The 144,179-nt window shown below is 36.0% G+C and overlaps 1 protein-coding gene across 1 annotated transcript; it reads left to right on the top strand.

The window, feature by feature from the left end:
• The first annotated feature begins 89,044 nt into the window (after nucleotides 1–89,044).
• Nucleotides 89,045–90,632, top strand: LOC132520628 (calcium-binding mitochondrial carrier protein SCaMC-2-like). Its single transcript, XM_060149367.1, is given in 2 exon segments — nucleotides 89,045–89,935; nucleotides 89,937–90,632. Coding segments are annotated over 2 exon segments (1,506 nt in total). The 3' UTR covers nucleotides 90,552–90,632.
• Nucleotides 90,633–144,179: the final 53,547 nt, after the last annotated feature.

Genomic DNA, 144,179 nt, shown 5'->3' with positions numbered 1-144,179 from the left:
TGGCAATAAATGAATAGAGTTCTGTACCAGATAAAGAAATGGAACAAAGGAAGAGTGGTTATTCTGTTTTGGTAAATCCAAGGAATCCTGATATAGGAAAGGATATTTTAGCTGTAACTGCAAAAATTAGTAAAGAGTTCATGAGTTAGAAAAAGAAAGTGACAAGAGTAATACAGGCAACTATATATAATATCATGTACAAAGGCACAGAGACAGCCAGGAGGACATTCTGTTTGAAGAAATTCAAGTAATTTAAGATGGTTGGCGTGGAAGGAAAAAGTGGCAAGACAGAGAATGGAGGTAGGCTGGACTAGAAAGATTCTCTGCCAAACTGAGAAATTCACATACTGTCTGTAATAATATGAGAATATCTGTGTTTTACAAAGAGCATTCTGGAAATTGCAGAGAGGCTGTATGGAAGGGAGGAAAGACAAGGAACAGGATAACAAGGTAAGATACTCAAGTAATAATACAAATGTGAGATCATGAGTGTAGTGACAGTTGTGATAGAAAAGCATATCCAGAAATAAAAGGAAATACAAATACCAGGAAGCGGTGACCAAATTCCCCTTGATGCAAGCCTCCTCTTTGTTGATATGTATACCCTTTGGCTCCTAGTGGTCTGTAGCTGAGTCCTGCCTCCAGATATATCCCCCAAAACCATGCCGTACTAAAATCTAGGTATTCCACAGTCACGTCTTTGGAACCTGCTTGTTACTCTAGTAAATTAATTTATTATAGACTTTAATCATTCCATGTTCAATATCTCCCATAGGTATCTATAGTTTAACTGGAGTCTTAATGGATATGTAACATCTTAATACTGGGGAATGAACCACTAATGATAAAATTGCAGGCTGTCCTTAAATCTCCCTATGCTTAAGGCCAGTCCCATTTCCTACATATATAATTCTTTTCCATTTAAAAAAAATTGGAGTATAATGGTGCATGAAATATCTAACTATAAGAAAACTAAAATTTCCCATATGGCAAGTTAAAAAAACTCATTTATTGGTTGACATAATTATGCATATTTTACCAGCGCCACACTTAGAAGTATTGAAAAAAAAGTCAACCATCACTATGTTACAAACTGTGGATAAAAGGAGACAGCTTAAAATTGGAAGAAAAGAAAGAATTCCAGAACATCCAAATTCATGCTTTGAAATTTTTAAAGAATATTAGGGTGCTTACCTTCCAACTTTTGAAATTTATGGATAAATCAACTCATGCCATAAAAAATGAAGTAACATGCCCCATGATTAAGTAACTTGCTCACATTAATTCAGGTCACATGTATTCCATATTTCAATTTAGTGTTTTTTTCCCCAATAGTTAATGCATAAAAATCCACCACAAAAAAAAAAAAAAATCCACCACAATTCTACTACATTCCAGAGGAATGTCAACATATAATGGTGACTTGATTGGGATTACAGTAGCTAGTTTTAGTCATTTTATTCATTCAACTTTAATAGGGTTTTAAAAAAATTCTCCATTAACCCCTTCAGCCCTACTTTTATGAAACCAGAATATGTATTTCATCTTTAATAGATTTCTCCCTAAATTGTGTTTCCTGTCAAAGTTGTTCCCTCTGAGTAGCCTGAGCAGATCTCTCCATCACTGATCTCTTACCACAGAGATGTTTGTTCCTCCAGTTCTGGGAATTAGCTCTTCAGAGAGAAGTTACTTTGAGGGCTTGGGCTTCAAATCCTTCTTGGTAGAAGTGGAGTATAAATGGATTTGATTCAATAATACTGAGTTTTTTAGACTCAAAAAATATTCCCAACAATTCTGTTTACTTAGAAGCACTGAGACCAAATTTTCAAAAGTTCTCGAATTGGAGACTCTCAAGAGACAAGTGGAGGAGGCAGATGGAGGCCGGCACACGAAGAGCTCCATCTTCAGACCTCACATGGAAAAGGGTGGCAGTAAATGAGAGGAGGTAAGGGTGTGTGCTCACACCCATTCTTCAGAGTGTGTGTGCGTGTGTGCATAAAAACTTCAGTTTAGTTTGCAGGCTGTCCTTAAATCTTCCTATGCTTAAGGTCAGTCCCATTTCCTACATATATAACTCTTTCCCATTTAAAAAAGACATGGGATATACATATACCAATTTTGTATATGTATATACATATAGTCATGTTAAAAACTAAAGTGCTGGTATCATAAACTAAACAGTAACAAATATATAAACTATCAGAGAGATTTGTGATGAAGATAAGCAGAGGAGAACAGAGAACAATTAGCAAGAAAAAACAATGATGCATTAGCAAGAGATGCCAGGGTCACATCAAATCTTTCTATTTAATGATTTAAGATTAAAAATATTTGCAAGATTTTATTGCAAAACTAAAGTACATTGTACATTCTATCATAGAGTTTACAGTAGTATTATCTGATTGATGAACAAATTTTGAAATTGTTATTCTTGAATTTCATATAAAATGCATCCTTGCTTTTACATGACAAGAGTCAGGTTCAAAACCAGACTCACCAAAGAAGAGTTATATCTTTTTTATGGATATAAGTGATATATCTATGCTAAGTGAATTACCAAATATCTCAGAGCAAGAGGAAAGTCCCAAGGACTCTATTACAAATTAGCAGTTATAATGGGATTAGCATTAGATAGCACCACTGATATTTTCATATATGATATAATAATTTTATGGTACATAAAACTGTTACAATAATTAAGTCAGTGAAAATATTAACAGAAATTACATTTTTAGTATTAGACATTTACTAAAGCATATTTAATTATTTATAACTATAATTAAATATAAATTTTTTTTTTTTACAGAGTGCTAGTGGACATCTATTAACTTAATGAGAGATATTGAGTAAATTTGTAGATAAAAAAGTATGTTGATATTTATGACTTATTTTATCACTACGTCACAAAATCTAATAATGAGGTTTGGGTTTGTTGAAAGAGGAGGGAGGGAGGAAGGCCACAACATAAATTGCAATGGATCTAACATGATACAATGAGTTTTAATCAGAAAAAGAGTTCAGAGTTGATCACCAGTGTTTAGTGTACATCTGTCAATTAGCATTGTCAAGGATATACATGGTTTATTTTGGCCTCAAAATGAGAACATTCTCATGGTCTTCTTAACTCTCTCAGCTGCTTTAATTCTGATTCTAATATGCTGGGTAACTTAATTAACATTATACAGAAGTTTTATTAAATTCTTATGAACAATTTTAGTCAAAACTTTAAAATATGATAAGTATCCAGTTTTAGTTAGACAATAAGTTTAAACAATTTTTCTCTAATGTAATGAAGTTAAAAATGCAATACAAGTAGAGACTATCTGCAATTTTTAAAGAAAAATCTTATTTAAATCTTTTCAGATTATTGGTCATAATGGCTTCAAATTGATCAAATAGCATGATATTGTTATCAACTAGCAAATAACAAAAAGATATGTGTGAAAAATATAGGAAATTTTTAGATGTTAATGATTTTGCCTATATTCTGTCACAAGATGGGAATGCAAAAGGAGGATAAAACATACAAATTTTACCGTTAAACAGTGATTCAGGCAACAGTTATACAAAATAGAATGGTAGAAATATGTTCTTTTAATGTCCTGCTACAAAACCCAATATCACTTTCCTTAAAACTAAACTCATTTATCTCAAGTGTTCTATTTCCCCGCACCACTAAAAAAATTGAATGTTAATGGGGAGATGGGCTGTATGTTCACACCTGTGTGTGTGTGTATGAGAGACAGAGAGACAGAGACAAAGACGGAGACAAAGACAGAAGCATACAAATACACATAGAGAAAGCTAATTATACCTAAGCTGCTTATGCAGTTGTTAAAAAGAATATACACATCAAATAGACACTAGAGAACACTAAGGAACTCATATCAAAAGCTATTCCAAAAAAGACCTAACGGATGTATGCAAATGCCTTCTTTGTAAAGATAGTACATGAGGGAAATGAAAAGGAATCCAAAAGTTCTTTTTAGTTTTACAAAAATTTCTAAACAGGTTTTCAAAAATAAGATAGACTTCATCAACAACAACAACAAAAACAAAGGAAGGGAGAGAAACCCAACTTCGATAAAATGGCAAAGGCTGATAAGCTTTGATGTGACAGAATAGGAAATATTAGGGAACATCTAAAAGAGAGTTAAAGAAAAGGGATCCCATTGCCTCAAACTATTTTAGGTTCTTCCTATTTGGTTCAGAATCTCTGCCTCACAACAATGTTACACATCCAGACATATCTATTAGGAGAAAAGGACATGTGCTCAACTGTGGAACAATTTAAACAATATTTAGAAGCGCTCTTTAAATAGTAAAGCAGACAATTAAGAATCGTATGAAAGGTGTTGCAAATGAAGTTTAAAGAAAGTTTCAAATATCCCAAGAAAACAACTAAAAGCAACTAATGAAGTAAAGGAAGTAGATGAGGAAAATGAAGAGGAGGAAAAAGATAATAATAAAATAAAATTAATAAAATATTTTAATAAAATAAAATCATGTAAAATAATATAAACACCAATCTCTACGTGCATATCTTAGAATAGGAGAAACACCACAAATCAAGCACTTTAGTTTTGAGATTTCTCTATTGGCCTCATTAAATGTACTTTCAAAATTGGATTATGATTGCATTATAGTTGCTAAAGATGCTTTAGATTGTGTGCTTAGCATACATAAAACAGCCATGCTTCATGAATACTGTGCATATCGTTCTAAACATTTAAAAAAATCAAAAGCTGTTCTGTTTTCCTCATTCTGTGCACTATGTTCTTGGTAAACATGGCATTTTAAATGTTTTGCAGTTTTAAAAAAATGTCTTAGATATCCTAGACAGTAAATTCTCTCATGCAATTTTTAAAAGCTACAAAACTGTTGGAAACATATTTAGAAGTTTGATAAATTTAAAAGGGAAAATTACCTTGATGTTTTTAGCTTTCATAGAGTAACGTTGCCCTTTGAACAAATTAGATGTAAGTATGCTGTAGTGTGCATTAATTAATTTTAGAGTCATTATTCTGTACACAATGAATTAGAATATTACTTTCATTCTTAGTTTTGGAAAGGGTTTCATCTGGTATGATAATTTCTTTTATTTAGTTAGTTAAGTGCAGTTTTATAACTAAAATGATAGACTTACTTTAGCAAATGAAGAGCCGATTCAGCTACTTAAATTCCTATTAAAAATCTGTATTTAAAACAAGACGTACAATGCCAATTTTGTATAATGAAGAATGCTGAAGTGTTTTTGAAGTTAAAAAAGTAGAGTTTTATTAAAAATATCAGTGTGGGGTTTTTTGCCAATATAAGAGCCTGAGAAGCAAGGTACAAAGGAAAACAATCAATGGTTTAAGTTTTAAGATATACTGTAAAAGATAAATATCTATGAAGATTGTTCGGTTAGAGTAGTGGAATTATAGGCGATTTGTCTATTTTTTCTTTTCTCTAAGCTTTTCTTTAAAATAATAATAGTGTTTTTGCAAATGTAAAGGAAAAACAAATTTTTTAAAAAAAACAGTATGTTTTAATCCTTTACAAGTAGCTCCAAACTTAAGACATAAATGTTAATTTAGACCGCAGGTGTAATAACAGCTCAGAAGACTAGGAAATTCAAGCAGCTGGTAAGTGGTTGGTTGAGATTACCTTTGTGATTGATTTTACTCAGCAAATATGATTTCTGTTTAGTATTCAAGAAACAGAGTGACTTTCCTTCCTTGTTGTGGCATATGTATGTTCTGCTTGTTTCTCTAAAGTATTATCATAAAACATATGCTTTTTGACACCCAAGCTTAAAACCACTTTCCTTTCTAATTGTGAAAGAAAACTATGAAGGAGGTCACTCCCACCTGCCACCCACATTGGAGTGCTGAAAGTATTTCACTATGTACCAAATAAGCCCAGCAGGAAAGAAACGAGATCCTGTCCTCAGTGTGTATCCTTGGACATTTCTGGCAAGTAAAAAGAAATTCAAATACCAGCAGAGTCTGTTTCTACAAACTTGCTGCATACAAACATTTCTGTTCAGGAACAAAGCTACACCCTCCTGAATCGGTCTACTTGTGCCAGTTACTTTGTTCAAATGCAATTTATTACTGAGAAAATATTATCCCTGTAATTCTACCCAGTCAGTGAATCCTTAAACGCTCAGTCTTATAGGTGCAGGTTGTTAAAGTTAAACCATCTGTTTTTCCAGAATATCTTTTGTGATCAGTTCATGGGTCAGAAAAAATAACTTTTTCTTGTTTGTGCCATTGTTTGTTATTCACTGACTCTCAGAAGTAGACACATTGCTCATTGACCCCTTCAGGCATCAATTTAATCTTTACCCTTAGTTATTGTTTCTTGCTTGTAGAGTGCAAACATCTATTTCATTTGTACTTTCTAAGTAAGTTATAATAATACCCATAGGGGAGCTGCATAGTTTCATATTAATAATAATGTCTTGAGTGAGAAAGAATTTCCTTTATGAAGTTAGATTATTTACGTTCTCAGTTGCTACCCACACATTTTGGGTGTGGGGCATGTTTTATTTATTTATTTATTTCTTGGGGAAAAAAATTATTCATTGAGCTTAAATTGTCCAAAATGTAGAGCTCAGCAGTTTCAGAAGTCATATTTAATACTCATAATTGAAAGATGAGAAACATTTATCTCCCTACGAAACAAAGCAATCTTCTTACTAAAGCATATTTCATCATCTATAAATGTGTTCATAATCCAGTAATCCTTATCAAAACCACATTGGCTTCATTGTCAGTTACTATTCTGTTCACCTCTCTCTTCTATGATTAGCACTTTTTAAAAAAAGTGCACAGCTTATAGCTGCTGTTCACAGTTTGCTATGTACTTTTTAACTAACTAAGCAAACAAGAGTTCCTGGCACAGCTCCTCAGGTCACTATTCACCTCAGGCCAAGCCCAGGGAATGTTTCCTCAGGGAGAGGCAGCCGCTCCTTCCCCTGGGAAACATCAAACTGAGAGTACAAATAAACTAAGGGAACTTCAATCACTTGAGACAACAAATACCAGTGAATCATTTATTTGGTGACTGGGTCTCTTTCACCTTTCACTCTGTGTTCCCTATAAAATAAGAAAGTCACTGTGGTTTCACAGATCCGAATCGATAGCAACAAAGATAGGCATTGTGACCGAGTGTAACTGGTCCAAAAATAACTGAGAAGAGTCCAGTGAGTTGTCAGATACCACAAGAATGTGGTGGTCCTGTGAGTGAGATCCATGGATTAATAGAGCTTTTGGACTCTAGACACAAAGTACTTCCTTCACTAAGATATTGGTACCTGAAAGCATGACACATGTGGTGGCTGTCTAATAAGAAAGACTGATTCAGTATGTGTCGAGTGGTCTTTCCATATAAAAGTTAACTTGGACACAGCTTGAACAGAGACAAAGAGAGATCAGGGATTATGTAAGATGAGAGAAAGTGAGGCAAAGCAAAATAAAACATAACAAAACCATGTATAAACAAAAATATCAAAGAGAATGGCAAATACACGATTTCCAACAAGAATATGATCTAATATGTAAAATGAATTATTTATAGTACATCACAGAATTCAAAATAGTGAAACATTTGGTATTTTTAAAACAAATATCATTTATTTTTTTGCCATAGCTCACCAGATAAAGTCAAAATATATCCCTTGATAAAATTACATAAGTTCTTCATTATCTGCCCTCACTCTATTTTTTCTAATCCCACCGCACTGTTAACATTCATATAAAATGATTAGTCAATCTCCAAATAAATTATTCATTTCAAAATATTGTTCCTTCTGTTTAGAATGCCTTTGCCACTCACCTCCTTGCACATCTCTTTTATTTCCCTGCCCAATATACTTCCACATAATACGAACAGTATTTAAATGTTCCTTCCAGGACAAGTTTCTTCTTATGTACTTCTGCAATATATCCTACATACCTTTATTACAGTCCATGCCACGTTGTTAAGTGACTGTTGACATTTCTGTGACATTGCCTAATCTGTGTAAGGCAGGGATCAGATTTTGTTCATTTAGTTATTTGTAATATTATACACCATACTGAAAAACAAAATTTTTGACATGTTCTAAGTGATAAAAATGATTGAAGGATATATATGTTTGGATACTTTTTTCTCAGAGTTCAAGTTTGTCAGTAAGAACTATTCTAAGTATGTTATTTTATACTGAAAAGTTCATTGGTTAAGGGAACCCATCTTAAAGCTTTCTTCTGATTAAAACTTACAATTATCCTGCCAAGAGTATTTCTTAATATCAACTCATGTTTCTGACACAATCATCAAGTCCCAAATTTTTCAAATATACATACTTTTCTATTGGTGATCAAAGCAAAATATAATTCCTTAGGAAACATTACTGTATATATCACTTAACAGTTTTTAATTAGATACTACGGAGACACTGGAGCACTTTGGAAGGCGTTAATAAACCACTTATGAAATAATCATACTTTAGTAAAATTGATGTTGCAATTAATTCAACAGTGTATATTTATCTCATTTTGTCAGATATAACAAATAGCTATCTTCTTTTTATCAAAAAAAAATAGACAGATTTGAAGATTTACGTCCACACAAAAACCTGCACATATATGTTTATAAGAGCTTTGTTCATAATTTCCCAAAACTGGAAGCAATGAAGATGCCTTTCAATAAGTGAATGGATAATAAAAACTGTGGTAGGTTTATATAATGGCATATAATTCAACAATAAAAGGCAATGAGATATCAAGTCACAGCTTGATGAATAAATTTTAAAAGCATATTTCTAAGATAAAGAAGCCAGTCTAAAAAGGCTACATACCATATGATTGCATTTATATGATATCCTGGAAGCAAAATTATAGAGGCAGTAAACAGAGCAGAGGTTTTCAGGAAACCGGAGGAGGAGCATTGAAGAGACAATTTTTTAGTGACCTGTAACTATTCAGAATGGTACTATAATGGTAGATACACAACACTATGTCTTCTTAAAACCCGTAGAACTTTACAGCAAAACATGCAAATCTTAATGTATGCAAAGTTTTCAAAAATCACTTGAGAGGTTGGGAGACTCTGCAGGATGGCATACAGAATGTGACAGAAGAATCAAACTATACTACATATGTAAGAAACAACCACATGGAAGGGATAGAAAAAAGGTGCTGACCTAGGTATCTATAGAAATGAGTGGAATCTATAAGACTACAGACAAAGGAACTGCATACGAGTACTACACTCTGGTAGAGAAAGTTGTTTCCCATGGAAGTACAGGTTAATTTTTAAACAAGTGTACAAGTGTAGTGTAATTAAACAATTAAGTAGATGAAGAGTCAATGATAGGAACCAGGTTTCTCGCTGTGGAAGTAGGAGGTTGCAAATAAGGAAGAGAAGGCTAGAATGACCCATGTAGCAATGGAAGAGACTCAGAAGCATCCATATGAACATATGTTTACCATTTAATATAGGTACAGGTGGTTACATCCAGAAATATTTATAGATATGTGTATAAACATGTGGTTAGTATACACACATATATGTCATTGCTCTATCAGCCAAGAGGGCCTAGAATTAATGACACCCCAGTGACAATGAGCACATCTTGTGCTCAGATATTGGTTTCTAATACTATTCTCCAATAAAATAAACTAATGCTCCTCAGAGAAATGACTGACTCAAAGATTGGGGCAGGAAATATACAAGATGAGCCCGGACCATCTTATATTGCCAGAAAATAAGAAAATACTTAAAAAAAGAAAGAATAAAGGAAGGAAGAATGAAGGAAAGAAAGAAAGAAAGAAAAGAAAGGAAAAGAAAATTACAATGTATGTCAAAAGAAGCCAACTGAATGAGCTCCCAATGTCCAAAGCTGGAGCAATTTAAGCAAGAAAAATGAGGTAGTATTAGATTATAACTTGAAGTACAAAATAAATTTTCATGAGTCCATGCCAATATAAAAAATGATTATATGGATAAATAAATAAATAAATAGGAGAGAATAAATTTCATAAGCAGAAAAATTCCCCCAAAACTTATATACATATTTCACCTCTAAGGAAGTAGAGGAGAACTCCTCTTACCCTTAATATGGGCTACACATAGTGACTTCATTCTTAAAAGTATGGAAAAACAAGGGAAAATAACTACATCTAGGTGACTAAAGTTAAAATTAATAGAAATAAGTCATATAGATAGTAATATGATGTGATGAGAATGGCTTTTTAATTCTGTGATTTTTCTCCCCAAAACACATAACCCCACTGTAATCATAAGGGAAAAAAAATAAGACAAATCCCAGTTGAGGGACATTTTGCAAAATAATTTATCAATACCCCTCAAACAAGATTATCAAAAACAAGAAAAGTCTGAGAAAATGTCACAGCCAAAAGAAACCTAAGGAAACATGATGATTAAATGTAATATGGTACCCAGGATGTGATCCTGGAACAGAAAAAGGAGAATAGGTTAAAACAAGGGAGTGTGGTATTTAGATTATAATAGTGATCAATATTGAAAAAAAAATTCAGAAGAATCTTGTATTGTTAACCTAGAAATTTCTCATTCTCTTTCTCTGAAGTTCTCTATCTTCTCTCTCTTCCATACTCTTTCTCTCTCTCTCTCTCTCTCTCTCTCTCTCTCTCTCTCTCTCTCTCTCACTCTCACTCTCTCTCACACACACACACACACACACAAAGAGCATACACACACTAGTGACACACATAATACACAGAAACTGACACACTATGCCATCGTAACTGTTTACCTTCAGTAACTCCATACTTACATAACTTCAAAGAAGACACAACCAAGAAGAATAATGTGTTTATCTAACATCTTCCACGATAAATATCACCTCTAAACCACTGCACTTCCAAATGTTTGAATCCTAAATGAAAGACTCAAAATTACCAAAATTTTTTTCACTTTTTCCATATATTTTATTTTTGATGAGTCTTTTTAAGTGATTGAGATTTTATATGATTTTTTAAAATATGTATAGCAATCAGAAATAAATTTCCTAGTAGTCTCATCCTTTATAGAATACATTTGAATATTTATTACACTATTCCTTCTAAATCCGTCCCTTTAGTAAATGACTATTTACACATAACTATATCATCTTAATGCATGGAAGAAAGTTTTCTAGAGAAAACACTAAATTATAATATTATTTTTGGTGTCTTCAACCAAAAAGTTTAGGCCACCAACCCAGCTAGTGGATAATAAGCATAGCCTAAGCCTCCAGTTTTTGCAAAAGCTTAATTCTTTGAGACTTGTCTTTGTTACCTAATGTGTTCATTTCAGAAGAACTCAGTAAAATGGACAGAGTAAGCAGGTAGAGGCCATACATTTGTATTGAAGCTCAGCTAATGTGACAGTTTCAAAGCTATTGAAAGGCTAGTAAAACCAGTCTGTCATCACTAGGGGAGAAACACAATTGAGGTTGTATAAAATTAAGCTTTGGCTCAAGTTTCCTAAAAACTGGGCTAAAATATGGAATTGTAACACCATTTAATTTGGTGCTGAGACCCCATTACAGTAGAAAGAAACTCATGATAGTTTAATGTATTTAAACTCTTTTCGAGTGATGCAGAAAAATTAAATAATTCAATTGATTGCTCAATAGTACATGAGGCATCCTCCACATCTGTAATTAACTAAACATTTTAAAGACCAAATTACTTACACACACATGTGTATGTGTGTGTGTGAGAGAGAGAGAGAGAAAGAGAGAGAGTGCAAGAAAGAGACAGAGACAGACACAGAGACAGACAGAGAGGAAGAGAGAGAGAGAGAGAAACAGAAACAGAGAGCTGGAATATTAACATACTATCTCAAGAGATATTTCTTCTTCTCACATTTAAACTGCAGAATTCAGAAATTTTCAAGTAACATCTCTCATGCATTTATTACCCCATTTATTTTTACTATTAACAGAAGGAACTCAGAAGTCTTTGGTATAATTGGCAAGTGCAAAGATGTTCCAGGGTAATAGATTAATCTTTGCTGTTTGGTGTCTTTTTAAGTGACAAACTCTAATAGTATTTTTGTAATCATATTTTTGCAAGGATAATGTCACTGTCTTAAAAATCATATGAAGAAGTGTTTATTATCACATTTTTCAAACTAAAAACACTCTTGGTCAAATTGGAAGATACTTTAAAAATTTGCTTCTGTTTCTTAATATGTTGAGAGCCAATACAACAGTTCTGGTCTTTGGTAGTTGATTAGAGGATGTGATTATTAGTCATCATTTTTCATCATTTAACCTATCTAAATTTCAAGAGCAAAGTAAAGTTGCTAATTATTTTATATTTGTCTACTAACACAGATAAATAAAACAGAAGACTACATTGAAAAAGCCATAATGCAAATGAAAAAATTAAATGACATCAAATCATTGGCAATGTAATTATAACTGTATATTATTAAAAATGAAATTGAATGATCTATACTACGGTAAAATTGTTACAAATCTCTAAGGATGCCAATTTTTTCTGTTCTTTTTGGGGTTTTATTTTTGCGGTACGCGGGCCTCTCACTGTTGTGGCCTCTCCCGTTGCGGAGCACAGGTTCCAGACGCGCAGGCCCAGCGGCCATGGCTCACGGGCCCAGCCGCTCCGCGGCATGTGGGGTCTTCCCAGACCGGGGCACGAACCCGTGTCCCCTGCATCGGCAGACGGACTCTCAACCACTGCGCCACCAGGGAAGCCCTCTCTGTTCTTTATTGATTTTATTTTGGAAAAGTCCAATCTTGTAAAGATTTTATTAATTAAACATTTATGGAGTAATTCTGATGGGTCAGATATGGCTCCTGTCTCTCAGCATTAATCTCTACTCTGTAAAGTAGAGATTATTAGCCATTTTTTACATTTACATTTAAGCAAACTGGATCTCAGAGATCAGGTAATTCATCCCAATATACTCAGATAGAAGTGATGTATCCAGGATTTACATTCAATTACTCTGGCTCCAGATTCATGTTCTTATCTAAGTTTTTCCAGTTTTTTTTAAATTTGTCAATTATACTTCAATAAGGCATGTTCTTAACTATTATGTCACACTGCTTCAATTCACCTAGGACCTTACTGATGTTGTAAATAAAATACAATCATTTTATCAAAGCAGATTATTTCTTCATGTTAAAATAAATAACAACTATAGGGCAAAATACGAAGAATGTATTACTCAGCATAAATAATTAATTTTGAAAATATAAAACGCAGAAGATATTAAAACCTCAAAACAAGCTCACTCCTATTACACAGAACATGTGAAGTTGTGTTTGAACTGAAAACATATCAAAATGCTTATTATATCATCTTTCTTTCTCTTATAATTTCAAGCTTAAAAAGTGTCATTTAGTAATAACATATTATGGCTAATATAAAGTAATCGTGTGTGGCTAACTGAATCCTTGCTGATGCCTTTGGAATTATGATGTCATCTTAAATTTTGCTTTGGGATATATGGTCAGTAGTTACACCATAGGCTCAGTGGGCAATTGTTATTATAAGGAAACCAGTGACCAACTAATTATGTCTACATATCTAGAATAATTATTTCAACAAATAAATAGATATGTAAAGCAAAAATGACAAAGCCTCACACCTCCATCCTACTTGGTACAGAGAGATGAAGATAATTTTCCTTTTGTAAATTATTTTGATTTTGTCTCAACAGAGATAGTAGAATGGGGGAAATTTTCCAATAGTTTATTTTTCTATTTCCCTTCATTTTGACCTATTCAAAAATTAATTATGATATTAATCAGTACTATTATATAAATATTCAGAATATATGTGCTGCATTTGTAAATACCAAACTGATAAAATCATAATAACATCATTGAAAGGTGATATTAAAAAATATGCATTTCAACTTTTCATAAATTACCATTTCAAAAATGTATTTTTATCATCAAAATTTCTGAAAATGTGACATCTGTTCCCCTGAGTGAAATATCATTATAGAATTCCAAAAATTATTTAATATTGTAGATCATCACTGACTTTTTCTAACAACCTGATAGACTCTTCATAAAATATTCGGTCGTAACACCAGATGAAAAAGTTAACTGACACCTTATTCCTATTTTCTTCGTAGAATGTGGTTGTAGAAGGAGGTTATTTTAAAAGGCTGGGGAAAAAGGAAATAGTTTTGGGCATATTATACTTGATGTTTAGATGAAAAAATCCAGAAAAGATGGGAGAGAGGTAACTGGGAATCACAAGGATAGTAGGGACTGAATAAATAAAATGTCTTTCTACTCCAGAGTCATAGTTGAATTTTATGGGGACCTGCACTGCTGTGCCTGCATCTTATAGAGTCAGTGTCCCAAATGAGATTTTTTTTTAACCTTTTCCAACAGAATCAAAATTAATTCTTAAAAAAAATCCAACTGGGGTTGGAGGTGAGGAAGGATGAATAGGTAGAGCACAGAGGATTTTTAGGGCAGTGAAAATACTCTGAATGATACCATAATAATTGATACAAGTCACTATACATACGTCCAAACTGATTGAATGTACAACACCAAAAGTGAACCCTAAGGTAAACTATGGACTTCGACAGATTATGATGTTGATGTAGGTTTATCAGTTGTAACAAATGTACCACTCTGGTGGGAGGTGGTGATGATGGGAGAGGCTATGCATGTGCATGGCAGGGGCTATATGGGAAATCTCTGTACCTTTCCCTCCATTTTGCTATGAACCTTAAACGCTTTTAAAAAAAATGAAGTCTCAATATTATTAAAGGTAAAAAAAAAAAAAAGAATCAATCTACTCAGAAGTCTTTCAAATGGAAACAAACCAATGTAAGAGTTTTTGTGTCCACTCCAATTTGGACTCCATTGTATAAGATTCAATTAATCTTGGAAAGATCATCAGAGGTAAGTAGGTTCTATTGAAGAGACACCAATAAATTAAGTATTTCTACCCGATTTTCATTTTTTTCCTATATGACAATTTTGAAACTTAACATCATTACTCTTGAGACAACTGAAGGAAAACAACTTCTCACAAATGTTCTTCATACTTCTCCATACTTCACAATATTCCCTTTACCACATATCTAATTTCCTATAACTTTTGAAATTGAAGAATAAATATTTCCTGGTGGCCAGTAGAAATCAAGGAGGTCCATGCTAAATATTTCAGACAAATAGAAAGTGAAAATTTTTACTCTTTGTTTTATTCTTTGTACTATAATACAGTGATGATATTGGAAAGCAAACAATAGGATTTTTCTTTCAAAAATTCCTTTCTTTACTTCAATTTTTCAAACTCCTCCATATATTCTTTATTTCCTCACAATAAATACCAAAAATAGCAGCCAGGTTGTTCTTAAACAAATGTCCAGTTTAAAAACTGCATACAATTATTTTCCTTTAAACTTCTGACATGGTGAAGGAAGTAGGGCCTCTTTCCAACAAGGCAGTTTATTTTTTTGTCATTCTTAGATGGGAGAGCCTTGGGAACAGGAATAAAAGCAGGCTTCATCTCATTTGTCTCTTTCCCTGGGCACAAGGCCAGAAAGCATGCCTCTTAAGTTAAAAAGAGCTGAGAGTGCTATAAAACATGTTTGCACCTTTCTGTCCCTTTGGGTTGAAAACAGGGTGGATTGCCTGACTTTTCAGCTCCCAAAGTTACTCACAAAAAGATACAAGAAGGCTCATAAAATCCTTGCTATCTAAAATGACATTCTTAGGTATGGGATTGAAAGCGACACTATAGAAAAAGGTAAGATTTAATAGCATAAAACTCTAAAAACTTCATGGAAATATTCTTTTTGGAAAGGTAAGGGGATAAAACAGATCTTCACAGATTTTAAGCATACTCCAAAGCAGATGGTAGGAGCTCTGCTATTCTCTTGCACACTGCTGGTTTCAAAATTAACTTGTTCACCAGACCTAATGAGAGATTCAACAGACTCTATCATTCAATTGAACATAATTCCATTTGTTTGGTTTTATTTCACCAAAAGGTAAATTGACCTCTGCACACGTAAACAAACTGCAAGGGCATATAATTCACGGGAATTCATTGATACTTTCAGGAGATACATTTCCTTATATAGCAATTTAATATAAAATAAAACCCATTTTTTTGCTAAATTCTGTGCCTTACCAATTTCATAGTCATTTCTGTCTCTGGGAAATTAATGTCTTTATGCTGTAATACAGTAAAAAAAAAAAGACACACTAAATTATGCCTGTTCAAATTAGAAAAGCAGTAAACTGAGTTAAGATTTCCAAATCAGAATGACTTTCTTAGTGGTCATACTGGTATATGTCAAAAGGTAGAGAGGACATAATATAGAGATATGAGTATGATAAAAATTAATTTTAAAATATTTATAAATAAAGGAGAATGAAATATCTTCACATGAGTCAGTGATTCAAGATCTAATGCATTAACACTAAATTTTCTCATCTCATCTCATATAAAAATGTTATATATTAAAAGTTTTAATGCCACAATCATTAATTCTAGTCCTTATTTTTTGGCCATAAATCACATAATATTCTTCCAACAGCCAATTCTATCATTCTTTCTCAGATGTCTTCTTCTCTCTTATTTTATGGTTATATATCCTTCAAAATTCAGTCATTTCTTAACCTTGCCTCAGGCCTGCCTCTGGCTAAAATTAGCTCAGCCCTGTCTCCTTTCAGATCAGGTAAAGGAAGCCTGGTGGGTAAGGTTTATCATTACCACTGAACATGAGGAGAAACTTCATTTGGGCAAAATAGCAGAAAATATTCATGTTCAATTTATCAAATAACATAATTTAACTGCAAAATATATTTTGCTTTTAATATATTTCTAGATTCTGAACCTTTGTTTTAAAATTGTTAGTGTTCAGTTAGGTGTAAGAAAGAGATTTTAAAACTTTGCTTCTGAAGTGCCTCTAACCAACCTTCCCAGTTTGTCTGGATTGGAGGATTTTTCAGCAGTGACTTTTAGTAGTGAACCCCAGAAAGTTCCATGCAAACCAGGTGTGTGTGTGTGTGTGTGTGTGTGTGTGTGTGTGTGTGTGTGTGTGTGTGTGTGTGTGTAACGTGAGTATGTGTGTTTGTATGCTCAGTGGGGGAAACTTGCTGGGATATTTTGGGTGGGTTTTGGAGGACTATAGCTTGAAGTAGCACAAGGAAAATAAGACATCTCTTAAAAGTGAAAAATATTTGAACCAAAATTAGCTTTCAAAGTCATGCAACCTTGCATTCTATACTATATTTGTGATCATTTTAATATAAAATCATGGTTTATCTTTAGTGATGAAAATTCTCCCTTTCCATTTCCAGACTTCAAGTAAAAGTGGTATCACATATATCACTTGGCTTCAAACACCCTCTTGTCATACCACGACATACCTTGGCAGATTTAAAGAATTACCATTTATTTCCCAACTCTATTAAAATATAGACTTCTGAACTGTTGAAGTTGATGACATACTTGAGATCATTACAAAATCAAAATGGGGTAACCATGGTCCAAAGTGGAGCCAGGTAACCACTGTGGATATGGTTTCAGACACATTCCTGCATCAGTAAGAACTCGAATTTCCTCTGAACTGTATCAAACTCAAGGGTACCACCAGCCATTTTCAAAACAATAACTTCTAACAGCTGCTAGCGGCATCCTTGTAGTTCCTAAGTCCCCCACACCCCCCTTGCAACTGTGCAATCATTCCAGACCACAACCAGTTCTTGCTTAACAAGCACCTTTACTTCTTGCCATCTCAAATCCCAATTCTTGATAAACTATTTAGGTAACCTTGCCATTTTTTTGTCTTTATAAACGTCCCCATTTTGTAGTCTGGCAGAACACAATTCAAGTTCTTCTTGAATTTGTGTCTCCAGGGCTGCAGTCCTAACAAACCCCAAATAAACGCCTCTTTATTTCAATCAGGTCTGTTTCAGAAATTTTAGTTTAACAAAATATATAAAATATAACAGAATATATATTAGTCTATTGTGAAATATAACATATATGAAAAGTGCACAAAATATAGATAAACAGCTCAAAGAATTATCTTAGCTGTGCTACTGTCATCCTGGCCAAGAAATAGAACCTCATCAGTAACTCATAAATCTACCTCATGTCTCCTCCCAAACATTACTCCTTTCCTTACAAAGTAAACCACTATGCTGATTTTAATGATAACCACCTGTGTGTTTTATTCATGTCTTTAACCACCAAGTCTATATCCCTATAAATTTCTAAACGCTATTGGTATGTTTCATGTGTCTTGAGTTTTTACAAACCGTGTCAAACATTATTTGTTTTTTATGTGTCTGTCATCTTTTGCTCAATTTTATGTCTGTGATATTTATCATGATGCTATGCGTAGTTGTTTATTCATTACCACATAGAACAAAAATTTATGTAATCATTTCAATGATAATAAACTTTTAGATCGTTTCCAATTTGTGGTTAACAGAAAAAATTCTGCAGTGAAAATTCTTGCATGTCTCTTGCTGCTCAAGTTTGCATATTATTGTTGCGCTATACTGAATAAGTTGCTAGCTTCTAGGTATGTATAATATTCATTTTTAGTAGATGATACCAACTGTTCCAAAGTGGATACAAACATTTGCACTCCTTACAGGGGTGTATGAGAGTTGGCAGAGTCTTACATTGTTCCCCACTTCTGGTGTTGTCAGTCTTAATATTGGCCCTTATAGAGGGTGCCTAGTAGTACTTTATTGTACCTTTAATTTCCATTTTTTGATTAGTTACTTTGTTGAATACTTTTTCATATATTCCATTTGGAAATAATCTTTTGTGAAGTGCTTGTTCAAGTCTCTGGCACATTTCTTTATTAGGTTGTCTGTTTATTTTTCCTGATAGTTTGTAGGCGGTCTTTATTCTTTATATGAAACTTTTTTTATTTATACATACATGTTTCCAATATCATCTCCCATACTACAGCATTTTACAAAAAGAATTTTGTGGGCTTGCCTGCTGGCGCAGTGGTTGAGAGTCCGCTTGCCAATGCACGGGACACGGGTTCATGCCCCGGTCCGGGAGGATCCCACATGCCACGGGGTGGCTGGGCCCGTGAGCCATGGCCGCTGAGCCTGCGCGTCTGGAGCCTGTGCTCCGCAACGGGAGAGGCCACAGCAGTAAGAGGCCCGCGTACCGCAAGAAAAAAAAAGAATTTTGAATAAATGAACTTTGTCAATCATTTCCTTATGTCACCTGTTGAGGAAATAACCTTATCCTGAAGACATAAAGATGTTCTCTAGTACTATGTTATAGGAGTCATTTTGTCTCCAGTCTACCTGAAATTGATTTTTGTGTATGAAATGATGTAGACTTTCTAAAACATAAATTTTATAATTTTACTACAGATTATTTATTGACGCGACTACCCTTCCCCCTCTTAATAAAGAGGTGTCTAAAATTTATAGGTCTACATCTAAAATCAGTATTGTCTTGTGTTCCACTGTTTGTCTAATCCAGAGCCAGTGCCACACTGGCTATATAATTGTACCTTTAAAACAAGTCTTGAAATCTGGTTCAGCAAGTTCTACCTCCTGTTTATTTTCCTATACGAATATCTTGCTTATTTTTAGAATTTTTGTATAAATTTTAGCATTAGTTTGAACAGTTCTACAGACACGTATACAGACTCACATGCACATTCACATGCACAAAGCAATTAGGATTGATTTGAAACTATAGATCAAGTTCAGAATAACTGACTTCCTTATAGGACTGATGTCTCAAATCTATAAATATTATATATCTCTCCAATTGGTTTTTTATTTCATTATTCTCTATTATGTTATAGAAACATAATAAAATAATTAATTTTTCCATATAAAGACCTTGAATATCTTTGGTTAGGATAGTTTATAGGTGTGTCATATTTTATGCTGTTAGGTGACATATTTATATTTTATTTTCTGTTTACTTCTGCTCATTGAAATATACTAGTTGAGTTTTGTATATTGACTTAGTTTCCAGCAGCCTTGTAAAACTATTATTAATTCTAATAATGTATCCATATATTCTTCTATATTTTCTATACACACAATCATATTGTTTAAGTTTTCTCAAAATTTTTACCTTTCTAATACTTATAACTTTAATCTCACTGATATATCCTGATATATAATTACTGATATATTTGGGTTTAAACCTACTGTATTATAATTTCCTTTCACTTTGTCCTACCTTTATTTATTTCTATTTCTTTCCTTCCTTGTATTCCTGTGTGCTTTCTCTTTCTTGTTAAAGAAATCTTTGCCTAACTCAATATTACAAATATTTTTCTATGTTTTCTACTAGAAGTTTTTTAATTCTTACCTTTAAGATTTCATTTTGAGTTAATATTTATTCTTGAGTCATTCTTAATTTATATCTTTCCAGAAATTTATGTTTAATATGTGTTTTAAAATTTATTAGCATAAAGTTGCTCATAATATTTTCTTATCATTTTAAAGTTTGAAGTGATTATGGTGATATCCCTCTTTCTTCCCTAGTATTAGTAATTTGTGTCTTCTCTCTCTCTCTCTCTCTTTTTAATCAATTTGGCTAGAGGTTTATGAATTATACTGATTTTTTAAAGAAACAGAATTTGATTTCATTAATTTTCCCCTATGGTTTTCTTTTTTCTATTTCATTGATTTCTGCTTTTTTGTTGTTATTTACTTTCATCTGTTCATTTTGGGTTTCACTTACTATTTTGTTTCCAGTTTCTTAAGGCAGAAGATTAAATCATTGATTTGAGATTGTTCCTTCTATCAATGGCATTTAAAAGCAAAAAAAACTACGAACAATAAATTCTGGAGAGAGTGTGGAGAAAAGGGAACCTCCTACACTGTTGGTATGAATGTAAATTGGTGTAGCCACTATGGAAAATGGTATGGAGGTTCCTTAAAAAACTAAAAATAGAGCTATGATGTGATCCAGCAATCCCACTCCTGGACATATATCGAGAGAAAATCAAAATTCGAAAAGATACATGCACCTCAATGTTCATTGCAGCACTATTTACAATAGCCAGGACATGGAAGCAAGCTAAATGTCCATTAACAGATGAATGGATAAAGAAGATGTGGTACCTATGTACAATGGAGTACTACTCAGCTGTAAAAAAGAATGAAATAATGCCATTTGCAGCAACATGGATGGACCTAGAGATTGTCATACCGAGTGAACTAAATCAGACAGAGAAGGACAAATATTGTATGATATCGTTTATATGTGGAATTTTAAAAAATGGTACAAATGAACTTATTTACAAAACAGAATAGAGTGACAGATGTAGAAAACAAACTTATGGTCACCAGGGGGGAAAGCAGGGGAGGGATAAATTGGGAGATTGGGATTTATACATACACACTACTATATATAAAATAGATAACTAATAAGGACCTACTGTATAGCACAGGGAACTCTACTTAATACTCTGTAATGACCTATATATATGGGAAGAGAATCTAAAACAGAGTGGATATATGTATATGTATAAGTGATTCACTTTGCTGTACAGCAGAAACTAACACAGTATTATAAATAAACTATACTCTAATAAAAATTAATTAAAAAAATAAAAGCATTAACTTCTTTCAAAGCACTGCTTTATCTCTATCCCACAAATTTGGACACCACATTTTCATTATTATTCATATCACAGTATTCTAATTTATACTTTCTCCTTCTGATCTTTCTAAATCTAAATTATGATTTCTTTGTTGACTCTATAATTAAAGTATATGGTTAGTTTCCCAATATTTGACATTTTTCTTTTTATCTTCTTATTACTGTTTCAGTTAATTTCCATTGTTGTGGTAAGTAAAAATTTTCTGTATAATTTCAAACTTTAGAAAAGCATTGTGTTACTTCCCTGATGGTGCAGTTGTTAAGAATCCACCTGCCCAGAAGATCTAAATAGACATTTCTCTAAAGAAGACATACAGATTGCCAACAAACACATGAAAGGATGCTCAACATCACTAATCATTAGAGGATGCAAATCAAAACTACAATGAGGTATCACCTCACACCAGTCAGAATGACCATCGTCAAAAAATCTACAAACAATAAATGCTGGAGAGGGTGTGGAGAAAAGAGAACCTTCTTGCACTGTTGGTGGGAATGTAAATCAATACAGTCACTATGGAGAACAGTATGGAGGGTCTTTAAAAAACTAAAAATAGAACTACCGTATGACCCAGCAATCCCACTACCGGGCATATATCCTAAGAAAACCATAATTCAAAAAGAGTCATGTACCACAATGTTCATTGCAGCTCTATTTACAATAACCAAGACATGGAAGCAACCTAAGTGCCCATCGACAGATGAATGGATAAAGATGTGACACATATGTACAATGGAATATTACTCAGCCATAAAAAGAAATGAAACTGAGTTATTTGTAGTGAGGTGAGTGGACCTAGAGACTGTCATACAGAGTGAAGTAAGTCAGAAAGAGGAAAACAAATACTATATGCTAACACATAAAAAAAAATGCTTCTGAAGAGCCTAGGGGCAGGACAGGTATAAAGATGCAGACATAGAGAATGGACTTGAGGACATGGGGAGGGGGAAGGGTAAGCTTGGATGAAGTGAGAGAGTGGCATGGACATATATATACTACCAAATTTAAAATAGATAGCTAGTGGGAAGCAGCCACATAGCACAGGGAGATCAGTTTGGTGCTTTGTGTCCACCTAGAGGGGTGGGATAGGCAGGGTGGGAGGGAGGAGATATAGGGATATAGGGATATATGTTTATGTATAGCTGATTCACTTTGTTATACAGCAGAAACTAACACACCATTGTAAAGCAATTATACTCCAATAAAGATGTTAAAAAAAAAAAGAATCCACCTGCCAATACAGGGGTCACGGGTTTGGTCTCTGGTCAGAGAAGATCCCACCTGCTGTAGAGCAATGAAGCCCATGCACCACAACTACTGAGCCTGCGCTCTAGAGCCCGTGAGCCACAACTACTGAGCCCACATACCACAACTACTGAAGCCCACACGCCTAGAGCCCATGCTCTGCATCAAGAGAAGCCACTGCAATGAGAAGCCCACACACCACAATGAAGAGTAGCCCCCACCCTCCGCAACTAGAGAAAGCCTGCGCATAGCAACAAAGACCCAATGCAGCCATTAATTAATTAATTTTTTTTTTTTAAGCATTGTGATAAGTTGATACGTTTGTATCTTGGGTAACATATAATGTGCACCTAACGAAAATGTGTATTTTCTTGTTATATAGTGCATTTTTTGCATATAAATATCAAGTAAATCACTGGGGTTGATAGTGCTGTTGAGAACTTCTTAGTATTTCCTGATTTTTTGACTAGCTCTTTCAATTACTAAGAGAGCAACTATGATTGTGGAATTGTTTCTTTCTCCTTTTAATTCTGTTAAAACTTGCTCAATGTAGTTTGAAGCTTTGTCATTGAAATTATACACATTTGTTATTGTTATATAGTCTTGTTGTATTGAGCTCTTGTCCTTATAAACTGTTCCTCCAATGTCTGCTAATAAATTATACTTAAAGTCTATTTTTTCTGGTATTAATGTAGTCTATACAGCCTTCACAAGATTACTATTTGCCTGATAAATTTTTCTCATTCATTTATTTCCATCCTGTGTTTTTATATTCAAAATATGTCTCCTGGAGAAAAGATATAGTTACATCTTGTTTTTGATTTTTCCCCATTCAGATAGTCTTTGTCTTTCAACTGGCGTGTTTAGTTCATTAAAATTTTAATATAATAGAGGTCTACCATTTTACTTTTTGTTTTCTACTTATTTTTTTTAACCTGTTTCTCCTTTCCTAACTTTTTACAAGATTACTGAAATATTTTTCAGAATTCTCTTTTACTTTTAATTTTCCTTTTGCTGTTTTGCCTGTTCTCTTGTGAATTATTTTCATAGTGGTTGTCATGTAAATATTATATATAGAAGACTATACATATAGAGGGAAAGCAGGGGGTGTGGTGGGATGAATTGAGAGATTGGGATTGACATATATACACTAATATGTATAAAATGGAAAACTAATAAGAACCTACTGTATAAAAAATAAATTAAATTAAATTAAAAAAAAGTAAAAAGGAAGACTATACATATATATACACATACATATAACATAGCCTAATTACTATATGTAAAATTGTAAAATATAAAAATCTTTAAACTTATATACCTATATCTACTCCCTCATTTATGTTATAGATTTTATGTAATACAATTATATGTTATAAATCCCATAAGGAAATGTTATAATTTTATTTTAAGAATTTATGTTTTATAACAAAGTTAGCATTAAAAAGGAAAAAATGTTCATTTATCATTTCTTCATTCTCTAAAGATGTATATTTTCATCTGCTATCATTTCCCCTCATCTTGAGAGGACTTACTTAGCAGTTCTTACAAGTCTGCTAGTAACAAGATTTTACTTTATTTTATCTGAAAAAAATCATTTAATTTACCTTCATTCTTGAAATAAATTCTAGCCATATATAGAATTCTAGGTTAACAGATCTTTTAAATTCAACACTCTAAAGATAATTTTCCACTCTTGTTTTTTATGGGGGGGGGGGAGTATAGCCACAATTTGAATCATTGTTCCCCTGCACAGAATACATTTTTTGTTTTTTGCTGCTGCTTTCAAGATTTGCTCTTTATCTTTTGGCTTCTTAGAGTTTTACTGTGATGTATCTTAGCATGGATTTTTTGAATTCATTCTGCTTAAAGTTCATTTAGTTTAGAACCTTTTATCTACAAGTATCTGATTTTTACCAAATTTGGCAGATTTCAACCATTATTTATTTAAATATGTTTTCTGTCCCAGTCTCCCTTTACTCTCTAGTATTTTAATTACATATTCATTTAAACATTTGGTATCACCTAACAGGTTCATGAAGCCCTGTTCATTTTCTCAAAATATTTTTTTTCTGTCTGTTCTTCTACTTGAAAAATATGCAGCGATTCTATATTTAAGTTCATGTATTTTTTTTTTCTCTGTCATGCCCATTTATCTAAGTCCATCCACTGAACTTTTATTTTGGATATTGTGTTTTTTTAGTTCTAAAATTTCCATTTGGTTCGTTTTTGTTGTTTCTATTTCTCTACTGATACATTCATGCATTGGAAGCATGTTTTGTTTTACTTCATTGATGATAGTTATAAAAATGTCTTTAAAACTTATGTGTCCTAGTTCAAACGCTTGTTTCATCTCAAGGCCAGAAAAAAATTGATTTCCTTTTCTCTTGAAACTGTGTTTTGTATTCTTGATTATTCCAATGTCAGACAATTTTGAATTTTATCCTGGACATTATCAATGTTAAATTGTGACGATTCAGGATTTGTTATTTTATTCCATTGAGTATCGTTGTTTGTTTTGTTTTAGGAAATAATTTTCTAGGCTGAGCCTGGACTGAAATAATTTGTTTAGTGTGCAACAGCTCTGGCTTTTGTTCTGATAGTTTTTCTTTAATTGGGCTTCTTTGAGTCTGCTCTGCACATGTATGTTTTGGGTGTCAGTCAGATATGTGAAAAGACAGATTTGGGGAATCTTCTCGCTAGCTCTTTCTCCTCTGGAATCCTATATTCGGCATTCATGGTTTCCTGGCTTTACTCTTCTGATTCCCCAGTGGAAATATGGTAAGCTTTTTCAAGAAATTCCCCCTACTCCCACCTCCACCACCACTCTTGTACATGTTGTGATTGTGATTATCCCCAGTCTAAAAGTTATAGGGAAGAGAACTTACTTGATACCCCACGTGTCAATTCCTCCAGGTAAATGTGCACTCCCCATCAGAGTCTGCCTGCATTTGTACATATGCCCATGTACATAGGGCAACAGCTCTGGTCTTATTTCAGATTTCTCTCTTTGTCTTACAGGCTTTGTTTTGCCTGTAATTTTTAATCTAGTATAATTTCCCTTCATCTTGAAGGACTTCCTTTAGAATTTCTTACTGAGCAGGACTGCTGACAGCAGATTTTCTTTCTTACTTGCAAAGTTCCCTGTTTCTATTTTTCCAAGCCAGTGTGAACCCCCAACCAGAGTCCAGCTGCTTCTCTTCACCTCTGGTACTTTCAGGTTGCTTTTGTACTATGTCTAGATTGTTAGTTGTTTCCTCCAGAGGAAGGTCTTCTGGAATGATTCAGTCTGTCATTCCTGAAAGCACGATGATCATTTTTCATTATTTGGTCCAACTCTCTAGGTGACCTCAGCAAGAATAAGTATATAAGTTATATGGTTTTCCATTTCCATTATCTGAAGACTTTAAAAAACAAAAAAAAATTGTAATTATGGCTTTCCTACCACAAAATAATGGTTATTCATTATTTTCTTTTTATTTCTACCATAAAATATTTCTTTGGGTGAACTACTCCATCATATTCTCAGACCCTTTAGGTCAGAGCTGAATTTATTTTCCAGAAACTATAGAAACTATATGTCAAAGACTGGTTAATCAAATTTCTCTAATCACCTGACTATATATATTGATTAAGAGATTGGTAAATAACCCAAACTGAGGTTCATACATATCAACCTATATATATATAGCAGTTTATTTTATTTTATTTTATTTTATTTATTTATTTATTTTTTTTTTTTGCGGTACGTGGGCCTCTCACCGTTGTGGCCTCTCCCGCCGCAGAGCACAGGCTCCGGACGCGCAGGCCCAGCCGCTCCGCGGCATGTGGGATCATCCCAGACCGGGGCACAAACCCGCGTCCCCTGCATCGGCAGGCGGACCCCCAACCACTGCGCCACCAGGGAAGCCCTATAGCAGTTTATTTTAAGCTGATAGTCACTTAAGTCCAAATACACTGTAAAAGCACTACATTTTTACTCCCCCACAAGTTTTATGTTTTTGATGCTATATTTTACATTTAAGAATGTTTTCATATTCCTTAAATACTATATGTAAGTTATATATATATATATATATATATAGTCATAGGTGTCCTCACTACTTTTATCTTTTAACCTTCATACTAGCTTTTTAAGTTGCTGTTTCACTGTCTTTACTATATATTTGCCTTCACCAGTGAAATTTTTTTTATTTCATATATTTTCTTATTTCTGGTTACTGCCTTTTCAGTTTTGCTTAAAGAGGACCCTTTAACATTTCTTGTAAGCTGGTTTAGTGGTGACGAACTGTTTTAGCTTTTGCTTTTCTGGGAAACTCTTTATCTCTCCAATTCCGAATGATAACTTTGCTGGGTATAGTATTCTTGGTTATAAATTTTCCTTTTCAGCAATTTAAATGTACCATGCCACTCCCTACTGAACTACAAAGTTTCTGATGAAAAATCACCTGATAGTATTATGGAGTTTCCTTGTATGTGACTATTCATTTTTCTCTTGCTGCCTTTAAAATTCTCTTTATCTTTAACTTTTACCATTTCAATTTTGATATGTCTTTGTGTGGATTTCTTGGGATCAACTTGCTTGGGATCTCTGTGCTTCCTGGGCTTCAATAGAGTAAGTCCCCTACATACAAACCCTTCAAGTTGTGAACTTTCAAAGATGCAAACGTGGGTTTGCATGTTCAATCACACGTTAGTTCATGTGCCTGGAGTACGCTGTCACTTATGTGAATCCTCTACAAGTGGTTGTGGTTTTTTGTACTTTACTGTACAGTACTGTATAGAGTACAGTAGAAAAGTATCTTTATTTCAAGCCCAGGATATCCAGAAGCAAGCATAAAAGCAGTGGTGATGTAGCTGGTACTACTGTACTTTTCAAGGTACTGTACTGTAAGATTAAAAATGTTTTCTTTATTTTTTGTGCTTCTCTGTTTTTTATGCATCATTTGTGTGAAAAGTATTATAAACCTATTACAGTACAGTACTATACAGCCAATTGTGTTAGTTGGGTACCTAGGCTAACTTTGTTGGACTTACAAACAAATTTGACTTATGAACACACTCTTCAAACAGGACTCGTTCATGTGTAGGGGACTTACTGTATTTGTTTTCTTTCCCAGGTTAAGGAAGTTTTCAGCCATTATTTCTTCAAATAAGTTTTCTTCCCTTTTCTATCTCTTGTCTCCTTCTGGGACCCATATAATACAAATGTTAGTATGCTTGATATTGTCCCAGTTGTGCCTTAGACTATTCTTATTTTTCTTTTTTTTCTCTCTCTCTTCTTCTTTTTTTTTGCTGTTCTGATTGGGTGATTTCCACTATTCTGTCTTTCAGATCGCTGATCTGTTCTTCTATACCATCTAATCTGTTGTTGATTCCTTCTAGTGTGTTTTTCATTTTCTCAGTTATCATATTCTTCAGCTCTGATTGGTCCTTTCTTATATTTTCTAACTCTTTGTTGAAGTTCTAATTGCTTTACTCTATTCTCTTCCTGAGTTTGGCAAGTATTATTATGACTATTACTTTGAACTCTTTATCATCAGGTAAATTAATTATTTCCATTTCATTAGGGTTTTTTTCTGGGGTTTTATTTTTTTCTTTTGTTTAGAATTTATTCCTCTATCTCCTCATTTGGTTTGACACTTTTGTGTTTGTTTCTATTAATTAGGTCAAACAGCTACCTCTCCTGATATTGAAGGCATGGCTTTGTGTAGGAATGTCTCCTGTGTAGAATACATATGCCAGGCAGCTTTGGCTGGCCAGATGGAGCTGGAGTGGGTAGAGGCTGGAGGGCTTGGGGCAGGCTACACCAGGGCCACCTTAGGGAGATGGCTGTTGCTGGTGTGGACCAGGGACCTGGGGTTCACTGGGGCAGGCTTTTCAGGCCAACTAGAGCACCTGGACCATGTTACCACTCTTGCTATCAAGATGGAGAAGGAACTCACACACACAAAAATCCACTCTTCAGCACCTCCCAGCCCAGAGAGAGTACTAGTAGTTCTTTGTCCATTTGGCTAATGCTCTAGGGTTAGTAAATGGATTTCCTTCACATGTAGTCTAGGTGCCCTTTAAACCATTGTTTTTTTGCTGTGTCCCAGGGTAGGCAAATCTGCACAGGGGGCCTCTGTGATATTACTCCCTACTGCACATTACCATGTTGGAGGTAGGGGGATGAGGTGAGTTCAGGGTTTTCATATGCTACCATCTTGAACCCCCTCTCTCTAGTCAATGTTTTTTACATGCCATGTTGAAGTTTCTTAAAAGTGCAGTACTTAGAATGTTGTGACATTGTGAATTAAGCATAAAAGTTGGCAGAGTAGCTGGGAAAGTCAGTGTTGCCATAGGAATGTTAACTCAGCCACACATCAGACAAAGTGCTGTATATTAAAATGCATATTCTTTTAAAAAGTGAACCCCAAGTTTAACTTCCTTTTAGAGCTCATCAAGCTGTGGTTTTCACAGAAATTTTCTTATGTCTCCAATCAAAACAAATAAAACATAAAAACAGAGGAAAAAAACCATCAAACTAGGAATAGAAAGGAATGTCCCCAACCTAATAAATGTCATCTATGGAAAACCAACAGCTAACATATTTAATTATAAATAACTGTACACATTCCCCTAACATTGGTTTAAGACAAGGATGCCTGCTCTCACCATTTCTATTCAACATTTCAATGGTGGTTCCAGCCAAGGAAATTATGCAAGAAAAAGAAATAAAAGGCAGATTGCAATAGTAGAAGTAAAATGATCTCTATTTGCAAATTATACAATCTTGTATATAGAAATCCCAAGGAATACACACACACACACACACACACACACACACACACACACAATTAGAACTAATAATGAGATGAGCAAGGTTGAAGAATACAGAATCAATACACAAATTTCAATTATATTTCTATATTCTAGGAAGAAATGTTCTGAAAATAAAATTTAAAGAAACAATTTCATTTACAATAGCATCAGAAAAATAAAATTCTTAGGAATAAATTTCACAAAAGAAGTACAAAATTATACAAAACTACAACATGGATCAAACTTGAAAACATGCTAAGTGAAAGAATCCTTACACAAAAGGCCACATATAGTATGATTCCATTTATAAGAAACGTTCTGAACAGGAAATTCCATACAGACAAAATGTAAATTAGTGGTTTCTAACAGCCAGGAACAGGGAAGAAGGGGAGAGTGACTGCTAATGGGTACAGGGCTTCTTTTTGAAACTATGAATTTGTTCTGGAATTAGATAGTGGTATTAGATGCACAATATTGTGAATATACTAAAAACCACTGAATTACATAATTGAAGAGGGTGAATTTTATGGTATGTAAATCATACTTCAATAAAGCTATTGTTTTTTAAAAGGACAGAAGGAAAGAAATGACAGGATGAAAAAATCCCATCTTGATCTGGACATTATATAAATATTAGAGTAATTTTTAAATGTGGATTCTTTCTCTAGATATCTAAAAGTAATGTATATCTCCTTTATAGTTGTGACAGAGACTACTGGCTCTTCACCAGATTAATTTCCTTTTACTTTTGGACAAAGAACCAAAATCATCATTATTTGTGATCATATGAGTGAGTCCTGACCAGTTATGGAAAGGAAAGTATTGACATGCACATTTTCTCAGTCTGGCCCAGATAAACCTCTCATGCAAGATGCTCTATAGTCTTTTCGATTCATCATTTTAATACAAACAAGCAAAAAGAAAGCCATGTGTTGAAGATGGCATAGATACAAGCAAAGAGACTGGCTCAATGAAACATTTACTAGAAGAGAGCTTCTCAGAAAATCATTAACATCTATTTTGGTATTTAAATAAGTAAGAAACAAACTTTTATTATCTTCTGCCTCTAAGATATTGGGGTTTATCTGTTACTCTGGAGAGATTTTTTTTTAATTATAAAACTATTCTTGCTAGATAAATTCCAAAATTAGCAAACCAATTATGATAAAACTAAAATAATCAGATGCATCACATGAGGACAATTATTTTGCTTCAGGTAACAGAGTTTGTATTCCAAAAGAATGAAATTGACTCTCTGGATAGTCATAAAAGTATCACTGAGCATTCACTACATGAACACAAACAAATAGTTGAACATTTAGATGTGGAGTTTATAGTTTAAAGTTCTTGGAAAAAACTTTCAAATAAAATTTCTTACCTGCAATAATTGGCAGTAATGTGAACTTTTCTATCACCTTAATTTCCTGAATAGGAGAGATTTTAAAAACTCTAATGTGAAAATTCTTTTTTTTTTTTTTTTTTTTTTTGCAGCACGCGGGCCTCTCACTGTTGTGGCCTCTCCCGTTGCGTAGCACAGGCTCCGGATGCACAGGCTCAATGGCCATGGCTCACAGGCTCAATGGCCATGGCTCACGGGCCCAGCCACTCCGCGGCATGTGGGATTCTCCCAGACCGGGGCACGAACCCGTGTCCCCTGCATCGGCAGGCGGACTCTCAACCACTGTGCCACCAGGGAAGCCCCTAATGTGAAAATTCTTAAAGCCAGTTTTACAATTTGTTTCTTCCTAAATTATTTGTTCCCTCAAATAATTTTGAGGGAAAATTTAAAGATTTCGTGTTTAGTTCCATAAGTTCAAACTATAAAAAGCAAAGATAATTTGTTATTTTTCCTCATACAGACATTTTTCAAAATTACCATTCAATATTTTAATTACTTAAAATTACTCTGAAATTATTCCTCAAAAATATTATAAAATGCCTTATTGTAATAGAAAATCATACTTCAAGTTTGAGAAGGGAAATTTTACTCAATAATCTCTATAGCGTGTATTTGATTTATTTGAGTACTAAGCTGTTAACCCAAATTGCACAACATATATTATAAAAATTGAGGTCTGTTTACCTAATTCTGCTCAGTTCTTTTGGATGGATGTCGTGAAGGAATGGAGTAACAGTTTGTAGTCCCAAGTAAGAATATATTTTAAGAGTGAGAAAAGAAACCTGACATGGCTGTTTCAATGCAGCTTTATTGATACTGATATTGATTCCTCCAGCTCCATTTTTTTTTTCAAGATTGTTATGGCTATTTGTGATCTTTTGTGTTTCTATACAAATTGTAAACATTTTTGTTCTAACTCTGTGAAGAATGACATTGGTAATTTGACAGGGATTGCATTGAATCTATAGATTGCTTTGGGTAGTACAGTCATTTTCACAATATTGATTCTTCCAATCCAAGTTCATGGTATATCTTGCCATCTGCTTGTGTCACCTTTGATTTCTTTCATCAGTGTCTTCCAGTTTTCTGAGCACAGGTCTTTTGACTCCTATGGTACTGGCACAAAAACACAAATATAGACCAATGGTACAGGATAGAAAGCCCAGAGATAAACCCACACATCTATGGTTACCTAATCTATGACAAAGGAGGCAAGGACATACAATAAAGAAAAGTCAGCCTCTTCAATAAGTGGTGCTGGGAAAACTGGATAGCTACATGTAAAAGAATGAAATTAGAACACTCCCTAACACTATACACAAAAATAAACTCAAAATGGATTAAAGACCTGAATGTAAGACCAGACACTCTAAAACTCTTAGAGGAGGAAAAACACTCTTTGACATAAATCACAGCAAGATTTTTTTGATCCACCCCCTAGAGTAATGAAAATAAAAAAACAAATGGGACCTAATGAAACGTCAAAGCTTTTGCACAGCAAAGGAAACCATAAACAAGATAAAAAAACAACCCTCAGAATGGGAGAAAATATTTGCAAATGAAGCAACTAACAAAGGATTAATCTCCAAAATATGCAAACAGCTCATGCAGCTCAATATCAAAAAGACAAACAACCTAATCAAAAAATGGGCAGAAGACCTAAATAGACATTTCTCCAAAGAAGACATACAGGTGGTCAAGAGGCACATGAAAAGATGCTCAACATCACTAATTATTATAGAAATGCAATTCAAAACTACCATGAGGTATCACCTCACACAGGTAAGAATGGGCATCATCAGAAAATCTACAAACAACAAATGCCGGAGAGGGTGAGGAGAAAAGGGAAGCTTCTTGCACTGTTGGTGGGAATGTAAATTGATACAGCCACTATGGAGAACAGTATGGAGATTCCTTAAAAAACTAAAAATAGAACTATCATATGACCCAGCAATCCTACTACTGAGCATATACCCTAAGAAAACCATAATTCAAAAAGACAATGTACCACAATGTTCATTGCAGCACTATTTACAATAGCCAGGACATGGAAGCAACCTAAATGTCCAATGACAGATGAATGGATAAAGAAGATGTGGTACATATATACAACAGACTATTACTCAGCCATAAAAAGGAACAAAATTGGGTCATTTGTAGAGATGTGGATGGATTTAGAGTCTGTCATACAGAGTGAAGTAAGTCAGAAAGAAAAAAACAAATATATATTAACACATATAGTGGAATCTAGAAAAATGTTACAGATGAACCTATTTGCAGGGCAGGAATAGAGATGCAGACATAGAAAATGGTTGTGTGGACACAGGGTGCAGGGGGTGTGGGATGAACTGGGAGATCAGGATTGACATATACACACTACCATGTGTAAAATTGATAGCTAGCGGGAACCTGCTGTATAGCACAGGGAGCTCACCTCAGTGCTCTCTGATGACCTAGATGGGTGGGGATGAGGGAGGGTGGTGGGAGGTCCAAGAGGGAGGGTATATAGGTATACATATAGCTGATTCACTTCGTTGTACAACAGGAACTATCACAACATAGTAAAGCAGCTATACTCTAATTTTAAAAAAGTACATGAAAAACAAAGAAAAATTTTTTCTTTGTTTTTAACAGTTAAAATGTGTGTGCATCAAACTTCTCTGATCTGCATCCTACCAGTGGCTTCTCCCTTTAATCCTAAGTCTTGAGTTTGAAACTTAAGTACTGATTTAGAGTTGCGTTCAGCATTGGACTGAGGTTCAGGAATGGGATAAGGTTGTTATTTACTCATATTACTTGGTAATAAAAATGCCAAAAATCTAAATCTCAAATATATTTATTATCTAGGAAGCTCTACTTTTTAAACATATCCCAAACAGATTACTTTTCACCACCTCCACTGCACCATTCCTGATCTAGTTTTCATACCTTCTTGCCTGAACTACTCTAAAAGTGTCTTGCTTATCTTTCAATCTTACCTCCTATGCTAGGTCAACATACAACATTCTTTTAAAAAGCATATATATTAATTAATAATAAATTAATTCCAGTTTGTCTACTACTCATATTATCCCTTGACTTCCCATAAACTTATAAAGAAGACGGAACTCTAATGCCAAGGACTTCAATGATTATGTGATAAGGTCACTGGCTTACACCTCTGACTGTATCCCCTATGACTCCTTTCCATTTTTACCCCATAAAATCCACACTGGCCACCTCATTGTTTCTTTTTTTTCTTTTTTTTTTTTTGACCCGTTTTATTGAAGCATACATTACACACCACAAACCTGCCCATTTTACGTACACACTTTGACGATTTTAGTAAATTTATATTACTATGTAACTATCAACTCAGCCTAGTCCTAGAACATCTTCTTCATTCCAAAAATGTTATCTTGTGCCCATGTGCAGTCAATTCCTATTCCCACCCACAGTTCCAAGAGACCACTGATTTACTTTTTGTATCTATAGTTTTTCCCTTTCTGGTAACTGAATATAAATACAAACATGCAATATATCACTTTTGCATCTGGCTTCTTTCATTTAGCCTAACGTTTTTGAGGCCTACCTATATCGTAGCATATAACAATTCAGTCATTTTTATTGCTGACTGGTATCCATGTATATTTTACATTTTGCGCTTCCGTTTACCGCTTCATGGACATCTCTAACTTTTGCCTCTTATGGATAATGCTGATATGATTATTAATATCCAAGTCTTTGTATGGACATAGTTTTTTTCATTTTTCTTTGGTAGATAACTAGGAATGAAATGACTGGGTCATAAGACAAGTGTATGTTTAACTTTCTAAGAAACTGCCAAACTCTTTTCCAAAGCAACTGTACCATTTTACATTCCCACCAGCAACATTATAAGGATCTTGCTTCTCCACAGTCTAGCAACACTTGGTATCGCCAGTTGGGTGTTTTATTGTTTTTTTGTTTTTTTAGCCATTCCAGTGTGTATGTGATATCATTATAGTTTAATTTGCATTTCTCTAATGATTAATTATGTTTAAAATATTTTTGTGTGTTCAGTTACCATTGCTACATCTGCTTTGGTGAAGTGTCTCAAATCTTTGCCCATTTTTTAAAAAATTGGGCTGTCTTCTTATTATGTGTTCTTTGTATATTCTGGATGTATGTCCTTTACCAGATATATAATTTCTGATTATTTTTTCTCCATCTGTAGCTTCTCTTTTCATTTTGTATTTTTCATTTTGATGAAGTCTTAACTCCTTTCTGAGCCAATATTCTCTAACTTCCTCACTCTTCTTTTAGCTATGAATGATCTGTCTCTAGCTCTCATTCCCTCATTTCCTTTGGGTCTCAACTCAAATGTCACCTTCTCAAAAAGTTCTTTGTCTGACATCCCTTCTTGGTGATTATTAGTGCTGGTGAAAACATACTTAGGTCTGCCCACTTTCTGGCTACCCTCTGACTGGGTGGGCCACGAGTTAGTTCTGGGCAATGAATTACAAGTGGAAGAGAGATGTGTCACACTGCTTTCTAGATCAAGTCCCTCCAGGACTCTCTTTTCCCTTTAGCACAATGACCAACAACATGCAAGATGGTGCCTGATTCTTTAGTCTGGGTCACTGAATGATTTTAATAATCAGAGTTTGGTGCCAACCTACAATGTACATATAATATGAGAAGGAAACTTGTGTTTTAAAGCCACTACGCTTTGGAGGTTTATTTGTTACTGTAACATATTCCTATTGATATGCCTTCCCAAAGAATTTTCCATGGAAATTATTTATCCCTTTATCCAGCTTTTTCTTTATAGAATTTAGTACTGGACATGTGTCTGCCTTGCCCATGAGTATATGTGGTGGGGATATAATTTGGTTCACTGCTATATCCTTAGCACCTATATGAGAGCCTTTCACATAATAGATACCTATTAAATATATGTTAAATGACTCTACATCAAGAAAGGTGTGCTAAATTGGGCACATCAAAATATAACACATTGTTTAAAACAGCTTCTGAAAATGTTGCCAGGTTTTATTTTGTTCTAGTTATTTACTAAAAGCAGAGAAGTTCGAATATACTTATAATTGGATTTTCATTGCTAAAGGTTCCTGTCTTTGATAAAACTTGTATGTAAAACATTAAACCAATTGAGAATTATTTAACTCTTCTAAACCTGCTACTCCATGCATTGTATACACTGCTTATTAAGCAGAGAACTTGGGCCAATGCTTTCAAGGGTAAATATATGTAGTCCTGCAATATCTTTTAATCTTGCCAGCTATGGCAAGACACCTGAGTTTACCTTGCTGTCTCAGCATCTTTTCTTTATTTTGGTTCTTCACAGTCTGCTGATTACCATATGTCTCATGTTAATTTGCAGTAGATTGATCATGTCAACTATTCTTTTTCCTTTCATTATAAATGGGTATCTTGATTGGGCTGGAGAAGGAACATGAAAGTTGTTGTTCCATGGAATTCAGATCTCAGGTCTATGTCTATTCCTCCCTAGACACCCAGGACACTTCCTCCTGAGGGCCTGTACACTTTTTGCCCTCTCTGCCTGGAATGATCTCCTCCTGGATATCTTGGCCCGCTGCCTCATTCTCTTCACATCTTGGCTCAAATGTGCCCTTCATATGCAGGCTCTCCCTGGTCATTCTGTGGAAAACTTAAAATCATCCAAACTCCTAGCATGATCTGTAGTCCTACTTGTTTTATTTATCTCTTTAGCACTTACTGCCATCTGACATGTTATTTTTTATTTGTTTATCCTATCATCACTGTAGAGAGAAAGCTATATGAGTTAACAAATTTCTCTTTTTATAAATTCTTGTATTCTCTATGCCTACATCATTGCGAGGCACATAGTGAACAATGAATAAATATGTTGAGTGGATGAATTGACTTAATCAAATAAGATCTGAGCTGCTTTCTGAAGGGGTAGGCAGAGGAGATGGGGCCTGAAGGCTTTCCACAATGATGTCCAGACATATATACATATGTTTACTAGACTGGAATACCGTGACAGAGGAAAAATTTCAGAGTGTACTGAGAGAAAACTCATTCTCAGGAGGGATACATTGACAAATCCTGAGAACAAGGCCAAAGACTGAGATTAACCATGAATGGTAGTCCTCCTCCAGAATAAAATCCACCTACCTTTGGACCAAGTGGCAGCACTATTTTGTTATAAAAGATGTTGAAAAGAATTGTCAAAACAGCCCCATCATACTTATATCTGTAACACTTGGAGTGCTTGTGAAACTTTGCTTTGAGACTTGAAGACTTCCCCTCACTTCATTAGAGCAATTATGAACGAGTCAGGCCTTCATGTCCATGGATGCTAGCTGACAGTGATAGGTGAGTGAATTTACGCTCTGCCAGAACCAGCCCTCAAAAGATGTAGCAGATTTATACTCCACTACCACCCGGGTTTGGACTCATAAAGACAGCAGTGTTATGGCAAAGAGCTCCATCTCTGTGGAACTGAGATTGCAGAACACACACCTGACTAACTGTGAAAGTACCTGAAAAAACTCCATCACATAAACACTGGCCACACCGAACCTCCCATAGTCTTCTGTGAAAGTTCTCAAGAGTAACAAAGAAGGCAATTCTCCTTTTGACTTCTCAGCAGCACCAATCACAAATATATGTGATTGAAGCACAAGAACCTGCTTCTGGTTCCACTGGCACTGGACGTGGTTTATTTCAGGTTATACCCATATGTACAAGGTGAGGATGTATTTATCCATACCATCAAATATTGAAGGCAGTGATGCTCTAGCTGAGTGAGCACCACTGTGGAAATGTTAGGAATTTCTGGGATAACTATTCACACTCAAAAGCAAAGAGCAACAGTCAGAAGAGAACTCTGGAGACTTGGGGTTCCTGAAATTACTTGGGATAGGGGAAGAAACTGTATTTTAAAAAGTCAGTATTCCTCCAATCATGAAGAAAGTGACAAAGAACCTTTTATATTTGGGGATCAAAAACGTAGCCACCAACAAGTGAATACAGACAGCTGAAGCACAATAGAAGTTACAGTAAATGCTCAGGAATCTATTCTTTACATGTTTATAGTTCATATATTAAACTTAGAGTTTTATTAACTGAATTCCTATAACCTGGCTGCTACCAAAGCTAACATTCTACTGCACACATACAGGCAATGTCTTAGATTCTATCTTAGGGAAGTATCCTCTTCAATTTAATACTGGAAAATATACATTTTACCTGTTTATTTTCTGAAAAATGGCCGCAAAATTTGCCTGCTGTGGCATAAGGGCTGCTGGTTAGGGGGCTTTAAAATACTCTGGAGGTTTTGGTTGGAAAACTAAAGCTTCTAAGCAAGTAACATTACTTAGTTTTCTTCAGTGACCATAAATTATTACTGTGATAGCTTCTATGTCATACACTATTAAACAATCCTGCTACATGCAACAGTCCTCAATTTGACTTCTGGTTAATCATTTAATCTCACTATATTTGTAATGCTGGCATGAAAGAATGGAAAGTAATATTATTACTACCTCTTCCCTCAGTATAGATTTATCTCCATCCTGATCATTACATCACCTCCATTAGCACTTTTGCCAATAAAAAGCTAAGTACACTCAACCCACATTTGCCCTTATATGGGTACTCCACCTTGAACATAATCTGGAGTGAATTTTAGCCATTTAACCAGCCACTATTATTTCTAGGGATACAGAGTTTATTTCCTTGTTTCTTCCTACTCTATTTATATCTGTTTAAACTCAGCCTCTGAAAAATTAGGCCAGGAGTTAACTTGAAGTTATTTGGCACTGGAATAGAACTCAGGTATACACAAGAGAAGACCTCCAGTTCAAATAATCAGGTAAATCCAAAAGTTATTGCAAAAAATCTAGAATCTAAAATGACAGAAGGAAATTATTTTAGTCATCAAAGTTGAGAAAAGAGAATCCAGGATTCACATTCAGGATAGAACCTCTGTAATCAGTGAAATATTTTAATTAAGAGGTGGGAGAAAATGATGAAGACTGAAGGTAATTAAACAAAAGGCTAGGGCCTCATCTAGCCTGCAGCTTTTACTTAAAGGTAAATTTAGACATGGTGCATAAGTGAATTGGCCTGATTTAAAAGGCCAGATGCAAAGCTAACATTGACACTCATATAGTTAGACATCTTTGTATAGCTATTTGATGCAGAAGAATCAAAATGTGAACAGACTTGTTTTAATCATTGAAAATGTATGCAAACAATCAGAGTTGATCACCTTGGTCTCACCTCTAAAAGTAAAAAGAATAATAGGCCAGGAATGAGAAGAATCAGGAAACATGTTGGGGGATTGGAGTTAATCTCAAAAATGGAGAGGAAATGTCTGTTCATTCACTTTTTCATTTATTCAACAAATATTTTTGAATGTCTATCATTGTCAAATAGAGACATCTATTACATAGTTTATTTGGCATTGCTTTTTATTAAACCTGAAGTTGATAGTTTGATTTTAAACCCAACTTAAATATGCCAGACTTTTTAAAAGGGAGAAAAACAATTGTGAGAAAAGAGACCATATCAAAATGTTTGGTATCTACCTACCTATATTTCCTTGAAAGATGCCTACCAATTTATTATTTGAAATGGAGAAGATGATTAAGATAGGAATATTCTAGAGCCTCATTCCCTTTAATATCTGCTAAGGAAAACTTTATCATTGCCTGATAGGCAATGACCAATATTTCCTCTATATGTGCATGTGTGTGTGTATATATACACTCACATACATGCTCAAGTCTTATTCAAGAAGAGTGTCCTGAAGGAAGGGAGCACTAGACATGGATTTGAATTTGGGAAATTGCATTAGAAAGAGCTGAGATTGATTGAAAGAGAAGTAGGGGCAAAAGAAAAGGGAGGAGAGAAACAAAGCTGGCTAGGATGAGGTCAGAGATAGATTTTGGAGGAGTGGATTAGAGAATGACTCACCTGCAGGGAGAGGAACAAATAGATTTTACAAAGTTTTTCTAGAAATGCAAATAAAATGTGAAGATACTTTTTTTTATTGTTATGAATTGCCTCTTCAAAGTGATTTCCTTACGACACTGGGCTACTTGGTGTGTATAGGGATTATAATAATAAGGAAGATAGCATAAAAAGAAAAAAAAATGTGACTCTAGCATTTTAAAAAGATTACAGAATATATTTCAATGTTTTGCATTCTATATTCTTTTTTTCCCCTTTGAAGTGAATAATCAAGAATTTATGTTTTGTACCTGTCCTACACTACTACACTTTTACAAAGGAAATGTTTCTAAGTGATTAGACAACATAAGCATTTGCAGGCTCTGTAATACATTTTAATAGGGAGATGTCAATTTAACTATAAAAGCCTGAAACCTCGTTTTCCTTTTCAATTCATTTTGCTTTTATTCCTTCCAAGAAAAAGAGTTTTAAATGGGGAAGTTTTAAAGTATTTGAGATATTTGAGTGTCCTTAGTTTAAAAATATGTATACATATTTTTTTACTAAGTAAATTATTTTGTCTTACTGAGTCAGTAAAGAGGCTAAAATAATGATCCTGTTGACTTCATATAATTAAAAATAACCATATTTTAAATCCTGGCATATACTTAGCTCAATTCCAAGTATCACCTAAAATCCTATCCTCAGCTGTTGTCATTTGGGCTCTGTTTACTCCTACAAAATATTTACCGTGTTGATAATGAGAAGAGAATGGGATATAGCAAAAGCAAATGAATGCCACAGTTCACACGCCATTTAAAAATCTAAATACTGAGGTACAGCCAGCATTAGATGTCACCAAATACCATCATTCAGTAGTATTTAAACCTGCACTTGAATGTGACATTAGCCCTCCTCTATGGTTAAAATTCCATAGGGTGATTAGGAGGAGGGAGCTTCTCAGCAAGCCAGATTGCTGCTTTCATCCCAATTAGATTGCTGCTTTCATCCAGTCATTTCATGATAATCCATTATAGTGAATTCACAGTAAAGATTCATAAGAGATACATAGCAGCTGCCTTTTCAACCTCAAAAGCTTCACTTTTAGAAATTCTACCTCATTAGAGAGAACAGAATTATGTCTTTATTAAGCATCACAAACTGATTGTATGGTTTGGATTGATAAAATAACCAATTTCTTGCCAAATATTTCTACTCTTAAGGTTTTAACTAAAACATACTTTCAAAGGGGATAAAGGCCCCATCTGTGATTCTGATTCATTTCATGTTAACTCATCTACATGTTAAATTACGGGACACATTTGTATTTCATGAAATCTTCTGCTGTTTATTTCTTACAATCATGATTATGTACTTTTGCCTGTATAAGCTATTTTTAATTCCATACCGATAGCTACAGAAGATATTTTATCTTCAGTGCTTAAAAATGTTCTAAATTTAATAGTTCATACTTGGATCCGTTACTACAAAAGAATTTGTTAGCTCTGAAGGTTTCGAAACATTATTATGAAGTTATAGAAATTATTATTTTTTGTGTATCTAGATTAGTGAAAAGAATCAATGGAGGTAAAAGATGAGTTCCTACTCTTGAGTCAGTGATCCTCTATTACCAGTATCTTCTTTGAAAGGATTCAAAACTGGCATTTATCATTGGATATACTGTGTCACATAATTCACAAATGTGGCAATATTGTTAAGTCATATACTTTCCCAATAAGTTACTGCATGGTTACAAAGAAAAAAAACTGGATAGTTATACACCAAAACGTTAACTAGGAATTGTTCCTAGATTACTTGTCTTTGTTTTCTCTATTGTTTCTTGTTTGTTTCTAAACTGAAGACTTACAACATAAATAATAAAAATTTAAAATTCTTCTAGTCATCTCCACATTAGAATAGCCTAAGAGAAACTAATGATTTTGATATATACTTTAGAAAACAGGAAACAGGTAAACACATATTAAATCTCCTCAGGTTTTCCACTAGTTCATGATATTTTTAACAGCCTGGTAAATGAAAATGTAAAATGCTTTAAATTTACTTGAAAACTGCAAAGTAAAAAACTGGAAAATTATATTATCAAAAAATGACTCACAATGTAAGGAATACGTCATATTTATAAGTACTTGATATTTGTTAAATTTGGTTTTTATACCATTCAAATTTCCTATGTTATAACTCACACCCTTATGTCTTCTGCACACAGAATTCAGAATTTTGTGCCAGCAGACAAACAAACATTTCAAGATTTACCATCTTTGCATTTTGCTGTATTATTTTTAACCAAATATAAAACAACAGAAAATAATGTGTTGTGCTAGTGATAAAAGGTATGCCTCTTAAACTTAATATAGTTGAGATAATGATTGATCATCAGATACGCCAAATGTGAAAATCATTAGGTGTGAAAAACTTCCGACAGTCATAAGACTTAAGCTTGTCAAATGTAGATTTAAATGTGAATTAAAAAAACAAAGTTAAAGCATAGGTCTGAAAGCCTGGATATATCATCAAAGATCCTAAGAGATAAGGTATAATTAAGGAAATTATAGTATTTCAAGTCATCTCAGTAAAGAATCTTCTTTGTATAACATGTAAATGTATTTTCTAACTTATATTTAAATTTCCCTTACATTTGCAAATAGGCTCATGGAAATTTTGCTGTATCATATGAACATGAAGTTAGTCCACCACTGTCTTGCAAGTAAGATATTATTTTCTTAATTTCACAAAGGAAGAAACTGAAGAGACTTGCTTAAGATACATAGCAATAGACAGAATGAAGAGTAAAATCCTTGTCTTTCTGGTTCCAAAAGCAGGCTTTTTCTATTACAACATTCTTTCTTCCAAAAAACAAACAAAAAGCATTATTCAAGATCCAAATTTCAAGATTCTGGCCAATTTCAAGAAGAATCAATGAAATTTGGAGTGAACATTGAACGTGAAATTGAAAGGAATCTTGGAAATTAAATAATCTATCTTTTTGTGACTGAGGAATTAAAAGATCAAGAGATATGAAGGACAAGGTAACACATTTTGACTGTCAACCTGGTCCCTCAGTAGCAAGTGCTTGGGTGTTCTTTGGGGGATTTCACCAACATGAAGTTGTAATTTGGATGAGGTGTACTTTCAAGTCTTCATTTCCTTCTCTTTTACTTGTTTCCATCCTCTGTGTCCAGGAATCTAGTATCTGTTGCCAATTAGGCTCATCAGCATTCTACCATGGGGTCCCTGGTGATTTGCTCAGTCTTGTTAGTGGATCAGCAGAGGCGTATGGCTTCTTGGCATCTTAACATTTGCCCTGCCAGGGTTCACACAGGATCTATTCATCCCACTGCAGTAATCTGTGAGACTAAGTACATACCACTTCAAGGTTCTGATGCCATGGTAACCAATGGGTGATAAAGTCATTAAGAATGCTTAATAGTAGTTGGAACTTCTGTACATTTTTGTGGCTTCCAGTGGAGAGATGCAAATATTGTTTTCCAAACACTACCTACAGCTATTAAGAGTCATCAGGGTGTAGCATTTTAGATGAAGATGGAAAAGAACTTTCTGTTTGCAGTTATGAATTTTTGAGCAGTAATATTTTGTATGTGTTCTGATTTCTGTAACATGTGCTCTACACAACATTTAGACATTCTCATGTAATGATACTCAGGTTTACGTGTTATGGGATAAACATATTACCATTTGTTCTCTGTGTGTTCATATAGCACACACAAACTGTATATATATTTGGAAATATTTTTTAAAGGTTCAAAAATTTTTTCTTCAATTCAATTCTAGATCATTTAACTAACCTATGGACATTTGAATCTATTGCTTTTGAAATTGACATAAAAGGAAGTAAAACATTGATTAAAGATTATCCAATCAAATGGGGCAAAATTATGATTAACCTTGGCATTTCAATGTAATGAATTTTTATATTATCTTTTTCCTTACAATTCTTTGACATTCATAGTGAGGCACAACTTTGATCTGGATTATAAAACATGGTATGTGCTCAATATGACCATTTAAATAAATACTCAATATCTACCCATTTGCGTAGATGTATATATATGTATATATATGAATAGTCATTTAAACTGTTATTTGGACTGAATACATTTCTGCATATATATATATATATATATATATTGTGTAACATCTTTTCTAGCTTTGTTGAGATATAATTGACAAATAAAACATATATATTTAAGGTATAAAACTGATCGTTTGATATACATATACATTGTAAAATGATTGCCACAATCAAGCTAATTAGCACATCCATCACCTGACATAATTACCGGTTTGGTTTTTGTTTGTTTTGTTTTGTTTTTTGGTGTGGTGAGAACACAAGATTACTCTCAACAAATTTCAAATATATAATACAGTATTTTTAACTATAGTCACCATAGTATACATTACATTCCCAGAACTTATTAATCTTATAACTGAAATTTTGTGCTATTTGGCCAACCTCTGCTCATTTTCCCCACTCCTTAGCCCCTAGTAATCACCATTTTGTTCTCTGGTTCTAAGTTCAACTTTTTAAGCTTCCACATGTAAGTTACATCAAACAGTATTTTCCTTTCTCTCTCTGGCGTACTTCTTTAGCATAATGCCTCCTGGGTTCATCCATGCTGCAACAAATGGCAAGATTTCTTCTTTTTTATAGCTGAATAGTATTCCACTGTACATATATATACCACAGTCTTTTTACCTATTCATCTATCGACAGGTTGTTTCCATATCTTGGCAATTGTGAATAATGCTACGATGAACAAGAGAGTGAAGATACCTCTCTGAGGTAGTGATTTTATTTCCTTTGGATATATACCCAGAAGGGGGTTCCTGGATCATATGGTAGTTCTATTTTTAATTTTCTGAAGAACTTCCATACTATTTTCCATAGTAGATGTAACAGTCTATGTTCCCACCAAAAGTGTACATAGGTTTCTTTTACCCACATCCTTGCCAACATGTGTTATTTCTTGCCTTTTTGATAATGGCCATCCTAATACATGCAAGGTGATATCTCACTGTGGTTTTAATATGCATTTCCCTGATAATTAGTGATACTGAGCATCTTTTCATGTACCTGTTGGCCATTTGTATGTTTTCTTTGGGAAAATGTCTATTCAGGTCCTTTGTCCATTTTTAATCAAGTTTTTTGGTTTGTTTGCTGTTGATTTGTATGAGTTCCTTACATACTTTGGATATTAACCCTTTATCAGATATATGGTTTATAAATATTTTCTCCCATTCAATAGGTTGCCATTTCACTGTGTTGATTGTTTCCTTTGCTGTGGGGAAGGCTTTTAGTTTGATGTCCCATGTGTTTATTTTTTGCTTTTATTGCCTGTGCTTTTGGTGTCATATTCAAAAAAATTATTGCCAAGTCCAATGTCAAGTAGCTTTTCCCCAATGTTTCTTTATAATATTTTAATGAACAAAACAAAAGAGGTTTTGAAGATTAAAAAGCCAAATGTAGAAAAAGATATATTTTTAAAAATCCTAATAGCTTTAGAATTATTTTGTTCATGGCCTTCTCATTTGAGAGGGAGAATAGCACATTAGAGATTCCTCCACCACCTTTTAAAACAATATACAAACAGGTCTTGTAAACTGTCTTGTATCTCTTTGGAATTAAACAGTAATGAATAAGAATATGAATATAACACTTGGTATGGTTATCAGAATAATTGGATAAATATCCATCTCAAAGAGAACAATCAAAAGATTGAATGCCATTTATTCTGAAAAAAATATTTATTATTAAAAACTAAATGTAGCCTTAATAAAACACTGTCAGAGGGGGTGACCTTCAAGATGGTGGAGGAGTAAGACATGGAGATCACCTTCCTCACCACAAATACATCTACATGCAGAACAACTCTTACAGAACACATACTGAACACTGGCAAAACACCTCAGACTTCCCAAAAGGCAAGAAAATCCCCACGTACCTGGGTAGGGCAAAAGGAAAAAGAAAAAAAAGAGAGACAAAGGAATTGGGATGGGACCTGTGCCTCTGGGAGGGAGCTGTGAAAGGTGAATATTTCCACACACTAGGAAGCCCCCTCTCTGGCAGGGATGGAGATGGAGCTTCGGAGCCTTGGAGTATAATGCAGCAACAGGGGTGCAGAGGGTAAAGCAGAGAGATCCCTGCACAGCAGATCAGTGCCGACCAGCACTCACCAGCTTGAGAGGCTTGTCTGCTCATCCACTGGGGTGGTTGGGGTTTGGGAGCTGAGGCTTGGGCTTCGGAGGTCAGATCCCAGGGAGAGGACTGGGGTTGGTTGCATGAACACAGCCTGAACGGGGTTAGTGTGTCATAGCTAACAAGGAGGGAGTCCGGGAAAAAGTCTGGACCTGCCAGAGAGGCAAGAGACCATTGTTTTGGGGTGCGCAAGGAGAGGGGCTTCCTGCTCCATGTGCCCACAGATGGCAGAGCACTGCCTAAGTGAACTCCAAAGACTGGTGCAAGCCGTGGCTATCACCTCAGACTCCAGAGGCAGGCACGGACCACTACTGTTGCTGCTGCTGCCGCTGCCACCAAGAGTCCTGTGTGCAAGCACAGGTCACTACCCACACCCTCCGGGGAGCCTGTGCAGCACACCACTGCCAAAGCTCTGTGGTCCAGGGCCAACTTCCCAGGAACACACGGTGCGCCTCAGGCTGCTGCAACTTCACACCGGTCTCTGCCACTGCAGGCACTCCTCGCATCCCAATTGTGACTACTGTACTCCTCCCCCGCCTGAGTAAGAGGGCCCTAATCAGCCGCTGCTTTAACCCCCTCTTGTCTGGGTAGGGAATAGAGGCCTGAAGGTGGCCTACACACAGAGGTGGGGTCAAAACCAAAGCTGAACCCCAGGATCTGTGTGAACAAAGAAGAGAAAGGGAAATCTCTCCATGCAGACTCAGGAGAAACAGATTAAATCCCTGCATTCGGCTTGGTAAACCCTGCATCTGTAGAATACCTGAATAGACGAGTGTTCCCAAAATTAAGGTGGTGGATTTGGGGAGCAATTGTGGACTTGGGTTTCCTTTCTGTGTTTGATTTGCTTTTGGTTTTATGTTTATCTTAGTTTAGTTTTTAGTGTTTGTTTTCATTTGTGGGTTTGTTTATTGGTTTATTTGTTTGCTCTTTTCCTTGTTTTTTCCCTCTTTTTGTGAATGTGTGTGTATATTTCTTTGTGTGATTTTGTCTGTTTAGTTTTGCTTATACCATTTGTCTTGGGGCTCTGTCTGTTCTTTCTTTTTTTTTTCTCTCTTCCTTTTCTTCTGTGCCATGTGGCTGTAGGGTCTTGGTGCTCTGGCCAGGTGTCAAGCCTGAGCCTCCAATGTGGGAGAGCTGAGACTAGGATTTTGGACCACCAGAGATCTCCCAGCCCCACATAATATCAAATCAATAAGACATCTGCCAGAGATCTTTGTGTCAACACAAGACAGCTCCACCCAATGACCAGCAAGCTCCATGCCAAACAACAAGCAAGGCAGAAACAGAACCCCACCCATTAGCAGACAAGTGGCATAAAGTCATACTAAGTTCACAGACACCCCAAAACATACCACCATACGCAGCTCTACCCACCAGAGGGACAAGATCCAAACCCACCCACCAGAACACAGGCACCAGTCCCCCCCACCAGGAAGCGTACACAAGCCACTAAATCAACCTCACCCACTGGAGGCAGACTACAGAAGTAAGAGGAACTAAGAACCTGAAGTCTGTGAAAAGGAGACCCCAAACACAGTAAGTTAAACAAAATGAGAAGACAGAGAAATATGCAGCAGATGAAGGAGCAAGGTAAAAACTCACCAGACCAAATAAATGAAGAGGAAATGGGCAGTCTACCTGACAAAGAATTCAGAGTAATGATAGGAAAGATGATCCAAAATCTTGGAAATAGAAAGGAGAAAATACAAGAAATGTTTAACAAGGACCTAGAAGAACTAAAGAGAAAACAAACAATGAAGAACAACACAATAAATGAAATTAAAAATACTCTAAAAGGAATCAATAGCAGAATAACTGAGATAGAAGAGGATAATGACATGGAAGATAAACTAGTGGAAATAACTGCTGCAGAGCAGAATAAAAAAAAAAAAGAATGAAAAGAATTGAGGACAGTCTCAGAGACCTCTGAGACAACACTAAATGCACCAACATTCGAATTATAGGGGTTCCAGAAGAAGAAGAGAAAAAGAAGGGGTCTGAGAAAATATTTGAAGAGATTATAGTAGAACACTTCCCTAACATGAGAAAGGAAATAGTCAGTCAAGTCCAGGAAGTGCAGAGTCCCATACAGGATAAACTCAAGGAGAAACACACCAAGACATATATTAATCAAATGATCAAAAATTAAATACAAAGAAAAAATTTAAAGTAGCAAGGGAAAAGCAACAAATAACATACAAGGGAATCCCCATAAGGTTAACAGCTGATCTTTCAGCAGAAACTCTGCAAGACAGAAGGGAGTGGCAGGACATATTTAAAGTGATGAAAGGGAAAAAACTACAACCAAGATTACTCTGCCAAGCAAGGATCTCATTCAGATTAGATGGAGAAATTAAAACCTTCAAAGACAAGCAAAAGCTAAGAGAATTCAGCACCACAAAACCAGTTTTACAACAAATGCTAAAAGCACTTCTCTAGGCAGGAAACACAAGAGAATGAAAAGCCCTATGAAAACAAATCCAAAGCAGTTAAGAAAATGGTAATAGGAACATACATATAATTACATTAAATGTAAATGGATTAAATGTTCCAACTAAAAGACATACACTGGCTGAATGGATACCAAAACAAGATCCATACATATGCTGTCTACAAGAGACCCACTTCAGATCTAGGGACACATACAGACTGAAAGTGAGGAAAAAGATATTCCATGCAAATAGAAATCAAAAGAAAGCTGCAGTAGCAATTATTGTATCAGACAAAATAGACTTTAAAATAAACACTATTACAAGAGACAAAGAAGGACACTACATGATGATCAAGGGATCAATCCAAGAAGAAGATATAACAATTGTAAATATTTATGCACCCAACGTAGGAGCACCTCAATACATAAGGCAAATGCTAAAAGCCATAAAAGGGGAAATCGACAGTAAACAATACTAGTAGGGGACTTTAACACCCTACTTACACCAATGGACAGATCATCCAAAATGCAAATAAGTAAGGAAGCACAAGCTTTAAATGACACATTAGACCATATGGACTTAATTTATCTTTATAGGACATTCCATCCAAAACAACAGAATACACTTTCATCTCAAGTGCACATGGAACATTCTCCAGGATAGATCATATCTTGGGTGGCAAACCAAGCCTTGGTAAAGTTAATAAATTTGAAATTGTATCAAGTATCTTTTCTGACCACAATGCTATGAGACTAGATATCAATTACAGGAAAAAAAAATGTAAAAAATACAAACACATGGAAGTTAAACAATACATAACTAAATAACCAAGAGATCACTGAAGAAATCAAAAAATACCTAGAAACAAATGACAATGGAGACACGACGACCCAAAACCTATGGGATGCAGAAAAAGCAGTTCTAAAAAGTAAATTTATAACAATACAATTCTTCCTCAAGAAACAGGAAAAATCTCAAATAAAGAGCCAAAACTTACACCTAAAGCAATTAGAGAAAGAACAAAAAAACCCCCAAAGTTAGCAGAAGGAAATAAATCATAAAGATCAGATCAGAAATAAATGAAAAAGAAATGAAAGGAACGATAGCAAAGATCAATAAAACTAAAAGCTGATTCTTTGAGAAGATAAACAAAATTAATAAACCATTAGCCAGACTCATCAGGAAGAAAAGGGAGAAAACTCAAACCAACAGCATTAGAAATGAAAAAGGAGAATTAACAACTGACACTGCAGAAATACAAAGGATCATGAGAGACTACTACAAGCAACTATATGCCAATAAAATGGACAAACTGGAAGAAATGGACATATTCTTAGAAAAGTACAATTGTCCAAGACTGAACCAGGAAGAAATAGAAAATATGAACAGACCAATCACAAGCACTGAAATTGAAACTGTGATTAAAAATCTTCCAACAAACAAAAGCCCAGGGTCAGATGGCTTTACAGGCGAATTCTATCAAACATTTAGAGAGGAGCTAACACCTATCCTTCCCAAACTCTTCCAAAATACCGCAGAGGGAGGAACACTCCCAAACTCATTCTACGAGGCCACCATCACCATGATACCAAAACCAGACAAAGATGTCACAAAAAAAAGAAACTACAGGCCAATATCACTGATGAACATACATGCAAAAATCCTCAACAAAATACTAGCAAACAGAATCCAATGGCACATTAAAAGGATCATACACCATGATCAATTGGGGTTTATCCCAGGAATGCAAGGATTCTTCAATATATGCAAACCAATCAATGTGATACACCATATTAACAAATTGAAGGATAAAAAACGTGTGATAATCTCAATAGATGCAGAAAAAACTTCTGACAAAATTCAAAACCTATTTATGATAAAAAAAAAACCTCCAGAAAGTAGGCATAGAGGGAACTTACCTCAACATAATAAAGGCTATATATGACAAGCTCACAGCCGACATCATTCTCAATGGTGAAAAACTGAAAACATTTCCTCTAAGATCAGAAATAAGACAAGGGTGCCCACTCTCATGACTATATTCAACATAATTTTGGAAGTTTTAGCAACGGCAATCAGAGAAGAAAAAGAAATAAAAGGAATCCAAATCAGAAAAGAAGCAGTAAAAGTGTCAATGTTTGCAGATGACATGATACTACATATAGAGAATCCTAAAGATGCCACCAGAAAACTATTAGATCTAATCAATGAATTTGGTAAAGTAGCAGGATACAAAATTAATGCACAGAAATCTCTTGCATTCCTGTACATAACAACGAAAAATCAGAAAGCGAAATTAAGGAAACACTCCCATTTACCATTGCTTTAACAAAAAGAATAAAATACCTGGGAATAAACCTACCTAAGGACACAGGATGCTTGTGTGCAGAAAACTATAAGACTGATGAAAGAAATCAAAGATGATACAAACAGGTGGAGAGATATACCATGTTGTTGGATTGGAAGAGTCAACATTGTGTAAATGACTATACTACCCAAAGCAATCTACAGATTCAGTGCAATCCCTATCAAACTAACAATGGCATTTTTCACAGAACTAGAACAAAAAATTTCACAATTTGTATGGAAACACAAAAGACCCCAAACAGCCAAAGCAATCTTGAGAAAGAAAAACAGAGCTGGAGGAATCATGCTCCCTGACTTCAGACTATACTACAAAGCTACAGTAATAAAGAGAGTATGGTACTGGGACAAAAACGGAAATACAGATCAATGGAACAGGATAGAAAGCCCAGAGATAAACCCACGCATATATGGTCACCTTATCTTTGATAAAGGAGGCAAGAATATACAATGGAGAAAAGACAGCCTGTTCAATAAGTGGTGCTGGGAAAACTGGACAGTTACATGTAATACCATACACAAAAATAAACTCAAAATAGATTAAAGACCTAAATGTAAGACCAGACACTATAAAACTCTTAGAGGAAAACATAGGCAGAACACTCTATGACATAAATCACAGCAAGATCCTTTTTGACCCACCTCCTAAAGAAATGGAAATAAAAACAGAAATAAACAAATGAGACCTAATGAAACTTAAAAGCTTTGCATAGCAAAGGAAACCATAAATAAGATGAAAAGACAACCCTTAGAATGGGAGAAAATATTTGCAAATGAAGCAACTGACAAAGGATTAATCTCCACAATATACAAGCTGCTCATGCAGCTCAACATTAAAAAAACAAACAACCCAATCCAAAAGTGGGCAGAAGATGCTAATGCACATATATAGAATCTAAAAAAACAGTACTGATGAACTTAGTGGCAGGGCAGGAATAAAGACGGAGACATAGAGAATGGACTTGAGGACACAGTGGGTGAAGGGGAAGCTGGGACCAAGTGAGAGAGTAGCACTGATATATATACACTACCAAATGTAAAATAGATAGCTAGTGGGAAACAGCTGCATAGCACAGGGAGATCAGCTAGGTGCTTTGTGACCACCAGAGGGGTGGGATAGGGAGGGTGGGAGGAAGGCTCAAGAGGGAGGGGATATGGGGATATATGTATACATGTAGCTGACTTACTTTGCTATACAGCAGAAACTAACATAACATTGTAAAGCAATTATACTCTAATAAAAATGTGAAAAAAGAAAAAATAACAGTATCAGAAAAACAAAAAAGCTTGCTACAACTATGCTAAACCTATATTAACTTTGTTAAATATTTGCAATTGTCTAAGTCAATAATATAAATAAAATCATCAAAAATATTCTGGTGGACCCATCAATATTTAGTTCTGTGAAAAGTTAATATCCTATAGGCCCAACATTAGTTTAAATGGTTTAAGGCAGCTTAGTAAGTCCTGAATTTTAGTTGTAACATCTGCACTAATTGTCCAAGTGTTTGAGCTAAAACATTCTCCTTTGAGAAAAGTTTGATCTCGTTTTGGTGCACATCTATTGTCGGCACCTGTGCATATTTAGCTGATCTCTTCATCATGATATAAACCAATAAATATTGTCATCAATTTCTTAGAATAAATGATCCCTCTAACCAATTTCTTAGAATAAATGATCCTTCTAACCAACTTCTCTTTAGGCCAGTGCCAAAGAATTCAACAGTGCAATGACTGACATTCACCACATGCTCTCTCTGATATTTGAGGAAGTTCATCTAAAAGATATGTTAAACTTCCATTTCTCCAGGCTGGAGCTATATTCCTATATTATTACATCTGGTCCATATTACTTACTCCCCCCTGCCCCAACACATAGTCATGGCTTCACAGTTAAGATGTAAAGCTATGTCTTCAGTCTTTCTTTCATTCTATTTCACTAGAAACATCAATTTAAAGAGTTCATATCTTTTGCAATCCTGCTGTCAAAGATATTCGGAAATTAAATTATGTTATATTTATTATAGAAGCTGCCATATGATTGATTTCCCTTGAAACTTAGAAAAAATTTTATCCCTGCAAATGAAATTGTACCTCTTTATTATACAAGAACTATATATAGCTTTTATATTTCTGTGTGCGTTTTACTTTGTCTACAAGAATTTTGGAAGCAAATTCAATACTCAATGAATATAACGATTCTGGGTTATTGGTACAATTATTTTTCTTCTCTTTCCAGAGTAGTGGTCCCTAATATTTCTGGGCCCACTAATACTTTGAGAACATGATCAAAGTTATGAAGCCACTGCCCATATAATATGGGCAGTGATACACATAAAATTTTATATGGGCAGTGATACACATAAAATTTTATGATACACATAAAATTCAACATAAACACTTAGGGATTTCAAAGATCATAATTATGAACACTAGGTTAAGAACTTGTTTTTTAAAGGGTTTCTGATTTTTTTTAACTTCACAGTACTAGTTTTTAATCTTGTAAAGTTATTGAGAAATTCTTTAGTAAAAAAAAAGGTATCAATTACAAATTAAAATATTTCAACATTAATAAAACCAAGAATATTAATATAAAAAGAATATCTATTATAATTAATAAATGCCATGACTATCATATCAAATATATAAATAAATAATATCAATAACTTATTAAGGTTTCATTAAACTCAAATCACATTAATAAATTAAAGTTTCATTTATACTATTTTTCCCTTCCTCTTTTTTCAGTTAAGAGTGGTCAATGATAGGGCAAAGAAATAAACAGAGACCCAGCATTTCATATACATCCTAAATATCAACATTATATCTCTTCACACCTGTCATTCAACACAAATCTTATTTCAAGCTGCAGAACTCTGGTTGTGCCACACAATAGACCCTGGATTTCTTGATTATTCACTGTGCACCTTGATTTGGATGGACCCTAAGAATCATTTCCCAGAGCCCAGACTTGGAAAACCAATGCTTGTGGAAAACAGTCTCCTTGAAATAATCAACATGGCTCATAATATGTTTTGTTGTTCTATCCAATACCTTGAAATACTCTAAAGTAACAGTTATTTATTACCACCCTCTGCTTCTCAGTTGGCAGTGTTGTGGCAAACAGTGACTTTTCTTTTAAAGCAGCTCCCTGATTTAAATATTTCATATAGAGTCCAATTCACATTTTTAGGAAACACTTGAAAAAATATTACTTGCCATTTTCGATTTAAGGAAAGAAAAAAAATTCAATGAGAAAAAAACCCAAAAACCAAAAAAATTCACCCACTGCACCCATAACATTTGCTACACAGTATGCGAAGGCATAGTAAGGGAGTGGAAAAACAGCTTCTTGAAACATCATTCACATATTACCTTTCTCCCTTATTTATTTCTGCATATCCAACACAAAGAACATAAAGCAAACCTTTTGATGACTCTCTCTTTTAGTCCTAATTTTTCGATCACCATGTTTTGTAGAGTTCATATTCTTGAATATTACCTTAAAGGTTGTGAAGTAAATCCAAGGTAGAAACTGCTCATCCAATGGATGTGCTCCTGGTTCTTACTCACCATATTTGTTTCTAAGGCTGCTGCAACAAATCTTCATAAATGTAAAGGCTTAGAACAACAGAAATTGATTATCTCACAGTTCTGGGGGACAGAGGCCAAAATCAAGGTGTCAATGGGGTTGGTCTCCTCTGGAGGCTCTAAGGGTGAGTCTGTTCCCTGCCTATATCCTAGTTTCTGGTGGTTGAGGGCAACCCTTGGTGTTTCTTGGCTTGTGGCTGGGTATCTCCAAGGTCTGCCTCCATCTTCATGTGACTTCTGTCTGTGTCTCTATGAGCTTTAAATCTGCTTCTCTTTTATTTTATAAGGACCCCAATCACTGAATTTAGGGCCCCCTTGAATCCAGGATGATATCATCTGAAGATCTTTACCTTAATTACATATACAAAGACCTTTATTCCAAGTGTCACATTCTGAGGTTCTGGGTGGACATAAATTTGGGGGCGACATGCCTCTAAACTCTGATTTAGCATCACCTGTTCTTTCTCTTCTGGTGCTGTTGCTGCCTCCATCAGACACTGCAGTAATATTCACTTTCAAAATAGCCTTTGTTTTTCACCTCAAAATCCTCTAAAATGCTATTTTTCAAAAGACATTTACTTTTGTTCTTTTTACTAAAACAATAAATGTTCATCACGGAAAAATGTGGAAAACTACAAGGAAGAAAATAAAGATCACTTGTAATCTCAAAGCTAAAGATTCTTAATATATTTAAGGAAATGCTTTTACTAGTTTGTGCAAAAATCCATATGGATTTATAACAAGTTTGAAGTCATACTGGGCATCTTTTTCACATAATAGGTCATGTTATACTAAATATCATTCTATTTTATAACAAAAATGTGTAGTTTTCAGTGTCATAATTAGATACTACAAACTTAAACAGGCTATAAGCAATCTGGCAATAACCCTACTAAAGGAGGCTGACTGCTGAGTCAAGAGGACCCCAGGAGATAGTTTGTTCAGGGCATACAGTCTGAGTGTAGGAGCTGCGGACCATAACAGAAATTTAATCAAGAAGTCTATCACCCATGTAAAGGATGCACTATGGGGGTCCCTAATAAGGGGACTCTCAGAAGAGTCAACAAAAATACTTCACAAGACACACATTCTACAGGCACCAGCCACACAAAAGGTGCCCAGCACAAAATTCCAATACCACCAATATTGCCTTTTTCTGCTAATACTCCTATTCCTTCCCAGTCCTGGAGGAGTCAGAAGCAGTCTAGCAAAAGTGGACAAAAGTAGGACAGATAATACCCCTTTCATCACTCTGAATGGGAGAGTAGGGTAAGGCTAGGTGAAATTGGTGAAAGGAGTAAAAGTTTTTACGTATATAAGCCTAGATTTTTTACTACATATAAATGAGATAGTTTTGGCTCTGCAATTGATGATGAAGTACAGAGACCTACAAGACGTTTTGCTGCAGGATGGAAATGGAAAATACAACGGAAGCTATTGAAAACATTGGGAAAGGAGATACTCCTAGTTGTATCCTTCCGATTTTAGCTTGTTCAATGAACAGGTAAAATAACAGTTATGTTTTTATTTCTGCCTCTTCATACTTCTAGATGAGTCCTAGGATCAATATGCCAAATTCCAAAGAGTTCTACTGGCATTTTGAAAATATGTTTTCACTTTCAGAGATTTTGTTTCTAAAATTTATAGGTAAAGAATTAAATCATCTGCAATATGATAATAAAAATTACCATAAAATAGTTATGCCTCTTACTTCTTCTCCAGCATTATAATTGTATTTAGTTTGGATTCTAACTTGTAAAACACTCTCCACTCTTCAGAACAATTTTCATTGCTATAAACATTCCATCACCAAAGTTGTGTTATGTTCTTTCTGACTGTTTGTTTATATAAGGTTACAGTTAAAAATAAAAAGTTAATGCAGAATATGGAAATGTTGTTCAGACTAGATTTAACCCATTTTCAACTAATACTATTTTGTGCTTACTCACAGCATTGTACAATCAGATTTTCGTGGATTCGGAGGTGAATAAACTTCTCTCAAAAGTTTATAATCTAATAAGGGAAGAGAATATATAAACAAATATATGTAATAGAAAGAGAAGAAACTGAGTGCAACAGACATGAAAACAAAGTTCAATGAAAGAGAAAAAAGAGAAGCAATGAATTTTGATGAGGACAATCTAGGAACTTCAAGCCGATGAGGTAGCCAGGTTCACAGACTCCTAGAGTTGATTTTTGAGACTATCTAGATAGGTGACCTACAACTTGACAAACAATATATTTTATATTCTACCACTGTGCTCAAGAGACATCTGGAAATTATAATTTTTAAGATTTTGAATTTATACATAATCCATAATATATAGCACATTTCCTGCAAGGGTGTCACTTTTGCATTATCTTTCTTTGGTTAAACTGTTATGTCTCATAATGCATCATCAGTTTTGATATTTCAGCATGAGCCCAGATAGAATAAATATTTCCTCCAACATAACTTGGCAAGATAAATAATTTTAATGTAGTTTTATTTGGAGAAATGAAGCAGAGTGTACATTATTCCCAAAGCAGTGAAAATAAAACCTCTGTGTACCTCTGTGTTCTCAGAGGGTATTAAGGATGTCAAGGCTATCTTTAAGGACATGTATAACTAACTGCTGATGAATACAGTTCAGAAGCTCTAAAGATTTTAGTATACTCAGAAATAATATTCTCAGTCACAAAAACTGGAGAATTTTTATTGGTGAGGAATGTTAAAATGTTAAAAATGTGACCTCAATATGGTGCCATTTTTCACCTTTAAAATTACATTCCGAAGAGTGACAGTTTTCAGAAGTTACCTCTACCCCACTGTCAAAGGTCAAATTTTCTTAGAATAAGTAACATATTCCAGTAGATAAATCTGAGTTTACAAAACACATAAATTAGGAGGTGATTTTTTACACTGTAAATGATTCACTGCAGGGTTCCTTTAAAACCCTACTAGTGATTTTAAGTAATTGTTTATAATTAATTAACTACTTCATAGAAAGACTAAAGGAAATGGAGAAGCTTAATGCTAAAAAATTTTGAAGATCAACCAGAAACAAAAAAACAAAATATTCTTGGAATTGGAAGGGACCTAACGAATAAGGAAAAAACATTTTATTTTTGGAGATAAGGTGCTAAGAGAAGGTAGAGTTGCCCTATGTTATCTAGCTAGTTATCTGAATGGGCAAAGCAAAAACTCAGCCTTTCCAGCCCACAGTCTAAAAGTCCATCTATTACACCAAAACCAGACAGATATTGTTCATTTTGCAAATATGTTATCACCAAGCGACTTTTTTGTAAGATATCTATTTCAGAGTATAAAATTTATTGCACTTACTTTCAATCATAAATAAAAAATTGTCAATTTTGTCACTTGTTTTATCAGATCAAAATCTATAGAAAGGAAGTGTCAGAAAGTATTTATAAATGTGAATTGACAGTTTAACATTAAAACACCTCTTCCAAAATAAAAAAATAAAATAAACTAAAGTTAGTTGGGATACTAAGAATTAGCCCAAAGGATCCAATAGACCATTTTCTAACTGACCTTCTGTGTTGCAGGTTGGATTCTCCAGGAAACAAACCTGAGATTGACTTAGTGTTTAGGATATTTTAGGGAGTACTCTTGGAATCAACACTAGTGGAAGAAGGAGGAGGAATCAAGATCAGGCTGAGAAGAAATTCAGTTTATAATATGAGCAGGCTAAGAACCTCAACCAAGCACACAAGAAGCTTTGGGATTAAAATAGCCCTTCAGAGCTGTCTCAAAGTAGTGAAATTATTTTTTTATTTTTTATTTTTATTTTTTTTTGAGGTACGCGGGCCTCTCACTGCTGTGGCTTCTCCCGCCGCGGAGCAACAGGCTCTGGACGCGCAGGCTCAGCGGCCATGGCCCACGGGCACAGCCGCTCTGCGGCATGTGGGATCTTCCCAGACCGGGGCACGAACCCGTGTCCCCTGCATCGGCAGGCGGACTCTCAACCACTGTGCCACCAGGGAAGCCTTGGAATTATCTTTGCCTCATCAGTCACTGAATGTGGGCCACCCTGGAAACTTCTATGCCTTGAGCAGAGTTCACCATCACTGAAGGATCCTTTAAGGAGCAATTGGTACAACATACTGTTCATCAGAAGAACTAAGGCAGTGCATCTTCATATCCATCACAGTCTCCAATTCAGAATTTTATGTATAATCTTTGAAGATAGTTAAAACTAGATTGAAATATTTTTCTCATTATCAGCAATGTGACGTTGTACAATTCATCTAAGCATTCTGAACCTGTTTCATCTTTTTTTTTAATTAATTTTATTTTTATTTATTTTTGGCTCTGTTGGGTCTTCATTGCTGTGCGCGGCCTTTCTCTAGTTGCAGCGAGCGGGGCCTACTCTTCGTTGCAGTGTGCAGGCTTCTCATTGAGACGGCTTCTCTTGTTGCAGAGCACAGGCTCTAGGCCTGCAGTCTTCAGTAGTCGTGGCTCACGGGATCTAGAGCGCAACTCAATAGTTATGACACGGGCTTAGTTGCTCTGCAGCATGTGGGATCTTCCTGGACCAGGGCTCAAACCCGTGTCCCCTGCATTGGCAGGAGGATTCTTAACCACTGCGCCACCAGGGAAACCCAGTTTCTTCACCTTTAAGCCAAGGTCAGTAGTACTTACCTCATAGAATTAATTAAGTATGAATGTTTAGTTCATAAAAATGGTTAATTAATAATACCTACTAGTGATGTGATCTAATAATTATTCTTTTAGTGGATGAGATTCTGTTTATCTTGCTTTGTATTTGACAAATAACAATTTCTTCCTAGTACTTATCTCTTGGAAAAAATGGTACAGACTCAAGTGACCTAGAGTGGCTTTGATCAGCATTATAAAAATGATCCTAAGATCTTCAAATTACAAGATAGACATGTAAGATCTTAATAATATTAATAGGTATTTTATGTATAGATTAGAACTCATAGTATTTAATATATAAAACTGACAAATTACATTTTCTCATTTAATATCCCCCAATGACTTTATATGGTAGGCATCCTTATTATATCCATTTTACAAATGAGAAAAATCAATTTTTGTTACATTAAATGATTTGCCAATATCAGTTTGAGTCTCAAATCTGATAAAATCTACTTCCTGGGTAAGGCTGCTGGACTCAGAGAATCTCTGAATGGATGTATGTTTTTTAAACGATCAAATTAAACATTCAAAAGCCAATGGCTTTATTTAAAGAAAATACTCTACTGTTTGTTTTATATCGATTGTTTCCTCTTATCTAAATTTAAGGTCTATTTAAGTTGAAAATCACACATAGTCAAAATAGTTATAGTAGATAATTAAAATCTCAGATTTTAAAGTGTACCTGTCCTAGGACTGCATTTTATTTTTGCTGAACTTACATGTAAATCCATATATTGCATTTATTAATTACACACTTGTGTTGATATTCACATAATTCATTTCCAAATAACCAGTTAAACTCTTCCTGAGGATATTATTATCTTCCATTCAATATAATTCTATGGACTTTGTCTATTTTATTTACCATTATATCTTATATACTTGGAATAGTGGCTGGAACATAGTAGATATTCAATAACTTAAGAATCATTTTTCACTTGTTTAGATGTGTCTCCATACTTCTGCAACTAGACTTTCCATTCTCTAAAGGCCATTGTCATGTTTTATATTGCTCTGGCACCTAGGCCAATGTCTTAAATACTATAATAAATGTTCAGTAATACTTAGTTTTTGATAGAGAACTCTGAAGAGCTATGTTATAGTACATTCTAATACCAAGAATGTTTATTTAAATACAACCTTTCATAAAAGATCATTAATCAGTAGAATAGCTGATGGCCCATAAACACACATCTCTGTAGATGCATGATGAGAGCTAGTCAGGAATATTGATCAATAGGTTTAGATAAGACTCCTCATTGAATGACAGAAAATAGAGTATGGAAACACCGTTTTGAAACCCTAATTCACATAAGATAGAAGTACAAAAGTAACATAAATGGAAGTCAAGTAAACATTCAACTTTATGTATTTTCAAGTTTGTACTGTTTCAGATTTTCAAATATGCATTGGCTTTGATTTGAGTATGCACCAATTGACTCTTTACATTTCTTTCTGGTAGCCTTTAGACAGACAGCTCTCTTGTTCTTGCTCTAATTGCAGCTTTATTTATTTGGAGAGACTGGGTTAGACTAATAAAAATATATATCTTTTATTTTATGAACATATAAATAATATATTACCCTATAGAATCTGAGTGAAGACAGAAAACATGGGAAACTACAGCAAACAATAGACGTTCAATATTATTTTTCAATGAAAATGCAGTTTCTCTTCAAACGATACTTCTTTAAATAAAGAACCAAAAAATAGTTAAATAAATAAAGGGGATAAGCTCCATCACAGCCTTTTTTTTTTTTCAATGTTACTCATCTTCTGATATACAGGTAGACATAGAGGGAAATCATAATGGAATTTTTAAACTAGTATGTTTTTCTTAAATAAAATAAAATTACCAAAGGCTGTAACCCTATTTTAAAATAGCACTATATATAGATACTCATATTTAGTAATTTGTTGTTTAAAGTAAACCAAATAGCATTATTTCATTCTTTTTTATGGCTGAGCAGCAACATGAGTGGACCTAGAGACTGTCATACTGAGTGAAGTAATTCAGACCGGGAAGGACATATATTGTATGATACCACTTATATGTGGAATCTAAAAATATGGTACAAATGATCTTATTTACAAAACAGAAATAGAGTCACAGATGTAAAAAACAAACTTATGGTCACCAGGGGAGAAGGAGGGAGGGATAAATTGGGAGATTGGGATTGACATATACACACTACTATATATAAAATAGATAACTAAAATAGATAAATAAGGACCCACTGTAGAGCACAGAAAACTCTACTCAGTACTACATAATGACCTATATGGGAAAAGAATCTAAAAAAGAGTAGATATATGTATACGTATAACTGATTCACTTTGCTGTACAGCAGGAGGTAACAACATTGTAAATCAACTATACTTCAATAAAAATTTAAAAATAAATAAATAAAATAAACCAAATAATTAAGCAAAATACTAAAATATGGAGACCAAATGGTAAGCAAATAAAAATCAGTAAAGTCCATGTTATTAAAAGTGATGCATGATGAGGTACCTTTATTACTTACTAGGTCTCAACATAGCAGAGGTTGGCAAACTTAAACTTGAGTGGTAAGTGAAGAACTTTGTAAAATATACAATTTTAGGTAGTAGCTGAATAAAAGAAGAGATACATTTTGGTGAGCTGTGAGGAAAGAGTGTCTGCTAGAGAACTGAAGTTCAAAGAGCCTTTGAAATAAGCATGTGATTAATAAATGAAGGCAATGCAGAGTAAATATTCTTGAGTGTGGTAGAATTTCTATGTAAGAAATAAAAAAGAAATAAGTGAGGAATATCAAGATCATGGTCTTGTTTTGCACTGTAGTCTTGACACTGCAGCAATACCTCAAATCTGTTGTAAGGAATTTGCATCTATATTTTGATATATCATGGAGTGACATTTTGGAAAAATTTATAATTTTTTCCTAAACAAGAGTGGCATAGGAGTGGAAAATAATAGTAGATACCATTTATTGAGCTTTATTTTATGTAACCTTCACCATAATCTTATGATCTCCATTTAACAGATAAGGAACATGAGGGGCAGAATAATTAACAAAATCCTCACAGTCTGAGAATGGAAGAGCTAGAATTCTACACCAGGTACAACACCACAATCAGCATCCTGATGACTTTGTATTTCAGGTCAAGTTATGTTCATTGAAAATTCCAGTGGCACCCATGATATTAACTAAGTTCCCCCTTCATGTCCAATATCAATAGTGCAAAGTAATGTTCACAATTTTATAGAGTCAACATATCACTATGAAAATGTATAAATAAAATATTTAATAGTAAATATATCAGTTATAAGTATCACCTAGTTACTCTCTTCATCAAACAAAAGAAGGGCAGAATGTCAGATGAATATTTGGGAAGAAATATTTATTAAATCAACTTCGAATCTAGAGATTTGAAGTTAACTGGGGAATACAGCCCCACAGTTACAACTGAAGCCATACTCAACAGTTTTTAAAGCCTCCCATTTCCTGAGTTACACAACAGAAACCAATTCTACTTATGCAAACATGTCATTTTTTGTGAGTCTGTTGCAGAGCATAGATAGGAACAAAGGGCATCGGTATACAACCTAGTCTCATCAAAGTTCCTTGATTTGGAGCTGTGTACTTGACTAAAACTAGATTACGACTTCCACTTCAGTCAAGAGAAAGTAACAGAGAACAGGTTCACGCTCCCACCTGACACATCTAAAATACACAGACAAGATATATGAAAAAATAAAGGACAATCGAGACACTAGGCAACAGGCAGCAAGGACAACAATTCCTTAGAGACAAAACAATGAGATGAGTCCTATCATTGCATCAGCTTACTGCCTGTTGAGAGATTCCATGAAGGTATAGGAAACTCAGATAGAACCAGGAAGTCTCTCTGAATTGAAGAGACAGTTGAGAGTCTGGGGAAGCCAAGAAATCATCTGCCTACAGTACCCCCGTACTAGGGCTGGGTATTTCACTTTGCTGCCTCATAATCTCCACTATGATTACAAATACCAACCTTTAACCCATTATGTGTTTTTGTGTAAATCCCAGGAGACAATGTTATAACTTCTGGAGGTGGGAAAAGCAATTATTTCCACTCTGTTTCCACGCTACTCCAGACTCTCTGGCCTCCACATAAGAAGAATATATGATTTCTGGGCAGCCAAAATAGCAAGTGTCCCCTACAAGCACAAAATAAATATAACAAGCACAATTGAGTGCTTTCTACATGGAAGCACTAAGTGTTCTACATAGATGACCTCATTAAAAACCTTCAACAATATCATGAAATAGGTATTATTATTATATTCGGTTTTACAGAGAAGAAACAAAAGATTTAAGCAAGTCAGATGAGTGGGGAATTCAGGATCTGAATAGGTATAGACCCTTAAATCTACCTTTGTATAGATCCCAAGTACATTTGCATCCCTAGGAAAACAATTAGTAAATGGAAAAAGTTTTCCTACCAATAATTTTAATTCTTGCAGCACTTGACCCAATGGCTTAGACACTATATCAACATAAATTGTTGCACAAATATGTATTAAATTCATAATGTATGACAATCTAAGAAAGAATTCAGAAAGAATAATTTATTATTATTTTTAAAAATCTTCCCCTTCAATTAATGTTTAATGAAACCTGCTGGCCTTCCAAACTCAGCACCGATAAGACCTAAGGAACAGGTTTAAAAGCATGAAATCACCTATATTCTCCTTCTCGGGTCAAATGGAATTTCAGCCTGAGGAGAAGACGCAATTCTGAGTAGCTTTGGAATGTGACTGTGAGCACTTAAAGCAACTCCTGAGTATCACTAGCATTACAGAGAAAGAAAAACATGCAGCTGGTAGAGATACAATACAAGAGCTACGTGACAAAGTGGCTGTGTGGCAGATGAATAGCAAGAGCCACTTAGTCCTAGTGTGACGATCAGAAGGGATATTGTGGTACAGACCAAACTCCTGCAGGTTAATGAAAGGGACAGAAAAACCTGGAGGGGAAAAGGTAGCAAAACTGACAAAAAGGTTGATGGATAAGAAGTAGAGAAATACTGAGGGGGCACCATATCTCTCTAGGAGGCCACACAAAAAATGACTAGTAGACACTTGATCACAGTCTATAACTTCAAGTTAAAAATATAAATGAAGTAAGAGAGTTATCCACAATCTCTGATTATAGTAGGGAAAAGATCAGTGCCCAAGAGCTAAAGAAAAGATACTTTGAACTTACATTTGGGGGAAAAAAGATTTTTTTAATACTTTGAACAATTGGACAATAGGCTTAACTCCTAAAGGAAGTCCATGCATTGATCTCCCTACAGACACCTTATGAAAGGTCAGAGACGACATCAGCCAAATTCAAGAACTAAGTTGCTATCAGAGTGGTAGGAGTGGTTAAGATCATCTTTTTTCAAATAAAGATTCTATGACTTTTAAAAAAGAATTCCAAATATTTACTTTGCTTGATCAAACACAGTAACTCCTTTGGTGCCTTTTTTAAAAAAAAAATTATTAAAGTATAGTTGCTTTACAATGTTGTGTTAGTTTCTGCTGTACAGCAAAGTGAATCAGCTATATCTATACATATATCCCCTTTTTTTTGGATTTCCTTCCCATTTAGGTCACCACAGAGCATTGAGTAGAGTTCCCTGTGCTAGGCAGTAGGTTCTCATTAGCTATCTATTTTATACACAGTAGTGTATATATGTCAATACCAATCTCCCAATTCATCCCACACCCCTTCCCTGCTTGGTGTCCATATGTTTGTTCTCTACGTTCGTGTCTCTATTTCTGCTTTGCAAATAAGTTCATCTCTATCATTTTTCCAGATTCCACATATAAGCTATTTTATACAATATTTGTTTTTATCTTTTTGACTTACTTAAGTCTGTATGACAGTCTCTAAGTCCATCAACGTCTCTGCGAATGGCACAATTTCGTTCCTTCCTGTGGCTGAGTAATATTCCACTGTATATATGTACCACATCTTCTCTATCCATTCTTCTGTTGATGGACATTTAGGTTGCCTTTTGAAGAGCACTAGGTCACAATGCATGTTCGGCTTTAAATTAGTGTGAATATGTGATCATGCATTGGGTATTAAATACATATCTAAAGGATTCTACAAAATGGATTGTGTTTAGTGAAGACAGTCTATAGATTCAGTAAGCATGTATTTGGTTGATCATAGCTATTTTGAATACATGCTAATCAGCCACATCAATGTCATGATATGACTGGACTAATATACTCCCACCTACTCACTATCTACTCTTTTTTGAAATGTTTAGTTTATTCTGTATTTTCCTGGGCACAAAAAACTCTTCTGAATACTACTTGTCAACACAGTTGCTGGCAATTTTATTTAAATTCTATATGCATGGAAGATTACAAATATTTTACCTAGAAATGGGTGAACTGGAAGTGTCTTTTGTTTGTTTTGTCATCCTCAAACTAAATGTATGCATATGAAACTTGGTTATATGCAAAAGTCTTCAAATTCATTCTTATTTCTTTGGCAGGGGACTTGGCCTTCAGGGAACTTATATAATTCCACTGTGTGCTATTTATCAGAAAGCTGCTAATCTTTAATTTGTTTTTTTTGTTTGTTTGTTTTGTTTTGTTGTTTTTCATAATTTGTTTTTTTAAAACTAAATAAAACCAAAACCACCTCCTTCCTTTCTCATAAGCTGTAGCTTTTGAACGTTCTTTCTTGTTTTGTCTACCTAGTAAGTGCCTACTTAACTTTGTTTACCTAGTATAGCCTGTACACAATAATAACTAATAATAATAAGTGCTTTTTATGTGAAAAGACATACATTCAAGTTAATCTTAAAAATAGTCATATGAGTTATATGAAAATGTATATTATTTTCCTGATTTTACAACTGAAGAATTAGAGGCTAAGTGTTTCTGATTTGCCCAAGATCTTATAGTTTTTTGAATAACAGGGTCAGAACTTGAATCCAGGTTTGTCTGATGTCAATGTTCATGTTTTTAAATACCTTCTTATATTATTTCATATGCTGTAATAGGTACTTATAATCCCTATAACAAGAAATATATTTGAATAAACATCCATCTCCTTCCATTAAGGTAGTTAACTCCTTGTGAAATCAGGGACTATTTCTTATTAATTGCCATATCCCAGGATAATATTTGACACATAGTAAAGAATAAACAATCAATAAACAAATGGCCATTAAAGACCGGAAATAGAACATTCCTTTTCCTTCCATTAGATTATGAATAAAACTTTACTTCCTTGTGACTATGATGTGCCCTGTGCTTTTAGAAAGTCTCTTGGCTCTGTTTTTAACTGTTTTACTCCCTCTTGAACCTTGATCTGATGATCCTTTATGTCTGGCCAGAAGACTGTATAATAGCATAATGGTTCTGGAGGGCTAAAGTTATGCTTTCAAGCCCTAATTCCTTAGGACCTGATGAAACTGGGATGATTTCTAAACTGTACTGAGTAAAAACTTCCTAATATTAAAAATTAAGTTGCAGATGCTACCATTTTGCAGATGTTAGTGTGACAATTAAATAAGATAGCCTACAAACAGTGCAAACAGTAGGAGTTTAATAAATATTAATTCTCAACTTGCTATCTATCCTGACATATCCTATTACCATGAAAACCTTAACCAGATTCATGAGAAAGTCTAACATAGCAAACCTCTGGGAATATGTATTAGTACATGGTACTACCATATACCAAGTCTAGTCTGGATCTTCACCAAATTAGATGTTAGTCTATTAACAATAAAGGATGCTAGATCTCTGCTCCAAACTGGTTCCAAGTCTAGTGGGAAAGAGAAATATTTTAAATAGGTAATTATAAGACTGTGTTCTGTGCTACAATAATGGTGTGAATAGAGTGTTACAGTAACACAGAGAAAGGAACTATTAACTGTCCAAGGACAAAGTGACCTCAGATAGGCTAATTTAGAAGAACAATTAATAAAACACCCATAATTTTCCAAAGTACAGGTAATATCTCTTGTGAGCTCATTAGACAAAGAAAATATTAAAAGCCCCAAATTTCCCATAAGCTAGAATATAACTAACTTTCACTGTAGCACAAAGGCTCAGAAGCACAAGAGCAATTGTCTTCAGTATTAATGTAGTATTAATTTTATAATGTAATTTATAGGCAAACAGTCCTCAGGTACACAAGCCAAAACTCATGAAAAAGATTATTGAACTTGCAGGATGAAAGGCCAACATTGCTGACATAAAACACCCAATCCCTCATCAGAGAACAATGACTTTGACTAAACATTGAGAATGCATTCTATGAGTCTTACTTTCATGAAATGTCTCACATTTTGGCTTAGTGCCACCATTGATTTTCATAGGAAATCTTGTGTAAAAAAAGTAAAAGTAAATATCATCAAAGAGGGAAAGGGAAGAGTTTTCTTATGAACAAGGGGCCAAATTTCAAACATCTTAACAGCACAAGCAGGTGGTATGAGAATGTCGCTAGAATTCATAGTGTGTTTACATAGATTTACCTCAACTCTTCCTGGGTTTACCTTTTGTGCATTTAAAGAGCATTGCATGAAATTAAATAAGTGTCTAAAGGGTATTGAAGAAAATTATATTTTTCTTCCAAATTTTAAATTATAGAAAGATAATTGGGCAATAAACAAAACAAGTCTTAGTATCCTTCATTTCCTATCTCATCTGGAAAATAAGGTGTTTTCTCAACTGGAAAATAAAGTCTTTTGTCACCATTTTCATTCTAAAATTTATTTCTATTGATAGAAAATTGAGGCTTTTAATGTCACCAGTCATATTGTCTGCTTTTAAAGAACCACAGTGGTAACTTCTACATTATAGATTAAGTGAACCATGATGGTAGAATTTCTTTTTTAATTCTTGCAGTGGTTTGAGCTTTATCCACAAATTGGGTAATACATTTCTCTTGAGTTGAGGTAGATAATTTGTTTAAAAATGCAAGGATGCATCTGTATGTTACACTTGCTAGCTAAGTTACTAAGGTGATTCATCAACTGTTATATTATTAATAGCTACTAATTATTGAATGCTTACTATGTGCTAGGTATTGCTCATCCATATATATATATATATACACACATTATATATATAAATATACACATATATATATATAAATAATTTCATTTCGTCTCACAACAACCTTATTAGGTACCTATTATAACTGTCTACATTATAAGATGATGAAACTAAGACTTAGGGAATGAATATGACTTACCCAAGGACACAGAACTAATACATGTTCAAGGCAGGATTTGTACCCAGGTCTTTTTGATTCTACACCTCAAATCCCTGCTCTTAGTCATGGCCTCCCAGTGTAGCCCTAATAGAAAACTTTCTTTCTTTATAGCTCTGTATTGTTTGGTTGTTGCCCTAATAGCTTATTACATCTATGGACAGAAAAAATAATGGATAGTTCCAACTTTAAGCCCTTTAAATTTGTGATAATACATGTCTAATAACTCCATGCAGGCAGACATTCAGTCTGGTTTTACCACCATAGAATCCACCAGTAGTAACAAGCGCCTGGCACATAGCAAACTCCATAATGGGCACATAGTAGGCACATTTGCCAAACCATGGGATTTTAATGCATTAACAAAAACAAAAAAGAAAAGTATGAGAAAGTTTACACATTATCTAGTCATAGTATTCATGTAAGTGGACAAACAAGCATGGGTTTCTAAGCACAAACCAAATTCAATAACCCAGCAATAAAATCCAACCAAACTTGTCTCTTGAGGATGAGTGCTTCAATGACTAGTGACCAGTACTGGCCTTCTGATCAAGCATATTAATTGGCCACTCCATATCTAATGATGACTTAGATGTCTATGTTTCCCTAAATGAGTAGTTTTATTTTTTAAATAAAGGCAATGGAATTTAAAAAAAAAATAATAATTCTCATGTAGAATACGTGAATAAAAATGGCAGCAATACACCCAAAGTTCTTGGTTCTTAATGCTAATCTCTACCTTCCCTTAAACTCCATACTCTACCATGGTGATGTAGAACCTACTAGAAGCCTGAATTTGACTTTAAAAATCACTCTTCCTTAAATATTGAAATAGAGATAAGACCTCTTTCCACACAATGCTCATACAACTCTTGATTGGCTTTTATAAAGAATACAAAATTGTTATCAAAGAAACAGGCTTTGTTCTCAGATGTCCACAAGTTAGTTTATTCCCTCCAACAAAGTCCATACACCCAAATTGTCTGTTTTACACATTAGAACTAGAAAATGTTCCCCATGAACTTTTATCTGATAGGAATTCTGGCCCTCCAGTACTGTGAGACACCCCTTTCTCCCCAGTATGCTAAGGGAGGAGGTGGTGCTTGTATGATGTTCCCAGACCTGACTGCCCAGGATTGAAGTGGCTTATTAAAAATTCCTTACTGACTTGTATTAATATAAATTAGTAGGTAGAGAACATAATCCAGCACAAAGAACAAAATTTTATTCAAATAATTCTATTAGCATAATTATCCTTTATGAGGAAATTAAATGTACATTATTATAGTTAATATGCCACAAATTATGGAAGCAAAAATTTCACTTACAAGGTTCTGCAGTTCTCAAATAATTAGCCATATTGCGCCCTGGAAATTAAAATTAAATACATAAATTAAACGAGTAGTAGAGATAAAAACATTGTAAAAGGGGTCTGGATATAGTAGAGTATGTCATACCTGAGGCCCAGCCTTAAAGAGTTACTCTAGGCTTGGTCAGACAAGAACCAAATCAGGTTTCCTAAAGATCTGAGCATGTGACTGAAGTGATCACTTGGAAAGTCTATCTCTGATGAAATAGTATTTATACAAATATGTCTCTTTTGCCTACTTTCTGAACATTATTCAGTCCTTAATCTCTGGAATAATCAGAGTGTGAATTCAGGAGCAAGGTGTTACATAAATTGAAAGTTATAGTTAATATCCCCTCCAATTTATACAAATGAAATTTTCTGCTCTTAGTTCTCTGAAGACACATACATGGAGACATAACAAGGACATCCCCTATTCCTCTTACTGGAAGTAGTTTTGGGTTGAATTTATAATATTTATATTGGCTACATTTAATGATAATTGCTCCCCAGTTCACAAGCTGAGGGACTACTTTTTCTACTAGCTAATGCTACTTAGTTGCATGGAAAGATCAGTCTGACACTTAGCTTAAAAGCAAAAAGCATAAAGCGAAACTTGAAATCCTTGTAACCTTTTATTCCCCTCCACGTATAGTTATTATTTCCTATAAAATGGGAAAACGAAATAACACTATAAACTAGGTTCTTCCTGTTTGCGTCCCAGGCAGAAAGTGAGACTCATCTTAAACATAAATTGTTCTCTCTCCAAAAGACAAAGTTGATGTTGGGGTGGTGGTTATCTCACTAGTAATGCTGGTACCACAGCCACATCCAATATTCCTCATTTATACCTGAACACCCAACCCATAGGTGCTCTTTTCAACCATATGCTCTTTTAATATAAAATCTGCATTCTTAGAGCATAAGAGATTTTAAGCTACTTACCATCAAATAGATAATCCTTTTACCATAGATTAATGTAAAACCCACAGGAATAGTCACAAACTGTGAAGATCTTTGTATGCCATTTTAATTCCCACCAAAGAACATCCTTCACTGAGGAGTCAAACACAACTAAATGGTTTTACATGGTCGGTTAACATCAGTTAGCCTTTGTCTTTGGCTAGTGTTAGCACAATGAGCACTAGGTTGCAGGTATGGAAGCTATATATGGGGCCAACATTGTGAACTCACACTCACCAAGTCTGAGCTACATACCATTACTGCTTAATGTTCAACCTGCCAGCAACAGAGACCATTGATGAGTCGTTGATACACCACTATCCCTCAAAATAACCCAACTAAAGCCAATTCATAGTAAGTTGGCTTTTTTGGACACCTTCAATCCTGGAAGGGTCAGAGATTTCTTTTTACTAGAATCAATATATATTCTGCATATGGATTTGCCTAACCTGCCCACAGAACCACTGTATGAGAGCTTTCAGAGTGTTTGATCCAACAACATGGGATCCCACACAATATAACATTGCATCAATAATAGAGACACACTTTACAGCAAAGGAGGTTTGGAAGTTGGTATATGACCATGGTGTCCACTCCTTCTATCATGTATTGTAACACCCAAAGCTACTGGCCTATTAAGCTAGGGAACAGAATTTAAAGGCACAGCTGGGGTATAAGCTTGAAGATGATATATTGTAAGGATGGGTACTATACTCCAGGATGTAGTATGTACTCTTAAATCAATGATCCTTTTATGGTGTGGTATCCCCAATAGATAGGGGACAGAGAACAAAGTGTGGAATCAGAAATGGTCCCACCTACCATCACTCTCAGTGACTCTTTGCACTTCCATCCTACAGTTCTAGGTTTTGTGAGTTTAGAGGTCTTGATATCCCGAAGAATGGTTTCACCATGAAAACACAATAATAGTTTCAACAAATTTCAAGCTATGACTATCACCTGAGCACTTTAGGCTCTGTGCTGAGATACCAGCATGCAAGAAAAGAAGTCACTACATGGCAAGTGTAATTTACCCTGTCCATCAGGAGAAGGAAGGGCTGTGGATACACAATGGGTGATGGGAAGAGTATATTTTATAGCTAAGTGATCAACCTAAGTGTCTTTTTTATTTCTTTGCCCCACTTAAATGATATGTGGACAAATACAATAGCCATAATCTGAGAAGAAAACTGACCAGGGGCTAAAATCTCTCAAGGACTATGTTCTGAATAATCAAACCATGAATGAGGGAAATCTAGGATGGAGGGTAGAGTAAATAAATCATGAAATATGAATATCAAGTTTAGTCTCATACTACCTGCAGCTGCAGAGGCTTTAATTTATGCCACTAACAATCCTCTTCCCAGGAAAAGAGGCCCACCAGAATTCTGAAGGAGCTGCTCCCAGAAATAATACAAAAAAGATGGTTCCAAATAGTGCAAGGAGTAGACTATAGTATATGTTGTGGTACTGCTCAGATTCCTCAACCTCCTCTGGATTGAAGCATTCATTCCCCTGAAGTGCTGGAAGTGAGTGATTGATGCAGGATTATAAAATCCCAGGCTCCTTTCCCTAATTTGGGACAATTCTAAAGGTCATTCTACTCCAGAATTACATGTGGGTTCAGGTGAGGCTTTTGTTGTGATTGCGTCAAAGTCCAACTTCTTCCTCTGATCAATCCTGCCTCCTTTAGTGTCCCTCAAGAGTTGATTCAGAAAAAAAAAAAAATTCCTGTTTACAAATATCCATCTCACAGTCTGCTTTCCAGGGAATGGGAAATGACATTGTGGGAAACTAATACCAAAATCTGTATTAGTTTCCTAGGGTTGTTGTAACAATGTACTGCAAACAACAGAAATTTAATCTCTTACAGTTCTTCTAGAGGTTATAAGTCCCAAATCAAGATGTCTGTAGGGTCGGTCACTATTGAAAATTCTAAGGGAGAATCTGTCCCATACTTCTCTCCTAACCTCTGGCTTCATGTTGGCAATTCTTGACATCCCTTGGCTTGAACATAAATTAATCTCTGGCTTCATGTTCACATGGGACTCTCTTTTCTGTATTTTTGTGTTTAAATTTCCCCCTTCTTATAAGGATACCAGTCTTTGGATTAAGGCATACTTAATCCAGCATAATCTCATTTTAATCCCATTATATCTATGAAGACCCAATCTCCAAATAAGGTCACATACTGAAGTTCCAAATAGGCATGAATTGGAGGTGGGAGAGAGCACACTATTCAACCTAGTATACTGCAACAGAATAAAGGAGAAAAATTATATGATAATCCCAGTCAATGAAGAAAAATTATTTAATAAATTCAACATTCATTAATGAAAAGAAAAAAGGTTCTTAGTTAACTAGAAATAGAAGGGAACTACTTTGACCTGATAAATGACATCTGTATAAAACTTATGGCAAACATCATATTTAATAATGACATATTGCATACTTTTTCTGTAAAATAGGGAATGAGGCAAAAATATTAACTTCACTTATTATTAGCATTGTTTAATAAGAAGTAAAATTCCCTTTACTAACCTCACAGTTCTACAGAAAATTATGAGCAATCTACGAAATATTAGTAGAATTAATGAGTGAATATAGTAAATGAAAATTAAAACAAAGGGAGATTCATCCACTAGAATGGAAAAATAAATAAGACTGACAACAGCAAATTATGATGATAAACAGTGAAAAATTATACAATCACTTTGAAATACTGTTTGGCATTTTTTTATAAAGTTAAACATGAACCTACCTTATGACACAGGAATTCCACTATTTACCAAACAGAAACTAAAAATATATCCATAAAAAGACTTATACAAGAATATTTATAGCAGCTCTATTTATAATCTACAGCAGCAGTCCCCAAGCTTTTTGGTACCAGGGACTGGTTTCGTGGAGGACAATTTTTCCACAGATCAGGTCTGGGGGGGATGGTTTTGGGATGATTCAAGCGCATTACATTTATTGTGCACTTTATTTCTATTATTATTACATTGTAATATGTAATGAAATAATTATACCGCTCACTATAATGCAGAATCAGTGGGAGCCCTGAGCTTGTTTTCCTGCAACTAGATGGTCCCATGTGAGGGTGATGGGAGACAGTGACACCCGAGGTGTGGTGTTTATGTTCAGTCTATTCCGTAATCTCGTTTTGGTTGCTGTCACTGAAGAAAACCCTGCTTCACAAAGATAGGTTGTTGGAAACGGAAGCAGGCTTTTCAGTGCTTTTGTGGCAATCTCAGGATACTCCGCCTTGACCTTAATCCAGAACGTATGGATATTTGAAGTTGTCTCAGACAAACTTTTAAGGCCACCGTCATTTGCGATCTCAAGCAGTTGATCCTCTTCTAGCACGGATAAAGTCGATTCAACTGGCTTATTCACAAATGGGTTGTGAATCCATTCCTTCCTAGTTCGAGGGTCTTTTGTGGTTGGGAAGAAATGCTCAAACTCTTTTGAAAGCTGAGATAGGTGATCAGAGAGAGAGAAAGAAGGCCCTGGCTCAGTCTCTTTCAAAATCTCTGCTAATGTTTGAAACATGTCAAAAATCCCAATGTTCACTTGTCGCCCCATAATTCCAGTTTGGCTTTGAATGCAGTCTCTTTATCTGCTGACTTGAACACAGTTGTCATTCTCCCCTGAAGTGAGAGACTGAGTTTGTTGAGCAGGTTGAATATGTCACACAAGTAGGCAAGTTTTACTACCCATTCTGTGACACTGAAATGTGCTGCCAGTGGTGACTATTCTTCTAAAAGAAATCTCTGGAGTGCTCTCGTTAACTCAAGAACCCTAGCCAGAAATCTACCTTTAGAAAGCCATCTCACTTCTATGTATAAGAGGAGACGTGTGTGCTTTGTGTCCATCCCCTCACAGAGATGCGCAAACGGACATGAATTAAGGGTATGTACTTTAATGTGGTTGATAATTTTAATCACATCCTGCAAAATGTTGTTAAAGTTCAGGTGACATTTTTTGGCTAGCCAGCATTTCTCTATGGATGATACAATGCATAGACTCACATTCAGAAGTGACCTCTTTTACCCAAGTGGTGAAACCAGAAAGCCGTCCAGTCATGGCAGCCACTCCATCCGTGCATATACTGGCACAAAATGACAAATTCAGTTTTCCTGATAAGTAATCATTCAAAGACTTGAATAGTTCTACAGCTGTGGTATTGGTTGGCAACAAAAGTACACATAACACATCCTCATGCACATCCTCCTGAAAAATATATCACACGAAAACAAGCATTGTTGCCTTGCTGTCAACATCAGTAGACTTGTCAACTTGGATTGTGTACCACGGTGACTCATTAATCCTCTCTAACAATTGTGCCGCAATATCCTCTGCTATTTCATCAATTCATCTAGTTATGGTGCTAGCCGAAAGAGGAACATGTGCCGCCTTTTGAAATGAAGCCTCTCCTAAAAGTTCACAGCAAATGTCCTCAGAAGCAGGCAGGATCAACTCTTCACCAGTAGTAAAGGACTTCTTAGATTTAGCAATGCGATTAGACACTAAGAATTATGCTCTCAGCGCAGACACATGTGAAGAAGTGGTGGCCTTTGATAACTGCTTCTGTTCTTCATGTTCACATCTTTTTCTTTTGAAAAACTCCAAAGGCAGGGTGCTTGGTCTCCATGTGGTGAAGCAGTTTTGAAGGTTTCATGGCTTCGTTGGATAGCCGGTTGCCACATATTATACAAAGTGGGCTTGGAGAATGTGAATCACCTGTTGCAATGAACCCGTAATTTAAGTAGCACTCTTGGTATTTTCTTTTAAATGCAGCTTTCTTTTTGTTGGCAGTCTTAGAGTCTTCTGCTGTCTCATCATTAGGTCTTTCCCCCTTTCCAAAGAAGCTCTCCAGCGACATTTGCTTTTTACTCATTTTGTCTAGAGTTAGCTTGTGGGCTTACCAAAACTGTGACTGAGACAAGTGCGCAGTGCAGGAAAGAGGCACGGGTGGAAGTGGCAAATAAAATAATGGGTGGGCCACGCACGGACTAAAATAAGTGTCAGATTCTGACTGAAAGCTCGCCACCAGATGCAGCTGTACAATTGAAGTACATCAACTCACTTGCCACTATAAAGCCTGCCACCAAATGCAGTTTAATTGTCACTTGCCACTCACTGATAGGGTTTTGATATGAGTCTGCAAGCAGTTAATTTATTATGGTCTCTGTGCAGTCAAACCTCTCTGCTAATGATAATCTGTATTTGCAGCTGCTCCCCAGCGCTAACATCACCGCTTCAGCTTCACCTCAGATCATCAGGCATTAGATTCTCATAAGGAGCATGCAACCTAGATCCCTCACATGCGCAGTTCACAGTAGGGTTCACACTCCTATGAGAATCTAATGCCGCCACTGATCTGACAGGAGGCGGAGCTCAGGCAGTAATGTGAGCAATGGGGAGCGGCTGTAAATACAGATGAAGTTTTGCTGACTCGCCCGCTGCTCACCCCCTGCTGTGTGGGCCGGTTCCTATCAGGCCACTGACTGGTACCAGTTGATCAGGGGGTGGGGACCCTGATCTACAGTAATCAAGACAGTGTGAAATTAGTGTAAGCATAGACAAATAATTCAATAAATAGTCAATTGATTATCTAAAAGATAAATTCATTCAATGGGGAAAGACTTCTCAACAAATAGTGTTGAAACAACTTGATAAATATATTCATAATAGCTTGTACCTGAAAACAACCCAAATTCCTACCAAAAGAAGACAAATAGTCATATACAATGGAATCCTACTTGATCAATTAAAAAAAAAAAGAATGGGGCTTCCCTGGTGGCACAGTGGTTGAGAGTCCACCTGCCGATGCAGGGGACACGGGTTCGTGCCCCGGTCCGGGAAGATCCCACATGCCGCGGAGCTGCTGGGCCCATGAGCCATGGCCGCTGAGCCTACGCGGCCGGAGCCTGTGCTCTGCAATGGGAGAGGCCACAACGGTGAGAGGCCCGCATACCGCAAAAAAAAAAAAAAAAAAAAGAATGAATTGTTGTTACATGTAAGAGCATGAATGATTCTTAAAAAATTATTTTGAGTAAAAGAATCCATGAACAAAAGAGAAAATATTTTATGACATTATTTATATGAAATACAAAAATAGACAAAACTAAGCTATCATGTTAGAAATGAGAATAGTTGCCTACAAGGGTGTAAAGGTGAGGATTGACAGAAAAGGCACAAAAGTAAAATCCCTGGGCTCATGGAAATGATCTATGTCTCAGTTAAGATGTTGGTTACATGGATATATGTCTGTCAAAACTCTGATTGTCCATTTAAGATCTTTGCATTTTACTGTATGCAGATATTCTTTCTTAGTGAAATGAAAAAATTAAATAAATAAAGTTATTTGAACTCTGGGAAGTGAATTATAATAATAGAAAATTTTCAGATTATACCAAAGCTGTCATTAAGTGAAAGAGAGGCATCTCAAATAGAAATAATAAATAGGTGTGAGGATTTTAACAAATAATCTGAGAATAAATCATTGGAAAATGATTTGAATTTCTTGCTGACTTGACATGAAAACTTATTTCAATGAAGGTAACATAATATGACCTAACAAGGGCATCAGTGACACTGATAGCAGAGTGGTTTATGAATGTCGTGAATTCAAGAAGTATGTAAGATTAGCCTTGCACAAAAGGAACTTTAAGTTCCCTGTTCACGCTTGATAAACTCAGAGGCTTTCTCAAATTTGACACCAATCCTGAAATACAGCATGACATTATCAGTAATGAATTATGAAGCAGAAAGAAACTTTTCTAAACTATCAATAATAAAGAACGATTTCATATCAGCCTTGCTAGAGTAAAAATTTTATTATCTTTCTATTCTCCACAGAAGATGATATTACAAAATATTTATCATATGAAAAAGCAATCAAAGAGTATGCTGCCAGAAATGTAGGAAAAATGATTATAAATGTCTGTCAGAAATTTCATTAATGAATATATTAAGGTATTATTCTGGATTTTGTGATCATTGTGGTATATTTTAGCATTTTATAATTTGTAACTTGTTATGATTTCTCATCCTAAATACTCCCTTCACCTTCCCACCCAAATTTATAGTCATAATTTTGTAATCTTTTTACTCAAGGAGGACAAGCAAAATGATATGAGATTCAATCTTCATGAAACCTGGATCTGGCCCTCCTTCAATTCCTTTCAAGGGTCATATCTTACAGGTGGTAACAATGTCCCATCTTTACATTCCTAGGATACTGCACGACCCTTGTGTTTTTCCCACCCTCAGCCTCATCCCTATAGGCTACTCTTCTCTACTACTTCCCTATTGCATTAATAGGTTAATTCCATTTGAAACACTTGAACTTAAAGTTCAAATAAGGACTTATGGTTTCATGATCAGCTCTTTTTCTTCCAAACACATAATCCATATTTTATCTTCTTAACAATTTGCCAATCGACTCTAATGTTGTTTATATTATTGTCTCTAAATTTCTGTAAAAAGGACTTTTTTCTGATAAAGAAATAAGATTATAACACAGAATAGATATCACCAGCTAATCCTTAATTGATTTAATACTCTTATGGCTGAATAAATGTTGTAATACAAGTAACAACAATAAGATTTTATAACACTCAACTCCAAAGACAGAAGGGGGAAATATCCAAAGATCTATTCCAATTTTTTTTCTCCTTTCTCTTCTGGACCTTACAAAATTCACAATGGCCGGCAAATAGTTAAGATTTACAAGATGATATCTTTGCCAGTGGGTGAATAGAAGATTTAATCACTGTTGCCTTGACTTAGCTGGCCAAACAGTTTAAACATGAAGAATTAGATTATTATGCAGTTATTTTAAATGATGTTTACATTAAAAGTTATGACAGAAAAATATTCAAAATAAATTTAAAAGATGGTTACAAAATGGGTTGTACCATATAATACTAGTGTTTATTTTTAAAACATTCTGTATATGTATGTAAAAGTCTAGAAGGAAATAGAAGAAAATGTTAACAGTGAAAGACATCTCTGGGTGGTATGACTGCTGAGTTTCTTTCTTTAGGTTCGACCATAGTTACCATGCTTCTATGACTATATGTTTCATTTTATAGTAAAGAAGTTTTTAAAATAAAGTTTCTATAGAAGGCTTAATGACATGGGAATTATTCACAATACAATAGAGAAGAAATAAGCTAATAATATTTTATATACACTATGATCCCAGGATACAAGTATATGTGTATGTATACATAAGTACATGTATATACAAATGCATTTTATTTAAATTTTTAAAAATATATACAAACCAGCACTCATATTTACTGGGAAAAGATCAGAAGGCAGTATAGCATATAGTTAGTAGGGGTTCTTTCAAGGATTTGAGTATATGAGCGATTTTCACTTTCTCTTTTATAGTTTTTATGTTCAATTTTTTCTGCAATTAATATATACTGTTTTTTAAATGAAGGAGCAAGAACAAGACAGAGGGCAAGAAAACGTTCAGAAAACAGTTTCTCTTTTGCTTTATAACAATAACTGTTCCTAGTAATACCGCATAAAGCCAAACATTTCCTACCTCAAATTTGGGATGAATATCCTCACCGCATTCAGAGAGTGGGAAAGAACAAACCTCAAGCGTAAAGATTTTTCAGCCCAAATATGGGTATGAGCACTGGAGAAAAATTAGGGGAGTACGAGGAAGAGAAAAATGCAGCAGAACAAAGCAAATGACCAAACAGATAAGCAAAGACATTTGTAAAGCTTTGTAATTAGGTCAGCAAGCTCAGGGGTGATTATAGTTTGACTTGAGACATTGTTGAGGGTGCCTGCAGGACTGCAATACATACACAATCTGAACAAAGACATTGCAAGAAGCCATTATCAACACAGCCAATAAGATCAAGAAAAATCGAATCACATACACACATATATAAACACACACACACACACACACACACACACACACACACACACACACACACACACACACACACAGGGCCAAGTCATGAATCCAGCCCCTGCAACATGGATGGGCTGGAACACAGATCTGATAAATGATTACCAACTATTTAAAGGGGCAAAGGGGTGGGAAGGTGAGGGTGGTATCAATACAATTTGGTACGGTTTGCCAAAGAAATACCCTGACAGATTTTAAGAACCTTCATTAACACACCAGTGTCCAAGTAAAAGTCAATTCTGCTTGATTAAATTTGACAGCAGCTCAACCTACCCTGTGTGTAGAGAAATTTGGGTAGAGGTGGTTTTGTGTATATATATTAAAAAAATACTATCAGTTGAAAATTATATCATCCTAAAAACAAAACCAAAAAACTGAGGTGAGTCTGATTGTCAATGTCCTCTGAATAGTACTTTTTTTTTTTTTTTTTTTTTTTTTTTTTTTTGTGGTACGCGGGCCTCTCACTGTTGTGGCGTCTCCCGTTGCGGAGCATAGGCTCCGGACGCACAGGTTCAGTGGCCATGGCTCACGGGCCCAGCCGCTCCGCGGCATGTCGGATCTTCCCGGACCGGGGCACCAACCCGTGTCCCCTGCACAGGCAGGCGGACTCTCAACCACTGCGCCACCAGGGAAGCCCTGAGTAGTACTTCTTAACGTTTACTAATCTCTTTGTAGTTTGCATGTTATTGGTACAGAAGTATTCATTTCATCTAACTGGTTTGAACTGAGAAGGTTAGGTATTATGGAATGACCAAAAGTTACAAGAAAAGTTTTCAGCTTCATTTCATCCCTAAGTTAGGATGGCTCTCTAGTACCAGACCCCAGGGACCAATCACACATCCCCTCTCAGGAGAAGCTCCCATCAGCAGTGCTGAAGTACGTGTAAGAGTTGAGGCTGGGCACCAGTCCATGGGAAAACTATAAACTGAACAAAAATCACCAGTGAACTTTCAGAGGGTAATAACTTCTGTTCACTTCTACCTTACCTATGCTTAAACCAGTGATTCACCTCTGAAAAGCCATTTTTAAAAATCACAATACCTTTTAACCATCCACAAAATAACAGCCTAATCTCTTTTAAAATCTACTGTTTATACTAAGATATAAGATTATTTCAAGTAAGTATGGAAGACCTAATTCCAGGGGGAAAATGGTATGTATATGGGTTGAGTGCAAGGGCTTTTTGTTTTTTTTCAAAACAGATTACCTCATGTAGCATAATCTCTGTCTTCAAATTGAGGAGATGGAAGAAATGAGATGAGATTAGAAAGAGATATGTCATCAGTATGGTAGATAATATTTACTACAAGGATATAGTCAAGAGGCAGGCAGATGTTAAAATGAGCCATTGTCTAGAACAGTAAGTTACTTAAACACCTTTGTGATTTTTAGAAGGAGAAACACCAACTTTATTCTGTTTTCAAAGGTGAGATATCAACTACTTTGGAAACTAAAAATTCTAACTTCAGGTCCTTGGAACTTAAACTTAGAAGTCTGATATAAAAAAAGAAATAACTCTCTTACAAAACATGCATTTGTATATTTGAATATGCAAATGATTAGTAATTAATAATTTATTGGAAGTAGTCTAAAGATCATTGCTTTATTCTATATATTGATCTAAAAATCATTGCTTTATCTTATGCATGAATTAAGTCCTGGAAAAAGGATGAAAAAAAGTCTCAATATTTAATATTGCTGTAAAATTTTACAAATTGCCATCCAAGGAGTACAAGCAAATAATGATAATATCTACCATAATATGGTGGCTAATATCTTTCTAATTTTACTAACACCATACCTAGGTATTTTTCAAGACAGGTATTACTTTCAAGACAGGTATTCTTTTCTTAATTTTATAAACCATAACCAATAAACCTACAGTAAGAAATAGAGTCAGAATTGCATCATGAGGTTTCTTTGTTCCTTTTTCTCTCTTTTTTTATTATTGTCAAACCCAGCAAACAGCCTCATACAGGGTGTAAATAATCCACAAATACCATTCCAGGGTTTCTTTTAATTCCCTTTACCTGATTCAAATAAGAGAGGTCAAACATGAAAGAAGATCCCTCATAGACTACTGTATACCTTCACACTGTTCTTTCAGGTGATCATGAACTATTGCCTTAACACTCCATTCATTTATTATTCAATTCCATCTGTCCATTCACTCATTCATTCAATTCAATAGGGAAATAGCCATAGTCAGGGCATTTATAGTTCTTGTCCTCACAGAGTTTATAACTTAACGGAGGATATCGAGGAATGACAAGCTGGTGCAGCACAATAAGCCCTGTGATAAGAGAATTTGAGACTTGAGCAGTATGAAAGGCTTCCCTTGAAAACAGACTTGAAGAGGAGTGCATTTAGTCTTGGCAGAAAAAAAGAAAAAGAGTCCTGCCCCTTGTGCCCCACTGTCGAGTATAACTTAGCTCAGTCAGTAGTATCCCCAAACTCTACTGCCCTCTATCCATTCATTTGGTGGTCCTAATCAATAGACCATTTGATAATCTCATTAATGTAACTGAATGGTCCTCTAGAGAGCATACAAATTTACACAGAGAAAATGTTTTAACAGCAGAATCTCCAAAATGTAAAAGATCAGACGAAAATGTGAGTGCTCTGGGGCTTCCAGCCTATGCATATTTGCTTATTCACCTTCATTTTACCAGAAGTAGGACAGAGTTACATAATACTCTGCTTCGTAAAGTTGCTCATCCTGATATAGGTATTATACTAATACCATTCTCTAGATAAGGATGTGCACAGGGTGAAGAATAATAAAGGCATAAAGTCAGGATGGATTTTATTTCCTGGTCCTTGAGAATTCCATTAAGCTATATGGTTTCCCACAACCATGATTCCACCAGTCAATTACACTAATAGTGTAAAGGAAACAACCAAACCACACTATTAAAGTAACAAATAAGTGTTTCTGTTTAAGGGAATGAAATGAACTTTAAAAACAGAAACTATTATATATGAAAGTACGTATTTCATAGAGATTTTTGCGGTATTTTCTAAGTATGAAAGTATTAAATTTATCCTCAAATAATAACATAAGGGGTACTTAATACATCCATATTAGAAAAAGATGGATAAATGGAAAGATAAATAATGTATTTATTTAACATCTATTGGATACTATATTCCTAGTACTATTTCAGATATGAGTCAGTCCTCTAAGGTGTCTGCTCTCAAGAAAATGAGCTCTGTGGACCTGGGAGAGGAATGAGGGGGCCAGTGTGTCTGGAATATGCTGGGAAAAATAATACAGGATGAGCTTGGAAACATAGGCAGGTACCAAGTAGTGCGTGATCTTATAAAGCCAAGGTACTCATTTTAAGAGCTAAACACTAACATAATATAATTTATGATTTTAAAAAATCACTCAGCTTACTGTCAGGTTTACAGTGAGAAAGTGTAGAAATGAGACTAGTAAAGCGTCTTGCTGGTAGGACGTATCGGTAGTTCAGGTTACGGTGGTATCTGAGCAGACAGAAGAGAGTATAGATTCCAACTAGGCTTATATGTTTGAAAATGGTACTAGCTGATGGACAACGTGTGAAAGTTAAAGGGAAGATAAATCAAGGGGTTGAGTAACTGATTAGATGATATCATTTACTGAGCTCAAAAAGACAGAGCACAGCATACTTGGGGAAAATCAAGGGTTCCATTTTGGCCATATTAACTTTGAAATGCCTGTTAGACATTTGAGATGAGGCCATTGGATATATAATCTGGAGATGCAAACTGGAGAATATATATATATATAGTGAGAGAGAGAGAGAGAGAATAGACAAGATTAGAGAGACATGCAGCATGTAGTTTTGGATGCCTTCCAACATTTAAAGTTTTGGTAGAGAAGGAGTCAGCAAAAAACTGTTAAATAGCCAACAAGGTGGATTAATAGTGAGGTGGGAGAGAAGTCACAGAAACCAAGAATTCCAAGAAGGAAGGAGTTGGGCTTCCCTGGTGGCGCAGTGGTTGAGAGTCCGCCTGCTGATACAGGGGACGCGGGTTCGTGCCCTGGTCCGGGAAGATTCGACATGCCGCGGAGCGGCTGGGCCCGTGAGCCATGGCCGCTGAGCCTGCACATCCGGAGCCTGTGCTCCGCAACGGGAGAGGCCACAACAATGAGAGGCCCGCGTACTGCAAAAAAATAAAAATAAATAAAAATAAAAATAAGGAAGGAATCATCAGCTATGCTGAATGCTGCTGAAAAGTGAAGTATGAAGGGGACTAGATAAGTGAGCGCTGAATTTGGCATTAAGGGATCATTTGGTAATTTAATAAGCAAAGTTAGTGGTGTACAGACAGTAGCAGGAGTGGAGTGGGAGGATGAGTGAATTTCAAGTGAAGACAGGGAGGTAGTGAGTGTGCACAACTCTTGAGAATTTTTGCTGCCAAAGAGAGCAGAGAAATGAAAAGGCAGCTAAAAGCAGGTGGTGGGATTAAGAGATTTTCCTGTTTTGTATGTGATGTTATATGTACATGTTAAAGTTATCAGTGCATGTTTATATGAATCGTACAGGAGAGGTGGAAAACGTGAAGATTTCATGATTCAGACGAGAGGATAAATCCACGTGGGAAGTCCCTGATAGGAACAAGAGTAAAGGGTGCAGGATGCAAGGGGATAAGTTGCAGGACTACCTCCTTGATAGAATAGAAGCAGGGACTCCTTGTCCCTTGTAATAAGTGGAAAAAAGAGAGTATGGTACGCATACAGAGTATGGACACCTCCTCTAACAGTTTTCAAATCCAACGAGTTCTCAGGTGAAGGGTGAGGTGAAGCAGAGATATCTTGAGTGAGCAGGGCTTGATGCATATATTGCAGTGGCCAAGTGCAAAATGAAAATGCAAGGACCTTTGTTGCAAAAGCAGGAAAAAAAGCACTAAAAGTACTCGATATAAACTTTTCCTTTCTTCTGCTGTCGTTCTCTCAGCTTGCCATTATGTATTTTCTTTGTCATATAATGCCACTCTAAGTAAAGAAAAATTAAAATATTAAATTACTAGCACTTAATTTGAGCATTTCTTTTTATATTGTACAATGCCAGTTTTAACTGGAAATATAAAGGCACTAACTCATTTAAAGAATTACTGAAATTATACAATTTGTATTCCAGAGTTAATCCCTGGAGGGTGCCTCAAAATGACTAGAAAAGACAAAGAAAACTAGATTCAGGAAGGTTGGAAGGCAGAAAAGATACCCTGCCGGGCATTGAGTCAGCAGGGGGAGTGCTCCCTTGGGAACTGGTATACTCATGGGGCCAGTGCAAACACTTATTTGTGCCTAGGGGCCCCTGCTTGTGGCTCAGGACATACGTGCTGGGCAACTTTTCCTGCCTGCTGCTAGACTGATATATTGCAACCTGAAGCGGGGGAGGGGTGGTGGTGATCTGGAAAAGTCGAGCCAGGCACCTCCTCTTCCCATAGGCCTGCCGCCCCAACCATGGTGAGCAGGCAGTATCCAGGGGCTTTAAATCCCTGTGCATGCATGGATGCATCCTCCGTACTCAGGATGCACTGGATCAAGGGTGGGCTAGCGGCTTTCTCCCAGCCATACCTAGTCTCAGCCTGCCCACCCTCTGGGTGCACATGTAACTGTCAGCCTAGGGTGAGATGGCTGCCACCGCAACCCATCCAAGGCCTTTGCATGGGGAGAAGGGCAACAGCAAACAAAGGCCTCTCCCAACTAACACAACCTAGTCGCCGCCCCAGGGAGAGAGTAACATCCTTCCTGGATGGGGAGGCTGGGCAAGGGTATGGGGTGTCAGGGACAGTAGATGGCATAGAACCCATTCCCAGGAGGCAGGGAGGTGGCAAGAGACAGGATTAAGTACAAACCAAGACTTCAAGGGCCTGCCAACTGCTCCACTGTCTCATAGGACTTCACTTACCAAACATAAGATCTAAGATAACATTATTAAGAGTTTCAAGACAATAATGAGACGCAATCGCAGGCCATTAAGCCAGAGTTCCTTGTGTGGTTTCTGAGCATAGGGCTTTGTGTGTTTGCACCGGTTGTGTATCCATGAAGATGATCCTGTGTGGAAGGATTTGAAAGAGATCATCGGCTAGGTGCACGTATGTTGGTTTACGCTTTGTAAAACCAAATCCATTAGCACAGCTTAAATGGGAGACATTTCTCCGTGAATTTTGCATGTTTCTGCGTATCTCGCAAGCAGAGGCACTGATTGCCTTGAATTCAAGACCATTTTTTCAAGGATGTCTGGATAGTGAACAGCCTTGAAAGACAGAGATATTGGATTTATCCAAAGCAAAGTGGAAGCATGCTTTTGCCCATTATGAAAGACCCAGACTACCGAATCTCAGGATTCCCCTCCTGAAAGCAGCTCATGATGTGTGCAGCTGTTATCTAGCCTTCCTCGTGTCTACCTGTGGGACCTGGATCTTAGAGAACTGCCCCTACCCCTACCCCAAAATGCTGACACTCTGGCTTCCAGTCAGGCCATCATTCATCTCTGACCTAGAAATTGCATATCTTTTAACAGCATCCATTAATATGTGATAGACTAACTTGTTAGCTAAGGTAAAAATTCTACTTCTTCTTTTCTTTTTTAAAATTTATTTATTTTATTTATTTATTTTTGGCTGCACTGGGTCTTCATTGCTGTGAGCGGGCTCTCTCTAGTTGTGGCGAGCCGGGGCTACTCTTCGTTGTGGTGTGTGAGCTTCTCACTGCGGTGGCTTCTGTTGTGGAGCACAGGCTCTAGGCACATGAGCTTCAGTAGTTGTGGCACACGGGCTTAGTTGCTCCATGGCATGTGGGATCTTCCCGGACCAGGGATCGAACCTGTGTTCCCTGCATTGGCAGGTAGATTCTTAACCACTGTGCCACCAGGGAAGTCCCAAAATTCTATTTCTTGATACTTTTCCTTCAGTTATGTCCTCTCTGATAAAGACTTTCCAAGAATAATTGAATTCACAAAACACACTCTAAAATCCAGGTCATTGTCATTCCCCTGTTAGCAGATATAGTAAATGGAAGCATCCTGTCTGGAAAAAAATAAAGCTTCTGGCTACTAAAACCGTGATTCACAAAGTGTGTTTCATTGGATCATAATCAGTGATACATACATACACATAAAGTCGCCTATATGATATAAATTCAAAGTAATGTTTTACTACAGAAGTTCTAAGATTAATGAAGCGTGCAAATTTTTTCTTCATACATCAGTAACAATTGAGCATTATTCTCAATAGAAGTGTATGTATTCACATGTAAATTGAATAACTCACTGTTGTGATAATGTTATATATATTATAAAAGACATAAAAATAAAATGAAATAGAAATATTATAAAAATAAATATTAAAAAATGTTCTCAAGTTTCCTTCCTACCTCCTATTGAATTATCTTGTGCACCCTATGATATTGATGTACCCCATTTGGAGAATGGTGTTTTAATGTGTTTGATATACATTACAAATCTGCAAAAGAAGATGTATTGTGTGCAGAGTTTCTCCAACATTTGTAACCATGGAAGTTTCCCCCTCCACTCCAGGAATCTTTTAAGATGAGTGTTTCTTAAAAGGTGCCTTAAAAATATTGATCTATTCTCCAAAGGTTGCAGACTGGTGACCTAGAGCAGTCTCATTTATTTCAATTGAGTTTGTATGACTTTATTAGCAATGTAGCTAGTCTCCAGTTTACCTACTCATAGTACTTCTGTTTACCTTAGAAATCTCCTTTACTCATTCATCTATCTAACATGTAAAGTTCTTTTAGTTTTTTGGTTTGTTTTTTTTTTTGCGGTACGCGGGCCTCTCACTGTTGTGGCCTCTCCCGTTGCGGAGCACAGGCTCCGGACGCGCAACCTCAGCGGCCATGGCTCACGGGCCCAGCCGCTCCGCGGCATGTGGGATCTTCGCGGACCGGGGCACGAACCCGCGTCCCCTGCATCGGCAGGCGGACTCTCAACCACTGTGCCACCAGGGAAGCCCTCTTTTAGTTTTTTACCACCACTTGGACTGGTTTTAAACATCACATGAAGTTCAGTGGGAAGCTTCACGGTCTTTGAGGAGCATAATTTCTTCAGAGTGAACAGATAATTTTGGCCAGGGAGAGTAGGTGATAGCTTGCTTGAGTTGGACCTACACCAAATTGTTGTGCAGGGTAAGAGAATAGTTAATGTCCCTCCCCACTACTGTTTTAGGATTTTTTGTGCCAAAAACAGGATATTTATGATTTTAACATTACAGCTTTAGCCTATGGCTGAGCTTGAGGAAGACAGTTGCTGGCTGATACAATAATTAAAGAATAAGAGACATTAGTTTGTCATTTCTCTTTTGTCACCAACCCCATCAGCAAGAGACAAATTTTTCACACAAATTAAAAATGTTAAGTTTACTTCAGAGTTATCTTACTGGATTTCAAATCAGCTTAGAAAAGAAAAGAAAATTTAAATATTTCTCAAATTCTTACAATGAGGGTAAATTAAACATTTCAGAGTATAATAACTGAATCATATTAATCCAGTGAAATTTGCATTGTTTCTGTGATCCAGTGAAAGAAAGGCAAGAAGAGAGAAAGAAATTACACAAACAACAGGGTTAGTGCCTTCTTTTACTTGAAACGTTTTCAAATGTTAGCAAGAAAGGGAAACATTTTGCAAGGTTTTGTGCCAACTGGAATTGTACTGACATTCATTCTATTCCCACAGGGAAAGAGTGGATGAGACAGTAATTGATTTCTTCCAAGAGGATCCATCACCCATGACTCTCACTGTTCTTATACATCATTAGTCAGACAAAAGAAAGTTTCCTAATGGGGTTTTAGATTCTCTTGAATCAAAAAAAAAAAAAAAAGCATTTCCAGACCTTTTAATTATTAAATTTCAAAATTGTATGATACATCATGTTTTTGTTATTCTCAACTAACCGATAAAGAGAGTCATTTAGCATGAAATTTAATTAAAAAGTGGAACTAATATTGGACAGAATCAAAATAGAAGGTCTAATGAATAAGGTATCTAGAATGAAGTTTTTGCCATAGGTACAGCACAGTTATGGAGTGGTCAAAATAGTGTAATTTAATCACCCTACATAGGGGAATGTATTGGAGACAGATGAAAGATAAGACATTTAAATGACTGAGCACCCGGAAGCTGCCCATTCCGCCAGCTTGCCGGCACCTGGAGTCCACGCTACTGGACTAAGGACACCTGCGTGTCTTCCACGCTCTCCCCGCCGGCCCGTCACCCCTGCCTCGCGCCCGATGGTGAGCAGTGTGTTGTGCCGCTGTGTGGCTTCCCCACTGCCGGACGCCGCAGCCACCGCCTAGCCGTCCGCCTCATCGCCAGCGTCTGTGGACCCTTGCAGCGGCACCGTCTGCGGGGGACCGGACCACCGGCTGCGCCTTTGGAGCCTTTTCCAGACTCTCGAAGTCAACCGCGAAGGCCGCCTGTGTGTCAACGACCTGACCATGGGACTTCGGCTCCTGGGACTGCACCGCACAGAGGGCGAGATCCGGAAAATTGTACAAGCTGGCGACAAAGACCTCGATGGGCAACTAGACTTTGAAGAGTTTGCCCATTATTGCCAAGATCACGAGAAGAAACTGAGGCTGGTATTCAAGAGTTTGGACAAGAAGAATGATGGATGGATCGACGCGCAGGAGATCATGCAGTCCCTGCGGGACCTGGGAGTCAAGATATCTGAACAGCAGGCAGAAAAAATCCTCAAGAGCATGGACAAGAACGGTACGACGACCATCGACTGGAACGAGTGGCGAGACTATCGCCTCCTGCATCCCGTGGAAAACATCCCTGAGATCATCCTGTACTGGAAGCATTCCACGATCTTTGATATGGGTGAGAATCTGACGGTCCCCGATGAGTTCACGGCGGAGGAGAGGCAGACAGGGATGTGGTGGAGACACCTGGTGGCTGGCGGTGGGGCGGGGGCTGTATCGAGAACCTGCACGGCTCCCTTGGACAGACTCAAGGTGCTCATGCAGGTCCACACCTCCCGCAGGAACAACATGTGCATCGTGGGTGGCTTCACCCAGATGATTCGAGCAGGAGGGGCCAAATCACTCTGGCGGGGCAACGGCATCAACGTCCTCAAAACTGCCCCCGAGTCGGCCATCAAGTTCATGGCCTATGACGCAGATCAAGTGTCTCATTCGGAGTGACCAAGAGACTCTGAAGATTCGCGAGAGGCTTGTGGCAGGGTCCTTGGCAGGGGCCATCGCCCAGAGCAGCAGCTACCCGATGGAGGTCTTGAAGACCCGCATGGCCCTGCGCAACACAGGCCAGTACTCGGGCATGCTGGACTGTGCCAGGAAGATCCTAGCCAGAGAGGGCATGGCCGCCTTCTACAAAGGCTATGTTCCCAACATGCTGGGGATCATCCCCTACGCTGGGATAGACCTGGCCGTCTACGACATGCTCAAGAATGCCTGGCTGCAGTGCTATGCAGTGAACAGCGCACACCCCAGAGTGTTTGTGCTCCTGCCCTGTGGCACCGTGTCCAGCGCCTGTGGCCAGCTGGCCAGCTACCCACTGGCCCTGGTCAGGACCCGGATGCAGGCCCAAGCCTCCATTGAGGGCTCTCCGGAGGTGACCATGATCAGCCTCTTCAAACAGATTCTGTGGACAAAGGGGGCCTTTGACCTGTACTGGGGGCTGGCCCCCAACTTCAGGAAGGTGATTCCGGCCGTGAGCATCAGCTACATGGTGTACGAGAACCTGAAGATCACCCTAGGCGTGCAGTCGCAGTGACGGGAGGGAGGCCAGCCTGCCCACGGACTCGCTGATCCTGGGCCTGCAGCCCCGGGGTGTGTAGCCATCTCATTCTGTGAATGTGCCAACACTGAGCTGACTTAAGCCAAGCTGTGAAAACCCTATAGGATGCACCTGCAAGGGTGGGGGCAGAGCCGGCAGGCCCACGGTGTTTGTCCTGCTGACCCTGGCTGACCCTCGTGTCCGTCCCAGGGAAGACCTATGGGTGTTCCTCAGGGTCCAGGGCTCAGCAGAACACAGGCTCGCACGTGTGGGGACAGGACGTTTCCTGTGGTGCCTGCCGAATAGCTGGGCTGGGAAGCTGGCTTAGTTCTTCCATCACGACCTCGCAGCCAGACCATTGGCGCAGGGCACCTTCGGGCCCACCTTGCTTCCTTCCTTGCTGCTGTTTTAAATGGTAGGAGGAGGGCCCGCAGCCCACTCCCCACGCTGCTCCTCTCCGCTCAGTCCATGGGGAAGGGTAATTCTACCCGACCTCAGCCTGACTTCCCAACTGGCAGCGCAGCCACTGGCAGGGAAGAGGGAGGAGTCTGGCTTCTGAGCTGCCCTGCAGATGGGCACCTGGATCCCCGTGTGCACGACGAGGGCAAGGCTGCCTGGCATCCTGGCGCATGGCTTCATGGGTCCTGGGACCCAGAGGGCCTCTGCTGCCTGCTGCTGGGGGCTCTTGGGGCTCTGAGCTGGCCCCGGCCTCTGTCAGGACTGGCACCAGCTCAGAACTGACTCCCTCTCCCTCCCCGCTGGCATGAGGGCAGTGGGCATTGTGTTGAAGCAAGAAGGGCAGTTTCTGCCCTGAGTCTGCACGCCCTGGTGAGAGAAGGAAAAGGTGTTCAAGGCCTTAATTATGTATTGTTGGAAAAGACAAGCTGGACAAATGTACAAGTTCTGTTCTTCCAGAGGGAAGACAAAGAGAGCCAATGGCTTGGCCGACTGCATTAAAGTCTGTTTCTGACACCCTGGGGATTCGTGTCCAATCCCAACTGGGGCAAAGTGGGACCAGCCTCACATTCCAGTGATGCAACGTATCACGCTGCTTGGAGCCTATTTATTTCGTATTTATTTGAACAGAGTTACGTCCTAACTATTTTTATAGATTTGCTTAATTAATAGCCTGTCATTTTCAAGTTCATTTTTTACTCATATTAATGTTCCTGGTTGACTGCACCTTCCCATCACCTGTGAGGTGAGGAGGGGGCCGTGGGAGTGACCCTTCTTGATGCTGCATCGTGTCTGTCCAAAGAAATTCCTCTCGGAACTGGTGACAGAAGAAAGGCCAGAAGGCAGAAGGGCCCTGATCATGGAGAGACAGTCCTTTGGCGGGTCAGGGCAGGACCAGCACCTAGGAAGCCTTAGGATCTGAGTGTTTGATCAGGCGGCAGGAAGAGTGGGGGAAATCTCAACCCTGTTGAAGATGGAAGTCCAAATCATTTCTTGGACTGGGAGAGATTTCTTTATTTTTTTTGAAGGGCAACGAAGTGAGGTGCCTATCACTGTGAGTTTGGGGTGGGGGCCAGAGAAGAGGGAGGCCGGCTCCCCACCCGCACCTGTGAAGTGGGCTCCCTCTGTCCTGGGCCCCCCTCTACCCCTACTCAATAACACTGGTCAATGTGTCACACAACAGCCACACTTCCATTCACTGGAATGGCCTGATGAGAACAATTTAAATAGGATGCAAAGATCAATGCAAGATTTATTGTTATATGTAAATAGAGTTATAACTGGAATTGGTGACAAAGCAAATTAAGAAAGAATTGGAAGTTGTCATTTAAAACAGCCTTGTAATAAAGTTGTTTCAGAGATGGAAAAAAATAAATGATTGAGCAGTAAACAGAGTAAGGTAGACATAGAAATTGTCCATCATAAGTGTTTTTAGTTCATATCCAGATTTCTCTTTTAAACCTTCAAGACTTTAAGAGGGCCTGTTTGGTCCTCCCTAACTTACTGTAGCACTTGAACTGGAAAACTATAGTAAACCACTGAAAGGAATTAGAGCCAGAGATGATGATAAGCATGCAGTCTCACATTCAACAAAAAAAAATCAATGAACTTGCATTAGGTTTTAAATGGTTCCTGTTTATACCCAGTAGAACCTCAGAAAGGAGAGGGCAAAATCTTATCATCTTACCAGCGTGCATTCTCTCTCTGCTGTTTTCTCTCCCTCTCTCTCTCTCTCTCTCTCCATATATATATATATAATATATATATGTAATATATATATAAATATATATATATTATATATATATTTGTTTCTTTTATATTATGTCTTAGTGGGAGCAAGATACAATCCTCTTTGAAGTTGGCATCACAATGTATTTTTGTGGGCTTCTACTTATGGCAGGCTTGCATGGCCTAGGATGAAGAATCATATACGGTAGAGCCACTTGTCTATAACAAAGTACAAAGGCAGGGGGTAGAAGCAAGATATCAGTTGAACAGTAGGACTTTCATTTCAAGATCTATTTCTTGAAGTGTAGAACACTGGCTCTCTCTTTTTTTTTGCTCATGCTGCTAAGGTGGTAACTAAATTAATAATTTGATTGCAAGGTATGAAGTTTATTAATAAGGAGCATGGGAGTGGCAAATAAGAACGAGATTACAGAACAGTGCTGATAGTAGTTAGTATCAAGCATTAAAGCCACACCCTCTGCACAATTAAATTCAGTGCTGAACATTTGGAAACAATAGAAGCTAATAAAAAATTGGCTTGGCCTTCCCAAAGTGAGGGAAATGCAAAGCTATGTAGATACTTTCAAAGCTAAATAAATCTTTGGAAGTGATGATAGCAGAACTCAGGGCAATGGGCTCATGATTAAACTGACATGAAGCATCTCCAGCTGGAATAATGCAATTCCAAAAAGCAATGTTAGTAGCACTGACTGGGCAGCCAAGGACTGATCTATTCTGGTTCAAATACTGAACACCCTGATTTGAGTTTCTAACTTTGTTCCTCAAAGAGGTGTCAAAATGATTGTAACAATGTTGATTTTCTTCTTCTTTTCCCTACCCTGTAGCCACAAGCATAAGTTCCATCCACAGTATAAGAATGTATGTTTACAATTATAATTCCTGAGTTTGGGAACATTGTTCCTATGTTTCTTACTTAAGAGAGTATCTGAGTAACCCAAACTCTGAACACTATCCATACCGAATGTCCATGTTAACTCAGGCAGTCCTAACTTTATTTCATCTCAGCATAGCTATTTTCTGCTGATGAATCAAATAGCAAGATGTTGTTTCAGGTTGTGTTTTAAGGTTGTGCCCTAGAGAGAAATTCAAGAATCAGTTTAGTCAACAGAGCTGCATTCCTTAGCCTACATTTGATTGAATGTGTTCTGTCCACAAAGTGCTTTGGAACAAAGATGGTAGGTGATATATAATAACGAAATAGACAGAACTATATTGGGGCATTTAGGGTGGGAAACAGAAGAAACATGCCCATTTATAGATGTTGCCATCAGGCTGTTCGAAGGGAAACTGGTACAAAACGTGTTGTCAATAAGAGCAGATTCAATAACTCATTGTTATTAATATAAGCCAAAATCAATCACTTGGGGAAATATCATTTTTAAATGTTTATTTGATCATCAGGTTTCGTACCCAAAGTAGCCATATTTATTAATTTCCTTTCTCCATATCAGTTTTTATCCCATTTTAGTCTTCTACATTAATAATATGTAGAAGTACACATTACTACACATTAATAATATGTAGACGTACACATTACCTCCTTTCAACAAATTTAAATTGCTGATGATCTCTAAAACTGCCAGGAATAGAACTATCCTGTTGATACCCATCAGCCCAGAATTAGTGGAAATAATATTATTATTTTAAGTCACTAAGTTTTTGGGGTGATTTTTATGTTGCAACATATATCTAAAAACTTAACATAGAAATAAATAAAACATTTTGAAATTTGTTCAGATTTTTAAAAATGTTTCACATTGACAAAATGTGACCTCCCAAATTAATATTACAGCTCAGTCTCCCACAATATATAGATGGAAAAAATCATACACACACACACAATGCCCACACATATACTCATTCTCACACACACACTATATTATTAAACAGAACTAACTCAAACATTAAAAGAATAATAAATACTACAAGTAAGAGTGGTTCATCCCAGCAAAGCAAGTGCAATGCTAGGAGTATGATGGAGATCTGAATAATGAGGCATTCTCACATATAATCAGAGGGGGAATAAACTGAAACAGCCTTTGGGAAGGCAATATACCAATATCGAAATTTAACATACATATGCGTTTTTATCTAGTAATTCCATTATTAGGTACTTATCTGATGGGAAGGCTGAAATAAAATGATGGCCTAGGACTTCCCTGGTGGCGCAGTGGTTAAGAATCTGCCTGCCAGTGTGAGGGACAGGCAGATCCCACATGCTGCAAAGCAACAAAGCCCGTGCGTCACAACTACTGAGCCTGCGCTCTAGAGCCCACGAGTCACAACTACTGAGCCCACGTGCCACAACTATTGAAGCCCGTACACCCAGAGCCCGTGCTCCACAAGAAAAACAACTGCAATGAAAAGCCCATGCACCTCAACGAAGAGTAGCCCCCGCTCACCGCAACTAGAGAAAGCCTGCGCACAGCAACGAAGACCCAACGCAGCCAAAAATAAATAAATATGGCCTAATATATACAAGATAGACTATTGATTGTGGCATTGTGTGTAAGAGTTAAAAACTGAAAAATAAAATCTAAATATCCATAAATAAGAAAATGATTGATTTATTTTTAAAATCCTTATTAGGCAGAAGTTTACAATGAATTAAATAAGTGCTTAATATCTCTAAGATGGATGAACTGAAGGAAAAAAGTATGTTATAAAATGATATAGAATGCAGTGAGTTGTTGATACTATCTGTATAAAAGGTGTATATGCCTTTTCTTGAATTTGCATACAAAATTTTAAGAAAGAAACACAAGAAAACATTAAAGATATTACAGTAATTAATTTGGTTAGTGGGATGGGGAAAGATGAGAGAGAAGAGAGAAGTTTACTATTTATATTAAACATTTCTATTTGTCTTTGTTATATTCATGAATAGATGATAGATAGATAGATAGACAGACGTTCCATGTTTATGCATTGATCTCAGCACTTTCTGATGTATTTACTTATTTTCCTCAAGTACCTCCTGTCGTCATTTTTGTTAGGTAGGCAAGGGTTTTTCATAGTATCTCTCTTTTAATAGAATTTAACAGATTTTATTAAATTTCTTTATCTATTAAAAGAGAGACAATACAAATGTGTACTTATGAAACAATTATTTCACTTCTAGAAATATACTTTAAGACAATGTTTTGTAAACTATAATTTTATTAATTAGTGGGTGGGGAAAGCAATTTATCAAGTAAAAATCAACATTTTATGTAGAATAGAATAGAATAGAATCAAACAAGAAAATACAAAGTTCATGAGATGTAGAAAGGGTGAGAACTGTGTTGGGAAAATTTTGATGTATACGAGCATATGTTTGCACATGCATGGATTGTGATGAATACTCACAACTTAAGGTTTTACCTTTAAATAATGAACCAGCAGCTAGCCACAAGCATGCTGCTACTTTGCCATAGATTGTGATTATTGACTGAGTAGACTGTACTACCCTGTGCCCTGTTTGCTTTATGTATTTCAGTGCTATGTTACTTGGTGCTAAGTGAGAACTTAAAACTCTAACAACAAGAAAAAGCTTAATAACTTACCAAAGCATAATTTTTGGAGCCCTTTACAGAGTTGAAGCCACAAGGAAACTTGATAACCTGTATTTCAAAAGGAAAAAAGCCCCTTTGAGGAGTAAAGCACATGGCTTCATTTTGTGTAGTACAAGACAGGAAGAGAGGAAGAAGGTAGTCTCCATAAAAGCAAGTAAGAAGGAAACAACTGAAATTTAACAAATTAATAGACTCACTGTGAGCTAGTTTAACAGTTTAGAATACTTGGCAGCCTCAAATGTAAGGGAAATTTTCATCCATTCTCCAGGTCTTTTTCACAGGCCTCCATAGGGTCCTCACAGAAAATTAGTGGCAAAGCAGAAGACCTGTGAATGCCATCTGGGTGGTGTGGACATCAAGGGTTGGAGTAGGTTTGAGAGTTGAGTAGCAGCACCTAGAGGCACTGTTCATGCTTCAGGACTCTTATAAGTATGAGATGGTGATCAGTGGCCACTGTAGGACAGGCACAGAATCTGCCCTTGTCTTGGAACCTTCTCTATACGAGACAAGTCTGCTGTTAGGGAAGCTGCAGAAGACCTCCTAGTCACCAAGACTTGCCATGATGCTTGGCAAGATCAACTACCACTGGGTTAGGCCTGTACTAACAGGCAAAAGCCATCTGCCAGTGGGAGAGAGGCAGGATACCTAAACAAGTTCAAGAGCCTGCACTGATACAAGCAGAATTCATTGCAATGGGGGAGGAGAGAAGGGTTCAGGAAACATTTTTATGGAGGGAGAATTGGTTGTTTGCCTCTAGGGGAGGAGCAGAAATACTGAGAAAGTCTCACCATTACACTTTACTTGAAATGTTATAATATTTGAAAGTAGACTCTTATGAATCCAAGATCTATATTATAAAAGTGTAGAGGTTCCTTAAAACACTAAAAATAGAGTTACTATATGATCCAGCAATCCACTCCTGGGCATATATCTGGAAAAGATGAAAACTCTAATTCAAAAAGATACGTGCACCCCGATGTTCATGGCAGCACTATTTACAATAGCCAAGACATGGAAGCAACCAAAATGTCCATCAACAGATGAATGGATGCAGAAGATGTGGTATATATATACAATGGAATATTATTCATCCATAAAAAAGAATGAAATAATGCCATTTGCAGCAACATGGATGGACCTAGAGATTATCATACTAAATAAGTCAGACAGAGAAAGACAAATCATATGATACCACTTATATATGGAATCTAAAAGAAAATGATACAAATGAACTTATTTACAAAACAGAAATAGATTCAGAGACATAGAAAACAAACTTATGGTTACCAAAGGGGAAAGCTGGGGGGGGCGGATAAATTAAAAGGTTGGGATTAACATATATACATCACTATGTATAAAATAGATGAACAACAAGGACATACTGTATAGCTGAGGGAACTATGTTCAATATCTTATAATAACCTATAAGGGAAAATAATCTGAAAAAGAATATATATAACTGAATCACTTTGCTCTATACCTAAAACGTAAATCAACTCTACTTCAATTTAAAAATAAATAATTTAAAAAAAACTATATTTTTAAAAAAGGTCTATATTGTAAACACTAGAGCATATTTTCTCAACCTCGGCACTATTGACATTTTGAGCCAGATAATTTTTTGAGCCAGATACTGCCCTTGTATTACAGTATGTTTAGTAGGATTCCTGACCTCTGCTGTCTAGATGTCAGTAGCATCCCCCAGTTGTGACAGCCAAAAAGGTCTCCAGTATTGTCAAATAGTCACAGATGTAGAGACCCACTGGCCTAGATCAATTAGATAGATAGAAGGATAGAGAGATAGATAGATAGATAGAGTTTAACCATAAGCTAATAAAGAAGATAAAATTGAATCATAAAAATCGTCAATTTTTAAAGAGGCAGGAAAGAGAAAAAAGGAACATAGATGGGTCATAGAGAAAATAAATAACAATATAGTATTATTTAAGCACCCCCAAATAAAAGTTAAGAATTGTATTCCCATTTAATCTCAAAGCACCTCTCCAAAGTTTGCATTCTGGGTGTCTCACATATCAGTGAAGGTGTGGTGATACCTAACCCTCATCCCTGAACTCCTTGTTTTCCCCTCTGTATAGTTCCCCACCTAGAGTAATGACCTCACATTTTTAAATAGATCACTTAACTCTTCAACAAAAATTCAGGGCTTAGTACCATCCATCAAAAAAAAAAAGTAATTTTTTGTTTTGCTAATAGGTGTTTTATTTATTCCAGGTTCACTTCTTAAGATGAATTTTGACATTACATCATCTGCTTTTCCCATAGGATCCATATAGAGCTTCATGAGGACAGGGAACTTAGTTTGTTTTGTTCAATAATCATGTTCAAGTATTTAGAATAGTGCCTGGGACAGTGCCTGGAACACAGAACTCAAGGAAAAATATTTGTTGAATGAATGAATAATTGAAATTATACGGTAATAGGTATTTAATTTCCCCTTGAATTCTATCTGCCACTTCCTTATAAAGAAAAGACTTCACCTCTCATTTTATGGTTTTTGTTATAATTTTTATCGCCATTACAGATAAAATAAAGATTAACTTATTGACGTATATTTTTGAGTAGAAATTATTATCCAAAACATAGTTATCATTGCCTAGAAAGAATGCACTTTTTAAAAAATTCAGAATACAATATTCCAGCCCTCTAAGAAACTAAAACTTATTTATGGGATACAAAACACTGAATATATCTAGAGAATAGCTACAATTTATCAGTCAGTAGAGAACAATCTACTATAAAAATGAAAGATGTGATGTGAGTGTTATAGAGAGTGAATCCAGGGAGAATTCCTAGAAAGTTATTTTTTGAATAAAATGTTGAATAAGGTGTTGGAACATGGGTTATCAGCTCAGAAAACAAAGGGTATTCTCTAAAGAATAAAAAGCTGACACTAAACATAAGACAATTTAAGCAAATTTTGTTAGAGTGGAGCAAAATATTAGGAATGAAAAACAAAAAGAAAATATGGAAGCATAAGAAAAATTATAGAAATTCAATGCTAAGGTGAGAATATGAGGGAGTTTGCCAATAAATTCAAATACATGGAATTAGAATTTAGAATTGAATTAACAATATCTTCTAAATTGTTTAGTAAATGTCATTAAGATTCTTCTTAAATATATAGCTTTGGGGCACAGTAAGTCAATTCATTTATACATCCTTCTACACCAAACAATGATCAATATATATAAAAAGTGAAATTCTAAAAGAAAAACATGCCTTAAAACTATCGTAACTCTCTCTGTAAGCAAGAAATGTAACAAAATTATGCATTACTGTGTCGAAATGAACCATGCACAGGCATGCTAGTCTCCAGTTCAGAAAAATGCAGTGGCAGATGGGAATTCAGCTCCTGCAGGGTCACAGGGGTTAAAGTCCTGAATACAGGACAGGAAATCAGATGCCAGTGTTTAACAGCTCAAGATCTGAAGGAAATCTGCTTGGGTTCGGCTCCACCACTAACTAACTAGCTATGACCCTGGGTAAAATGGGGAAGTTAAAAACTATTCCATAGGAGTTGCATGAGGATAAATTGAGCTGAGACATGTAGGGCACTCAGAAGAGTACCTGGACATCCAGGTAGTAGAACCCACCCCTCCTCATTCATTTAAAGATACAGCTCCAGCATTACTCCCCTCCCTTCACATTGAGTTTGTGCTTTCAGCTTTCTGATGGATCATTCCTAACAGCAAACAAACATGTTGACCTCACTATCCCTCCAATCTGCTCTCCCATTTCTTTCTCCCCTTTGCAGCAAAACTCTTTGAAAGCATTGCCATATTAAGGTCTCCAGTTCATCTCCTTTTATTATCTTTTAAGCCCACTTCGAGCACTTTTTCACCTCCATCACCGCAGTGAAATTGCATGTTAAGGTCACTAATGACTTCCTTATGGCTACATCCTAAATTCTCAGTCCCAGTCTTATCTGACCAATGCAACATTTCATACAGCTGATGTTTCCTAATCCTGATAATTTTCCACCCCTTGGCTTCCAAGGCTTTAACCTCTTTTGCTTTTTGCTTCATGGGTTACTCCTTTTCTTTATCTTTTTAGGTTCTCCCTTGTCTCCCAGATTACTTAATGTTGTAGTGATGATGCAGGACTCACTTCTAGGCTGTCTTCTCTTCTGTATCATGTTCACTCCTTTGATGATCTCATCTAGTCTGTGGCTTTTAATTCCATCTGTATGCTGAAAACTCCCTAATTTATGTATTTTATCCAGATCTCATTCCCAATTCTAAAATCCATTTGCTTACTAGACATCTCCACTTTAAAATCTAAAAGACCTTAAACTCAGCAGAACAAAAATTGAACTCCTAATCTCCCCAGCTCCATGCCAGAGACTTACTCTATTGTAGACTTTACCATTACAGTTGATGTCAATTCCAACTTTTCAGTTACTCAAGCAAAAAAAAGAAAAAAGTGGGGGAGGGAAAGAGAGAGAAGAAAACTTTGGTTCATTTTTTTCTAACAAAGCAATAAAATCCATCAGCAAATTCTGTTAGCTATTCCTTCAAAATACATCTGAAATCTGACTACTTCCAGCCATATTCACTGCTACCAACCTAATATGAATCACTTTGTTGGGCTACTCTAAAGCTTCCCTACTACTCCTGCCTTTACACTCATAATCTCTTCTCAACACAGCAGCAAGAATGCTTCTTTTAATGCTTATAGCAAATAATCTTATTTCTTACCACACTTTTAGAGCAAAATTAAGTTCTTACAATGGCCTGTAATGCCCTCAAAATCTACCCCACTTCTTCCCTTCAGAGCCTAAAATCCTACTGCATTTCTCCTGCGAGCAAAATGGACCATCTTACTAATCCTCACGTGGTCTAGGCACACTCCTGCCTAAGAGTGGTTCCCTGAATATGCTTCTCCCGACTCTCCACTGCACTACCTACCTCATCTGCTTCAAGTGTTTGCTCAGATCTCAAATTCTTAATGAGGCCTATCCTACCACTTTATTCAATACTGCCACTTGCAGTGGAATTAAAACTTTATAATTTATTATATATCCCTGTACCCCTGTCACATAGAAATTCATCATAAATTGAGCAAAAAGTGAGCCACTGGTAAAATTAGAATGATAAATTAGAAAAACTAAGCCTTCAGTACATAAGATGCATTAAAGCAGGGGGTGATGAGACATAAGTGAACTAGGTGAGAGGTTCTTGGAAAATCATAGTAAAGTACTGAATTAGTGTGGAGGCGGTGAAATAACTGTCAGAGCAGAAATGCAATAGATATTGGGGAAGTAGATATGGCAATTCACTGGATGTTTTCAAAATACAGATATTAAAATTTTGGATAAATACGGAAAGGAAGTAGTCATTAGCTATTCATTTAACCTTGATTAATTTGTCCTAACTAGTATGATTTTACTAGACATTACTAGACATTTACTAGACATTTTACTAGGACATTAATTTGTCCTAACTAGTATGATTTTACTAGAAATGTATGCATATATACATGGAATTATTTTGTCAGTGCTCTACAATACTGACAACTTGAAATTCACAAAATGCTTTCTTCCCTCAATAGAGATATTCTGGTATTCTTCCTAGTTTCTGTTTCCCAGTGTCCTGTGCTAGATTTCCTTTCCCAGGTGACCCAAGAATTAGGGTAACTAAGATTCACTCCTAGACATTCTTATCTGATCACGCTATCCATTTTTCCTTAACAAACTAATTTATTAAGTGAATAACCTATAAATCTGTACCTGAAGCTCATTTCCCTCTACTCTATTCCAGAGCTATATGTACAAACTCTGAACTATTACCCCCGCATACATAACTAAAAGGCCCTTCAAACACAACATGATCAGAACTAAACTTATCTTCTCAAAAATAATTTTTTAAAAATCTCACAACTACAAAATCTGATCCCATGTCAGTGTTTCCTACATTAGTAATTAACACCACTATCTGCCACCTTATACAAACAATAAATCTAGGAGTCCTCACAGAATCTCCCTTTTCCCACACTTGCCATCTAATCAATCACCAAGTCCTTTCAATTCCACCTGCCAATTATTTCTCAAAATATTCCACTCCTCTCCTTTCCCATTCCCCCATATTAGTCTGAGTCACCATCATCTCTCCTAATGTCTTCACTTCTCCTACCCCTAATCTTCTTTTTACATTGTATCCAGAAAGATATTTTGAAATTAAAATTGGATCATGTTACTCACATTTTAAAAATCTTTCAATGTCTCCCTATGAATAAAGACCAAAACCATTCTATCCTCATATACGTGATTCTGCATTTATAAATCCTGTGTTTCTCCATTCTCTCTCTATATATATATGTTATATATAAATCCACATTTTTATTAAAATGCAATATATATGTTGTATTTATAGTAACAGTAGCACATATCATATGCTACTCTTTCTATAAATACAAGTCTGTTTTTATTTTGGTTTCTTGAAATTACTCCTCTCCCTACCCCTCTCATCTTAAGGGTTTTATCCATGATGTTTTCTCTGCCTGCAAATACTCTACGTTTTTGCCAGAGGAGCTGTAAATGGGCTCTCATACTAGGTTCACCCTATTGTTTTAAGTTTCCATTTTATCCTTTACTTCAACTTTTTAAGCACATTACACTTCCAATTTCTAGTTCAATGTTTGTCTTTTCCATTAAACTGTAAAATCAGTCACCATTTGTTCACCATTATATCCCCAAGGCTCAACCCAGCACTTGGAGAATAGTAGCCTCAACGTTACTTACTTACTTAATTACTTACTGACTAGTTAATTAATAAATTAATACTGTGTTTGGTTTTTAAACATTTAAATTAGATACATTTCTGCACATCTGCTAACGTTAATAAGTAATAAAAATACTAGTTTAACATTGCTTTTGATTTTATGTTTGTTTTCATATAGTTTGATTCATTGATGTAAAAGAGAAATAAGCTATGGGTAACTTTATACTCAAGAATTTCCCTGCTGTTTAAGCAAGTCCATGGCATAGAAAGAGCACCTACTTCATTATTTCTTAAAACGATGGTAAAGCAGTATTTACACCATGTTGAATCAAGGAAAACTGAGTTACAAAGAGGTTGCTTAACCAACAAGATCTCTGGGTTAGACATTGGCAAATAGTAGGCTGTAAGTCAGGATGAATACAAAAGGGTTTGAATAATACACATCAAAACATTGTAGCCTCAAGTATCACTAAACAGGAAGGCTGAGAAGAACATTTTTCAAGGACCACTAATAATGCTATCATATACTTGTGTGGTTTAGAGGATTAGAGCAATTCAGTGATTCACCACACCCACCACTAATCTTTCATTTCCAATGCTATTTATTCTGACGTAGAATATTAATTAAATCAGTTCTATACAGATGTAGTCTCTTGAAGTGCTAAAGCAAACATCTGAAGTAGTCTCATTGAGACTGATATTAATATCAGGTTCATCTACAAAATCCCCTGAGTACCTGAAGAATACATTTTAGGTTATGAAAAATACTGGGTTCCGACACTTCAATTTATTCAAGTATTTTGTTTCATTTCCATAATCTGTTTTTATGTGCTGCTTTTTCATTTTTAAAAATGGGAGTGAGTTGAAATTAATTGCTTGGTTGCATGAACCTTAATAATTACAAAAATCTCATATGGTTTATTTAGCGCATTCCATTTAAAGAGATGCTTGTAAGAAAAACTGACTGTAATATGATTTTATGTATGAATCCCCCTTTAGTGGAAAAGGAGTCTCCTGAACTTTTGGCCAACTGTAATAAAGCTTTATATTTTTCTATTAACCATACCCTAGATGTCATTGACTTTCAATTTTCTTTCAATGCTCAGTCATAGAGACCACATCGCACTTCAGGACGTCCATTCTTCTACTAAGTTCTCCACTCCACTTCTGAGACCCTTAAAATTTCTGAGACTAATAAAGCATGCACATATGCTCCTCAGACCCCTCCTTCTCATCACTTTCATTTTGGACCACAGATGCCCCCCAAACCTGCTACTCAAAAGTGACTTCTTAAGCAAAGCTCCTGTCACCCATACAATGCAAGCATTGTTAACAAGCTGCTTTTTTCATTCCTGGAAGCATACCCTGGATCAAGCCATAATATTTTTAAAATATTCACTAAAGGGATAAGAAAAGTAAGCTGAGAGAATAGCTTATGTCCCAGCCTAGCTCTCAGCAAACTGACACAAGGAAAACCAACTCAGACTCCACCAAAGTTTAGTGTCACAGTACAGCTCTGCTTCCATCCTGGAACAAAAAGAAATTCTGCTCCAATCCAAGACTTCAACATTTCTTCCTCCAGAATTTAACTCTTCTCAAGAGAGGGAGTTTTTAATTATTTTATAGGGAAATTCCCATTTCCACCTATAAAATAGGATCTGGGAATCAAGATAATCATATGTATTTGGCTTTTAAAATATTACATAACATTCCATGTGGGATACTAATAATGCAGCACAAGTTGGACTGTGACAGCCTCAATCTGGCTAACAGCCTGTCTTCTATTATGGGATGAAGACACTATCAGATTTACTTATCTTTCCTGGAGTGATCTGTTCTTCCAATAAATGCAAGTAAATGTTTGGATGTAAAAGAACACTACCTCTCAAGGACAAATAATAGTTTTCAGTCATGGGATAGCATATATCCAGGTTCAAGGAAAAAAAGTTCATTTCTCTATCTCCGCAGGGATACAGTTTTGCATAAGATAAACCTAACTTCTATCATTAAACAGAACACATTTGGTTGGAAGCAGCTGCATTTTGATTACTTCTCTCCTCAAGTTTACACTATAAGGGGAGTGTAGCTATTTGCTTTATATATGCATGAGTAAAAGAGCAAACCAGAGTAACAAGTTCCCTATTCAATGTAAAGAAATATAAAGTCCAGTTTCTAGCCCCAATCACTGGAACTTCCAGCAAAACCAAAAGTGGCAGTTTTAAACTTTCAGCATTCTAAAATTCAGTCTTCATTATAAAATCTCTCTCTCACACACACACACACATACACACACACGAAATCCAAAAAACCCAATAGTCAGTGACTCTATTTGCTTTTCCCCTGAGGAAAGCTGACATACTGTGTATTTCCTCTAAATTCTATTACTTATCTTCCTGGCCACTGCTAATTAATCTCTCTCCTTTTAAAGCTTGTAAATCATTAAGCAATTCATCATTCACCACGTTGGAAAATCATCTCTATTGTTTCCCAGTATTGCTTTTAATCACACATTACTGTCAACCCCCAACTCAATTGTATACTTGAAGTGTACAGTTGTGGAGTGGGGACAGATTTGTGTCTTTCAAACTACTTTGAACTGTTTCTCTGCACTCAATAGGTGGCCAATAAATATTGATCCTAATCTATTAATATATTCAGAATAATACAGTCTCCACTGTCTTTTATTAACCCCACTGTGCCATCTACAAGTTATCTTCATTTTAGTACCACTGAATATTAAATACACTATCTCAGTTAATGCTGTGACACATCTCCTAAGTCATAAATGATCCTAAGTTTTAAAAACTCCCTCTTTTCTTATTGTCTCAGTGAATTATCCAACAATTTGTCTAAAATTTTTCCTGAGAAAAGCCTGTGTAACTTTATTCCTCTGTATTTCCCTTAGCTTAGGACTCACCTGGAATATTCTAAGGACTGCTAGTAATTCCCTATACCTCTAGTCAACTAACATGACTGTTCATCATTTCTACTAATCCCATCAACAAACTGCTAAACATGAAATTGATTTTGTCCCACTTTGGCTTGAAATGTTCCAATATTTTCCTATTATAACCTTTGTTTGGCATCAAAGCTCTTCACGATATGGTCCCATTCTTCATCTCCAGTCTTATATCCACCAAATTATATTACACACACTGCATCCTGCCACACTGAAATTTCCACTTCCTCTTAGATGAAGCATTTACTTTGCACATGTATATGTTTTGGCTTAAACAAAAGCATGTCAGCACATTTTATCTCTGTAAAATCTTATTAGTCCTTCAAAACACAGGTTAAATATAGTATTACCTTCACTGTACATTCATCCATGTCTCTTCCAAGTAGAATTATTAACAGCAATTTAAATTGTATCTCCACAGCACTTTATTCATATCACTAATATAGTACTCATGATGTTTATTGTTTACTATTTGTTTATATGTTTTTTCTCCTTGTTCTTTAATGAAAATGACATATTTATATCCCACAAACTTAGTTCCATTTCTGGAAACTTATTGGTCTATGGCAAGAAAAAAGCATATAATTCCAAGTTATAAAGATATAAGTTGAAATTTCAACTCTGCTGCTGGATTCAAATTTAAGATCCAACATTGACCAGCTATAAAGAATAATTTAACCTCCCTGTAAATGCAATTTTCTATAATGTAGAGCTTATAACACTTACCAAATTTTGTGGTAATAATTATCAATATGATTTTAGACCTGTATATTGTAGACTCCCCTTAAATAAAAATTTTTATTATATCACGTTAGAAACCAGTTGAGTAAATGAATTCTTTACCTTTAATATTTCCATAATTTTTTTATGTGATTTAGCTTCTGGTCACTGCATCTGCACCCAATAACACATCAAGAAATAACATATAAAACTAGCTCTTCTGCTTAGATGTAAAACGCTGCGAAGAATGTCGCTTCCACCTCCACAATGAATAAAAGCTGAAAAAATACAAAATCACAATTTCTTGAACAAATCAGAGAGCAAAAGCCATAAAACACCTGTTAACCAGGTAAATTCCAAAGAGAAACAAACTTCTCCAAGGAGAAACAAGGTACACAAACTGTCATATCTGTGGTAGAGCCACCCACAATTTCTTACCTGATTAGGTAAGAAAAAACAGTCAAAATTTTATTTAACTGCCAAAGTTCAAGTGTAGACAAGTTTATCAGTTTCAAATAGCTGAATCCTGGACAAAAGGAAAGTCTCCACACATTTGAAAAACTTTCTCACAAGTCTCTACCAAGTGAAACAAGAAAGATTTGCACCAGGACATGAGCTGAGAATGAGTAATGCAGGTATGAAGAAGTAACTGAGGCTGGGAGGAAACTAATTAAACACTGTATATTTCTCTAGACCTTTCTCTCCTATGAAGCAGCAGCTTTTAGCCTGCTGATTGAAGGGCAGCAAAGTCTTTCATACCCAGAGCACAGGCGAAAACCTTGTAACTGGGGAAAGATAGAAAAACAAACTCTGTACTCTGGAAGATAGCAGGAAATCAAGATGGCAGGAAAACATCTTAGGCCCAAAATCCTATATTGATACCAAGCAGTGATTTCTTATTGCTAGCAGAAAGGAAGTTTCCATCAAAATGAACCACAAATATGACAGTCTTTGACTGTCAAGGAAATGAGGACTTGGACTGCTGAGAAAACCATGTTCCCAAAGCTAAGGCACACAGGGCCTCCATCAGCATGAGGCTAAATTAGGAAAAAAAGAGAGGAAAATTCCTAACCCAAAGATAATCCTAGTACACAGCAACAAGCAACAGTAATTTGCTATGGGGGATGGGACAAGAGCATGAAGAGAGACCTGCAGTTCTGGCACAGGTATGCAGGAATAGCTGAAGCTAAGGATAGAATACTTATACTGAGAAAACTCATTCAAAAACATAACTGAAACATTAAAAACAAGACAAGATCAGCCCAAACTAAAGAAATTTAAAACAAGTGGTGCACTAAGGATAATCATAGCAATAATAAAACCCACAAACCAGTTCACCTCCTGACTAGATTCATTTAACCCTATACCTCACTTACACATTGATAGAAGAAGAGGTATAAATTTTCCAGGCATAAAATATATCGACCTTCACTTTTATTATTCTAACATGATGTCTGGCAGTTAATCAAAGATTATAAGACATGAAAAAATTTAAAAATGAAAGGAAAAGAAAACCAAAGAATCATAATAAGGTGAACCAGAATAAGAGATGACCATATGTTGTAACTCTCTGACAAGGATTCTAAAATAACTATGGTTAAATTTTTTTAATCTAGTGGGATAAACAAAAAGACAGCATGCATTCACAGATGGAGAATTTCAACAGAGAGTAGAAACTATATGAAAGAGTCAAGTGCAAATGCTGATGTTTTTTAAAAAAGATACTCAGAAGAAGAATTCATTTGGCAAGTTCATAAGTAAATTCAAAACAGTTAATGAAGGAAGTAGTGAACTGAGAGACAGATCAATAGAAATTATCCAAACTGAAACACAAAGAGGAAAAAGAAGGGGAAATAAGGACAAAGAGTTTATCTAGGGACTGTGGAAATTTTCATATAGTCTACCATATGTGTAATTTGAGTTTCAGAAGGAGAAGAATGGAGCAGAGAAAATATTTGAAGTGATAATTGTAAAGAATTTTCCAAAATAATGAAAGGCATAAATGACATATTAGAGAACCTCACTCAGGGTAATCTCTCTGTCTCTCTCTCTCTCTCTCCCTCTCTCTCTCTCTCTCTCTCTACACACACACACACACACACACACACACACACACACACACACACACACACCACACCACACACAGCATGCAAAAATCTTAAAGGCAAGTAGAGAGGGGAGGAAATGCACATTACATACAGAGGACCAAAGACTTGTAAAATAGCAAACTTCTTGCCAGGAACTATGCAAGTTAGAAGACATTTGAGTGACATCTCCAAAGTACTACCTACAATAAATTCACTTTAAATATGAAAATATAAATAGATGAAAAATAAGGTGATAAAAAAGTAAAATATTGAAAAATATACAGTGCAATCAATAAAAGAAAGCAGAGGGGCTATATTAATGGCAAAAAAAATTGACTTAGAACAAGGAAGAGGAAGAACATTATGTAACGACCATTCACTAAGAAGATGTAACAATCTTATATATAAGTGAATGAATCAATCAAATAAGAGAGCTTCAAAATGCATAAAGTAAAACAGAATTGAAATAAGAAAAAGAGAAATCAACAGTCATAATTAGACAGCAATAGCTCTCCTCCACTAATTGATAGAATAAATAAACTGAAAATCAGTAAGGATCTAGAAGACTTAACACCATAAGCAGGAAAATTTACAAAAGAGTTACAATAAATAAATCAACAGTGGGGATAAATGGAATAACCAAAAACACTCACTAGAAAAGAACAGAGAAAAAAATTACAAAGAATAGGTAGATAAATGGAGAATGAATAAAAAATGTTATATTTAAATACAACTAAATCAATAATTTCACTAATTGTATAAATGCTCAAGGTAAAAAACAAAACAAACAAACAAAGACAGAGTTTATCAGATTAGATTACCCTAATACTGAAACCAAACAAAGATATTATAAGGAAAGAAAACTACAGACCAATATCTTTTATAAGCAGAGACATAAAATCCTTAACAAAACAGCAAATTAAATCTAGCAACATATAAAATATCAAGGCCAAATTGGATTTATCACAGAAATGCAAGTTTGAATCAACATTAAAATATTAAACTAAACATTCACCAGGTCAATAGACTGAGAGAAAAAAATTATAGGATGACCTTAAAAAATACAGAAAAAGTATTTGACAAAAGTTAACATCTACGTTTGTTTAAAACTCTCAGCAAACTGAGAATAGAAGATTAAATGTTTTTCCCTTAGTTAACTTGGAACAAAGTGAAGCTATGCATTGTCATTATTCCTATTTATCATTGTATTGGAAATCCTAGCCAGTCCAACAGAAAAGAAAAGGAAATAAGTGGTATAGAGATTGAAAAGGAAGAAATAAACAATGTATGTAAAGATACATGTTTTTCTGCATAGAACATTTCAAAGTCCCTAGAGAAAAAAAAAAAGCTACTAGAATCAAGAAGTGAAATCAATTGTATCCTTAAACTAGCAATGAAAAAACTGAAATTAACATCATTATTACTGTCTGAAATAACACTGTATGAAATGCTTAGAACTGTCTATCAAATTATTTGAAATATATGTATGCTGAAAAACATTGATGAGATAAATCAAAGAACTGAAATAAATGAAGAGATATACCATGTTCATGGATATGAAAAGTCAATATTGTTAACAGGCCTTTTGTCCCCAGATAGATCTAGAGAGTAAATATAATCCCAGTAGAAATTTCAGAAGTCTGTTTTGTTTGTGTTCTATTTTGTTTTCTTTAATAAACAAGATGATTCTAAAATTTATATAGAAAATAAATGACCTAACATGGAAAAACACTTTGGAAAACTCAGAATTAACTTGAAGGACTCATATCTCCTAATTTAAAGCATACTATATTTTTGGGGGGAGGGAAAAATTACTTTTATTTTTTAATTAACTTTTATTGGAGTATAGTTGATTTACAATGTTGTGTTACTTTCTGCTGTACAGCAAAGTGAATCAGTTATACATATACATATATCCACTCTTTTTTAGATTCTTTTCCGATATAGGTCATTACAGAGTATTCAGTAGGGTTCCCTGTGCATTACAGTAGGTTCTTATCTATTTATATATAGGAGTGTGCATATGTCAATCTCAATCTCCCAATTTATCCCTCCCTCAATTTCCCCCTTGGTAACCATAAGTTTGTTTTCTACATCTGTGACTCTATTTCTATTTTGTAAATAAGTTCATGTGTACCATTTTTTTAGATTCCACATATAAGTGATATCATGTGACATTTGTCTTTCTCTGCCTGACTTACTTCACTCAGTATAGCAATCTCTAGGTCCAACCATGTCACTGCAAATGGCATTATTTCATTCCTTTTTATGGCTGAGTAATATCCCATTGTATATATGTACCACATCTTCTTTATCCATTAATCCATCAATGGACATTTAGGTTGCTTCCATGTTTTGGCTATTGTAAATAGTACTGCAATGAACACTGAGGTTCATGTATCTTTTTGAATTATGGTTTCCTCTGGATGTATGCCCAGGAGTGGGATTGCTAGATCATATGGTAGCTCTATTTTTAGTTTTTTAAGGAACCTCCATATTGTTCTCCATAGTGGTTTTAACATTCACATTCCCACCAACAAGAATGGGTTCCCTTTTCTCCACACCCTCTCCAGCATTTATTGTTTGTAGATTTTTTGGTGATGGCCATTCTGATTGGTGTGAGGTGATATTGCAATGTAGTTTTGATTTATATTTCTCTAATAGTGATGCTGAGCATCTTTCCATGTGCCTCTTGGCCATCTGTATGTCTTCTTTGGAGAAATGTCAATTTAGCTCTTTCACCCATTTTTTGATTGGCTTGTTTGTTTTTTTGATATTGAGCTGCACAAGATCTTTGTATATTTTGGAGATTAATCCTCTGTCCATTGCTTTGTTTGCAAATGTTTCCTCCCATTCTGTGGGTTGTCTTTTCATTTTGTTTATGGTTTCCTTTGTTGTGCAAAAGCTTTTAAGTTTAATTAGGTCTCATTTGTTTATTTTTGTTTTTATTTTCATTACTCTAGGATGTGGGTCAAAAAAGATCTTGCTGTGATTTATGTCAGAGTTTTCTGCCTATGTTTCCCTCTAAGGGTTTTATGGTATCTGGTCTTACATTTAGGCCTTTAATCCATTTTGAATTTACTTTTTGTGTACGGTGTTAGTGAATATTCTAATTTCATCCTTTTACATGTGCTGTCTAGTTTTTGCAGCACCACTTATTGAAGAGACTGTCTTTTCTTCATTGTATATTCTTTTCTCCTTTTTCATAGTTTAGATGAGCATAGATGCATGGGTTTATCGCCGGATTTTCTAGCCTGTTCCATTGATCTATATTTCTGGTTTTGTCCCAGTAACATACTGTTTTGATTACTGTAGCTTTGTAGTATAGTCTGAAGTCAGGGAGCCTGATTACTCCAGCTCCATTTTTCTTTCTCAAGATTGTTTTGGCTATTTCTGGTCTTTTGTGTCTCCATACAAACTGTAAAATATTTTGTTCTAATTCTGTGAAAAATGCTGTTGGTAATTTGGTAGGGATTGCATCAAATCTTTAGATTACTTGTGTAGTATAGTCATTTTGACAGTGTGATTCTTCCAATCCAAGAACATGAATAAATAAATAAATAAATAAGCATACTATAGAGCTAAAGGAATCAATAAGTGTAGTATTGACAAATGAACATCTATAAAAGTCAATAAAACAGGATAAGGAGTCAAGAAATAGAGGGACATATAAGAGAAAAATTGATTTCCAACAAAGATACAAAGATAATTCAGTGGAGGAAGTTAGTAATTTCAACAATAATGCATGAAATACTGACATCCATATGCTAAATAAACTAACCTTTACTTTCTATCTTGTAAAATATACAAAAATTAACTTGAAATGGATCATTGACCTAAATGTAAAGTTTAAAATTAACAAGCTTCTCCAAAAAAAATAAAAACACAGAAAAAAACATTTATGATCTTAATGTTAGGCAAAATTTTCTTATGTATGATACCAAAATAAGACCTTTTATGGACTGAATGTTTATGTCCTCCCAAAGTTTATATGTTGAAATCCTATTCCCCAATGTGATAATATCAGGAAATTGGGCTTTTGGAAGGCAGAGCCCCCAAGAATGGAATAAGTACCATTATAAAAGAGGTAGACTTCACTTGTTCTGCCATGGGAGGACACAGTGAGAAGATGGCCATCTATGAACCAGGAAGTAGGCTCTCACCAGACATGGAATCTGCCAGCACTTTGATTTTAGACTTCTCATCCTCTAGAACTGTGAGAAATGAACACTGTTTAAGTTTTCAAGTCTATGGAGGCTAGAAGTCTAAGATCAAGGTTCCAGAGAATTCAGTTTCTGGTAAGAGTCCATTTCCTGGCTTGCAGATGGCTGCCTGCTATCTATGTCCTTATATGCCCTTTCCTCCATGCATATTTATTGTTGGGGTTGGGGGCTGGAGAGCAGTGGAGAAAAAGAGAAAGAGATTAATCTCTTCTTATAAGAACACTAATCCTAATGGACCAGGGCCCCACCCTTATGACCTCCTTTAACCTTAGTCCTTGCTTAAAGGCTTTATCTCCAAATACAACCATACTGAGGGTTAAGGCTTCAACACACAAATTTTAGGGGGAAACAAACATTCAGTTCATAACATCCCACCCTAGGTGTCCCCCAAATTCATGTTCTTCTTGAAAATATATTAATTCCATCATAACATCCCTAATGTCTTAACTCATTTCACCATCAACTCTTAAGATTAAAGTCCATAGTCTCATCTAAATCAGATATGGATGAAAAGAGAGGTACAATTTATCCTGAGTCAAAATTACATTCTAGTTGTAAACCTGTAAATTCAGTCAAGCTATGTGCTTCCAAAATACAGTGTGGTTAGACAGGCATAAGATAGACATTTAAATTCCAGAAGAAAGAAATCAGAAGAAGAAGGGGTAGTGGGTTCCAAGCAAGTTCAAACCTAGCAAGTCAAGTTCCATTGGATCTTACGGCTTGAGAATAATCCTTTTTGGTTTGATGCTCTGCCCTCCAGGGGCACTGGAGTAACAGTGTCATCCCTACCACGCCCACTCCTTTGGTTCACTAGAGCATCCTCACCCCCATGGCTCTCTATGGTAAACCCACTCATGCAGCCCTCTGTGATACCTTCCCAGTCAGCTGAAACAGAGGTGGGGCTCCACCTTCTGGAACCAAAGAGGAATCAACCTTACTTCCTGTATCTGTGGCGAGAGTGGCAGCCCTAATGATCTATGAATTAACTTTGGGGTCATTATTCGCTTGTCTTGAAGGATAAAGTGTATTTGCAGCTGAATAAATACTCCCACTGACCTGTCCTGAAGAATCCAAAAAGTCTGACAGCTGACAGACTATTTTATTTCCTTTTCTCTTTTCCCTTTAGTTCAAACTGACAGTGTCTCTGTTGATATAATCCCATCTCCATTCCTGACCTTGGTTGAGATGGCTGATTAAATCTATGAGTCACACTCATGATTTCCTAATCAATGGCTATTCAGCCACATTCTTAGTCTTCTATTCAGAACATGCCATCTCATTTTTTTTGTAATGTGGATAGGCTGAGAATATCCCAAAATTTCAAGTTCTGGTTTGTTTGTTTTTTTAAACAATTCTTTCAAGTTATCTCTCTCTTCTCACATTTCATCACATTTTACAAAAGTATTAAGGAGAAACAAAGCTACTTCTTCAACACATTGCTTAGAAATCTCAGCTAAATATTCAATTTCACTGTATGCAATTTCTATCTTTCCAAAACACTAGAACACAATTCAGCCAAGTTCCTTGCCACTTTATAACAAAGAATGCCTTTCCTCCAGTTTTCAATAATATGTTTCCATTTCTCTCTGCGACCTCACCAGAATAGCCTTTTAATATTTCTACCCATATTTCTACCAAAATTCTGTTGCTGATGATACAAGTATTCTCTAAGACGATAAAGGTTTTCTCTGTAGCTCACCTGTTTCCTTTTTAATCTCTCACAGAATCACCTTTAACATCCATATTTCTACCCGCATTCCTTTCAAGGCAATCTTGACTATTTCTACCACCTTCAAACTTTTCCAGTCTCTACCCATCACCCAGTTCCAAAGCAACTTCCATATTTTTAGATATTTGTCAAAGCAATACTCTTTCAGCAACTTTTTTCACAATCACCAATATCTGGAAAATATCCAAATGTTCTTGTTCTTCAACAGGTGGATGAATGAAAAAATTGTATCCAAGGATGGAATCAAGATAGTAGAGTAGGAAAATCCTGAGCTCACTATTCCCATGGACAAACCCAAAATACAACTGCATATAGAAAAAGTCTCTCTGAGAAAAATCCGAAGACTAGCAGAACAGCTATTCCACAATTAAGAATATAAGTTAAAAAACAGGGCTTCCCTGGTGGCATAGTGGTTGAGAGTCCGCCTGCCAATGCAGGAGACTCAGGTTTGTGCCCCGGTCCAGGAGGATCCTGCGTGCTACGGAGCGGCTGGGCCCATGAGCCATGGCTGCTGGGCCTGCGCGCCTGGAGCCTGTGCTCTGCGGCGGGAGAGGTCACAACAGTAAGAGGCCCGCATACCGCAAAAAAACAAAACAAAACAAAAAAAAACACTTTTAGACAGGTAGGAGGGATAGAGATGCAGTCTATTCAGGACCCACACCCCTACCACAGTGACCTATAAGCAGTTTAGGATATCACAAACATAAGGTCTTCCCTAAGGAATAAGGGGTCAGAGCCACATGTTTGGCACCGTAGCCCTGGGGAACAGCTCCAGGAAGATGAGTCACCATACCATCTGGCTTTGAAAACCAGCAGAGCTTATGTGTGGGAGAGCTGGAGGGTTGTAGGAAACTAAGACTCCACACTTAAAGGGTTGAGGTACAAACACGCTCTCTCCAAGTACCAGCACAGAAGCAGCAGTTTGAAAAGTACCTGGTGCTCTAGTCGTATTGCCAAGGGCACTCCAGCACACACCTGGTCCATACCTATTTCAGCTCCAGCGGCCCCACCAAGACAGCCCCAACCCCTCCAGGCAACATTTGACCCTTGCCCGCTCCAGCTCTAGCAATCCCAACAAAGTGGCCTGGGCCAACCATGCATGTCCTGGGACTCCTCCACCAGACTGCACTCACCCCAATACCAGCCAGCCTGAAAAGCTGCCAGGTACACACAGTCTACATAGGAGATGCCTCTACACAAGCCCAAGCCTTTAAGGCTGAGAGACTTGCCTATTTCATAGAAACAAACACAGAAGTCAAATAAAGTGAGGAGAGATGGGAATATGTTCCAAATGAAAGAACAAGATAATCGCCAGGGGTAAACAAAAAGTAATGTAAGGGAGATAGGTAATTTACTGGATGAGGTGTTCAAAGTAATGGGTCATAAAAATGCTTACCAAACTGAAGAGAAGAATGGAGGCACACAGTGAGAACTTCAACAAAGGGTTAAAAAATATAAAAATCAATCAGAGCTGAAGAATATGGTAGCTGAAATGAAAAATACACTAGATGGAATCAATAGCAGATTAGATGATACAGAAAAATGCATAAGAAATCTGAAAGACAGAATAGTGGTATTCACCCAAACAGAAAAGCAAAAGGAAATTTTAAAAAATAAAGATAGTTTAAAGGACTTCTGAGACAACATCATACTAACATTCGCATTATAGGGATCCTAGAAATGACCAGAGAGATAAAGGGGCGGAAAATTTATTTGAAGAAATATGGCTGAAAACTATCCTAGCCTGGGCAAGGAAATAGATATTAAGGTCCCAGAATCAAAGAGAATCCCAATCAAAGTGAACCCAAAGAGATCCACACCCAGACATGTCACAACTGAAATGGCAAAAGTGAAAGATAAAGAGTAAGTTTTAAGGCAGAAAAAGAAAAAAACTAGTCACATACAAAAGAACCCACATAAGGCTATCAGATGATTTTTCAGAAGAATCTTTGCAGGCCAGAAGAGAGTGGCATGATATATTTAAAGTGCTAAAAGGAAAAACTTAAAATCAAGAATACTATACCCAGCAAGATTACAATTCAGAATTGAGGAAGTGTGAGAGTTTCCAGAGGAGCAAAAACTAAAAAATTCGTTACCACAAAACCATCCTTACAAGAAATATTAAAATGTCTTCTTTAAGCAGAAAAAAAAGGCCATAACTAGATATAAGAAAATATATGAAAGAAAAAAATCTCACTGGTAAAGACAAATATGTAGAAAGGCAGTGGATCACCCATTTGAAAAGCCAGTATGAAGATTAAGACAAAAGTCATAAAATCAACTTTAACTACAATAAGAACACAAAATTTAAAAATGTAAAATATGTCAAAAACATTAAACATGATGGAGGGGAGTAGATATACAGCATTTTTACAATTCATTGGAACTTGAGTGACTATCAGCTTAAAATAAACTGATATATATATAGGACAATATATATGAACCTCAAGGTAACCAAAAAACCTACAATAGATACACAAAAAATAAAGAGAAATGAACCCAAACATAACATTTAAAAAATATCAAACTACAAGGGAAGAAACCAAGAAGAAAGGAACAGAGAACCAAAAAACAACCAGAAGACAATTGACAAAATGACAATAAGTACATACCTATCAATAATCACTTTAAATGTAAATGGTCTAAATGTCATAATCAAAAGACATAGGGTGGGGCTTCCCTTGGGGCTTCCCTGGTGGTGCAGTGGTTGAGAGTCCGCCTGCCGATGCAGGGGGCACAGGTTCATGCCCTGGTCCGGGGAGATCCCGCGTGCCACGGAGCAGCTGGGCCCATGGGCCATGGCCGCTGAGCCTGTGCATCCTGAGCCTGTGCTCTGCAATGGGAGAGGCCACAACAGTGAGAGGCCCGCGTACCGCAAAAAAAAAAAAAAAAAAAAGACATAGGGTGACTGCATGGATAAAAATACAAGACCCACCTATAGGTAACCTACAAGAGATTCACTTCAGCTCTAAAGACAGACAGACTGAAAGTGAAAGGATAGAAAAAGATATTCCATGAAAATGAAAGGAAAGCTGAGGTACTAATACTCATATCAAAGTATATTTAAAAGTATATTTATATTTAAAGTATATAAATATATTTATTTATATTTATAATTTATTTATATTTAAAGTATATAAAAAACTCTATTAAAAAAACAAAGAAGGGCATTAAAAATGGCAAAGGGATCATCCAAGAAAAGGATATAACATTCATAAATATTTATATACCCAACATAGGAGTACCTAGATATATAAAGCAAATATTAGCAGACATAAAGGGAGAAACTGACATTAATACAATAATATCAGGGGACTTTAATATGCCACTTACATCAATGGATGGATCACCCAAACAGAAAATCAATAAGGAAACATTGCCCTCAAATAACACATTACAGCAGATTAAATTAATAGATATGTACAGAACATTCTTTCCAAAAACTACAAACACACATTCTTTTCAAGTGCACAAGGAACATTCTCTAGGATAGAGCACGTGCTAGGCCACAAAACAAATATAAATAAACTTAAGACTGAAATCATATCAAGCATTTTTGTGGGACCACAGTGATATGGAACTAGAAATCTTTTACAGAAAGAAAACTGGAAAAACACAAATACATGGAAATTAAACAACATGGGTCAATGAAGAAATCAAAGAGGAAATCAAAAAATACCTTGAAACAAATGAAATGGAAACACTACTTTCCAAAATCTATGGGACACAGCAAAAGCAGTTCTACACAGGAAGTTCATAGCGATACAGGCCAATTTCAAGAAACAAACAAACAAGAAAAAAACTCTCAAAGAATCTAACTTTACAACTAAAGTAACTAGAAAAATAGGAACAAAGTACAAAGTTAGGAGAAAGAAGTAAATCATAAAGATCAGACTGGAAATAAATGAAATAGACACTCAAAAAGAAAAATAGAAAAGATCAATGAAACTAAGAGCTGGTTCTTTGAAAAGATAAACAAAATTCATAAACCTTTATCCAGACTCATCAAGAAAAAAAGAAAGAGCTCAAAAAAAATAGAATCAGATATGAGAGAGAAGTTACAACCTAAACCACAGAAATACAAATAATCATAAGAGACTATTACAAATAATTTTATGCCAACAAATTGGACAACCCAGATGAAGTGGATAAATTCATAAAAATATACAGTCTTCCAAGAGTGAATTAGGAAGAAACAGAAAACCTGAACAGACCAATTACTAGTAATGAATATGAATCAGTAATCAAAAAACTTCCCCCCCAAAAAAGTCTGGGACTATACAGATTCACAGGGGAATTCTACCAAACATTTAAAGAAGAGGTAATACCTATCCTTCTCAAAATATTCCAGAAAATTAAAGAGGAAGAAATGCTTCCACCTCATTCTATGAGGCCAGCATTACCCTAATATGAATATCAGACAGACCGTGAAAAAAGAAAGTTACAAGCCAATAATTTCTAATGAAGAGAGGTGCAAAAATTCTCCATAAATTATTAACAAACTGAATTCAACAATACTTTAAAGGGATCATACACCATGACCAAGTGAGATTTATTCCAGGGATGCAAGAATTGTTCAGTATCTGCAAATCAATTGATGTGATACACCACATTAACAAAATGAAGGATAAAAATCACCATAAAGCTCCTAGAAGAAAATATAGGCAGTACACTCTTTGACATCAGTCTTAATAATATTTTTTTGGATTTGTCTCCTCAAGCCAGGGCAACAAAGGCAAAAATAAACAAATGGGACTACATCAAACTAAAAAGGCTGTGCGCATCAAAGGAAATGATTGACAAAATAAACAGGTAACCTACTAAATGGGAGAATATATTTGTAAATGACACGTCCAATAAGAAGTTAATATCCAAAATATATAAAGAACTCATATAATTCATTGTCAAAAGAAATCCAGTTAAAAAATGTGAAGACCTGATAGACATTTTTCCAAAGAAGACATGCCAATGCCCAACAGGCACATGAACAGATGCTCAACATCATTCATCATTAGAGAAATGTAAATCAAAATCATAGTGAGATATCTCCTTGCACCTGTCAGAATGGCTATTATGAAAAAGACAAAAGATAATGCGTGTTGGTGAATCCTTGTACACTGCTGAAAGATTTACTGGGAATGTAAATTGATAGAGCCACTATGGAAAACAATATGGAGGTTCCTCAAAAAATTAAAAATAGAACTATCATATGATCCAGCAATTCCACTCCTGGGTTATTTACCTAAAGAAAAAGAAAAGACAAATTTGAAAAGATGTATGCACTCCAATGTTCACTGCAGCATTATTTACAATAGCTGAGATATGGAAGCAACCTGTCTAATAGATGAATGGATAAAAGAACATGTGCTGTATATATGTATTTGTGATATACATGCATATATATATATATATGTATATATATTTGTGATACACACACAGGAATATTACTCAGCCATAAAAAATTAAATCTTGCCATTTGGGACAAGATGAATGGACCTAGAATACATTATTCTAAGTAAAATAAGTCAGACTGAAAAATATAAATATAGTATGATTTTTTTTTTTTTTTTTTTGCGGTATGCGGGCCTCTCAATGCTGTGGCCTCTCCCATTGCGGAGCACAGGCTCCAGACACGCAGGCTCAGCAGCCATGGCTCACGGGCCCAGCTGCTCCGTGGCATGTGGGATCTTCCCAGACCAGGGCACGAACCTGTGTCCCTTGCATCGGCAGGCGGACTCTCAACCACCGCACCACCAGAGAAGCCCAATATGGTATGATTTTAATTATACGTGGAACTAAAAAAACAAATGAACAAACATAACAAAACAGAAGCAAACTCATAGATACAGAGAACAAATTACTGGTTGTCAGAGGGATTGGAGGTGGGGGGACTGGTGAAATAGGTGAAGAGGATTAAGAGGTATAAACTTCCAGTTTTAAAATCAGTAAGTCACAGAGATGTAAAGTACAGCATAGAAATATAGTCAATAATATTGTAATACTTCCTATGGTGACAGAGGGCAACTAGACTTATAGTGATGATCATTTTGTAATATATATAAATGTGGAATCACTACGTTGTACCCCTGAAACTGATATAATATTGTAAGTCAACTATACTTCAATAAAAAATTATATCCATATGATTGAATACTACTCAATAATAAATAAGAACAAAATACTGAAACCTGCAACAACAGAGATGAATCTCAAATTATGCTAAATGACATAAGCTAGTCTCAAAAAGCTAGATAAGGTATGATTCCTTTTCAATGACATTCTGGGGACAGAAAACAGATTCCTCAATTGTCAGGTGCTTGAAGTAGGGAGATGAGTTTGACTACAAAGAGACAGATAGCAATGTTTTGGGTGAGGAAACTATTCAATATCTTGATTGCAGTGGTGATTATATCACTATAAACATTTTTCAAAATTCTACTGTGTATAAATAATACTAAAGGGGAAAGAAAAGAGGATGAAGAATAGGAGGAGGAAAGGGAAGAGGAGGAAGGGAGGAGGGCTACAGAAATGTGTGAGCCTGGTTCCAAGATTATTTCCAAGTGATCTAGGCCCCTGGTATTTTACCCTGTGCAGACCACTCCAATGAATTGGGACTTACCATGTATTAACCAACAAAAATATAGTAGAGGATATTACTTAATTGTAAGATTTTTGAGGCCAAGTCGTAAAAGACCTTGCTTTCTAGGAACAGTCATTCAGAGAGCCCTGAATTGCAATGTAAGAAGTTTAACTACCTTGAAACTACCATTGTGGACAAAATACACAGGGAAATATACTTTAGAAATTCAAACTAGAAAAAGAGAGAGGGCTGCCTGCTCAGCCACATCGTAGGTATTGTAGTCATCCTGGAAATTGTAGACCAGAGACCATTTGTCCTGCTGAAGCCTGAACAAATTGAAGATTTATGAGAAAAAAGAAATGGTTGTTGTTTTAAGACACTAAGTTTTGGCATGATTTTTTATGAAATAATAGATAAATGGAAGAGAAAATTGTAAACTAAAATAATAATCATTAAAGGGGTGTAAGCAATCAGGATAAACGCTCATACCTCAGAAGCAAAGAAAATTTTATAGAACAGAATGATCAAGAAGATAATTCCTCCCATTTGGGGAAATTTCCCCCCACCTTTCTTTTTCTAAAACTCCTTGAAACATCTGTTACTGGGGATCACGAGATTTAAAAAAAAAAATTGCTTAAATTTAACCTTAATGGAATCAAGCCTTCTTACATTCAAAGGGAGATCAACCAACAGTTTAGATATGGTACTCCTGAATTCTGATATATACATTATGATTCACAATACAAACACTCTTAAACATCATGCCAAATCCAGTCTTGAAGTCTATGAAATATAGTTAAGCATTTGTATTATAAACTGCGGGAAAATCTGCAAATTGCCGATATATTTGCCATCATCCTATTTTGCCCAACGAAGTTAAACCCATTTCTTTGCTGGGCCCAACTGTCAGGATTTGGTTATGAAAATACGATAGTCATTGACCAGTTTTAAAAAATGGCTTTTAAGGAAAATGTAAAAACCTCTTAGAGGGGGTCTGTATATCTTTAGTCTTACTTTTTTTTACATGGTACACATACAAAATTAATTCTATCTGCCAAATAATAGGAATTTTTCTAGATGATAAATAGCAACATACAGAGGAGCACAGATAAAATTTGAGGGACAATAGATGCCAGCATTGAGATTTCTGATAAAAGAGGCCAAGCGGACTTACTGTGGGCACTGCTAGGCCTAACTATTGGGGCCACACCAGAGTATGACCATATACAGCCAAATGACATTCCATAGTAAAATGTCAAGTCAAGATGGCCCCAGGTAGAACAATGAATCAGATATTAATATATTGAAAGTAACATCTTGACAATTTAGAAGACAAAATGACTTTAGATCAAATAAAGACTGATTCTCCTCCACCTTAAATAAAACATCACATTCTTCCTTAATTTTCCAATCCATTTTATCTTACCATCTTTCCCCTTTAGCCATCATTTTGTGTTAGAATGCATTTTCTCAAATTTCTACATCTTCTTCAGCATAAAACCTTTCACAGTGAGTTAGAATAGAGATTCATAATAAATTTACTGCACTGACATTTACTAACCTCCTGGTAATTGCTGTCCCCTTAAGAAGACAAGAGTCTAACTCAGAATGTAAAAGAATAATTACAATAAGTTGTGGTAAATGCAACAGAAGGCTGTACAAGGCACAGATGTAACATCAATGCATAACTGATTCTTCCAGGCTACAGCAGGCTTGCTGGACATATCAGACGGACATTTATTAGACATTTATATGAGTTTGCCAAGAGGACAAGTGGTGAGCAGAATGTTCCAAGCAGAGGGGAATAGCAGGTGCGAAGCCAGGAGGCTAAAAACTGCATGATGCTTGGTATTTGATAAATCATAAGTATGATTAGGGGAGTAGCAGGAGATAAGAAAGGGACCAAATCAAAAAGGGCCTTGTATTTTGTAGCAAGGCAAGAGGGAGAGAGTGAAGTTCTTTAACTGGAAGAAAAATGTGATTAAATAAACATTTTTTAAAGATCACATTAGCAATAAAGTGAAGGATGGCTATAATGGAGGATATTTAAAAACAAAGAGACTATTTAGGTCACAATTTGTCTCATCATAAGATGAAAAAAAGCCTGAAAAATGGCAATAAAAGTGGCAAAGGCATAGAGGGGAGAGGCTAGTTTTGAGAATATTTAGAAAGAGTACAGTTTGATAACTAATTAGATGTAGACATTGAGGTCAGCTAGGGTTCTGGAATAACTCTTAGATTTTTCCTAAGGTAGTGAATAACTAGTGAGTCATCATCCAATACGGGTATAGAGAAGGAACACATTTGGGTGGAAAGGCGAGTTGACCTTTTGAAATTCTGAGGTTAAAATGACCATAGAAAATACAGGTAGAAATGAAGATAGGCAAAGAATAGTTGGGACTCCCTCTAGCATTTGGGACTCCTACCTAATCAATGACATTTTCAGATTTCATTATCTATTAAGGCATATTTTCTATGAGCAGCTGCATGAAAATATCATAGGTTAAGAGCACAGACTCTGAGGCCAAACTGCCAGGATTCCTATACTTGCTCTGTTACTTTGGGGCTGCATGAACTCCAGCAATTGCTTAAGCTTTCTAGGCCTCAGTTTCTTAATCTGTAAAATGGAGATAATAATGATATTGTTTTCATAGGAATATTATGAGAATTCAATGAGATATTACCACTGCACTAGTGCACTATGTGCCTGGCACACAGTGAGGACACTGTGGTTGCTAAATAAGATAAATAAGGCAAAGAGAAACCATTCATTTCAATATCATATTATTTTGATCTGGTATAGAGACATACCATGACTAAATTTTATATTGATTGCATACCATAAAAGCAAAAAAGGGTTTTTTGTTTCTGCTTTTTTAAGTATTTTCTTAAGAGTTGATAAAGCATTGAATTATGTGCTTCTGAAAAATAAGGAACAGGGTTTAACATTTATTAATTTGTTTTTCTGTTGATTGCAGTGTGGTTTACAGGAGACACAAATCTCATTAAGGCTGTTCTGATTTGAAATTTAGCATTTAAACAGCTTACTATTTTTCACAGAGGTCTTCAAATATGGAAAATAATTTTTCATAATTTAAACTTGGTCTAATTTAACATTGAGGCAGAGGAAAAGAATACCCTTGCTTTAGGCCAATAATTTTCTGATGGGAAGAATATAATTTTTAATGCAGTGGAAATGTACCAGGGTTTTTTCCAGAAAAAAGTGAATGTTTCACAGTCTTACTCTATTGTATAACCCAGAAGAATGGTTCATGAACTTTTCTTTCTGTCAAGATGCCTTTTCATCATCTTATTAAAGTTCAGTGATTCCTTTCAGCATCCCTCTGAACTCCCACACTGCTCACTCTTGCCACCTCATTAACTAACTTCTGCACCTTGCCCACTAGTCTGTGGTTTTTGCCTTTTGCTGTTCTGTCTTCCAATGCCTTCAGGAGTTAAACATCTTACTCCTCTACAGACACTGCATAAAGCTGGAAAATTATGAGGAAAAATTCCCTTTTAGAACAACGTCACTGTAAATACTACAGTTATAAAGATGACTCTGAACATAGGTCAGAATTACAAAATTGGAACTGATTTTGTCTGAATTAACGGCACTTTGGGGGAAAAGAATCATGGAACTGGTGAACTTTTCACCTCAACTCATTTCTAGAATATTATCTGAGTTTAGCTAGGAGTGATTAGGTTAGAGGAATCATTCTCTTGGTACTGGAGGTAAGGAGAAGCAGAGATCAGCAAATAAGGAGGAAAATTAGTCTTTTGGATACAGTCTCAACTGTTTAGTAGTTTCACCTTTACATAAAATTCATTTTCTTAAATAACTTCATGTTTTCTTATGGAATAAGAAACTTGGCACTACACTCTTGACTAATTCTCAATGCAAGATAAAACAATGGATACAATGAACAAAATGTCAGTTCCAAAACCTTCCTATTTTAAAATAATACAGCAGTGACATCCTTGCTAGATACTGGCTACAAAGAAAGCCCCAATGTTAAAGCATAGACAGGGTGATTAAAACCTCCATTCTCATATCATACCTTTAAAATAGAATTGTTGCTTATATTAAGAAAGAAATTTGTTTCCATTATAAAAATTTAGCAGGCTGTTGGAGAAAAATTTTCTTGGCCCAGGTCTCTTTTAAAAAGCTATCCAAAGGAACATGAAATTATGCCATCATTTTATACATTTCCCCGTAGCAAGCAGAGCATTCAAAATCATTTCACTTGTTCAGACTTTGAGTACTCTAAAGTGACTTAGACCTTTACTGCAATCACAGCACCTGCAGAATTTATTCTGGGGCTCAGCACACACCTGTGAGCCTTCATCCATCCACATCAGAAAGACTGCTTAAAACCAGGGCAGAGGGATTATCAACTCCATCATGGGATTTGCTGCCGTATTTCCACTGCACACACGATTGAGAGATCCGCCCACGCATTCAGGTTCTTATCTTCTAGTCCCAATACATTCGTCACCTTTTCCTTCATAATTGCTTAAGTCCCGAACTCTGTCCTTACACACTGTTGCAGCTTCAGCTCTCCCTCTGTCCTAGACTGCCTGACAAGGACCTCAGCCTTCACACATAACATCATGGATTCTACCTGCGGATGTTTAGTTTGAAAATTTGGCAAGTACATTTATTTTTTTTTAAATTATTTGCCCTCGGAAATATGCTTGATGATGCTAATTTAAAAAGTTCTTTTATATACGCTGTTTAACTTGAAAATCATAACCATCCAGTGTGATAGAATGTCAGCCTTTGTCACAGCCCTTGCATTTATCTTTCTCTTCCTGGCTTCCAGGGCTGAGTACATTTCTGGTCCCCACTTACAGATCAAGACTGAGTTTAGTTCCTGAGCCAACCAGCAGTGGTGGGAAGCAAAAGTCCATTTTAATGGAGGTTGTAATTAAGTTATGTATATTAGACTCAGTGATTCAGCCAAGATGTCTGGGTTTCCTGGTGTTCCAAGACTCATTCGTACATTGATGGAGCTTTTAGTTGGAGAAAAACCCAACATACCCTTGTCCTTACAAAGCTGCAGCCAAGAGTTGGCCCTGTTCACAAGTGTGTGCACATGATGGGGTTCTCCTCTATAATTTCTTTCTGTTTACTTGGTGCTCTACTTTATGACCCCGGAATCAGGGTCCTGCCTTACACCCCAGATGTTGATAGACCGCCTACCTCCTGTCAGATCGCCTCCCAAGAAGCCAGCTTCTTTTCACTGTGTGTCCCCTCATGTGGTCCCCGACTAGATCCCTGAAGAACATAGATTGACTTCTTGAAGCTAACGGATCCCTCCTGAATTCCTAGCTGTAGCTATGACTGAAATTCCTTGCCAACTTTATACCAGCCACCCCCACCAAGTGCACCTAGACTATTGCAATAATGATGATGATGATGTAATAATAATAAAAAATTCTTGAAGTTTTTATGTTTGCCAGCCACTATTTTAAGCTGTTTATATGTAGTAATTATTCAATCTTCAAAATAACTCTATGAGATAGAAAATGTTATTCTCTTCATTTTATAGATGAGGAAATTGAGGCACAGATGAGCTTAATCACATAGTCAGGAAATCCTGAGCTAGATTTTAACCCCAAAGTTGTTTTGCTTCTAGAATCCATGCTCTTAACCATGATTCAGTAAATTCTGCATGGGCATGGACTTTGGATGTTGCAACTTGAATCGCCGGGTTTCCTTTGCAGGGGAGGTTACTATCATCTCAGCACCATCCTATGTCCAAGTCCCAGCTTTAGCACTCTCCTGCTTTGGTAGACTATTTTCAAATATGATCATAATAATATCTTCCATATTATATACCTTCTGCAACAAGACTTCACCACTCCTCTTATCCAGTGGTGGCACTGACTTTTTCTCCCCTTGAATGTGGGCTGGCTTTGTGACTTGTTTTGCCTATAAAACATGGTGGAAGGGACCCTGTAGGACTTCCAACATTATCCTTTAGGAGCTTCGTAGCATCTATTCTTGCATTCTTAATATCCTCCCTATTGGGACACTGCTTGAGATCAGGAGGCAGTGAGAAAGCCCAATCTAGCTCCATGGACAGGCCCTATGGAGGAAAACAGTCTCCCAGGCTAACAGCCCAGCTGAGCCCTGCCCCTAGTTAATCCCAGAGCTAGAGGCAACATGAATGATCTAGGTCAGATCAGCAATAAGCTCACTCAGTCAACCCACACAATCATGAAAAATAAATTGTATTGTTAGAGGACAGTAAGTTTTGGGGTGATTTGTTATGCAGAAATAAATAACTGAAACATATTCCCAGTCCTGGGGTGCCTGAATTCCAACATATCTCATACCTGAGTTGCCTGAAATAGCACAGGTATGAATTTTAGAAAAGATGAAACTGAAGCTCAGAGGGATTTAGTGAACTGTTCTAGGTTATATTTGTGAGATACAAAGCCTAGACTTCAACCCTAGCCTTCTAGATTTTAAGTGCCATAGATTCTTAAACCCACTGACCTCCCTATAACAATATACCATCTTTATCACTCCATCCTTAAAAACAACAGGAAACCACATTCTAGTAGCCATGAAACATCTCTAACCAGCTTATGTTTAGGCCTTTGAATTTTACCTGATATATTTCCCAGACATAGTGCCTCCTGGAATGCCCAGTGAGATGACTGATACCCCTAATCTTATAATACTTCTCTAAGAGCTAAAGTGAATGCTTTTTGATGAAAAACAGGAAAATGCTTCTCCCATGGACAACCACTGGTAAAGTAAGAGATTAATACAACATTTTTCACTTTTACATTCTCCTAAGTCCTCACTTTATTCAAAAAAACAAGTGAAACTATTTAGCACCAATTCATGAAAAGTTAAGACTTACTAATTGATTATTACTGCCTTTGTAGAAATCCTATTTTATCACTTGTTCACAGATATCAGAGTCCTTCAAATGTCTTTGAGAGGCCACAGAAAAATAAAAATTTCGTCTTTTGCATAGAATTTTAAGCCAACTTCTGAGAAGAATTTTGTGTTCTGGCCATTCAAGAGTTGTTGGTTTGGAATAGTCAAAATCCTGTGAGGAATGTGTTCTAATTAATTAAACATCATAAGATAAATAACACTGGTGAAACTAGAAGACTTACTATGTAACCATGCAAATCTGAAAGGAATAATTAAATTTTATTGAGTGCTTTTGGTGGGAGTTTGGATTCTGTGCTACAAGATTACATTCTAAAATGTTTTGATTTTCTGAGAAAACAATTTGGAAGAAAGTAATATTAGATTGTCCTCATTATTTTTCTAAATTAACTTTCTTCTTGCTGTCACAATTAAAAAACTTTATTACAATCGACAGCAGTCACTTGTCCTATATATTCTTTTTTCATGTGATTCTTTTGTAAATGAGATTCATTAATATAAAGCTAAATGTGATATAGGTTTTCTAACTTTGCAGTAAGTTTCATATTTTTTTAAATAATAAAAATTTAGTGTAGGCCAGGTCACACAATGACATTTTTTATTAAGAAAATGTTGGAATCATGCATATATCATTCTCTCCTCATGTTCCAACAAAAACAAATTTAGGAAAAATAGATGTACCCTATACTCCTAAGGCTTAAATAGATTAAGATTATTCTTCTGTCCAGGGTTATATTCTTGGAAGCAACACTATAAGGGAAGCATGAAGAATTCTCTGCTATAAAGAAACACCATATGTGTTATTTCCCTATTTGAACAATAATATATTGTCATGCTTCATTCTCCCTTATTGACTTATAATAGAAAAGCCATCTCAGCAAATGACTTTAAATATTATCAGAAATTTTTAAAATTGCATGCTCAACTACAAACATAGTGATGGAATTGCCATAAATGACTCATACATTTTAATCCATTTAAATTAAAGCTAATAAAGATAAAAATGTACCTTTCACACAGACATCTCTGATGTAACTATGGATAAATTACTTTATCTATTTGTAGCTCAGTTCTCAAACTTAAGTTTTCTTCTCCAGGATACTTGCTTATAAAGTACCGTACACTCATGCATACTTGCTATGTGCAATATTAATGATTCCTCTGTAGATGATAATGAAAGTAACAGGTGTTCTCCATGTATACAGGCTGAAAATAAAAATTGTAATTGTGAAAGGGCTGTGTGCACTGTAGAGAGCTCTGAGAATGCTTTAATTATTTAATTTACTTAGGACAAAGTAATAGCAGCATCAGTCAGACATTCAAGCATTTATCAGTAATTTAAATGCAAAGACAGCTGTTGGTCAGTTCTGTGCATCTCATCACCCTTTCTGACTGAAGTATCACAGTTAAAAGTAAAGTCTAATTTTAACAGGTCAGGAAGCAGATGATTTTTCTTTCTGCACCTTCAGCTTTTCAGGACTACTTTGCCCTCCAACTTCCACTTTCTGATACCCATGCCATATCCTGTTCCTACAGGATTGAACGTCTACTGGCTTTCCACCATGGGATTAACCGATATTGCCTAAGGTTTTCTAAGATAACTTGCAATTTAATAGCTGCACTTTTGAAAACTAAAAACTTTTCACACCAAAGGAGTGAATCTGGAACGGCAAGGACAAAGTGTTGGGACTTATATTAGTACAATGATTTCTACCTGCAACTCCATCAACTCCTAAAACATAGTTCAGACCCCGTTCTGCTTTCTCTTGAGGTCAGCTCTGACAAGGCTTCCGTAATGCCTCTTCCCAGTGATCACATTTCTCACAGGAGAAGGATTTCTCCTCTTTTATTACTAAGAGGAGAAGCAATTAAAAATTTGAGCAAGCTCACATACAACTTTTAAAAATAAATATGGATAAATTATACCAACATGTTAAGTAATGAAAAGCTGAGCAACTCTGTCAAAGTTCTATCACCCTGAAAAAGTATGCACTTAACTTGAAGTTTCTTTCCATCAGGTATGGCATTTCTTACCTGCCAGGTGGCAATTAATTTCCTATTAAACAAAACCTGTGTGGGCAGAAGGCAAAATGTGATGACTCTGAGCGAAAGTTAATGATTCAGAAGTCAAATAAGGCTTAACTTCAAAAGGTCTTTGAGGTTCATATCAGATCATATCCAATATGAACAAGAGCAGATGGCACGTCAGCAGCAGACAGGGCACCGGCACTGTGGGATTATCTTGGCAACTCTGTAAGTATTCAGAAATGGGGATTAAAAGCTTCCAGGTTGGCAGGTACTTTCCCTGCTCTAACACTTTAAATGTCATACAACTTCATCCTGGCTAAACATGACAGATGATGTTTCAATTCCCCTTGGATTTTGCCTTGTGTTATCATTGCAAGAAATGTGGAAACAATCAAGGTATCCTACCTTTCAATATCAGCTTGATCTAGAGCTGAAAGAAATATAAAAATGACTTGGAGCCAAAATATCCATAAAGAGAAATTTGACAGCCCTCTTTGGGCTTACCCTTTGGAAGTTACTCTTTGCATACTCTCTACATGCATCTCTCAGCCGTGAACATAAACCCTGGAATGTGTGCTTAGGAATGAGAAGGAACCTGTGCGGGTCAAATGAAAACCAGACAAAGAACAAAATGAAAACCAGACTATGAGCCTAACTGACAGAGGAACTCTGTCTTTCTAGTCTCTTTTCATTTTACTTTCATGGTCTCTTTGGAAAGTATCAGTGCATCTGCTGCTGCCAGAAGTTTGTTGCGTGATAAAAGAAGATGGAAGTAGCCAAGGAGGAGGAAAGTATCTGGGAATAACTGCCGGACAGTCAAATGCAAATGTTGAGAATCAGGTGGAAACTAGTCACTCAGATTACTTTTTAAAATGTTTTGCAAACTAGACCCAAAGCTTAATGTGAGAGGAGGAAAAGGAAAGGAAGCAATAAATAAATAAAGATAAATAGAATTAATTAACCAAAAAAGGAAAAATAAAACAAGGATCAATGTGACAACCCCTCGGTCATATTAAAAAGCCCACATAGCTCTGTTACTTTTCAAAACCTGAGCTGCTATTCTACTCCATTGCCCAAGTATAAAACCGCTAGTGTTGCGAGCAGCGACACATTAGATGTAGCCACTTAAAAGAGAGAACTTCACAGCATAGAGGGTCTCTCAGAAGACAGAGACATTCAAAAGGAAAGTTATTGTAGTGATTTTCCTTGAAATAAAACCTGGCGTCATTATTTGATGTTCTCATTCATTTCTAGGCTGTGCTCAGCATTTCTGTGGCAAAGAAAAAAACAAAGAAAAAAGACCCATGTTCAGGAAAGAGGGTTGCTTTCAATAATGGAAGCTCGATATTTAGAGGGCAATCCCACCACTGTTTTGTGCATAGGAAACTAAGTATAAGGTTTGATACACTCCTTTAAAACTGCATTCAAAGGTTTCAACTTTGAGCTTCAGGTGGTGAAAGAATCCCCTGAAACAGAATGCTGAATGCACATGTAACTTTTGGGGAGAAAGAGTGTCCACTGCCTTATATCAGAATACAAAGGGATCTATGATCCCAACAAATTTAAGAGCTACTAAACCAGAAAATCTATGAAGTTCTCCCTAATTCTATGATTCTGAATTTTAAACTCTTTATATCAAAATAAAATAAGTTGATATTTTCTGCAAAGTATGATTATAAATTATAATAGTACAAAAATGAATTTTTTTTTTAGTATTTATAGTAAGCTGGGCAGTTGGCTTTCTAAACACTATCTCATTTAATATGCAAAACAGGCCTATGAAGCAGACATTTTTATTGTCATTTACAATAGGAAATAGGGACTCAGGAAAGATAGATGATTTGCCAAAGATCAGACAACTGGGAAGTAGAAGAACTTGTCATAAAACCTACACAAGTCTGACTCCAAAGATGGTGCTTTCATGACTACACTTTACAACATTTCATAAAGACGTGATCATGTAGCCTCTTTCAAGAAACAAACAGAAATGAGAATTTTCCTTGAAGGCCCAGAGCCATACATGGGATGCAGAATAGGGAAAGGGAAAAAACTCATTTTGCCTGCCAGTGTTTTAATTCATGTATAGTAGGATGAAAATAAGTATCAAATGGTAAAAGAAAGAAAGAAGAAAACACAGAACAGTGTATGTGGATTTGGTGTATGGGCTAGACAGTCAGAGCCAAAACAAGATCATCATGTGTTTGGGGAACCAGCTCACAGATAACATCAACAGTGCATTCTCCAAGCCTCCCAGGATCCCATCTTTCCTCTAAAATGCAATGGAGGTACATGCTTATTCTACCTTAGGGACAACCCTGCTACTGATCTTTGGGAGACTGCAGAGTCAAAGGGGGTGACCTTTGCAGGACCAGCTTTACAGTGTGAGACCTGAGACCATGCTCAGAAGGATTCTGCAATTTTAACACTCTGTTGTGCCATCTTGAAAATTTTAATAGTTTTTGGAAAAGGGCTCTACATTTTTACTTTACAATGTGCACTGAAAATTCTGTAGCCAGTCTTGGGTCTTGGTTTGAAGTTCATGTATTACCTATCTTTTTTCTTCATTTAAATTGAATTATTAAGTTTTATATACATTACATATTCCAGCTTAGTGATGGGGGTAGCAATAGAGAGTAAGAAGGGGGACCCTTTGCTGTCCATATGGTACCATTCACTGTCCAGCCATCCATACGGCTTACTACAACCCATTTCATCCCTTTAATCCAATGCATGCTAAAGGTGAGAAAATGCCTTAATCTTCATCAAACTGATACTTCCATTTTTATGGAAAATTGATTCACTTCAGTGAGGCTGATTCAAGCCATGAAAAAAGAAGATTCAACTAAGCTGTTTCCCTTCTGGTCCTAAAGACTGCCTGTCACACACAGAAACACAATCTGATGAGAGAGGCTTCATGCTTGATAGGTTATCTTCTGCAGGTGGCCAAGGCCTACTAATTGTATCTGAACATACCAAAGCTGCTTAATCCACCTACTTGTGTTTCACAGTCCCTGAAGTGCTGAAATAAAACACTATATGCCCAATTAAACATCTATTTCCTGGATATTATTAATTTAGGGGGCATTGGAAACTTTATGCTAATTCAGTTTTTCTTAAACTTTCCAATACAAGAACCACTTCAGTAAACGAAACAGAGTCTGCATTTTCTTGCATACACCACCTAAATAGTCATGGAACATTTATTCTCACAACAATTGTAATTTAATTTAACTACAGATTAAAATACATTTAACCCATTTTCTCTGGGTTAAATTAGGGAAATCTATTTTTATTTGTATTTTTGTACATGCCATCTGACGATCTTAAGAATCTTAAGAGAAATTCATAGAACTCTCGTAGAGAACGACTAATGAAACATCTTTCATATATGATATCTGGATGGAAAGAATACATTTTGAATACCCTGAAAGTTGTGGAGAGTAATAAAACATTGATTACTCTTCTAAGAGTAATTATTTTTATTTCCTTTCCCAGAAAAATGCATTTGTAAGAAATGTCAACTTAGACACTGAACAGCTTATTTAAAGTCATGTAATTATTTTGTATGTTATAACATAAGCTCTGCATTGAACAATAAAAAGGATGAAGCTGGACACCTTAAAGATGGCAGAGGAGTAAGACGTGGAGATCAACTTCCTCCCCACAAATACATCAGAAATACATCTACATGTGGAACAACTACAGAACACCTACTGAATGCTGGCAAAAGAGCCGTGTGGCTGACAGGCTCTTGGTGCTCTGGCCGGGTGTCAAGCCTGTGTCTCTGAGGTGGGAGAGCCGAGTTCAGGACATTGGTCCACCAGAGACCTCCCAGCTCCACATAATATCAAATGGCAAAAGCTCTTCCAGAGATCTCCATCTCAATGCTAAGACCCAGCTCCACTCAACAACCAGCAATCTACAGTGCTGGACACCCTATGCCAAACAACTAGCAAGACAAGAGCACAACCTCACCCATTAGCAGAGAGGCTGGCTAAAATAATAATAAGCCCACAGAAATCCTAAAACACACCACCAGATGTGGTCCTGCCCACCAGAAAGATAAGATCCAGCCCCACCCACCAGAACACAGGCAACAGTCCCCTACACCAGGAAGCCTACACAAGCCACTGAACCAACCTTAGCCACTGGGGTCAGACACCAAAAACAACAGGAACTAGAAACATGCATCATGTGAAAAGGATGCCCCAAACACAGTAAGTTAAGCAAAATGAGAAGACAGAGAAACACACAGAAGATGAAGGAGCAAGGTAAAAACCCACCAGACAATAAAAATGAAGAGGAAACAGGCAGTCTACCTGAAAAAGAATTCAGTAAAGATCATCCAAAATCTTGGGAATAGAATGGAGAAAATACAAGAAAGATTTACCAAAGACCTAGAAGAACTAAAGAGCAAAAAACAATGATGAACAATACAATAAATGCAATTAAAAATCCTCTAGAAGGAATCAACAGCAGAATAACTGAGGCAGAAGAATGGATAAGTGACCTGGAAGATAAAATTGTGGAAATAACTACTGTAGAGCAGAATAAAGAAAAAAGAATGAAAAAAATTGAGGACAGTCTCAGAGACCTCTGGGAAACATTAAATGCACCAACATTCAAATTACAGGGGTCCCAGAAGAAGAAGAGAAACAGAAAGGGACTGAGAAAATATTTGAAGAAATTATAGTTGAAAACTTCCCTAAGATGGTAAACGAAATAGTCAATCAAGTCCAGGAAGGGCAGAGAGTCCCATACAGGATAAATCCAGGGAGAAATGCACCAAAACACATATTAATCAAACTATCAAAAATTAAATACAGGGCTTCCCTGGTGGCGCAATGGTTGAGAGTCTGCCTGCTAATGCAGGGGACACGGGTTCGTGCCCCGGTCCGGGAAGATCCCACATGTTGCGGAACAGCTAGGCCTGTGAGCCATTGCCACTGAGCCTGTGCATTCAGAGCCTGTGCTCTGCAATGGGAGAGGCCACAACAGTGAGAGGCTCGCACACCACACACACACAAAAAAAAATTAAATACAAAAAAAATATTAAAAGCAGCAAGGGAAAAACAACAAATAACATACAAGGGAATCCCCATAAGGTTAACAGCTGATCTTTCAACAGAAACTCTGCAAGCCAGAAGGGAGTAAGTAGCAAGACATATTTAAAGCGATGAAAGGGAAAAACCTACAACCAAGATTACTCTACCCAGCAAGGATCTCATTCAGATCTGACGGAGAAATTAAAACCTTCAAAGACAAGGAAAAGCTAAGAGAATTCAGCAATACCAAACCAGCTTGAAAACAAATGCTAAAGGAATGTCTCTAGGCAGGAAACACAAGAGAAGGAAAAGACCTACAATAACAAACACAAAATAATTAAGAAAATGGTAATACGAACGTATGTATAAAGAATTATCTTAAATGTAAATGGATTAAATGCTCCAACCAAAAGACATAGACTGGCTGAATGGATACAAAAACAAGATCCATATATATGCTGTCTACAAGAGACCCACTTCAGACCTAGGGACACATACAGACTGAAAGTGAGGGGATGGAAAAAGATATTTCATACAAATGCAAATCAAAAGAAAGATGGAGTAGCAATTCTCTTATCAGACAGAATAAACTTTAAAATAAAGACTATTACAACAGATAAAGAAGGACACTACATAATGATCAAGGGTTCAATCCAAGAAGAAGACATAACAATTGTAAATATTTATGCACCCAACATAGGAGAACCTCAGTATATAAGGCAAATGCTAACAGTCATCAAAGGGGAAATTGACAGTAACACAAGCATAGTAGGGGACTTCAACACCCCACTTTCACCAATGGACAGATCATCAAAATGAAAATAAATAAGGAAATATAAGCTTTAAATAATACATTAAACAGCATGGACTTAATTGATATTTATAGGACATTCCATCCAAAAACAACAGAATACTCTTTCTTCTCAAGTGTTCATGGAACATTCTCCAGGATAGATCATATCTTGGGTCAAAATCAAGCCTTGGAAAATTTAAGGAAGCTGAAATTTCACCAAGTATCTTTTCTGACCACAATGCTATGAGACTTGATATCAATTACAGGAAAAATATCTGTAAAAAACACAAACACATGGAGGCTAAACAATATACTACTTAATAACCAAGAGATCAGTGAACAAATCAAAGAGGAAATCAAAAACTACCTAGAAGCAAATGACAATGAAAACACGATAACCCAAACCCTATGGGATGCAGCAAAAGCAGTTCTAAAAGGGAAATTTATAGCAATACAGTCCTATCTCAAGAAATAAGAAACATCTCAAAGAAACAACCTAACCTTACACTGAAAGCAATTAGAGAAAGAAAACAAAAACCTTCAAAATTAGTAGAATGAAAGAAATCATAAATATCAGATCAGAAAGAAATGAAGGAAACGATAGCAAAGATCAGTAAAACTAAAAGCTTGTTCTTTGTGAAGATAAAGAAAATTGATAAACCATTAGCCAGACTCTAATTAAGGAAACAATCCCATTTACCATTGCAACAAAAAGCATAAAATACCTAGGAATAAACCTACCTAAGGAGACAAAAGACCTGTATCCAGAAAGCTATAAGACACTGATGAAAGAAATTAAAGATGATACAAGCAGATGGAGAGATATACCATGTTCTTGGATTGGAAGAATCAACATGGTGAAAATGACTATACTACCCAAAGCAATCTAGAGATTAAATGCAATCCCTATCAAGCTACCACTGGAATTTTTCATAGAACTAGAACAAAAATTTTCACAATTTGTATGGAAACACAAAAGACCCCGAATAACCAAAGCAATCTTGAGAAAGAAAAATGGAGCTGGAAGAATCAGTCTCCAGGACTTCAGACTACACTACAAAGTTACAGTAATCAAGACAGTATGGTACTGGCACAAAAACAGAAATATAGATCAGTGGGATAGGATAGAAAGCCCAGAGATAAACCCATGCACATATGGTCACCTTATTTTTGATAAAGGAGGCAAGAATATACAATGGAGAAAAGACAGCCTCTTCAATAAGTGGTTCTGGGAAAACTGGACAGCTACATGTAAAAGAATGAAATTAGATCACTCCCTAACACCATACACAAAAATAAACTCAAAATGGATTAAAGACCTAAATGTAAGGCCATACACTATAAAACTCTTTGAGGAAAACATAGGCAGAACACTCTATGACATAAATCACAGCAAGATCCTTTTTGACCCACCTCTTAGAGAAATGGAAATAAAACCAAAAACTAACAAATGGGACTTAATGGAATTTGAAAGCTTTTGCATAGCAAAGAAACCATCAACAAGACAAAAAGACAACCCTCAGAATGGGAGAACATATTTGCAAATGAAGCAGCTGACAAAGGATTAATCTCCAAAATTCACAAGCAGCTCATGCAGCTCAATATCAAAAAAACAAACAACCCAATTCAAAAATGGGCAGAAGACCTAAATAGACATTACTCCAAAGAAGATACACAGATAGCCAACAAACACATGAAAGGATGCTCAACATCACTAATCATTAGAGAAATGCAAATCAAAATTACAATGAGGTATCATCTCACACTGGCCAGAATGGCCATCATCAAAAAACCTACAAACAATAAATGCTGGAGAAGGTGTGGAGAAAAGGAACACTCTTGCACTGTTGGTGGGAATGTAAATTGATACAGCCACTATGGAGAACAGTATGGAGGTTCCTTAAAAAACTAAAAATAGAACTACCATATGACCCACCAATCCCACTACTGGGCATATACCCTCAGAAAACCATAACTCAAAAACAGTCATGTATGACAATGTTCATTGCAGGTCTATTTACAATAGCCTGGACATGCAACCTAAGTGTCCATCGACAGATGAATGGATAAAGAAGATGTGGCACATATATAAATGGAATATTACTCAGCCATAAAAAGAAACGAAATTGAGTTATTTGTAGTCAGGTGGATGGACCTATGGAGACTGTCATACAGAGTGAAGTAAGTCAGAAGGAGAAAAATAAATACCGTATGCTAACACATATATATGGAATCGAAAAAAAAATGTTTCTGATGAACCTAGGGGCAGGATGGGAATAAAGACACGGACGTAGAGAATGGACTTGAGGACACGAGGAGGGGGCAGGGTAAGCTGGGACGAAGTGAGTGAGTGGCACCGGCTTATATATACTACCAAAAGTAAAATAGATAGCTAGTGGGAAGCAGCCACATAGAACAGGGAGATCATCTCGGTGCTTTGTGATCGCCTAGAGGGGTGGGATAGGGAGGTTGGTAGGGAGACACAAGAGTGAGGAGATATGGGGGTATATGTGTACATATAGCTGATTCACTTTTTTATAAAGCAGAAACTATCACACCATTGTAAAGCAATTATACTCCAATAAAGATGTTTAAAAAAAAAAAAGGATGAAGTTTCCTATTGTTTGAGAGTTGTGGTAAGGTCTCCTTGTGATGAAGATTCTGTCCCACAGGTTATGTACCATACCTAAAATATTATCACAAGGAACACAACTTTTATAGCTCAGAAGTCCTGGAATGACTTACCTGACTCCTCAACACAGATTCTCACAAGGCTGCAATCCAGTGAGACTGAGCTGCATTCTCATCTGAAGGCTCAACTAGGAAAAGATATGTTTCAAAGCTTGCTCAGTCTCTCCTTGCTTGCCTTTATCTGTGTACAAACACTGAATCTATTAGTGTCTACTAGGAGAGGTAACACATTAAGGAATATGTTGAATTAGTTTAAGCTTTTCAATAGCTAGGTAAGTGCAAAGCCCAGGAGTAGGGAGTGGCATAGGGATGAAACAAAGTTTATTGTTAGTTTGATATACTAGACTATTTTTCTAAGGGGAATGGACACAAGGAAAATGTTTAAGAGGGTCCCAGAGTATAAAGAGAATGGCATAATGCCCCTAAATGCTGATGAGAGATATATAGATATATTATCAAGGTGGGTGTTAAGGGAGGAGGTCAGGAGCAGAAAGGAGAAGTACTTTGCCATTATTCCCTCTTCATGGTTTTTTAAAAATTTTTTTAGTGAGAGTCACTCCAGACTGAGATATTAACATAAATTCATCATAAGGAACACATGTGACACCTGTCAAGATAGGTACGGTATATTTTCTGGTTGCTCTGGGTTGAGTCTAGGAGATGAGGCAGGGTCAGAAGATCTGTTACTACCTCAGAAGAACCTTTCTTTACTAGACATGTCAGTAGAACACAGTAATGGTTCCTATATAAGCAGAACATGTATGGACCAAGATCTTCATGTCTATAAACTCTTTTAGTCCTCAGAGAGCTGTATGGATATTATCATCTGTGACAGACACACTCAAAGGTGACCCCCAATGAGTCATGCACTTGTATAATCCCCTTCCACTAAGTACAGCTGAAATCTATGACTGGCTTCTCACCAATAAAATGAAGCAAAAGTGATGGATGTCACTCTCTTGATTAGGTTACGTTAGATGTCACTTCTATAATTATGTTATATACGATTCTGTTTCAGTAGAATAGACCTAGAGTATCTCCTTGCTTACTCGATGAAGGAAACAACCATGTTGACGAGGTCCCTGTGGTAAGAACTCATGGGCAGCCCCTAGGAACTACAGGACCTGAGGACAGTTAACAGCCAATAGTCAACAGAAATCCATGGTCTTCATTCAAACAACCTAAAGAAAATCAATTCTGCTACCAACCCCAGTCCGCCTCCAGATGAGAATGCAGCCCAGCCAGCACCTTAATTGCAGACTTGTATGACCCTGAACAAGGGATCCTGCTAAGTTGGGCCCAGACTCCTGATTTACAGAAATTGTGAGATGATAAACGAGTGCTTTTGTAAGTCACTAAGTTGTGATATTTTTTTATGCATTAATAAAAAGATAATACAACATACTATTTTGTAATGGGACTTAAATTCATAACTTAGATAAGTTATGAATCCTCATCCATCTAGAAATAGGGATCAAATCTACATCTGTCCAGTATCCAAGTCTGTGTTTCTTCAATTCTTATCTACACAAACATCGGCAGTAAACACTTGCACTTTTCCCTGAAACCCCAATTTCAGAGTTTCCTACAACTATCTTGCTTTTTCTCCAGCTTCTCAAATTTCAGTTGTACTTTACAAGACATTACCCTCCACCTCTACTCTCCATAACTGTCTGTTGAGCCCAGGCCTGGGATTAAGCTTTGGGTGCTTTTGGTTTGGCTAAAATCTGAAACTATTACAGATGGTTTTTTATGGCTTACCCTTTGTACTTAGAACAATCACAGAATATAAATTTGAAAGATTATTAACTCGTTTTGTTCTAAGATGCAAAATGTACCATAACTATTTATAAAGTTTTTGTCCTGGAAAGGAGCAATTTTCAAAGCTAGAGTTTCTTTCAAGTTTTGGACAGAATTAATGCCTTTTACTGTTACATTTTTTCACTTTTAAGGAAAGAACTGACTTTTTTTTACTTTTTATTTTATATTGGAGTATAGTTGATTAACAATGTTGTGTTAGTTTCAGGTGTACAGTAAAGTGATTCAGCTATACATATACATGTGCCTATTATTTTTCAAATTATTTTCCCATTTAGGTTGTTACATAATATTGAGCAGAGTTCCTTGTGCTATACAGTAGGTCCTTGTTGGTTATCCATTTTAAATATTGCAGTGTGTACATGTCAATCACTAACTCCCAATCTATCCCTTCCCCCCACCCTTCCCCCCGGTAACCATAAGTTCAAGGAACTGAATATTTGACAAAATATATTGTACATTGTTATTGACTTAATGTTTGGTTCTCCCCATAAGTCATATGTTGAAGCCCCAACGCCCAGCGTGGCTGTATTTGTAGATGGTGCTTCTAGTAATTAAGGTCGAATGAGATCATGAATAGGGCTCTGATTTAATAGGATTAGTGTCCATATAAGAAGAGACACCAGAGAATTCACTCACTCTCTCCTTGCATGTGCAAGAAGGAAAGGCCATGTGAGGACATAATGAGAAGGTGGCTGTCTGCAAGCCATAAAGAGAGTCTTCACAAGAAACTGAACCCTACTGCTATCTTGCTCTTGGACTCTCTAGCCTCTAGAACTGTGAGAAAATAAATTTACGTGTTTAAGACACCCAGTTTGTGGTATTTTGTTATGGCAGCCTGAGAAGACTAATACATATACCTTTCATGAAAATAAAAACACTTCAGAATTAGTGTACAAGAAATTATTTCTGCTTCAACATTAAGGCAGATATAGTCAAAGCTTATCATGTCAAACTAACTGAAAATCTTCTGTAAAATAAAGTTCCCATTTATTCTGATTTAATAAATCTTGGGTGGGATCCAGGTATCTATATGTTAAGAAATATGAAGACCAAAGTATACTGGGTGATTCAATACTGGGTGATTCATTGCTGAGATGCTTGAATCATACATTAAGAAGTATTACTCTAAGTATTCTGAGAACACTAAGAATATCTAAGTATGTATCTCTAATGGACTGTGATAATAAAATAGGGAAATGCTCCATGTAATTCAAATGCATACTTATTTTTCAGGATGAAAAAAGATATTTATTTAGAGCTAATAACTTTCTGAATATATGTATATATAGGCATCTATGTTCAAATTTAATAACTGAAATTCTTTCTCATACAATAAAACAAAAATGTTGTTTAAATTAATTTTTCTATTCCATTTGCCATGTTTATTTTTATTCCCACATAAAATATACATGAGAATATTATTTTTCATGATTATTTTACAAAGTTAATATACATTTAGCATTACAGAAAAGAATCCCAGATCTAGGAAACTGAATAAGAAACAGATGTTGGGAAATTAGTGAGATATAAAATGCAGCCTACCTTCATTTCTATTATAAAGAGACCCACATCAGGACCCCTGTTGTGGCTATATGCTCTTAACAGAAGTTTCATTTGGATTTTTTTCCAGTAATGAAACCCAAGTCAAGAAGTTTGCAAGCTGCTGATACTCCTGCAAAGACTATAGATTCTTTTAGGCAAGTGTTATTTTGAAAATACCTGTCCCATTCGAAAGATTGCTTCAGGGCACCAAATCAATAGAAATTTTTCAAGCCCTGCTGCCCCTATCACACCCCTTCTGGTGCCCAGCATGATATTCTGTAAGCAAATACATGAGCTATTTGCTAAAGAAGTGCTCATTTTAAAAATTTATTATTTACTAAATCTGGGGGTTTCTCAGAACATTACCTACACATGCCCTTCAAATCTTCAGCCTGGGGATTCTTATCTGAGATGACAACTATGGGTATATTAAGAAAGACCTACTTTACTAAGACTCCACTGAGTTGATCCTTGTTCTGAAAGAGGTAGCTACCTGATCAAAATGAAACCACAGGTCATAATTTTTATGCATTAATTTCCAGCTGGGGTTAAGAACCATACTATTCTGGTGTCTTGATTTTCTAAAAGAAATTTCTAGTTTAAGGCAATTAATGATATAATCAGTCAGGAGCCCAAGCAAGGTGAAAGAATACAGCAGACATACCAAACATTAAAGACTTATTTCCCCACATTCCGAAAAAAAATTGTTTTTAAAAATAGTTTTTAAAAATGTAGGCCTAGACAAAATAAAGTTGAGGATTAAAACAGTTAACATTCTCTTACTATTCTGTATATTTTTTTACAACGTCAGGAACTAGTTTTTTCTTTTATCCTTTGTTTTTGATGTATTTTTCCTCCTCTCTTTTAATTGTGATTGGTACTTTTCTTAGATTGCAGACTTTTATGATTTAAATGTAGTTCTGGCTTTATTTCTTTCTTTTCTTTTTTTAATCAATTTGAACTCCCCTTTTTTCCACTGGTCAAATCTCCTATACACAACCACCCCTACACATTTTACTACTGTCCTACTATGCTACATCAATACTCCAATGCCAATTCCATAGATCAGTTAACAAAAGTCACCTACTCACCTTCTGTAAAAATAATGTCCTCTCAAATTTGCATGCTGATTATTTTAAATATAATTTTTATTAACTTACTTGTGAATTTAGGAAATTTCTCCATGCAATAAGAACAACAATAAAGAAGAACAAACAAACTGGGCCCTAACTGTGAGAAACTGATTTAGATGTTCTCTCTGTAGTCCATAATGTTGTGGTTAATGCTTCTAAATAACTATATATCATCTCTCTGGAGCTATAGCTCCACATCATTTTTCTCAAAAACTTGTTTGATGAAACAATACTTTCACAATATGCTAATTGGTATTAAGGAAAGAAAGAAACGTGAGAAATACTGTTACAGTGAAACAAAATTTATCAGATTTATATATTTTAAAATTTATCTTGGAATAGGTAAGACATATAGAAATATGCAGTGCTTCAATGTTCAGTGCTTCAAAATTATGTGTCACGCCTATACAAGGACTATGCTATTATTCTGTTCCTTTGCACGTTTTAGGTATATGTGCTGAGTAAGCACAACTGATATACTTTTTGTAAGGCATTGTAGATCACTGAATACACTAATATATTTTCTAATTTCCAGTGGGAGGAAGAGAATGCAGCCAAATATATTTGACCACAATTCCCCCTCATTCTCCCATGTGTTGCCCTTACCCCCTAACCCCTAGAAAGCTTTCTTAGAAAAAAACTCTTTTGTACACAGCTAAGAAAATCTACTCTAGACTGAACATTCAGAGTGTGATATGCCAAAGAAAACACCATAAGCACAAGGCAGCACAGTGGAACTTCGGAGTCAAACAGAATTGGTTTTGAATTCATTTCTCAATTATACAACTTACTTGCTGAATTACCTGAGGATGTTTTTTAAATCTCTCAAAGAGATTTAACTTCCAAATCTATGAAA

The sequence above is a fragment of the Lagenorhynchus albirostris genome, chromosome 5, assembly GCF_949774975.1.
Source record: "Lagenorhynchus albirostris chromosome 5, mLagAlb1.1, whole genome shotgun sequence".
Lineage (NCBI taxonomy): Eukaryota > Metazoa > Chordata > Mammalia > Artiodactyla > Delphinidae > Lagenorhynchus > Lagenorhynchus albirostris.
Note: the sequence above shows the minus strand (reverse complement) of the source record. Positions and strands in the feature narration are given on the sequence as shown.